At 43.1% G+C, this 143,357-nt stretch overlaps 9 protein-coding genes across 13 annotated transcripts; 2 read left to right on the top strand and 7 right to left on the bottom strand.

The window, feature by feature from the left end:
* Positions 1-31,120: 31,120 nt before the first annotated feature.
* Positions 31,121-44,843, bottom strand: si:ch211-146m13.3 (junctophilin-3). Of its 2 annotated transcripts, none has more exons than XM_010866276.4 (6): positions 43,295-44,843; positions 38,112-38,399; positions 37,346-37,850; positions 36,246-36,382; positions 33,425-34,761; positions 31,121-33,090 (listed from the first exon to the last, which is right to left on the bottom strand). In XM_010866276.4, the coding sequence occupies exons 1-6, from the start codon at positions 43,674-43,676 to the stop codon at positions 33,010-33,012; spliced, it is 2,730 nt and encodes a 909-aa protein (XP_010864578.1). In that variant the 5' UTR covers positions 43,677-44,843; the 3' UTR covers positions 31,121-33,009. The 2 variants fall into 2 exon arrangements, with proteins under 2 accessions (XP_010864578.1, XP_010864579.1); XM_010866277.4 differs by having other exon boundaries at positions 36,258-36,382.
* A 6,041-nt stretch (positions 44,844-50,884) lies between these two features.
* On the bottom strand, positions 50,885-57,087 carry psmd13 (proteasome 26S subunit, non-ATPase 13). Its single transcript, XM_013136767.4, has 11 exons — positions 56,873-57,087; positions 56,248-56,361; positions 55,475-55,530; positions 55,212-55,342; positions 54,464-54,635; positions 54,252-54,331; positions 53,951-54,076; positions 53,193-53,255; positions 52,644-52,724; positions 52,355-52,471; positions 50,885-51,383 (listed from the first exon to the last, which is right to left on the bottom strand). Exons 1-11 carry the CDS (start codon positions 56,971-56,973, stop codon positions 51,288-51,290), a joined length of 1,137 nt encoding a protein of 378 aa, XP_012992221.2. The 5' UTR covers positions 56,974-57,087; the 3' UTR covers positions 50,885-51,287.
* A 336-nt stretch (positions 57,088-57,423) lies between these two features.
* sirt3 (sirtuin 3) lies at positions 57,424-60,753 on the top strand. 3 transcript variants are annotated; one of them, XM_020056512.3, is made up of 7 exons: positions 57,426-57,794; positions 57,959-58,202; positions 58,460-58,692; positions 58,826-58,926; positions 59,121-59,282; positions 59,496-59,708; positions 59,920-60,753. In XM_020056512.3, exons 1-7 carry the CDS (start codon positions 57,698-57,700, stop codon positions 59,953-59,955), a joined length of 1,086 nt encoding a protein of 361 aa, XP_019912071.2. In that variant the 5' UTR covers positions 57,426-57,697; the 3' UTR covers positions 59,956-60,753. The 3 variants fall into 3 exon arrangements, with proteins under 3 accessions (XP_010864582.2, XP_019912071.2, XP_010864581.2); XM_010866279.5 differs by having other exon boundaries at positions 57,428-57,794; positions 59,856-60,753; XM_010866280.5 differs by lacking the exon at positions 59,920-60,753 and having other exon boundaries at positions 57,424-57,794; positions 59,477-59,700.
* A 6,855-nt stretch (positions 60,754-67,608) lies between these two features.
* Positions 67,609-95,928, bottom strand: drd4b (dopamine receptor D4b). Of its 2 annotated transcripts, none has more exons than XM_010866281.5 (4): positions 94,856-95,928; positions 91,998-92,110; positions 81,730-82,346; positions 67,609-67,940 (listed from the first exon to the last, which is right to left on the bottom strand). In XM_010866281.5, the coding sequence occupies exons 1-4, from the start codon at positions 95,111-95,113 to the stop codon at positions 67,732-67,734; spliced, it is 1,197 nt and encodes a 398-aa protein (XP_010864583.1). In that variant the 5' UTR covers positions 95,114-95,928; the 3' UTR covers positions 67,609-67,731. The 2 variants fall into 2 exon arrangements, with proteins under 2 accessions (XP_010864583.1, XP_010864584.1); XM_010866282.4 differs by having other exon boundaries at positions 67,743-67,940; positions 81,734-82,346.
* Positions 95,929-106,402: 10,474 nt separating this feature from the next.
* On the top strand, positions 106,403-116,406 carry cdhr5a (cadherin-related family member 5a). The gene is made up of 14 exons (XM_010869101.5): positions 106,403-108,649; positions 109,170-109,342; positions 109,528-109,593; positions 110,990-111,079; positions 111,260-111,346; positions 111,431-111,535; positions 111,752-111,937; positions 112,387-112,477; positions 112,628-112,725; positions 113,437-113,643; positions 113,951-114,064; positions 114,261-114,327; positions 114,541-114,701; positions 115,235-116,406. Exons 1-14 carry the CDS (start codon positions 108,550-108,552, stop codon positions 115,781-115,783), a joined length of 2,094 nt encoding a protein of 697 aa, XP_010867403.1. The 5' UTR covers positions 106,403-108,549; the 3' UTR covers positions 115,784-116,406.
* A 91-nt stretch (positions 116,407-116,497) lies between these two features.
* On the bottom strand, positions 116,498-124,357 carry ctsd (cathepsin D). The gene is made up of 9 exons (XM_010869102.5): positions 124,195-124,357; positions 123,300-123,459; positions 121,024-121,147; positions 119,829-119,947; positions 118,939-119,138; positions 118,586-118,708; positions 118,233-118,377; positions 117,812-117,910; positions 116,498-117,210 (listed from the first exon to the last, which is right to left on the bottom strand). The coding sequence occupies exons 1-9, from the start codon at positions 124,254-124,256 to the stop codon at positions 117,049-117,051; spliced, it is 1,194 nt and encodes a 397-aa protein (XP_010867404.1). The 5' UTR covers positions 124,257-124,357; the 3' UTR covers positions 116,498-117,048.
* A 7,353-nt stretch (positions 124,358-131,710) lies between these two features.
* On the bottom strand, positions 131,711-132,876 carry LOC114841033 (high choriolytic enzyme 1-like). The gene is made up of 2 exons (XM_029125868.2): positions 132,562-132,876; positions 131,711-132,316 (listed from the first exon to the last, which is right to left on the bottom strand). The coding sequence occupies exons 1-2, from the start codon at positions 132,756-132,758 to the stop codon at positions 131,740-131,742; spliced, it is 774 nt and encodes a 257-aa protein (XP_028981701.1). The 5' UTR covers positions 132,759-132,876; the 3' UTR covers positions 131,711-131,739.
* A 2,480-nt stretch (positions 132,877-135,356) lies between these two features.
* LOC114828779 (high choriolytic enzyme 1-like) lies at positions 135,357-136,522 on the bottom strand. The gene is made up of 2 exons (XM_029113438.2): positions 136,208-136,522; positions 135,357-135,962 (listed from the first exon to the last, which is right to left on the bottom strand). The coding sequence occupies exons 1-2, from the start codon at positions 136,402-136,404 to the stop codon at positions 135,386-135,388; spliced, it is 774 nt and encodes a 257-aa protein (XP_028969271.1). The 5' UTR covers positions 136,405-136,522; the 3' UTR covers positions 135,357-135,385.
* A 2,831-nt stretch (positions 136,523-139,353) lies between these two features.
* On the bottom strand, positions 139,354-140,371 carry LOC105026484 (high choriolytic enzyme 1-like). The gene is made up of 2 exons (XM_010897968.4): positions 140,175-140,371; positions 139,354-139,959 (listed from the first exon to the last, which is right to left on the bottom strand). The coding sequence occupies exons 1-2, from the start codon at positions 140,369-140,371 to the stop codon at positions 139,383-139,385; spliced, it is 774 nt and encodes a 257-aa protein (XP_010896270.3). The 3' UTR covers positions 139,354-139,382.
* Between the last annotated feature and the right edge of the window lie 2,986 nt (positions 140,372-143,357).

Here is a 143,357-nt window from a genome sequence, read left to right as displayed (position 1 = left end):
TTTATATTTTGTTTATTTTTTCGCGAACTGAATTGAGGAGAGACACGCGCTGCACCATGACAGTACGCCGAGACACAGGTGGGGATTTTCATCCTATGAAAACTTAAACAACATGTAATTCAAGTGTTAACTAGTCATGTTTATGTTTGCTGCATGTTGATTGAGTTGGGTATTTATTAGTCTTTTGGGGTTTCAGAGCAATACCTTTTCTGTTATTTAGACTATGACATAGCCACTCGGAAAAAAACTAAAAACGCCGTAATTTTGTTTCATGAAATGGGTCTAGAATGGTTCCTACACAATTACCCTTTAGCTTTGAAATAAGTTAGGCAGGACGGGGCAATTTGAGCAAATTTGTACTCGGCATGTAATTTCTCTGAAGCGGAGACTACTCATTCACAATGCAGCAACCTTCCGTTGTGTGCTGCACACTGTGTGAATCATAAACCGCAAAAGTCAGCATTATCCTATGAATCAGCACTCAATCAGCTCTCTTAGAATCCTAAAGTGACTTATTAGCAAAGTTAGGGGTGGCACGTTGAGTTTTTCTTTCCCGTGAACGTTTTCTACGTACCTTAAAGTCCCTTCTGTGAAATTCCCACCACTGTAAAGATAATTTCAGAAGTCTTACGTTCGTCTAGAGCACAGGTGTCAAACCGGTTCCACAAAGGGCCGAGTGTCTGCAGGTCTTTGGTTTTTCCTATAAATTGGTTCCTAGTTCATACCTACACAACCAGGTGAGGGTAGAAACTAACCAATCAGTGACCTAATTAACCAATCAAGTACAAGGAGAGAGCAAAAACCTGCAGACACTCGGCCCTCCGTGGAACCGGTTTGACACCTCTGGTCTAGACTAATCCGTATTTGGGAGTAGTCGAATGTGACCATCTGGAACTATCTTTAACGTGGTAAATTTGTTTCAAACAAATATTGTTTGCTATGGTTCTGTAAAATATTTAATCGTTCTGTATTTCACTGAAAAAATATACTTTCCGTATTTTACCATTTTACAGGTCATAGTCAGTTTAATGTAAATTCATTACTCTGGGCAATTTATGTCCGTCAGAAATACATGCAAATTGGTTCCTAATAAACACAGGCATAAATGTCACTGCTTAGCTCACTCCATTGCCTGGCTGTGCCCCTCACTCCAGAGTGTCTGTGTGTGCTGAACGTGCTGAACAGATATTGTAGGAACTCGTTTCAGCAGCAGCGTACTTGTTATCCGTTCTATATATATTTTATTTCCACAAATTCCTTGGTTGCCACTATTCTTGTTCATCTAGAAAATGTTATTGAATCTGGTATCCTTCTCTTTCTCCCTCTTCTGGACACACTCGCACTTACACACACTCGGTTGCCTGATGTTCCCGTCTTGTCTGAGTCCTGTCTGGATCTGGTCTGTACATGTACTACGCTGTTTGCTGAATTGCTGCTTCCTCTACACACTGCCTAGTTTGCCTGCTGCTAACGACCTGCCTGAGCAATCTCTCCGCCAGCCATATACCGTATCCTCTCTGTGAGACCCGAGACTTAATGGCGCCAGACCTGGTCTTTCTGCTGTGCTCTGCCTTTGTTACTAGAATATATCTTTAGTTTTTCTAACGACCGTGTTGATGGCAGTTTCTGTTAATTATTTCAAGAAGACGATTTCTGTTCTTCTGGACTGTTACTCTTTCCTTATTAAAGACATTGCGTTATTGCATTTCTTTTGGGTCCTTTGGCTCACCTGTTATAACAGAATAATCTCGCCAAACATGGACCCAGCGAAGGAGAACACTCCGTGTTACGCTGGTGTTACGCAGGTTATTGCCCGTGAGGTGCCCACACGCCTCAACCCGCTTATTGATCTTGCCATTTGTATAGAGAAGTGTTTCGATCTCCGCCACCGCGCCCGAGGCACGGAGACCGCTCTACTTTCAGCTCCCTCCGACGCCTCAGCACCTTCCTCTGCCAGTTCTGAGCCTGAACCAATGCAGCTGGGGGGGGTCTTCCCATCTCCGCTAAGGAACGTGAACGCAGAGTCGTCAACCGTCTTTGAATGTATTGCGCGTCGGCCGGCCATTTCGTTTCTACATGTCCGTTAAAAGCCAACGCTCGCCAGTAGAGGAGGGGTTAATGGCGAGCGCTACTTCTCTGGTTTCTCCTCCCAAGTCCTGCACCACCATCCCCATCACCCTGCACTGGCCTGGTTCCTCTGTTCCCTGTAACGCCCTGGTTGACTCTGGGGCTGAGGGGAATTTCATTGATGAGGCTTGGGCTCTGGAACAAGGTATTCCTTTGAAAGAACGTGAGGAGTCCACTTCCCTTTTCGCCTTAGCGCCCTCCCTAGGGTTAACCGAGAATCCGTTCCTTTATCTCTCACTGTTTCTGGAAACCACAGCGAGACTCTTTCTTTTTTGGTTTTTCACTCTCACTTTACCCCTGTGGTTTTGGGACACCCTTGGCTAGTAAGGCATAATCCTCACATCAACTGGTCTAAGGGCACTATTCTCTCTTGGAATTTGTCTTTTCATGTCGACTGTTTGATGTCTGGCTTTCCTCCTGTTTCCTCTGTCTCTATTTTTCAGGAGGAGCCGGGCGATTTGACTGGGGTTTCGGAGGAGTATCTCGATCTGCGGGCGATTTTCAGTCGTTCTCGGGCCACTTCTCTCCCCCCTCACTGTCCCTACGATTGCAGTATAGCTCTCCTTCCTGGTACAACCCCACCCCGTGGAAGGCTATACTCTCTGTCGGATCCTGAGCGCGAAGCGTTAGAGAAGTATCTTTCTGACTCTCTTGACGCCAGCACTATTGTTCCCTCTCCCGCCGGCGCAGGATTCTTCTTTATGAAGAAGAAAGACGGCTCTTTGCGTCCCTGTATAGATTATCGAGGGCTGAATGACATAACCGTTAAGAATCGCTATCCTTTGCCGCTTATGTCATCTGGCTTTGATCTTTTGCAGGGAGCAAAGGTCTTCACAAAGTTGGATCTCCGCAACGCTTACCATTTGGTTAGCATTAAGGAGGGAGACGAGTGGAAGACTGCATTTAATACACCTTTAGGGCACTTTGAATATCGCGTTCTTCCGTTCGGTCTTATCAACGCTCCAGCTGTTTTTCAAGCTTTGATTAACGATGTCCTCAGATTTATGCTTAATATTTTTGTTTTTGTATACCTCAACAACATTCTGATCTTTTCTCCCTCTCTCCAAGTTCATGTTCAACACGTGCTTTGGGTCCTCCAGTGTCCTCTTGAGAATCGTCTTTTCGTTAAGGCTGAGAAATGTACCTTTCACGCACGTTCGGTTACTTTTCTTGGGTCTGTTATCTCGGCAGAGGGGATAAGCATGGACCCCACTAAGGTTCAGGCTGTCACCGATTGGCCAGTTCCTGACTCTCGTGTCGCGCTTCAACGTTTCCTTGTCTTTGCAAATTTTTATCGTCGTTTTATACGAAACTTTAGCCAAGTGGCCGCGCCGTTGACAGCTTTCGTGTCTGTCAAGTCCTGTTTTAGGTGGTCTGAGCCCGCCCAGAGGGCTTTTGATCACCTAAAGACCCTTTTTACCACTGCTCCCATCCTGGTGACCCCCGACGTCTCTAGACAATTCATAGTCGAGGTCGACGCGTCAGAGGTGGGCGTCAGGGCCATTCTTTCTCAACGCTCCTCTGACGACAAGGTGCACCCCTGGGCTTACTTCTCTCGCCCGCTAAACGTAATTACGATGTGGGGAATCGTGAACTGCTCCCCATTCGTTTGGCTTCAGGGGAATGGCGACAGTGGCTGTTCTGTTCATTGTCTGGACTGATCACAGGAACTTAGAATAAATCCGTTCCCCTAAGAGACTAAACGCGTGCCAAGCCAGTTGGGCTTTGTTTTTTGCTCGTTTCAATTTCTCCATTTCTTGCCGTCCCGGCTCTAAGAATGTTAAACGGATGCTCTTCCTCGTCTTTTCGGTTCCTCGGATGTCACCTCGACCCAGGAGGGTATTATTCCTCAGGGTTGTGTTGTTGGCGCTGCTGTCTGGGGAATCGAAAGACTGGTTAAGCGCTCTCTCTCATTCCATCACCCCGCGCAACTGTCCCAAGGACCTCCTCTTTGTTCCCGTTTCTGCGTGTTCAGTGGTCCTTCAGTGGGGTCACTCGTCCAAGTTAACTGCCCACCCTGGCGTTAGGGGCACTCTCGCTGCCATTCGGCAAAGTTTTTGGTGGCCCACTCGCGAACGAGATACGCGTCGTATTGCTTCTTGCGCCGTATGTGCCCAGACCAAATCGAGTACTTCCCCTCCGGCCGGTCTCCTCAGACCCCTTCCCATCCCGTCGCATCCTTGGTCGCACATCGCCCTTCATTTCATTACCGGGCTTCCTCCATCGGCGGGCAATACTTTGATACTTACAGTTTTCTAAGGCGGCTCATTTTATCCCACTCACTAAACTCCTCTCTGCGAAAGACACGGTCTTCCCTCGGACGTTGTTTCTGATAGGGGACCTCAATTCGTGTCCCAGTTCTGGAGGGAGTTCTGCTGTTTAATCGGGGCTTCCGTCAGCCTCTCGTCGGGCTTTCATCCTCAGACCAATGGTCAGGCTGAACGAGCCAATCAGATTGTCGGTCGTATCTTGCATAGCCTGGCTTTTCGCAACTCCCTTGGGCCGAATATGCACATAATTCTCTGCCTACGTCTGTCACCGTTTCATTCTTGCCTGGGGTACCAACCTCCCCTGTTTTCGTCTCAGGATTCTGAATCTGATGTCCCGTCGGTACAGGCTTTTATCCAGCGTTGCAAGCATACTTGGAGAAGGGTGAGATCAGCTCTGTCGTTCGACGGTTCATACCCAAAAAGCTGCTAACAAACGTTGTGTCAAGAGTCCAAGATATATTTGTGGTCAGAGAGTGTGGTTTCCACCCTCAACTTGCCACTCCGTTTCGGATTACTAAGATTATCAGCCCGGTTACTGTCAAACTCAAGCTTTCTTCTAACCTCCGTCGCATCTTTCACATTTCGTGCATCAAACCTGTCGTGCGAGCTCCTCTTCGCCCCCCTCCTCCTCCCGTTCGTGTCATGGGACCTCCGGCTTGCAGGGTTCGTAAGTTCCTTGATACGAGCCGTCGGGTCGTGGATGCCAGTTTTTGGTGGACTTGGAGGGGTATGGTCCTGAGGAGAGGAACTGGATTCCTTCCTGGGATGTGTTTACTACTTCTAGCTTCCCCTTTTCCCTGCTTCTTTGCCAGATTATTCTGTGAGTTATCTATGCAGGAGGTGCTCTCTCTTACCTGATGTTTCCGTCTTGTCTGAGTCCTGTCTGGATCTGGTCTGTACATGTACTACGCTGTTTGCTGAATTGCTGCTTACTCTACACCAGACCTGGGAAAACTACGGCCCGCGGGCCACATCCGGCCCTTTGTACTTCCCTGTCCGGCCAGCGTGAGGCCAATCATAAATTCTAGGGATGCACCGAAAATTCGGCCACCGAATAATGGACACAATCTTTTCTTTCGGTGTTTCGGTTTTTAGTTCTCTGCCTTTGGAAATATTATTTTGAAAAGCGGTACGTTTGTAATACTTACGTATGGACGTATATGCGTGCGTGAGCTGAGAGTGAAGGTGAACAGCGACAAGTGAGGCTAGCCAGGTTACCCTCAAGATGTCGGCTCAAGCTAAGAAAAGTTGATAACGAATGCCGTGTTTTCAACAAGACATGGACTGCCAAGTATTTATTTACAGAAATTAAAGGTAAAGCCGTTTGCTTAATCTGTGGTACACAGGTCGCTGTGTTAAAGGTCCCCTGACATGAAATTTTCATTTTGTGAGGTTTTTTAACATTAATATGAGTTCACCTAGCCTATATATGGTCCCAAATTTTCAAAAAATTCCATTCGGTGTAAATTGAGCATTTTCTATCTTTCTCTGACTTGGAGAAAACGGAGAATCAAACAGGCTGATCTGGACCCGTCTCTTTGTGACGTCGCAAGGAGAAATTGTTAACTCCCATGGTAACTCCCCTTTTTCTGCTTTGCCCGCGCAGAGAAAGAATTTAAATAGAGCCAGGTGTGAGGCACACATGTGTGTGAGCGCGACTTCAATTTGTCTACGCGACGAGGAGGGGCATCATGGCTTTTGAGCGAAGGAAACACAATAATTGCTCAGTAATAGGATGTAGAGATGAGCAACGAAGCCTTTTTTTACTTCCTTCGTACATGCCACAGAAGAACCAGTGGAATGATTTCATTTTCTCCGGAAAAGCGCCGACACAGCTTCCCAAAGTTTTGCATGTCTGTGGCAAACATTTCACCGACGACTATGTACATAATGTTACACAACAAAATTATTTACTCCTGCGCGCGCACAAATATATAGGCTTTATATATCTTGTGTAACGTGACTTCATGATATGAAGGGAGAATTTTTACATTTAAAAAAACCCTCTTCTCTAAACTAGAATATTTACTGATATAGATGCTAACACAGCTTTAAAATCATCACAAATCAGAGAAACATGAAAAGGCAAAAGCAGACTAGCTTTAGCTTTAACTTACATGATAATCAGACATCCTAACAAAGTATCATATAGACATAATATTTTTAACTAACCATTCGGAAACATCCTTCTGGAGGCGCTGAGTTGCAACTTATTCATCCGTTGCTTCTCCATCTGGATCGGATTCTGGGTCAAACTGAAATGCTTCAATGTGTCTTCGTGCCATTGCAATATGATCCAGACATACCGGTAAACATGCACGTTACCTTTGCTGCAAGATAGTAAAGGCCACGCCCACCCACCACCTTGCCCCGCCTTTTTCATCCTCATTAAAATTTAAAGTCACAGACACCAATACGGGCCATTTGAAGGAAGCTTATTCTGTGACTGTATTGTAGTGGCTATAATTCTGCAGCAAGGCTGAATTTTTGAAAAAAGATTTCAGATACAGTACTAGGGACCACTATGGCCTATATTAAAGCCTACAAAAAGTAGCATGTCATGGGACCTTTAAAGGATTTTAATTTGAATCGCCACTACACGACCAAGCATGAGGATAAATACAGAAATCTGTCTGATGAAGAGCGTGCGTGGGAGTCTGATGTGTTGCTAGCAAAACTGCAAACCCAACAAGGACTTTTTACGAAACTCCACACCACCAGTGATGCAGCCGTCAGGACAAGGTATGTAATTTCTCACAAAATCACCAGAAAAAGTAAGGCGTTTTCTGACGGAGAGTTTATTAAGGAGTGCTTACTGGACTCTGTTGCGTTGTTGTGCCCGGAGAAAAAGGGCGCATTTGAGAATGTGTCACTCTCCCGACGCACTGTAACAAGGCGGGTTGAGGACATCGCTGGAAACTCGGATCTTCAGCTGAAGAACAGAGCGGCCGACTTTGACTATTTTTCTCTGGCTTTGGATGAGAGCTGCGATGTCAGGTGGCTCTGCCTTGGCAAAGTACTGAAAAGTGTCTGGGACCCGAGAGACCAGATTCAGGATTTCTGTGTTAAGAAAAGACATAACATCCCAGAGCTTTCAGATAAAGATTGGGTGGCAGACCTCGGATTCCCTGTGAATGAGACTGCACTAATGAACAAACTAAATGTAAAACTGCAGTGCAAAGGGCCTTTTTGTGCACGAGATGTACAGTGCAGTGAAGGCTTTCATGAGAAAGTTGCAGCTTATCTCAGGCCAAGTGAAGGACAACATTCTGACCCACTTGCCAACACTGAAGGAAGCCAAAAGGTCAGCCGATCACATCCACAAGTACTCAACCATGTTAGAAGCACTGCATGCAGAGTTTTCGAGGTGATTTCAAAACTCTTGAGACTGAAATGCACATGGTTTCTTTTCCCTTCAACTGCAGTGTGGATAATGCACCAAGTGATGTTCAGATGGAACTCATTGACCTGCAGTCTGACACACTTCTGGCAGAGCACTTCAGGTCAGTCTCACTGCTGGACTTTTACTCCTCCCTCAAAGAGGAGAACTTTCCACACCTGAGGAGACATGCTCAGAGGATTCTAGTCCTCTTTGTCTGATCTCGAACATAGGTAGATCCATTCTCAGTGATGAAGTTCAACAAATCCAAACACAGATCCTCTATCACTGATGACCACCTCTCAGCTGTCCTTCGCATAGCCACCTCAGACATTCAGCCAGATTTCAATGCCCTTGTTCAAGCCCAGAACAGACTGGATTATTCTCACTGAAGAGGTAAAATGAGGTGGAAAACATTACAAGTTATTGTTTGTTGTATTGCTGTATTTCTATAAACTTGTTAAGCTGTTTGTTGTTTTTGATTGTTTGTGGAGATTAACAAGTAAAAAAAAAATTGCACTGATTCAATAATTGCTTTTGTTTTCTTTTCTGACCTATACACCACAATTTCACATTACCTAATATAAATATTTACAGAATAATATATAATTTAGTGCATTTTACAATGGAAGAAAATTGAGAAGAATTAAGTTCAAGTTATCGTTGGTGTGGCCCTCAGAACACCATTCAGGTTTCTCATGTGGCCCCTTGTGAAAATTAATTGCCCACACCTGCTCTACACTCTGCCTAGTTTGCCTGCTGCTGACGACCTGCCTCAGCAATCTCTCCGCCAGCCGTACACGTATCCTCTCTGTGAGACCCGAGACTTAACTCCGCCAGACCTGGTCTTTCTGCTGTGCTCTGCCTTTGTTACTAAAATATATCTTTAGTTTGTCTAACGCCCATATTGACGTCTGTTTCTGTTTGCATTATTGCATTTCGCTTTTCGGTCCTTTCTCACCTGTTATAACAATCATATCAACTGAGCAAGTAATTCCACAAAAAATATTTTGCCATAAGTTGATCTTTATTTTTATCATTTAGAAAACATTGTCATGGGATGTGATTAAGTTCACTTGTTCAGAGAAAAAAAGTAGTTTAGATGTTAATATATACTCAGTAATGTAATAGGCCTGTCAATTTGCACTGATATTAAATGAATGGCTCAGTATTATTGATTTAATGTTTTTAACTTAATACTTTTGCAAGGTTAACAAAATATTTAACAATAGTCATCAAAAGTTATTTGAAATTTGTTATAAAATGTTATTCATAGCTTTTTGCAATATCACAGTTAAAATTGGTTTTGTTAACTCCCTTTAATATCACTATCAAAATGTTATTATTTTCAAGGATATAGATTACATTGATAGTGTTTTTGACACCTAAATATGAAATAAATCTTAATTGGAGGTAAAAAGCCCCCAGGGGGCATTTTACCCCATAGGGAGGGGCATTTTGCCTTGATAGTGGGGTAAAACGCCCCATTTACATAGTTTGGCATTTGATTAAGTTCCAATCAAACAGAATCATTCTGCCCAAAAATGTTTCTGTAATTGTCTGACTATAGTCAATATATGTTCATATAAAAATCTGACCAAACAGGTGTTTTCCCCCAAGTTACCCTAAGTTGTAAATGTTTGTCCATTTGTTTTATTTGACCTTTATTTTACCAGGAAAGTCTATTAACAATTTTTATTTTATTTACAATAACGGCCTGGCCGGAGACAAAAGGCCTTGTGTTGGATATGGGTATTGAGATTAGAAAAAGAGACAAGCAGAAAACACAGTACCAACAGAAACCTTGAAAGCCAAGCCCAAACAGACACCAGTGAACAAAAATATATAAATAAATAGAAGAAACGTAGACAGTGAGAAACAGCCTCTCAATAACAACTTTTAGGAACGTAATGAAATGTTTTTCTGAAAATGAAATTGGGAGTCATGATGCATCCCCAAATGTCTTTTCTTATTGGGTTTTGAAAAGTCGCTTGCTTTAAAAAAAAAATCCCTAACATGATCTTTTATTTGCTTTATTTCAGTAATACCTTTCTGGGCTGTGTGTATGGTCTTACTGGAGCCACAGTCGTATGCCCAAGGTGAGCTGTCTTTACCTCTCTATACTTCAGTTCAAACTGTGTTAACTTTCCTTAATTGATATTGCAGTAGCTTTATTGGTTAATCCAAGATAATACTTATTGAACATTTATCTAAACATGAATCAAAGAGGTGGGCAGAGAACACATGCATGGCCTACAAGGCCATAAACTCAAAGATTACATTTGAGATGGAAAGATATACTGGCCGGGTCTCCTGTCAGAGAGATCTTTAACTCCCACCTGCAACAGAGCTTCGACTGGATCCCGAGGGAGGCTGGAGATATTGAGTCCGAGTGGACCATGTTCTCCACCACCATTGTCGAAACGGCCGCTTGGAGCTGTGGCCGTAAGGTCTCCGGTGCCTGTCGAGGCGGCAATCCCCGAACACGGTGGTGTACACCGGAAGTAAGGGATGCCGTCAAGCTGAAGAAGGAGTCCTATCAGACCTGGTTGGCTTGTGGGACTCCTGAGGCAGCTGACGGGTACCGGCAGGCCAAGCGGACTGCAGCCCGGGTGGTTGTGGAGGCAAAAACTCGGGCCTGGGAGGAGTTCGGTGAGGCCATGGAGAAGGACTATAGGCTGGCCTCGAAGAGATTCTGGCAAACCGTCCGGCGCCTCAGGAGAGGGAAACAGTGCCCTACCAACGCTGTTTACAGTAGAGGTGGGCAGCTGTTGACCTCAACTGGGGATGTCGTCGGGCGGTGGAAGGAGTACTTCGAGGATCTCCTCAATCCCGCCGTCACGTCTTCCATTGAGGAAGCAGAGGATGAGGGCTCAGGTGGACTCGTCCATCACCCGGGCTGAAGTCACTGAGGTAGTCAAGAAACTCCTCGGTGGCAAGGCACCGGGGGTGGATGAGATCCGCCCTGAGTACCTCAAGTCTCTGGATGTTGTGGGGCTGTCTTGGTTGACACGCCTGTGCAACATAGCGTGGCGGTCGGGGACAGTGCCTCTAGGATGGCAGACCGGGGTGGTGTTCCCTCTTTTTAAGAAGGGGGACCGGAGGGTGTGTTCCAACTATAGGGGGATCACACTTCTCAGCCTCCCCGGGAAAGTCTATGCCAGGGTTCTGGAGAGGAGAATACGGCCGATAGTAGAACCTCGGATTCAGGAGGAACAGTGTGGTTTTCGTCCGGGCCGTGGAACACTGGACCAGCTCTACACCCTCTACGGGGTGTTGGAGGGTTCATGGGAGTTTGCCCAACCAATCCACATGTGTTTTGTGGATTTGGAGATGGAGAGGAGAATACGGCCGATAGTAGAACCTCGGATTCAGGAGGAACAGTGTGGTTTTCGTCCGGGCCGTGGAACACTGGACCAGCTCTACACCCTCTACGGGGTGCTGGAGGGTTCATGGGAGTTTGCCCAACCAATCCACATGTGTTTTGTGGATTTGGAGAAGGCTTTCGACTGTGTCCCTCGCAGCATCCTGTGGAGGGGGTGCTTCGGAAATATGGGGTCCTAGATCCTTTGCTAAGGGCTGTCAGGTCCCTGTACGACCGAAGCAGGAGCTTGGTCCGCATTGCCGGCAGTAAGTCAGACTTGTTCCCAGTGCATGTTGGACTCCGGCAGGGCTGCCCTTTGTCGCCGGTTCTGTTCATAATTTTTATGGACATAATTTCTAGGCGCAGCCAGGGGATTTCTTCTCTGCTCTTTGCAGATGATGTTGTCGTGTTGGCCCCTTCAAACCAGGACCTTCAGCATGCACTGGGACGGTTTGCAGCCGAGTGTGAAGCAGTGGGGATGAGAATCAGTCCCTCCAAATCCGAAGCCATGGTCCTCAATTGGAAAAGGGTGGCTTGCTCACTTCAGGTTGGTGGAGAGTGCCTGCCTCAAGTGGAGGAGTTTAAGTATCTAGGGGTCTTGTTCACGAGTGAGGGAAGGATGGAACGGGAGATTGACAGATGGATCGGTGCAGCTTCTGCAGTAATGCGGTCGATGTATTGGTCTGTCCTGGTGAAGAAAGAGCTGAGCCGCAAGGCGAAGCTCTCGATTTACCGGTCAATCTACGTTCCTACTCTCACCTATGGTCATGAGCTTTGGGTCATGACCGAAAGGACAAGATCCAGGATACAGGCGGCCGAAATGAGCTTTCTCCGCAGGGTGGCTGGGCGATCCCTTAGAGATAGGGTGAGAAGCTCGGTCACCCGGGAGGAGCTCAGAGTAGAGCCGCTGCTCCTCCACATCGAGAGGGGTCAGCTGAGGTGGCTTGGGCATCTGTTTCGGATGCCTCCGGAACGCCTTCCTGGGAAGATGTTCCGGTCCCGTCCCACCGGGAGGAGACCCCGGGGAAGACCTAGGACACGCTGGAGGGACTATGTCTCCCGGCTGGCCTGGGAACGCCTCTGTGTCCCCCCCCCCGGAAGAGCTAGAGGAAGTGTCTGGGGAGAGGGAAGTCTGGGCATCCCTGCTTGGACTGCTGCCCCCGCGACCCGGCCCCGGATAAGCGGAAGATGATGATGATGATGATGATGATGATGATGATGATGGAAAGATATATACGGAAAGAGTACAGTTACCACTACCATGCACTACGCATGTCACAACAAAGTTAGTGTGGATCATGGGGGTTCGCCCCATTCTTCATCAGATCGTTAGTCTTTTCTCTTCATGGCAATCCATAGGTCTTTTATTATAGTCTACAATTTTAGCTGGACACATTTTAGAGCAGATGTGTTAAAAGTGGAAGTTGGTTTGCTCTGTTATATAGCCCAGTGGTTCTCTAACCTCTCCCTGGGAGCCCCAAACATCTGTTTTGTTGTAGCCCTGAAGTATTTTTTACCTGAATTAAGTAGAAAAGGGCATGATAATTGGTAGATAATTCAGGTGTGCTGGCTTTATAAAACATCTAATACATTGAGTGGAGAGGTTTGGGAGAGGTTGAAGAACCTCTGACATAGCCTACCTGTATATTTGTCTAGTGTAAATGCACAAGCTGATCCAGAGACACTGATGGTTGGCTTGAAGGTTCTTGTATTTTTCTTTACAGGCAGCCCACATAAGAAGACATCTCTGTTAGGATAATTTTGTTAGGGCACACTGAAGATCAAAACATTGAGTTCAGGCACTGACATATTGTAAAATATGGCATGGTCGTATTGTGACTTTCAAAATATGGCATGATTGTATTGTGTTGTAACTTAAACAATATGGTATGGTCTTATTATATCTTAAAATAAAGTTATATGCTCATAAGTTTGCATACCCTTTCAGAAATTGTGAAATTATGGCATTGATTTTGAAAATATGACTGATCATGCAAAAAACACTGTCTTTTATTTAAGCATTGTGATCACATGAAGCCATTTATTATCACACAAGTGGTTGGCTCCGTTTTAAATCATAATGATGACAGAAATCACCCAAATGGCCCTGATCAAAAGTTGACATATCCTTGAATGTTTGGCCTTGTTACAGACACTCAAGGTGACACACACAGGTGAAAATGACAATTACAGGTGAATTTCCCACACCTTTGGCCTTTTAAATTGCAATTAGTGTCTGTGTATAAATAGTCAATGAGTTTGTTAGCTCTCACGTGGATGCACGGAGCAGAAAAGAACTGTCAAAAGACCTGTGTAACAAGGTAATGGAACTTTATAAAGATATCCAATGCCTTGCAAATGCCAGTCAGTACTGTTCAATCACTTATTAAGAAGTGGAATATTTGGGGATCTCTTGATACCAAGCCAAGGTCATGTAGACCAAGAAAGATTTCAGCCAAAACTGCTAGAAGAATTATACAAAGAAAAATACAAAGAAAAACCCACAGGTAACCTCAGAAGAAATACAGGCTGCTCTGGAAAAAGACGGTGTTTGTTTCAAGGACCACAATATGACAATAATTGAACAAAAATTAGCTGCATGGCCGAGTTGCCTGAAAGAAGCCTTTACTGCACCAATGCCACAAAAAAGCCTGCTTACAATATGCCCGACAACACCATGACACACCTCACAGCTTCTGGCACACTGTAATTTGGAGTGAAGAGACCAAAATATAGCTTTATGGTCACAACCATAAGCACTATGTTTGGAGTGGGGTCAACAAGGCCTATTGTGAAAAGAATACCATCCCCACTGTGAAGCATGGTGGCTCACCACCATGATGTTTTGGGGGTGTGTGAGCTTTAAAGACATGGGAAATCTTGTGAAAACTGATGGCAAGATGAATGCAGCATGTTATCAAAAAATACTGGCAGACAATTTGCATTCTTCGGCACGAAAGCTGCGCATGGGACGCTCTTGGACTTTCCAGCACAATGATCCTAAGCATAAGGTCAAGTTGACCCCCCAGTGGTTACAGCAGAAAAAGTTGAAGGTTCTGGAGTGGCCATCAGTCTCCTGACCTTAATATCTCAAACATGCGGTTCATGCAAGACACCCAAAGAATTTGCATGACCTGGAGGCATTTTTCCAAGACAAATGAGCAGCTATACCACCTGCAAGAATGTGGGGCCTCATAGACAACTATTACAAAAGACTGCATGCTGTCATTGATGCTAAAGTGGGCAATACAAAGTATTAAGAACTAAGGCTATGCAGACTTTTGAACAGGGGTCAGGTCATTTTTTTTCTTTGTTGCCATGTTTTGTTCTATGAATGTGCCATTCTGTTATAACCTAAAATGTAATATGAATCCCATAAGAAATAGTTCTCCTTCTCCACTATAAATCTTTGTTGATATGAGGAATGTGTTTTTTAAAATGTTCCCAGTCCCCTCCCATTTTGAACTTAGGAGGACATGAAGTCCTGGCCCACATCTGCGGAGTACCTGGCTTGGGGGACCCGTTGCTGTCCCTGTCCAGAATCCTCCTGGTTTTGTTGCAGATCGAGACGATACCTGACGATTTCTGCTGCCACTGTGCTGACACCTCCTCCCCCCCCCCTGTGTTGTCCCTTTCCTTGTCCATCTGGTCATGCTTCCGATCTGGACTAAGTTTAAATAGACTTTAGACTCAGCCCACATGCATTTATTAATTATTACAATTGAAAATCTTAATATGTTCACCTGGCACAGCCAGAAGAGGACTGGTCACCCCTCTGAGCCTGGGTCCTCTCTTTGTTTCTTCCAAAATGTTGGCATTCTCGGAGTTTTTCCTAGCCAACACTACTGTTTGCTCCTTGGGGTTTAAGGCCATGTGTTTTGTAAAAGCACTTTGTGACATCTGCTGATGTAAAAAGGGCTTTATAAATATGTTTGATTGAAATAAAAGACCTGTGTTTTGCCTGCTCACTCATGTTTTCTTTACAGATGGTACATATGTTATCAATTATCCAAGGGTATGCAAACTTTTGAGCATAACTGCAGTTGTAAAACTTTTAGTTTATTGTTGTCAGTCTAACTGCTCTTAATGCATCTCTCTTCCGCTTTTCTACAGGTCCAAACACTTTGCGTAAGTGTTTTGAATGCAATGACGGGTGCCCAAAGATGGACTGCATTTTTAACACAAAGACAAATGAAAAATTGTGGGAAGAAAGTGGAGCAAAGCAAGGCCTACTTAAATGTCCCCGCACCCCTCCTCCCATGACTGGACAGTGTGTTCCCTGTTTAGAGGACCTCCAGGTCCTCATTGTGTGTGTCAACGTGTCTGCGGAGATCGAGCTGGACCTGGAGGCCTCTGATGGGAACCACTTCTCCTACACTGCTGCCAGTGAGTACCACTGCGATTGTATAGCACCCCATTACAATTACATACTGATGATTTCAACAGTATGCTATTGATATGTAACATTAAGTAACATTGACGCTAAGATCTGAGAAGAATGGAGAAAGGAGAATTTGAAACGTTAGAAAACAATGATGTCTATGATTTTAAAAACCAGCACATTTATTACATAGACACAAATCTGAATGAAACCTAAAATTTTCTCAGAAAAAGATCATAGCGATGCCTCCATCACTAAAGACCCTCTCAAGGCTGGAGGCTGGCCTTGACAGCACCTATCTGACCCCAAGAAACTGGACAGGGAATTCTTGTTGGTATTTATATATATTTTTTACACTGTGCAACACTATTTGCAACAGCAACTGTAACACTGGAAAGCGGGGGAGGGGGGGGTCACCGCGGCTAAGGTTCGTAACCGTGGGAGTGAAGGCTACGCTCGGCCACTGACCAGGCTACTTAGTGAAGTTGTTATTGTAAAAATAAAAAAATACAAAATAAACGATGCGTAACAGTTTCATGATACATCAAGATTGATGTTTACTGAACTCAAGTGAATTAAAACTTGCTGTTCATACGCTTTAACTATGGTGAGAATTACGTACAATTGAATTCACGTATACATTGCGTCTATATCAATGAAATCAATTGTTGACCAGTGAATTGCCAATTTTTTAAAAGGTAAACTTACATAAAACTTAGCTTATATCTCTCTATAAACCGAAAAAGAGAAGTGAGCTGACGCAGACGAGACCGAAAGAGCAGATAGTGCAGAAGAAGGGACACTGATGAGCATGTTTCTGGAATTTGTCATTTTTCTGGCCCCGTGGTATGGTTATGATGACTGAGCCCTCTTTAATGTTGAATAAAATGCCCAGCTCTGTCTGAATATGTAGGTATGGATGCAAGTGCGTAGACTGGCCAGCACTGCTTTTAACTTTTATGTTCTTTCATTTCAGCTTGCCCTACACTGGAGACTGGTAAACCTGTCAGTCATTCTGGACACATGGGTAAGTTCAGTGTGTATTTGGAAACCAGTATGTATTGCACTTTCCCAGCATTAAATTGACATTATGTAGAATATTTTCATGTTAATATAGACTGGTGACAAGTTAAAGGAGAAACCTGAATAACTGGAGGAACATACCACTTGCCAGATTACCATTGCAGCTAGAATGGTAGTGTTTCACAATATGTACTCATTATTTTTAGTGACCACCCTAAAATGCAGAATATCTTCGGTATGTCAAATGGAGAAGATGCACACCATCTCTCCATCAGGGTCACTGAGGCATGAGATCATCCCTCAAACGAGTGATGCCAGACGAGGGCAACCAAAATCCCTCTTTAATTTCCTGGTTGCTAATATTCTAGACAGTTCACTACATTTCTTTTAATTCTAGGTTACATGAATAAATCCACTCATTCTTACACTGTAGGTAAGACAGGCTTTAGGGTTATCGTAACCTAAACTCCACACTGATTCTTTCCGGTTTGGTTATTCTTCACAGGGCCAAGCTTCTTGACCATCATTTTCCTCGCTGGCTTCATCATACTATCAAAATGTGTGTGAATCCCTCAAGAAAATTGTTTTGCATTGTTTTTTACATTGTTTTATTCACATGTTCTGTGGTTTTAGTTTGGGTTTAAACTGCAGCTGCTAGTGAAGACGTCAAACTACAAGCGTTATAGTGAGATTCAGCTATCTTTGGTTGTCTTGCATGAACCGCACGTTTGAGATATCCCCAGAGTGGCTCGATGATATTAAGGTCAGGAGACTGTGATGGCCACTCCAGAACCTTCACCTTTTCTGCTGTAACCACTGGAGGGTCAACTTGGCCTTGTGCTTAGGGTCATTGTCGTGCAGGGAAGTCCAAGAGAGTCCCATGAGCAGCTTTCGTGCAGAAGAATACAAATTGTCTGCCAGTATTTTCTGATAACATGCTACTTTCGTCTTGCCATACATTTTCACACGATTCCCCCTTCCTTTAGAGCTCACACACCCCCAAAACATCAGTGAGCCACCACCATGCTTCACAGTGGGGATGGTATTCTGTTCACTATAGGCCTTGTTGACCCCTCTCCAAACAATATTGTAACCAGGCTTTTTTGTGGCATTGGCACAGTAAATGCTTCTTTCTGGCAACTCGGCCATGCAGCTCATTTTTGTTCAATTATTGTCTTATTGTGATCTTTTTCCAGAGTAGTCTGTATTTCTCCTGAGGTTACCTCTGGGTTTTTCTTTCTATCTCGAACAATTCCTCTGGCAGATTTTGCTGCAATCTTTCTTGGCCTACCTGACCTTTGCTTGGTATCAAGAGATCTCCAAATGTTCCACTTCATGTGATTGAACAGTACTGCCTGTCATTTGCAAGGCTTTTGATATCTTTTTATATCATTTTCCATCTTTATAAAGTTCCATTACCTTGTTTTATGCATGTCATTTGACAGTTACTTTTTGTTCCCCATGGCTCAGTATCTAGACTGCTCAGTGCATCCACATGAAAGCTAACAAACTCATTGACTATTTATATGCAGACACTAATTGCAATTTAATAAGCCACAGGTTGGGAAATTCACCTTTAATTGCCATTCTCACCTGTGTGTGTGTCACCTTGTGTGTCTGTAACAAGGCCAAACATTCAAGGGTATGTCAACTTTTGACCTGGGTCATTTGGGTGATTTCTGTTATCATTATGATTTAAAATGGAGCCAAGTGTCATAATAAATAATAAATGGAACAATGTCATGATAAATGGCTTCATATGATCACTATCCTTTAATAAAATAATTTTAATCAGTCATATTTTCAAAATACTTTCTGGTTACGGATAAGCGGATGAAGATGAGATGAGAGATTTTCAAAAACCAATGCCAAAATGGCGTGGTCACGTTGCGTTGGGACCGTTTACGCATTCTCTGAACAATTTAAGGTTTTCTTTCTGCTCATTTATCTTGTTTTCCAGGTCGGTAAAGTACAAAAGTAAACCTGAAATGTCAATTACGGTTTGATAACTTGTCTGTTAGAGTGTATGTAGAGGGTTGGAAAAGCATAATTTTGTAACTATTAACAGGACAAAACATGTCAATGCAAAATGCCATGATGGTGGTGTATTCCTTTGAAAAAACGAATTTGTTACTGTACTGTACTCGTGAACAGTTTTAAAACAACATTCACCTTAATATCCCTAGGATTGATATCATTTAATTTTGTGACTGTATTGTTTAGATACTTTGCAATTGTTGCACTGTAAGGATTAGCGATTAGTTAGTTCCTGTTAGCTGGCTGGGCTGGTTTTGAGCTGGCTCCAGTTAGCTGTATTCTGGTTCCAGGCAAGTGTGTGTTAGTTTTTATACTTTGCTTGCCTAGCACTTTGCTAGCTTGCGGAGCCATGTCCTATTCTCGTCAACATGGTTATTTGCAATTGTCTCATCCTTTTACTAGATTGTACTACACTAGCTGAGGATTAAGGTATTTTACACACGGTTACCAAATTACTACTGTGTAAGCACTGAAAACTGATGTAAAAAGGCTTGACAAAATAAAATGTGATTGATTGATGTGACTGTATTTCTTGCATAAGACCTGCCTGTTTGCCCTTCTACTGGAAAGACATTACTCATCTTTCTCTTCAGCCTGTCTGTGTGTCCACAGTGGTTGTCTTACAAATTGTCTTTATACACTTAGTAAATCCTGTCATTCCTGAAAGGTAATGATCCTGTGCTACCACTAGTCTTCTAACTAACAGCAAATCATTAGTTCATACTCCTCTGGCCTGCTGAGTAACCATTGAGCTTGTGATTATCTTATAGATAATGTGATTATCTTATGTAGTTTACTTAGGCTATTGTTCTTGCAAACCACTAGGTACATGAATGGATGTCCTGTATCAACATGAACCAGAGGTGGGGGACTCGAGTGACTTGCTTGATTAAAGTATGAAAATGACTTGACTTTGACTTGAGAACAAGTTACTTGAGACTTGACTTGACTTGAAGTGGAAGACTCGACAATGACTTGCACTTATAATAAACAAACAGCAATAAAATTATTTTATATGTTGTGACATCAGCACCACTAATCAGCGTATGTGCCTTTAACGCTGCACAATTCAAACCGCGCCAAACATGGCAGACAGTAACGTTAGTCGAGCTCCACAAATAGTATCGTTTGGATACAAGGACTTTGAACTGGACCGTGTGAATATTAAAAAAAAATTGCCAGATGCAAAATATGCAACAACGTCAAATTTCATTCGTTATTTTAAGAACCACAAGGAAAGGTAAGAAAGTAATCTCTTTGTATTCAGTTTCACTAAGATCTATAATTAATCTTTTGTTTGTGATAATTTGGCCTTGGTTGCATGTTATATATATATTTTTTTCTTGTTAGAAATGTGACCATTATCATTACTGAATACGTCTGGTAAATAGATGTAAGGGAATTTGACACTTAACAGTGGCATAGCCTGAATTTTATTGTTGATGGGCATCTTAAAATGAGCGGGCATGTATATTATTACACGTAGGCTATAATGTCTGTATTAAATGTGGGCATTTTCAAGTGTTTGTGGACTGCGTGTGGAAACTAAAAAGCATTGTGCTTACACCATAACAGTTAACTTTACTGCATGAAAGGCTAACATGGAGGCGCCGATGTGATTACTAGCACCTAAACATTTCGAAGAGTTTTTTTTTTTAAAGAATAATTACAGCGTAATTACATATTAGGCAGTTTTTCAGTCACAATAATTAGTTTATAAGGTTGTTATTATTAGCCCTTATTACATGGATTGGCTGAATTCCAGTGCAGAATGCGTGTTATTTCTTGATAACCGTTGCCATGAAAAACAGCGCGTTGCTATGGACGTAGCAGGATTCTAACCAGAGACGGAACGGACTATTTTCTTTAGAGGAAGCAATACAATCGTTTTTAAATCAATAAATTCCTTTTGAAATCAATATTTTGTGTCAAATTATAGATTTATTTGGTAGGTAGCCATGTAATAAGCGGGATATGGTATAGCGAGGCGGTTGTTATAGCGAATACAACCCCTTCAGGCTGATTCAAGATCCCTCCGCTTCGTCCCCCCCAAAAATTGTACCGCGGAGGAGAAAAATATTTGATTTTGAAATCGAGCTTCGCACCGAGCGCACGTCAGAAACAGAGGACAGTGTGTGTGTGTGTGTTCATCTTTTTAGTACTGTGACTTGACTTGAAACTTATAAGGACTCGACTTGACTTGCTTAGGGTGAACCCTTGACTTGACTTGCTTGATTTATCTGAACTATGACTTGAGACTTGACTCGAGACTTGATGGTTAAGACTTGAGACTTGCTTGGACTTGACCATGTGTGACTTGTCCCCATCTCTGACATGAACGCACCACAGCACAAACTGTTTGTTCTTGCAAAAAATGACATGAGTTTATGGCCTGTATAAATATGAAGACATTACGTATCACACTAAAGAATGGCGTGACATGCCCAAAATAAATTGTCATGGTACTGTGAGCAGCAGCGCCACCGTTCCATACACCTTCAGTTCCTATCATCACACAAACGCATCCTGGACTTGTTCTGTGTCACATGTCTTCAATCATCTTGCACACCAGGTTTGTATGTTTCAATGTTTACCCTCTGCTCCCCACAGTGTGGATCATTGTTGTGTTTGCTGTTCAATGTTAGTCTTTGAGAACCTTTGTACAATCTTTTTGCTGCTTTAGTCAGCCATTTTCTTTTGTGTGTTTTGTTGTGCTCAGTGTTTGTTGGTTTCTTGTATTAAAGAACCACACCGACTACCTCTGCCTGCACCTGGTTCCTTGCTCCTGCAACGCTGCAAATCATTACATAAATTATGTGTGCAAAATTTGTTTGACTGATTTAGAGCCTTGGTGTGAAATGTGAAAGACAGAAATAACTCCTAAATTAAATGCTTAATTATTACTGAGGTTTATTCTAGAATGGTAGGAGGCATTTGATAATGTTCTGGGCTGCTTGTGACGTATTTGAAGTCCCAGGCAGTGGAATTTGTCTTGTGAATTTGCGCACCATTGTGGTGACTCACCAACATAGATGTGTCCTTGGAGTTTGGTCATCACTGTTGTTGCTGTGTCACAGAGCAGGTCACCTAAAAACCAATCTGAACGTTCGTCAACCAGGTATTGGTGATTGTTCCATCATGAAGTACTTCGAGCGGCTGGACAGACCTCACATCTGCGCCACCGGTCCTGACACCTTGGACCCCTTTCCATTTGCATTCCACCCCAATAGATCTGCGGACGCTGCCGTCACCCTGACGACACACACCGTCACCCTGACGACAGACCCCGCCCTCTCCCACCTGGACAAAGGCAACACACACAGCTCTGGAAAAAATTAAGAGACCACTGCAAATTGAACGCTTCTGTTCTTCACTCAAAACTTTTTGTTTTAACTTTTTTGGAAAGGAAAGAAAAAAGGTGCAGTTGTCTCTTAATTTGTTCCAGAGCTGTATGTGAGGATGCTCTTTGTGGACTACAGATCTGCATTCGACACTTATGCCCCCTAACCCTAATTCACCAAATGAACCAACATCGCTGACTTCTTTGTCTGCACTTGAGGGGGTTGAGCCTCAGGTTATTGTCATCTACAATAATGGGCCCCTTGGATAACAAGAAAATATCTGTTCCATGGAACGCCAGAATACTTTGCTGGCTGAGTTTATTCCAAAGGGCACATTGAGAAATCTGTACCTCCCCGAAGGGTATGCTGAAAGTAGTAAGCATCGATTATTCTGGCATTCCATGGAACAGATATTTTTCTGGCCAGAAAGAGCTTCTAGCATCTAGGACTGAACTTCGGGGTCTTTGGCATTTGTGATGCAACTTCTTCAATTACTCTGTGACTGGTGTGATGATGTCCCAGTCATTCACACACTAACACTAATATTCATATTTTTCAGGCCAGCGAGTCAACAGAGCGTCAAAGTAAACTCTGTGTAAATATATAGCAGATGGTTGATTAAATGTATTTGATTAAAGGTCTGCAGCATTAATTCGTGACACAGCAGACCTGTAGTTCATCAACGAGTATTTCACTATTACTTAGGAACTGTATTATTTAATTATAGCAAGGCATTTGGTTGTTCATATTTTTATACTGAGTAGTAGTACATTTCCTTAGGATTCTGTTGGCAGTTCGCGGTCAAATTTAAAGTGTACATACTGCCACCTACTGGAGTTTGGGGGTAAATCATGACAATCTACAATCATGTTCTCCTGCCTCAAAACATCACTAAACATAACTATTTAATTTTAATAATATTAATAAGATCAAATAAAAGGACTTGTGCTAATTATAGACAGTGAATAGCACGTTTTTAAGTTTGAAAAGATTGCGAACCGCCGCTCTTTGACTCAGAATGGTTTGATCCACTGTCCCCCAGCCCTCATTAGTGATACACCGTGCAGGTACAGTGCTTGTGTGGGGACTGATATTTATACTGATAAATATTCCAGAATATATTCCATATATTCAGAGCACATATTTATTTTTATTTAAAACAAACACTGCGCTGTTATGAGTGTATCTTGATTTAAATTGTTTATTTTCTTTCATCCTTGTTGTCAGCCGCAGCCATTTGAATGCCAAACATCGTCTGCAATTCCCAGTCCTTTCTTTACGTGTCCTGTTGCATTTTCCCCCGCTCAGAAAGTACTGTAGAGAATCTCGATGCCATGACATCTCATCTTCTGGGTAATCATGGTCCTCTACTGCCACCTACTGGCTGTTGAATATAACTGAAAATGGGTTTAAAATTACTATCGAACTCAATGCCGGCGTAAATTAGCATTCGTCAAGAAGTTAAAGGTGATTTCATACGTTTTCGGTAGAATCTTGAAGATTTTAAAATGTTAAATTTTTGTCTTTCGACAAAAACTCGTATTCAGAGCCATTTAGCGTGCACTCATTTACATAAACATCCGCACTGATATTGGTCCCGTTTTGGAACACAACCCAAGCATGAAAATTGCCGGGCCAATGCCTAATAATTGGACCTACATGGTGTTGGAAAGAGAAAAAGATTTAGAGGAACATCTATGGCATCAATAGAGTATATGTGTGGACAGAAACAACTGCAAGTTACACACTTAACAGTCCTGGTGCTAAAGGACAATGGGGGAATGGCAAATAAATCACTGTGTGTGTGGAATTGAAAACAGTATTGGCAGAATATAAGTGTGTGTGCTTCCAAGCAGACTGTAGTGAACAGCTGGAGGGCAAAGGCTGCCGTGCTGGTCCAGGAGACCTTTGATGGAGCTGGGGCCATCGTCCTGGCTTTCATCTTCATCGTCTTTTTATTTTTTCAGATAAGGCTTTATACGTATTATAATTGTTTTTGGAAAAGGTGAGAGGTGAAAACACACACGCGCACACACACAGGTGTTTGATAACAGGTCATGTTGCAATCTGTCAGTGATATATTGTTTGACGGTTCTCCCTTTTCAGGGTAGACAGGTTGTGCTAGGCCAGACTGCGCTGGAAAGGGGCAGACGTCTGCAAATGGATGCCCGTGTTTGGTGGGCTGTCTGCCAGGAGACCCTGATTGGTAGGGACAGAGGAAGGAGAATTTAAAAATTCTAGGAGTGTACAATAAATTCCCTGATTTAATAAACCTTGACCAAACCCTTAAAAAGATGGTAAGGACTCTGGAACAACACGATAGCGTAGCTGCCACCAATTCTACTTCCACCTGGATGGTTCGAACACACACTACCAGACTGACAAAACCAGCAGTCAACAATAATCTACTGGTATACAAATTCATAACCCCCACCCTTGGGGTACCAGGGACACAACTACAACTAGTAGCTCAAAAGGCGATCTACTGGTTATACACACCTACTGTGGTCAATGTGATGAACCATTAGGAAGGATGTACCCTATTAATTTCCCCAAAATCCTGGCGGGAGCTTCCTGAAGTGTAAACTGTAAAAAGGCTGAATACAGCATCACTGTTGGTGGGGAAAATCGCTTTCTGTCATTTTCTTTCATTTGTTCAGACCACAGGACAGACTGGACAGTATATAGAGGGGACCTATGCAGTGTACATAGTCAGTTGTCCTTGATCCATGCCACCCTAGTCACCCCTCTGGCCGCCCCTCCGCTCAATGGCAAATACACCTCAGCAAGTGGGACACTTTATGTAATAAGCCCATTGCCACAAAGTTATGTTCATTTTTGTTATGTGGAGATCAAGGTGTTTTTGCTGTTGGTTACTGTTCACAAATAAATAATGCAGACTCTAGAGCAGGGGTTCTCAGCTCTGAGCCTGGGTACCCAAACACTGCCTGTTTTCTGTTATAACTTATAGTTAATTGCATTAATATGGTGTCCCAGATCAAAATTAATCAACATTTAAAGGGCTAGAATGAGAACCAGCAGTACTTTTGGTCCAGAGGCCTGGAGTTGAGACCCACTGGTCTGGAGTTCCTGTCAAGCCAATCAAAAAAGTAGAAAGTTAAATTATAAAAGAAAATGGGTGTAAGCACACAGTTCTATAGTGCTTCTTCCAGCCACATCTCAGTCAATCACATTTATTTTATAAAGCCCTTTATACATTAGCAGCAGTCACAAAGTGCTTGTACAGATAAGCAGTCTACATTCTAAAAATAAACATTTCTTGAAGCATCCTTTACTTAGAAACTTTGCAGTAAGTTCTAAATGTTCTTCAAATGTTTTGTTTAATGCTTTGTTTACACTGAGCAACAACCAGTGTGAACCACACTGAGCAACAACCAGTGTGAACCACACTGAGCAACAACCAGTGTGAACCACACTGAGCAACAACCAGTGTGAACCACACTGAGCAACAACCAGTGTGAACCACACTGAGCAACAACCAGTGTGAACCACACTGAGCAACAACCAGTGTGAACCACACTGAGCAACAACCAGTGTGAACCACACTGAGCAACAACCAGTGTGAACCACACTGAGCAACAACCAGTGTGAACCACACTGAGCAACAACCAGTGTGAATCACACTGAGCAACAACCAGTGTGAATCACACTGAGCAACAACCAGTGTGAACCACACTGAGCAACAACCAGTGTGAACCACACTGAGCAACAACCAGTGTGAACCACACTGAGCAACAACCAGTGTGAACCACACTGAGCAACAACCAGTGTGAACCACACTGAGCAACAACCAGTGTGAACCACACTGAGCAACAACCAGTGTGAATCACACTGAGCAACAACCAGTGTGAATCACACTGAGCAACAACCAGTGTGAACCGTAAGGAAGCCTACATCTCGTGACTGTAGTCAGTGGCGTCGGACCAGGGAGAAAGGGGTACTAAGTATATAGGGCCCCAACGTGTAGAGGGGCCCTCCAAAATGTTCGAATATTGAATAACGTGGGGAGGGGCCCAGACAGACAGCCTGTGTACAGTACCCAGACTTTTGTGCTACACCCCTGTGTACAGTTATGCATGGCTGGACCCATTCAGGGAGATGAGTAGGAGTAAGTCCATGTGCTGCTTGAGTAAGTCCAGAAGAACCTCCTGGCCGTGGCACACTGCGGCGATTGCCGACCATGCTAAAGCTCGTCTGACCTGCGCTCGCTAACTCACCTCATGCCATGTTTTGATGACCACCCACTGTTAGGTTAAAATAGTTAGCTTTCGGTCTTGTTGAATTGCAGGTCGCTAGACACCAGCTTTGAACCAATCGGAGAACTGGATTCGAAATTGCTAGTAAAAGTCAACGAGAGCAAGAAGATTGAGTGTAAACTGTTTGAGTGCAAATTGACAATTAGTGTTGTGAACATCAGCAACCCCCCCCCCCCCCCCCCTCGTTTGTGGGATGCACAGGGGATGTGGTCAGTATTGCAGCCAGGAAGGGAGGCCTCATTTAGGGTAATACATTTATCAGACATTAGCCAGGTTTCACACAGGCCAATTATATCCAGTTTACAACCAGTGACTAATTCATTGAGTGGGATTGCCTTTGAAGCAAGGGATCATCAAGCAGTCCAATGTTAAGATGCAGGGTGTTATTACTGTGTTTTCTGTTCATTCGCAAAATGGAGGATGGTTTTATTCTAACAACATTATTCAGGGGAACGCCACCTTGTTTTACTTTGCTCAAACGAGATTGAGTCGCAGTCTCAATGGAGAAAACCAGGCTAACTGACTGCTACTGACAGACTCCAATATGCTAGCAGGCTGGCTAACAACCTGCTGCCTGACCTGTATCATGGTGAGGCTACAGGAGCTGGGCTGCTGTCTGTGTTCTAAGATTAAAAAGAGCACCAGCCTGTCTAGGAGGAAGTCTGTCACTGTTCAACAGATCAGGAATGGCTCTTTTTGTTTTGTTTGAGTCCCAGGAAGAGAGCCAGTTATCCGGAAACTCTGGCGGCAGGCAGAATTCTGTTTTCAACTGGTGATTGACTTGTGTGTGATGCTACTATAGATGACATCACTGTCTTCTCAGGCATCACCCTTTTCAGCTTGTTCTGTTTGTGTGTTGAAGGTGTTTGTGTGTTTTTATATTTTCATGTATACATTTTTTTTAAACCCCCCTCCCCCCCTCGTTTCTCCCTTTCACAATATCTTCTCATCCATTTGATATAGCAACAACTCGCAACAAATTCGGATGAGTTGAACGCAAAGTTTGTGGCAAGCGTTCGCCTAGGCTGAGACATTCCGCTCTTTTTCTGCTTTGCTCGACCAACCAGAGCCAGTTGAGGTGGTGGGGTTGGCAACCATGCCCCACCCATGTCATTTACTGGAGCATGAAGAGTTTAGGAAAACCTTGCTGAGAGTCGCCATTGGACGTGGGGCTCACATGTCAATCGTCAGCTAGCTCCGGTCTCAGAGCTGTTTCAGGCTCTGAAATGTCTGTTAAGTACCTTCAGTATTCAAACATTAATGTTACTCACCCTCACCATAAGCGCTTTAGCCAAATGACTTAAAATCTGTGTAAATATTAATATCCTCTCTGCCCTGATGGAACTCTGACTCCACGTTTATAAAAGAGGTGGTTCGTACGATGGATGGTTCGTACGATGTTGGTTTGCCATGGCTAGCTGACATTATCTAGCCTCTTAGAACCGTCTTGTCCGCATGAAATTTTACATTTTCTCTCATAAGCATTCTTATGCTTTGGATATATATTGTCATTAACCTACCAGAGGAGAAGTCGCCATAGGCCCATAGGCGGATTTCAGTAAGTAGTTCAAACAAAGGAGATGTTAGACATTTCTTTACTTCGACCACTCAGTACAATAAAACACATAACCTTCACCAGTCTTTATTTTTGCTGCATTGAATTACAGGTCACACTTTATGTTAGCTAGCGGTTAGCTGACGTTTGCTAGCAAGCTACAGTATCATCAACCAGTGTTTGCAGCTGTTTGAATTTGTGTCAATGAGAGAAGCATGAAATGCATTGTATGTAGTGTTCCTTAGCTGGCAAGGTGACAGTATTTGTTTCTACCCTCTGAAAGACACTCAATGCATGTATCTATTTTGAAGTTAATACAGTAAGTTTGTTTTATGTTGGTAGGGTCACATTCACAACAGCTGAATTTGCAGAGCTACAGTAGTGAGCAAACCGATGGTGCAAACTAAAACAGTATTACAGCACTACTTTTGGTGTCCCCCTCAATAATTGCTCTTGAGAAAATGTCATTTAATTGTCCCCTCCAAAGTTGCCCCTGCATAGGTCCTGTAAGATATTGACACTAAAATACCAGAGGAGAAGTCTCCATAGGTCCTGTTTACCTCATTCTCCAACATGCATCCATTGTACTGATCAGGTCAAAATATTTTACACTTTTAAGATCTGATCCCAACCCGATTACAATGCCTAATTTAATTGTCAAGACCTGTTTAAAAATATGGGCATATTTGTAATATAGCCAAGATCGGGTTAATGAATGCATGTGTGAACCGGGTATAAATTAATCCAATATACTGTAGTTGCCTGTAGTAACCATACATTCATACACTTAGAATGAATGCATTCCTTTAAAGGCCCCAAATTTTTTTTATCGGTGAGTTAATTCCACTGATAAATGCTAAGTTTTCATTATTGGCCCCCCATTTATTTCAGATTAAATTCGGTTGGCTCTAGGATCACTATCAAAACATATTGTGCCTGTGGCCAGAAATTGGGGAATTTCTTTTGATCCAGACTTACAATTTGAATATAACACCCAAAAAAACGGTAGAAACATTACCAAAATAAGATCGGTTTTATCCTTTGAGGACACTGAGAACATTATACATGCTCCCATTTAATCTTTCCTAGACTAATGTGATGCTTTTTTTTTACATGCCTCAACAATAAGTCCCTAGGTAAACACCAAATGTACAGAATTCAGCTGCCACACTTCTTATGAGGACTAACTCAAGGTCTCATATAACCCCAGGGTTGGCAGCTCTACATTGGTTACTGGTGAATTTAGTAGATTCGTAGAGTAGATAAAAAAAAAATATACTTATCACTTTTAAGGCACTACATGGTCTGGCACCTGATTACATTAGTGACATGCTCAACACATACTGCACTGTTAGGCCTCTCAGATCAGCTGAAAAAGGGCTTCTGGCTGTTCTGGAGGCTAGACTGAAAACTAAAGGGAACCAGGTCTTTGCTATATGGGACCCTAGACTCTGGAACAGCCTACCACAGAATGTCAAAAGATAGCTTTTATATTTTATCATTGTGATTTTATATTTTGTAATTTATTTTTATTTCTTTCACTTAAAATAAAGCATAATAATAATAAGAAAAAGAAATTAAAAAAAGAAATTAAATTTTTTTTATATTGCAATTAGTGTCTGTGTATAAATAGTCAATGAGTTTGTTAGCTCTCACATGGATGCACGGAGCAGGCTAGATACTGAGCCATGGGGAGCAAAAAATAACTGTCAATAGACCTGAATAACAAGGTAATGGAATTTCATAAAGATGGAAAAGTATATAAAAAGATATCCAATGCCTTGCAAATGCCAGTCAGTACTGTTCAATCAATTATAAAAAAGTGGAAAATTCTGGGATCTCTTGATACCAAGCAAAGGTCAGGTAGACCAAGAAAGATTTCAGCCAAAACTGCCAGAGGAATTGTTCGAGATACAATGAAATACCCACAGGTAACCTCAGGAGAAATATAGGCTGCTCTGGAAAAAGACAGTGTGGTTGTTTCAAGGTGCACAATACAACGATCCTTGAACAAAAATTTGCTGCATGGTTGAGTTGCCAGAAAGAAGCCTGTACTGCGCCAATGCCACAAAAAAGCCTGTTTAGAATATGCCCAACAACTTGACACGCCTCACAGCTTCTGGCACACCATAATTTGGAGGGACAAGACCAAAATAAGTGCTATGTTTGGAGAGGCCTATAGTGAAAAGAATACCAACCCCACTGTGAAACATGGTGGTGGCTCACTGAATTTTTTGGAGGTTTGCGAGGGGTGTATGAGTTCTAAAGGCACAGGGAATCTTGTGAAAATGCAGCATGTTATCAGAAAATACTGGCAGACAATTTGCATTGTTCGGCATGAAAGTTGCGCATGGGACGCTCTTGGACTTTCCAGCACGGCAATGACTATTAGCACAATGCCAAGTTGACCCTCCAGTGGTTACAGCAGAAAAGGTGAAGGTGGAGTGGCCATCACAGTCTCCTGACCTTAATATCATCAAAGCAATCGGGGGGGATCTCAAACATGTGGTTCATGCAAGACAACCAAAGACTTTGCATGACCTTGAGGCATTTATCCCAGATGAATGGGCAGCTATACTACCTGCAATAATGTGGGGCCTCATAGACAACTATTAGCATCAATGACAGTGTGCAGTCTTTTGTAAATGGGGCAATACACAGCATTAAGAACTAAGGGTATGAAGACTTTCAAACGGGTCAGTTGGTTTTTATCCTTTGCCATATTTTGTTTTATGATTGTGCCATTCTGTTATGACCTACAGTTGAATGTGAATCCCATAAGAAATAAAAGACGTGTTTTGCCTGCTCACTCATGTTTTCTTTACACATGGTACAAATACAGCTGTGCACCTTTTTCTTTCCTTTCCAAACATTTTGAAAAGGAAAGTTTTGAGTGAGGAACAGAAGGGTTAAAGTTAAGAGACCACTGCAAATTGAATGCTTCTGTTCCTCACTCAAAAGTTTCTTAATTTTTTCCAGAGCTGTATTACCAATTTTTCCATGGGTGTGCAAACCTTTGAGCACAACTGTATTTTAATTTTCATGTATTTCTATTTTTATTGTATGTAAAGCACTTTGTGTAACTGCACTAGAAAAGTGCTATACAAATAAAGTTTATATTATGTATTTATTTATTAAAGACATGCTTTCCAGTAAAAGCTGTGTGTATGCGATTGTGTTTGAGGAGAGCAGCAGTAACCACACTAAAGCATGTACCTTAATTTCAAACATTTCATTATTTTTTTCAACATCTCATAAACCAAAGAGTAAGAAACAGCATGCTTGGGCATGCAATGATGTCACAACATGATAATGATGTCACAACATGATGATGATGTCACTGGGTGCGAAGTATAAAACATACAGTATAGCAGAACACGTTTTCATTTAATATCATTCATAGAACTCAGGATCAACATTTTCCAGCAGTTTTCAAATCCACTGAGCGTTTTAAAAGCTAGCGTTTATTTTTTGTTTTTTCATTTTATTACACTGGCGGACATCTCGGGTGCCTCTGTGCCGGTCGCCTGTTGCTGGGTAAAAGGAGACGAGAGGCAGAGGGACTCACAAACTGACTGACACCGGATTGAGCAGGCTAAACAAACATGCTGAAAACATCTCGTCGGGGCCCCCAGCGTGTCTGAAATTGACACCAAAGAAGAAGACACCCACGGGCTGTGTGTCCGTTCCCCATGTAGTGCACGAACTTGGACGAGACTCCAAACGGCATGGCTTCTCCGCCAAAGGAGTGCATTAAAGGAGGAAATGGTGCTTTTTGGAACTGTGGACTGGTCTGGAAGACGACCGACTGGAAGAGAGACTAAACGGCATGCATGCCACTCTGGGAAATGACCTTTCACCTTTTCAAAGGTCAAAAGTCACTCACCTCGCCCTGTTAGCCTGGATTTCCCACAAGGGGATGTTTCATCAAGTGAATCAATAAATAAATTAAAAATAAATACAAATACGAGGCACTCAGCATTCTCTCTGTCTTGCAAACTGCTTAAAAGTAACAAACTTTGAATAATAATGATATATATAGTATATATATATATATATATTTAGTGTTATAACGTAACAGTCCTAACGCTGTACACAGGGGTAAGCCTGGAACCTCCTACCTCCATATTCTTCAGTATGTCAGTGTGTGTGTGTGTGTGTGTGTGTGCGTGTGTGTGCGTGTGCGTGCGTGTGTGTTCAAATGTTAGGAGAACTTGTTTTGTTGCGTGACAGGGTTGAGATCAATTCCACACAATTCGTGAGCGACTCAGAAGTAATTGAAATGCGACTCTTGAATCAAAAAACCTAATAGAAAAGTGTGGGTTTTTATCCAATTCATGAGTCTTATCCTAAACCCTTGAATCTCCAAAATATCAGTCTCCCGATTTGACCGAACGTGAAACAGCATTGATCCCAACTCTCTGTCAGTAGTCTCATTGGAGTGAGTCATGAGAACTGATATCTGGGTGGGTCTGTGTGCAAAAGGAAGAAGGGATAGAAAGATGCACTTTTTAACAGCACACGCCGTCATGCAATGGCTGTGTGACTGCCCGTTACCGTGGTGAGAAGACAAAGAAAGATGGTGGAGCCCTTTAACGCCGATCCACACTTGCAGCATTGGTAAGTAGCGTAGCGCCGACCAATCAGGGGATTCGTCCAAAATGGCACCCTGCTCACTGTATTGTACTTTTAACCATAGCCCCCACGCCCCCCCACGCCCCCACCCACCCAGTGGGGGGTCCATCCGGGGGACACCCCAGGAGTTGGAGGACAAGGCCGAACGGTTTAAGGAATCAGGGGACAGGGTTCGGGGAGGATGAGGAAGTGTGCTCGCCATGGGCTTGCGTGTGATTGGATGCAGAGTGATGAGGGCAGTCCAGGATGGAGGGGCGAAGTAGTGGACGAGTAGGACGTGGGTGCCCATTTTTATTCTGTCCGTCACCACCGCAGGCAGCCCACTAACAAACTCTGCTGCTTCCGCCACACTGCTCCCTCTGGACGCCATTGTTCTGTTCCAGTAACGACACAATACTGGTCAAAATGGTGGCAAGCACAACGGTTTGGACGAAGACTAATGGATGGAGAAGAGAATAACAGAGGCCGTGCAACAACGTCCGAAATGCGTTGCTGACGATGTCCACTGTTGCTCTGCGCTGCGGGCTCCAGTTGGGAGGAATGACAAACCGTATTAATAAGTTATATAATGTGGGCTATAATAACAGGAAGAAGAATAAGACTTAGTAGATCGTAGAAGGTTAAATAAAGAAGTGGATGAAGAGGATGGCTACTCCAATGTTCAGTAAAACAACCATGACCACCAGGACAGAGCTGGAGCCCTGGGAACAGACAGGACAGAGGAGAGAAAAGAAAGGAGGAAAAGGAAGTGTTAGTTATTGCAATACATTCAATAGCAGAGTTTTGCCACTCAAGAGACTACAGGGGTCCCTATACTCAGTGTACCTTCTAGGTGTTTCTTTAAACTCTATACTAACGCATGGCAGGGATGGTGCTCAACCTTCATTCGGACCTTGCATAGCTTCTACCCCCAGGCCAAATTAATGTCCAAACCAGCCAACACACCAAGCAATCAACCAACTATTCAACCAACCAACACAGTCGAACCCTCACACACACCCACCCACCCACCAATCAACCAATGAAAGAACTCACTGAGTTTGATTTAAGCGTGAGGCGCTCCCTGTCCTGCTCCAAGGAAATTGGCTGGGACTTGAGGGGCGGGGACAGGGTGAGGTCCCTATGAATGGGCCACTCCTCCAGCTCCGCCCCCACATTCAGAGTGTCCAGCATCTGGACTGAGTCCATGGAGCCCTCCCTGACTGGCCTCAGGCCCCGTGGACGCAGCCTCCCTTTGGGGCCCGGGCCAGGGGACATCTGGGTGGCGGAATCCGGGGGCTGGAGCCTCATGTCCACCGTGTAGTCCCCGAGCCTGTCCTGCTCCTCTCGGTCCGCGAGGCGCGAGTGGGCGGGGCTCCAAAGCAGGGTGCCTTCGGCAGTCCAGCCCCCCCCCGGGCCGACAAGCCCAGGGTCGGGCAAGGCATGCTCGCTCAGCTTGTGGTTGGATGATACGTGCTGCTGCTTAGGGTGGTGGTTGGAGTAGACATGCTCCGAGTGAGGATGGTGGTTGGAGTAGACATGCTCCGGGTGAGGGTGGTGGTTGGAGTAGACATGCTCTCGGGGGCTGTTGTGAGGGTTGGCTGAGGACACATGGTCCTTTGGACTGTGAACTGGGCAGGAATAATCTTGGGGCAACTTGTGATTGGTGGAAGCATGCTCAGAAGTCTTGTGATTGGAAAGGTTATGCTCCAAGGCTTTGTGATTGGATGAAATGTGCACCTGCGGCTTGTAATTAGAAGAGACATTCTCACATGCCTTGTGATTTGTGGTGGAAGCGGTATGATCCCATGTTTTGTGATTGGACGACGTGTACTCCCTTGATTTGTGATTGGACGAGGCGTGCTTTGAGGGCTTCTGATTGGACGATGAGGAGTGCTCCCATGATCTATAGGAAGAGTGCTCCCGGGATTTGTGGGTGGTCGAGGCTTTCTCCCGCGACTTGTGATTGGACGGCGCCTGCTCGTGACCATTGACTTGTCCCTCCTGCTCCTCCAGTAGAGATGGAGTGGTGGATCGGCTGCTGTGAACCCCACAGTCGGGATACATGTCCTCTGTCCAATTGTTAGCCCCGCCCCTCTGGAGATCCATTCCCCGCCCCTCCACCAGCACCTGTATTTCTGCTCCACCATGGTCATCCACGGCACTCTGGCGCATAAAGCAGGCGTTCCTTGGACGGTGGGAGTGTTTGGCAGGCCGTGGGCTGCGGGGAGGTGACGGGGGCACACTCAAGACAGGACTGAGGTCAGGGGTCATCACGGGAGGCGTGGTGTCTGGGGTGCACAGCTCGGGGCTATCGGTTCCTGTGGAAACAACCTCGTGGTCTTTGTTGTCCTTGGCGCCCTGGTGCTTTTTAGGCCGTTCACATTCCAGACCTGACAGACAGATGGACAGGCAGAAAACAAACTAAATAAATTGTGTGTTCTGGCAGAGATCCACTGCGATGATTAATGTTAAAACACAGATACTGTTATATTACTGTTAGAACGCAGACAGATTCAGCTATATTATTGTTATAATGCAATAGATTCTTCAATAGATAAAGATATTAGTGTTAAAACAAATGAGTGTTAAGACAAATAGGGTAACATGGGGAAAGATCAATGTCTATTTACTGAAACAAAAAAAAGAAAGGTTTAGTGATTTTTTTGTATGTTGAAGATGGTAATGGATTATAAAGTAGAATAAATGGCTACAGTTGACAGATTAATCTGTATTTAATAACATGTATTTTTTAGGAAAGGGGCATTTTTTCCAGCTAGTGAGGTAAGATGCCCCCATAGGGTTGGTTGCCCCGCAGGGAATCTTATCCCAATAGAAGATAATGCCTAAGGGTTTTTATGAATTGGCCCTATTTTTTTCATACAGTTAAACTGAACTTATTATCATTTAAATAAGACAATGTAATCCCAGCAATCCTTAAAATGAGATACAGAAGAAAACATTTTTAATACTTGGCTGAGAAGATGTGATGATACACAGGAAATTTGTAGTTGATTAAGACTAGTAGCCGCCAGAGGAGGTGTTGGAAAAAAAGAATGGTGACATTTTATGTTTTTTGTGAGAGTTACACGGACGGGGCGTTTTACCCCATGTTACCCTAAGCCTCAAAAACGTCTGCACTCCATTAAGTCATTCAGAAGGAAAGCGTCTGCTAAATGACTGCAAATTTAAAATGTAACGCTTGAGGTCTTAGCTAAAAGCATCAAAGGAGAATGACTAATATCTGCAATTTGTTCCTAACAAAACTCCCTCAGGAGAGCATGGTTGAGCTAGTGCAAGGGCAGAGTCATCTGGTTACATTGCTTTCCCCCACTAATATGGTCTGATGAAACTTAGTGAAATAATGATTATCTATCTGAAAAAGTGATGTTCCGTTTAAGTGAAAACATGACATTGGCAAACTCTATTCACTTGTAGTACATACCATATATATGTTTTATGTGATAAATGTCTGTTGAGGTTTAAAGTTTACATGTTCTAATAAATTCTTCAGGGGCTTATTGTTCAAACCAACGAGCAATATAACCCGAAGAAGCTGCAGTCCCAGGAGCTGACCCTGCTCTCCACTAGTTTGAGAAATGCATGCACGGAGAGGCAGTTCCAACAATTACTTTATGAACTTTGACAAAATTTTGATTTTAGCTGTTATGTCCCTTTAATGGATCAGATGTCCTGGCTTCTGATTCCTTTCTTAGTGTTTGTCTCAAACGTCTTTGTATTCAACTCGCCATTGTCTTTTTGACTCACCATTCTACGCTGGATTTGTAATTTCCCAATTTCTGACTTTGATTCACCATTATCAGTGTTTGACTAAACATTATCTGTTCAGTTAACCCAATCTCTGTGTTCGACTCACCATCCAACTCACCGTTTCCGTAAACGTGGAAGGACGGCGACAGTTCCTTGGCAGTGAGCCTGGCCAATCGACATTCCTCGCTGGCCTTCAGAGCCACGCCCTCAGCTGCCTCCGCCTTTCCTCGCGCATGACTCATCCTGAGAGAAAGACAGAGGGAGTGGGAAAATATTGAAACTGACAGGGAAATACTCGTTAACTATGCTTCAGATGTGCTGGTTGTGGATTCAGATGTGTGTGGTATTGCTGCTACAGAACTGATCCCTAAAGAACTGTTGCCTACATCTGTATTTTAGTTTATACAGAGACTGTTCCAGGGAGTATATTACTTCTGTTTAGCCATTTCATGTGTTGATGACCTTTCATACAAAGAGTGTACGCAACAGTTCTTTAGGGATCACATAATGTAGCAGCAAGACCATACACAGCATCATGACCCTGTATTTCATCATGACCCTTTATTTTCTACATTAGGTGGAGCACAGTTAAATGGAGAATTATTGTCAGCGATTAGATTGAGGTGAACTAATGCAATCGTTCAAAACAACCAATCTGCATGAATGGGTTTGTTTCCTTTTTGAGGAAATGGTATGCTTGCTTAATGAATGACTTCAGAACATCTTGGATGCTACCTGACTTGTTACCCCCACAAAATCATACTGTTTTCAGAGTTGCTGAGACTACAGGTGTACCAAGCCACTAGGGAATGTTTCCTGGACCCAGATCCTATTATTGGAGTAAAAAGTGCCCAGTGCCGGAAGATCCTTAACATAGAGGGCTTTTTAGGACGCAAACCAGTTGTGACGCAGTCCAGTCCTTCAACTCAATCCAATATAAGTGCAACACTTCAGTTGCATTGGCAGAAGAAATGACAGCTACTTAACAGGGTAACTGGTCGAGCTCATTTAAACCCAAAATTCTGTCTAGCTGCAGCAAAGTTTCAGCAGGGTGCGGTTTCTTTCTTTGACCCGGGAACATTGAAACTCACTCTTTCTTTTTTGCAAAGCCTTCTTGACCTGCTTAATCCTAACTCTAACCCTAACTACTGACAGTGCAGCTACAGAGGTCTACACTACTTGGACAAAGTCCTTACGGTGTCTCACCTGGACAGGGCTATCTCGGATTTCTGCTTGGCAATGTCCGCAGCCTTCTCGGCCGCCTCCACCGCCCGGTCCACCTTCTCCCTGATCTTACTGGCTCGTAGCGGTATCAGGTTCTTCCTCTTCCCGCTGACCAAAAGGTTCTGTTTATACTTCCCTTCCTCTTTGGTGCCGTCGGGGAACGTTGTGCAGCCATAACCGTGCCGCTTGTTGGCCACCCACTCCCCCTCGTAGCGCAGGCCGTCGGAGCGCCGGCTCACACCCCAGCCCGCCCGCTGATCACTGCGCCACTCGCCAGCGTAGACCTCAGTGACCGTGGCGTCCACGGGGGCGCCGTGCTCGCCGTCCTGGCTGACGCTGGAGTGGAGGTCGGACGCGGCGGAGGAAACGGTGCTCATGCCGGCCTCGCTGCAGAAGGAGCTCTGTTTGCTCAGCTGGCTGGCCAGGGAGCTCTTGGACTCGGAGCGGCGCAGCTTCAGGCCATTCAGGATCGACTGACGGAAACGGCCTGAGCACAGGATACGGAGGACATTCTTTATCGCACAATAAAATTCAGCTTAATGTGTTCAAGGCCGATCAGGCGAAAACAACATACATGCAAACACAACAACAGCATGCCAAGAGGTGGTCGGTGGGAACGTCCCAGCTTTTGACCAAGTCAATCAACACGTGACTATATGAGCCACGGAATCATGGGTAATTAGCACAAGCAGGGACCCGACGCCCCCAGTCAGGCGGCGTAGGGCCCCCCCATGTAGGTCTCTCTCACCTTTCCTCTTCCCCCGCCGGTCAGCCTCACTGGGGGCAGTTAAAGCAAAGCCCCCCCTCCCCATGGGGCTACCAGCCAGCCCGACCCCCACCACCACGTCGGCGGGCGAGACGGCGGTCCCGGTGCTATCCTCCAGCAGGGTCGGGGGGCAGTGGCTGTTCTCAGAGCGGAGGGAGTTTATGGATGTGCGGAGCGGGTAGAGGATAACGGCCGCCATGCCGTATGGGACACTCTGCCGCACGCCGTATCCATGGCGCATCCCCGCCAGCCACTGACCCTGGTACGTTCCTGCAGGGAAGAGATGCACGGGTCAGGGGTCAAGCTACACAGGGATCAGGAGGATTGCGCCAGTATGTCCACCGCAGAAACTTGCACTTGCAGTCACGTGAAGAAGTATGTACGCCCTCTGGAAAAGCCGTGATTTTTTTTATACATATGTGTTTGGATACATGGATGTTTCAGCAAAATTCCACCCGCATTTATTGATAAAGGTAACTCCACTTAACAAATCATGCAAACTGAATTCAACTTTGAAACCATGTATGCAATTGAAATAAACAGAATTGCAGTTTCCTTTTGCAGAAAAGTTAGTACACACCTACGTTTACTATCACATAAAACAGCTAAAATTAGAATCAGGTAAACCAAAACAGTTGGAAATGAAAATCATTATGGAGTGACTGGATCTTCCATCAAGATTAAAAACCTGGTATGCCCTTAACCATATCGATGTGTGCTTAGATCAAAATAACTATTTCAGGTCCTCAGAAGAATGATTATTGATGCACATACGTCTGGGGAGAGGAGTTACAAAGCCATTTCCCTGCATTTTGTAATACATAGTTTCACTGTCTTACAGTTCATCTACAAATGGAGAAAATTCCAGACCACTGGCCATCTACATAGGACAGGTTTCCCACCAAATTCAGCCCAAAAGCTGGGCAAAATATGCTCATAGAAGGCTTGAAATACCCCAAGGTAACATCAAGTGATCTACAAGACTCTTGCTACAATCAATGTTGAAGTGCATCAGTCAAATGTCAGAGACTGCCCAAACTTGGCCTATTTGGGAATTCAGGAAGGAAAATACCTCTGCTCTCAAAAAAGAATATCAAGACACGACGTTTGACAGAAGTTCACAAGTCAACACCTGTGTAGACCAAAATTGGATCAACCATAAATTCCATATTGTACCAGTGAATTAGTGAGGACAATGTAAAATAATCTGAAGCTGAATTGAATATGGATCTTTCAACATGATAATGATTGAAAACACTCAAGCAAAACTAGAAGTGAATGGCTCAAAGAATTAGGGTTATTGAATTGCTGAACCAAATTCCAGATTTTAATTATTTCAAAATGATGTTGGGGGAAAGCCCTTGAACATGACACAACTGAAGCAATACTGTAAAGAATACTGTAAAAAAAAATCCCAGCCAATGTAAGAGAATGTTAGAAAGTTACAAGAAACAGCAACAATTTATTTCAACCAAAGAGGGCAAAATCAGCTATTAAAACTAGGGTTGTGCTTATTTTTTTACACACTATGCATTTCTGTATATTTTGATGAATAAATTAGAATATTTCATTGTAATTTCTTAAATGTGGTTACCTTTATCTGTCAATTGTGTTGAAGTCAAGATTACATACACTGTATGGCCAAAGATATGTAGACACCTGACCATCACACCTTTCCAAAAAGATGGGCATTGATATGGAGTTGGCCCCTCCTCTGTGGACACCACAGCCACCACTCTTCTGGGAAGCCTTCATACCAGATTTTGGAGTGTCTCTGTGGGAATTTGTGCTCATTCAGCCAAAAGAGCATTTGTGAGGTCAGGCATTGATGTTGGACAAGTCCTAGCTTGCAATTGCCATTCCAATTCATCCCAAAGGTTTTCATTGGGGTCGAGGTCAGGGCTCTGTGCAAGCCACTCGAGTTCTTCCATACCAACCACATTGAACCATGTCTTTATGAAACCCGCTTTGTGCACAGGGGCACAGTCATACTGGAACAGGAAAGAGCCTTCCCCAAACTGTTGCCACATAGTTGAAAGCACCCAATTGTCTAAAATGTCTTCATATCCTTTAGCATTAAGATGACCCTTCATTGGAACCTAGCCCAAACCCTGAAACACAGCCCCAGACCATTATCCCTCCTCCACCAAACTTTACAGTGGGCACTATACATTCTGGTAGGTAGCGTTCTCCTGGCATCTGCCACAACCAGGTTCTGCTGTTAGACTGCCAGATAGTGAAGTGTGATTCATAATTCCAGAGAACACATTTCCACTGCTCCAGAGTCCAGTGGCAGCGTGTTTTACACCACTCCAGTCAACGCTTGTTATTGTGCATGTTGATGTAAGGCTTACATACAGCTGCTTGGCCATGGAAACCCATTTTGTGAAGCTCCTGATGCACAGTTTTTGCACTGATGTTGTTTGCAGAGGCAATTTGGGTGATGCAATTTTCACGCACTATGTACTTCAGCATTTGGTGGCCCTCTCAGTGAGTTTGTGTGGTCTACCACTTGGCTGAGATTTTGTGTATCCATATGCCAAAATATGTGAAAAAGGACAGCTTTCAAGGGGTTGTACTTACTTTTTCACACAACTACATGGAAATAGACTTTATAAGACTTGCATGCTTTGTTAAACTGTATTTTATTTACCACTTTGATGAGGAGATAGTAATTGACTGACTTATTGATTACACATGTTCAGACTACTGTTATGGAACTTTTTGAAGAGTGTCGATCGATGGAATTACCATCACACTACTTAAAATCCTGTTCTACATAATGTTCATCAACTATGGCCCCTACAAGAGCAGGAAATATGTTATATAATCTCAAACCTCTCCTCAGGAACTGCCATAAGTCCCATGTATTCGAACAATTCCAGAGGTAAGACACCTGAATCAACTTCTCAAATAATTATTCAGCCCATGACTTGGTGAATCCAGAGACCTCACTCAGTGCTTGTATGAAATGTCTGGACAACACAGGCCTAACAGCTAGCACACAATCCAATGACAAAACTTTCAGGGCTTCAACAGTTGGCAACATTTATTTTAACTTTTTATTAATGATAACATGTATTGGGTTTTAAAACCGTATAAGCAGGTTGCATGCACCACGATCAGTTATATTAGCCTAGCTGATAGAAAAGGCTTTCAAAAATTAAAAAACATGGTACTACTTGACAGTTTTGGTTGCCGGGATAGGCCGAATAAACTATATTTCCCTTTTAAAATAATAAACAGGTAAGTAAAAACACGTTATAAATAGCTATACAATCGGGAATCACTGTATAGACAAGGGTTTGCGTTTATTATTATTTTTTATCAGCGTATTTCGGACAGGATTAGATATAGGCTACATTACGTAAAAATATAAATGATAGAATAGAATCGTATTAATTATATTTCTATGCACTATGCTAATCCGACAGGCATAACCCAGGTGGTTAACTGTCGGGAAAACCTTCCCCACGCCATCTCTTTTGGGTCTTGCCAACTAAGATCCGGACCTGTCCGCGGTGCTGAAATGTAGATCGCGTAGGCAAAACTATAGCGCGCCGACCCCATTTAAATGCGACTCCCTATCCAGTCAACCTCTGTCTAATATTATAGATACACTTCACAAGGCATATCCTGTATAGCTGTTGGTATAGCGACAATCCCACGTTCATTGGATTGTGGAAAATGTGTCAGTTCGTGCGTGCTATATTCATCTGTCCGCGGTCTTCCACGTGAGTGACTAGGGAGAGAGCTGCTATCTCGTGACGCAGTCTTCTTGTTCTGGAGTTATCATTACAGCCGTGGTCGCCACTACATGAAACAAATAACACTCATGTCTACGACTGCGGGGAGATTGATTTACGACATTTACCCTACAGCTGGTGAACTACCTCTCACACCTATGCAGCAGCGACAGACCGTGTTTCCATGGTCCCCTGCATCACTTATTGACCTCGCTACATCTTCCCCTCCCTCATTCTCGAACTCCCTCTATCTACAGCCCTTCTACCTCCCTCCCTTTCTCCGTCTCCTACCTTTCTCCCTCCCTCTCTGCCCCTCTTCTCGCATCCGGGTTCTTTGCAATTGAAGCACTGGAGCTGCGTTAGTTATCAAACGGCCTAGATTAGCGCCCAAGTCAGAAAACGCCAATGACAATGCCAAAGCGCCAATCAGGGTGCAGAACGCGGATATTCTCCAGTGACACGCTGACCTGCTGTCTCCGCGTTACCATGGCGATTTACAGTACCGAGGCGTCTATGGTTTAATGCAGAACGAGGAGAGACGGATGGGGGAAGGAAGAGCTGTATACGCATGGTTAGGGGAGGAGTAGAGGAGGCGAAAGATACACATGGAGGAGGAGAGGATTTGAAGATTCCACAGGCATTAAATGACTGTATATTGCGCGGGCTGTCAGGTGCTGTAGAGGCGTTCAAGTTAGGCCACTTGACATCATGGCAGGTATCAGCGTTAGTCTTTGTTAACACAGGTGTTAAAATCCATTACAGCAGAGCCACACAAGTATCAGGCTTTCAAACAGCATTATACCATTACTGGGATATAGCAACTGGCAAATATTTGTATTAATTTGTTTTTTGTGACCAAGCAGACACACAGCTTAGCCCAGATGCAAATATAGTCTTGTAAGAGCTTTAGGATCAACTCCTGGTGTGCAGGGAGGTTCATCTCTGATTCAGTGTATTTTTCAGGCCGGACAGGTGTGGTGACCTGCATTGTTAAAAATACCAGCCAAAATAGGTCTCAGATGTGGATGCACTTTATATCTTAGAGATACTGTTCAGAAGGAAGAGCCAGAGAGATCAGCATAAAAGGAGTGCTGTAAAGCATGACAGTTACAAATTCTGAGGGATGAATGTTGGAAAGGATGAGGTTGGAAAGGATGAAGGCGGTAAAGGATGCTGAGAGGTAACAACAGGTGAGGGCAGAGTTACCATAATCAATCAATCAATCAATCTGAGGGTCTTCAAAAGGAAATAAAACGAATACGCTAGGGGGTAAAGCCTTGGCTAATAACATGACAAAGATGTTGCTCAGGGCCAATCAGGGAAAAAAGAAGGGCACTAGATAAGTATTAGGGTGCCAATATACAGGGTGTCAGATGACACCTTGGTGTGGAGCCGTGGCACGGCCCTTCCCATCCTTACCTCCGTCGGAGTACGTCTCGGTTCCGTATCCATCCTGGAGGCCGTTGCTCCAGGTCCCCTCGTAGCGGGCCCCGCTTGTCGTGCTCTCCAGCTGCCCGTAGCGTCCCTTGAAGCCCTGCGTCCACTCCCCTCGGTAGTCCCAGCGGCCCTTGCTCTCCACGCCCACGCCATGGCGCTTCCCCTGCGCCCAGGTGCCCTGGTAGCTGTTGCCGCTGGGCCAGGTGTAGACGCCCAGGACCTCGAAGCCGTGACTCCAGGCCCCGGCGTACTCCCCCTGGCCCTGGGGCCCCGTGCACACACCCCTGCCATGGGCCTTCCCCTGCTCCCACCCTCCACAGTACGACCCCCCGTCATCAAAGTCAAACCTGCCTCCAGTGGACATGCATGAAATAGGTTTTGGCAAAATCCTCAGAACGTCAAGAAGAGAGAGTCAAGTTCACACAGGAAGTTTGGTGGAGGGGTGGGGTGGGGGGGCGGGCTGGGGCAAAGACGGAGGTGGCAGCGTGGCAGGTCCAGATCTCAGAGTGTTTTTCCCCTTTGCTTCTTCTGGCGGGGGTCCTTGTGATGATGTTGATGAAAGAATAAACAGGCCGCCTGTCTTGTAAGAGAGCAGCGCCTGGTTTCCGAGAAACTCCCCCCCGTGTGGGAGAGATGGACCGGTCTGGGGCGTCGCGAAAGTGTCTGTCGGTAGGGGAAGGCTGGGTCTCGGACTGAACGCAACAGGCCTGGTGTGACGCGAAAGGACGCTAAATGCTACTGCCGGCCAGGCACGCTGTCTCCCATGGGCACGCAGGCTGCATACGCTTCTCCTCCCCCCCCTCCCTCCTCCGCACGGCCTCGCCGGCCTGTGACGGCACTCGCCCGCCTGCCTCTCCGTCGGCCGGGGCGCTGCGCTCGGATTAGGCCCCGGCTTTCCTGGTAGTCCCAAAGGCCCTCACTGGCGGGCGGCAGCAGCACAGCAATCGAGACCAGCTCCGTCAGACGGCCAACTCCCACCCCTCCAACGGTGCCGCAGACGGCACACAGAAATGGAGACACAGGAGAGATTGCACTGCACTGGTGCCCCCCCCCCCACAAAAAAAAAACAGGAGTAGGAGAGGAAGAGAAGGGCTATTTCTATAGCATGGCCTGGAAACAGCAATCCAGGCTCCCTTTAAACACACCCATCCATAAACACACACACACACACACGCTGTACACACACACCAAACAACACACACACGCACACACACACCTCAGACAACTGTCTGTATATTTTCCCAGTCGCCTCTCCTGTCTTGTCTGTTTTTCCTCCTCCTCGCTGTGGTCCTGCCGTGCTGTAGAGATGGAGCTACGGTGCTCCTGGAGAGGATGGGGAGGAGGGCTGATGTGAAGACAGAAAACCCTAAAAATGGTAGAATGATCCTCTTTCCCGCACCGCTTCGGCGCCTCAGTTTCAGTGCTCAACCTACCTCTGGATCGTTAACACATCCAATTTCCCCCCAGTCATATTATGGTGATCTCTCGCTCTCTCAGTCTCTCTCTGTAAAATCGGCTCATTACCGGAGGACTGTTCCGCCCCAGCCAATACCCCTCCCCCACATGCTCCCTCTCTCCCTCCCTCCCTCCTCTTGCAGGCTCTTAAAGAGATAGAGACGGAGGGGTGAGGGAATAGCAGTGTGCACTGGGCTTGGTGTTCTGGCCCTTTGTAGACAGAACCTGCTTTTCCTGATCACCCATTAGTAAAACTGTGATAAAAAAAAATTCTGGCAGACTAATTAGATGTCCTCAGGCTGACATGATTTTGTGTTCAAGTTGTCCTGGTCTTCTTTGATAATGTAAAGATCCTTGTTTGGTACCTTTAAAAGCACGTTTATTGTATCTTTATTGGCGTTGCAAAACACATAATTGCTGGACACGTGTATATTATATGCAGCATTCTCTGGTTCACCCTTTCACATGTTCATGTGTTGAAGTGATATTCCCATATGACACCAAACATGTATTTTTGTAATTCATCAAAGACATTTTCATATGTTTAGTAGTTGGTGTACTTTATATAGTAACATGTGGCCTGCTTTTTGAACGTATACTTCTATATTTTGGAACCAGTTTTTAAATCTGAAACAGGAACAGTGTGAGGCATACAAGACAAGTCTCTGTAGACATTAAAGATGCTCCCTACAATATCAAAATAGTAGTCTGGTTGTACAGGACTAAGACCACACCAGAATTCGGGAGTTGGCATGTAAACCAGAATAGTCCATTTTTTACCTTGGTTATTAAATGTATAGAAATCATACAGCAGAATTGCAATTGACCTAATGTCTTAAATAGGTGAAACCGTCATTATTACAATCATTATTACCTTTCTTTTGTTAGCTAGCACATGCGTAGTTTTCCCAATTTGTACAAAGTACCCACTTGGTGGGCGAATGGGTGGAAGTGCATGTGTGTACGTACAAGTGTGAGTGAGCAAGACTCCATGTGTCCCTGGAGAGTGTGCCATTAACTGAGTGCACAGTGAGTGTGTGTAAATGAGTCAGAGTGTGAATTTAGGCTGGGTGCCTACTGCTGATGTACAATTAGCTTTAAAAATTAATCTGACTGATTGAAATTTGATTGAATTATCGTGTGCGTGTGCGTGTGTGAGACAGGCTCTTTGATAAGTGTAGAAAGGCTGTTAAACAGTCCGGTGGGATACAAGTGAATTCCGCCCCGGTAATGATGTTCAGGCAAAACGATGCATGGCTCGCCTGGCCGAGGTCCATGATGATCTGTGTGGCTTTGCAGCAACAGCAGCACAGCAGGGCCTTAATGTCCTGAAGGTATAGGTAGTGTACCCCTGTTGGTGTTGACCGGATGACCCTCCGAAGAGACACACGGTTGCGGGCGGGGCAGTCGTGGCACCAAGTGATGATGTGGTCTGACTGAATTCTCCTTGACGGATGCGTGTCGGCTTTTTTTTTTTTTGTTGCCGCTGAGGGAAATGTTGTTTACCTGCTATTGCTACTCCGGGACTCCAACCTCCTCCCTGTTGGCTGCTTCACTGTCGTCATGCTGACTGCTGTTTTGTCGTCAACATACTGTTGACTAGGCTGAAGTTATCAAGGGGAAACGGAGTACAGATTAGGGCTGAGCACGCACCCTTGGGGGACCCCCCCCATGTTCGGGGACAGCGGAGTCGATGTTACCACCCCTCGCCACCTGCGGCTGGATTAGTGGGATGGGACGTTTGTGTTGGAAAATGTGTCAACCGTGGCGCCGTTGGGGGCGCTGTGCATCTTGCAATGGGTCCGAGGTGGAGGCTGTGAGGTGACGTGGTCCTGGACCAGCTTCTAAAAACGCAGAGGATTTTTCCCGAGGTGAGTGTTACAATAAGGGTACTGGAACTTCCAGGGTTGTGGATACCACATTTGCAAAACTGTAACTTTGGTGTTTTAGTTTTAGAAAGAAGGAGCATGGATGAAAAGAGAATGAGATTACAGCAAAAGTCTATTATTTAGATTTTCTTTAATTTATATATGACAAACCTTTATCAGTATGAATAATAGTTTTTATGAAATATAAGAGGATATGCAAATGAGACAATATAAATATGCCTACAGCTGTCGTGGAAAACCACAGAATGAGAGAAATCTGCATACCAACGAGTAAACCTTTATTCAATTTACAGGAGGCTGTCGTCCACCTTTGTCATTTAACTTAATGAGAAAAAGTTACATATATATACCCAAAAGATGGAATGGGAACAAAGCCTGTTTTTTTTTGCGGTGATCATTAACCTTGCTGAAAAGAAATAGGCTCCATGACAAATCTATCAATTAGTCAAGGCTGATTCATTAATAAGAAAAAAAATGAGTTTTCTCCCCATCTACATTCGTAATCGAATAAACCGTTTAAAATGTATGACGAAAGGAAATGATGAAACAAAACTAACCTGTCTTAACCTGTCATTTCTATTGACCTTATTTCAATGGGTAACTGATAACAAATTTGATTTTCAGCAACGACCTGGGAGCAACTCTGCCACCTTCCTTGCTCGGGGACAGAGCCATGTATTTTTCGCCAGCTTTGGGATTTGATCAAAATAACTTTTCACACGCTCTAACTGCTAACCTGCTGCCCCTTGCACCCCCCAAATACCCAGATATTCAGCCCTGCTGGGACATTCATTGTGCGATAGTTGCCTTGCTGGATATGGGACCTGCAGATGAAAGTCTTTCCCTCCAAACAATGTTTCATTCATATTTCACAAAATGTTTATCAGTGTCATTGTGCACACATTGACGTAAATCAGCTTGTCCTGACTTTCTCGATCTGATTATTGATTTTACACCTTTAAAAAATTGTTACACCTTTTTACTAGTCATAGCAATTTTGTTAGTGTTGATTCATGACTGCTATAGAAAGTCAAAAGGTTTCACAGACATCCTGTGCCCCATTACTTGAAAGAGGTAAATACACTTTATGGCACTGTCCAGAACCCTAATGACTATCATGATCACATAAACCAGATGTGCCTTTTGCTCACGCCCTTAAATAAGTCATCCATCACAAAGAGGGTGTCCTGTTTTGCTCCTCCTGTATGCTGTTCCTGCATTCATCCCAGTCATCAGTAATAGAGCTTTCGAGTAAATACAGTGGTTCATCAATTCCATCAATCGTGATTTGAAACTCCTCTGTGATCATACAGTATGTTATGACGGTTTTATAACGATGTTATGACAGGTGTACAACGGCCTGGCTTTGACAGGTTGTGCCTTTTGTTATAACATGTTATGAAATTTGTTGTTGGATTTTGGTTTAGCAGCTATATCTAAGCCATGTTGTATTGTCGTCTCAAAAATTATCAGTGCGAGGCTTTAAGAAAATCCATTTGAAAGACGTTGGCCAGATTATACATTTTGATCCTCTTGCACGCTATTTTCCCGTTTATAGCCTAGCATTTCATTTGGTACCGGCAGTGTTCATTTAAACCCGGCTGTGACCCTGTCTGACCTTTGAAGAATCATTTTTAATTTTTTCAGTGCACGAATCTCAAGGTTCTTGGCAACACCAAGGTGCCCCAATGTACAGACGAGACAATACCACCTTTCTATTCCTTTGGTCCTCTGTAGTTTCTGTAAAAAACTGCCAGCTCATTTGCAATTCAAGGCAACAACTTTCTTTATTACTAAAGTAAATTATTATAAAGTCAAGCCAATCATTACTATCTATTAGCCAATCAGCAGCTGGTCCTCCCGGGACATGAGTTATCAAGCAGGACAGTCAGCGAGTATTTTTCCTGAAGACCAGTAGCAATATTTTCCCTCCTCCTCACTGTGTCCTATGAACAACAGCTTTCCCTTCGGATGACTGCATGCAGCTAACTTCAGATGAGTGTTTTTATGCATGTTTGTGGATCTTCATTCACACCCTTAACTGGAAATACTGACTCATGGTGGTGGCTGCTCCCAGCACATAATGGCACCATCTTTCACAGTTTCAGGTGAGTAAAAGGACAGTTTGTTATTCGTTGGGGTTGGGGGGGCTGGTATCAATAATTGAAATGCAACACCCTCCCCAAATTAAAACAGATTTTCCACTTGAGCCTCCCCTTGTATTTTGAAATAGTTACAACACCCTCCCCTTTCTTAATATTGCATCCTCAGGGAAAAAAAAGAGGTAAAGTAGGCCTATATCATGAAACCTACATGGAACTGCTACCAGAACAGCCAAGCTTTGTGGAGGGAAGTTCTTTACGGGCACAAAAAGTTTAGGAAATGAACCTATGTCCTTCTGACTTGACCAGATATGGATATATCTAAAGTAAAATGGAAATTAAATAGAATGTAGCCTAACCTGGTACTAAATTATTTATACATCACGTTATTACAGGTTTATGATCATCTCTGACCTTGCTACTTTGTGTTGACATTCCTAGAAACGTGAATAACTCTTATCTAGCCATACTGAACTTCATGCTTTCCAAACTCATTATGCTATCGGCCTGCGTTGGTGCAATACTAAACCTACAAAAACAGATAACTAGAAGTTGTAGCTGGCAAAAAGCCCACAAAAAGCAAGAGAGACGCTTTTCCAATTGTGCCACCAGGTTTATGGGGATTATGACTCATAATATTTCAGGCTATATTGCTCCAATACAGGAAACAACCGTAAATAAGGTACAAAGCCCTCCCACCCAAAAAATAAAAATAAATGGAATGTCACCACCCTCACCCAAAACACACACAACCCTCCCCAGAATAAGAGTTTACCAGGCACCCCACTGTGATAGAGATCGACCCATCCCTAACTGAAGTTAGCCATCTAGCTAGCAACAGTTAGCCAACGAGCAAGGCAACCATTTTGGATTGAATGGACAACCCATCTTTTCCTTTTACACAGCAGCTAACCAGGGGACGGTCCTGGTCAGTACACGGACGCTGCTGAAAGTGGTGCCGGGGGACCAACATAGGGAGGTCATCCCGTCAGATCCTGGACAATGAGGACATTGCCCTGTGTAGGTCGCTTTATGTCATACAGGATGTCAGGTGCCCTCATAGCTGATGGGCATTCCAACATAAATTGGTCAGTGTGGGCTCCCTGAGGATGTAATCTAATAGAATGTAACTCATCACTGAAGTACTAGTTCACATGAATAGCCTGCAGAATCCCTGTGGGACCTGATTAAGGAGCTGTTCCTGTTTCCGCCTACGGACCGGCTGCCACTGGCTGAAATCCTTCACCGCAGAGTGTGACCGGCCTCATGAAGCTGTCCCCTGGAGACGGGCCGCTCAGCCATTTTCTTGCCTTCTGCTCCCGCTGGCCCCTATAAAGCCAACCGCCTCCCAGTCCACACTGTCAATCACTCTGCCCCCCCCCCCCCCCCCCCATGTCCCTAATCTGTTAACACTTTAACAGCGTCATGATACTTAAGTCATGGTGGCTAACAAGCAAATTAATTCAGACACACTGTGATATAAAAAAAAAATGTATTCGCTGTACTTCTCATACCCTAAGGCATATTATGACAAATTACCTGTTGTGTAACACATCTTCATTTTATGCAATCCCTAAATTGCTCTGGATGAGAGCATCAGTTAAATGATTTAAATGTAAACGTGTGCCATTGATCAAGACCAGGGTCTCCCGGAATTCAGACCTGGCAGCCGCATCAATTGCGACTGAAGACACATCACAAGACAAAAACATTATTTTGATAAGATATGGTGGGAAATGATGGATTTCCAGAATAAGGATTTTTTTTTTTTATTGGCAAACGCGAGCCATGTCTTGATTACAGCAATCAATGCTTTTATTTATTTATTTTATTCTCTTTTTTGCACATCATTATGCAATTTCTGATGCTTTTTAGCAAATGCATGATATGTATCTATAGCCATAGACATAGTGTGTATATGTATATAAAACCTGTTTCAGGGATTCAATAGAATGATTGAATGGAAGACTAATCACCTTGAAAAAGAGTAGTGTCCCTGTCGGACCCTCTAACAGACTTATTCAGTCCATGCTCTGCCTACTGAGTCAACGTCCAGAAACCCAAATTAACCCAAATTAAGGAATACTTTCCCATTCGATCCCTTTCCAAAAAAAAAAAAAAAGTTGCAAAATTCTACAACCTTTATTTATTTACTGCTATTTGGATATAAACGGTTACAGTAAAACATGAACAAACATGGCACCTCAACAAAAAGACAAATAAGAAAAACTGAAAGAACTGGATGCATCAGTCCACCTGGTAGATGGGGGGGGTGAAGAGGGGATATTCATGCGGTGCCGTGCCTATAAAGGTCGCCGTTCTAGGGTTGAAGTGGCAGGGGGTAGGAGGACACAAACAGGTTCTCTGCACCCTGGTGGAGATCTGAGAGTGTTGGACAGATCTAACTTCATGGCATAACATCACCTATACAATCCTCTCCCATCACTGCAAGTGTTTCGGGCCTTCTGTGTTGTTCTGGACAGGGCCAGAGAGACCGGGGAAGACCGGAGGGACGGGGGGGGGGCTCGTTTAGGTGAGGATGTCGTGGGCCTGCTGTTCCACCAACACGGCCATGTTCTTCACATCTCCACACCACAGGTCCAACCGGTCCTTCATGCCCTTGATCTGACAGGTGTGTGTGTGTGTGTGTGGGGGGGGGGGGGGGGTGTCAAAGGTTAAGGGTTAGAGCGCAGATACATGCAAATTGTAGCTAATTGATGACAGTACCAGATCTACTTTCTGTTTCATTATAAGGTGGACTCGGCTAAACAACGTTGCCAATAGGGGGAAAAAAAGCAGAGGCTGAGATGCAACACTTCTTTCATACAGTCACACATACGCATTACAGGTGTACTTCCTGTGACCAACACTCACGCCTGGCCCTTAGAGGACCGCTGTTCTCCTGTGACCAACACTCACGCCTGGCCCTTAGAGGACCACTGTTCTCCTGTGACCAACACTCACGCCTGGCCCTTAGAGGACCACTGTTCTCCTGTGACCAACACTCACGCCTGGCCCTTAGAGGACCACTGTTCTCCTGTGACCAACACTCACGCCCGGCCCTTAGAGGACCGCTGTTCTCCTGTGACCAACACTCACGCCCGGCCCTTAGAGGACCGCTGTTCTCCTGTGACCAACACTCACGCCTGGCCCTTAGAGGACCGCTGTTCTCCTGTGACCAACACTCACGCCTGGCCCTTAGAGGACCGCTGTTCTCCTGTGACCAACACTCACGCTTGGCCCTTAGAGGACCTCTGTTCTCCTGTGACCAACACTCACGCTTGGCCCTTAGAGGACCTCTGTTCTCCTGTGACCAACACTCACGCTTGGCCCTTAGAGGACCGCTGTTCTCCTGTGACCAACACTCACGCCCGGCCCTTAGAGGACCTCTGTTCTCCTGTGACCAACACTCACGCTTGGCCCTTAGAGGACCGCTGTTCTCCTGTGACCAACACTCACGCCTGGCCCTTAGAGGACCTCTGTTCTCCTGTGACCAACACTCACGCTTGGCCCTTAGAGGACCACTGTTCTCCTGTGACCAACACTCACGCTTGGCCCTTAGAGGACCTCTGTTCCCAATCATGTGAATGTCTAACCTGCGGTAGGTCCAGCACCCGAGGCTGAACCCACGTCATCTGGACTTTCTGGTCCACCTCGTCGATGTTCCCTTTGATGAGACCCACAGACAGGGCCTTCATCACCAGCAGCTCCACCTGCCAGGAGACAACATGTCGTAAAAAAACGGGGAGGTACTGCCCAAACCGCCCAATGACAACACAGGCCCGGGGCTGTGACGGGCGGCGAGAGTGTTTTGTTAAAACAGCGAACGCTCGCTTGTTAAGCACATTTCGGGCAAGGCGAGAGATTGACTGGCCTTTGACTGACCTCATTTACAGGGATCTTGGCACTCTGGCTGATCTCATGGAAGGTCAGCTGCCTGTGGTTGGCGGGACGAGTGAACGTCATCTAGAATGAGGAGAGAACAGGTCCAATAGGTCAGTTTGATTTTGTGGATGTTTTTTCTGTCATACAACCATCGATGCCCAGACTGCTTGGGGCCATTAGACATCATACAGTAAACCAATTACATCAATTTAACAATTTAATTCACGACAAGCCATTTATACGTTTTAAATTCTAGTCATTAAGCAAATGCTCCAATACAAAGTGACCTACAATCAGTACATTCATTAATAAGTTGTTAACATATGGTTAAAACTCACGTAGCACATTGCTTGTATGTCAAACCTACAATAATCAGCGTTACATAACTTGTGTGCGCTTTCCTAAATCTCTCCGATCATATTAGTCAACTAAATCATGAAGCCCCAGACAAACTGAATCAATGAGCCAGTTAACGCAGAAGCATGAGCCCGCCAAGAAAGGCCCGGGCAGGAGGTCGGAGAGCTTTAGTTCTGCCCCGGGAGAACCCACCTCCATCACGCACAGCAGCTGGATCTTCTGCATCAGCTGGGCCTCATGCGCTGCCAAGTCAGGCTGCAAAACACACATTCACAAATTAGTAGAATAATATCTCCAGTGTATCGTAAACATTGTACAATTTTATTGATGTGTTTTTATATAAACACTCTCTCAGCGTAAACAAAATATAAATTATGCAGACAAAATGATGGACCAAAAAAGCTAGACAATCAGGCTCCTATCGATTCTGTGATGTTGGAACACAAGAACCCAGCATTCATTTGTTCTAAAAAAAAAAAAAAATACATAGTTGTTCTCTCTGCTTTCAAGATTGATCTTGCCGAAAACACAAAATTCTATCCATTACCATGCCCATTACCTAAACCATGAATTACCTATTTTATATGAATTTTAGTCGATGGCAAAAACAAAGTACACCTGAATTGCTGGGTCACGGAGCAGAATAGATTTGGGAACCCTGGTATAAACATGAACATTCTGGAAAGCGTGGAAGCCAAAACACTCCTCTCTTTCTTGAACTGCCTACATAAAACAGATTTACAACTAGTTTGCTGCATTGTTCTCCAACACTGTTTCACCATTATCGTATACTTCATTAAATACTTTGTTTGTTGGTATTCTTCAGGACTCTAGTCTTCATGATATGGCAGGATATGTTTTGAGTAGAAACCTTTCACTTCGACAATACTTTTTTACCCATAAAGCATTGCGGTATGTATTCCACATAAATAGCCAGTGGGGTTGGTTACCTGTGCTCCCCAGGCAGCCTTGTAACCCTGGAACTTCTCCACGTTGCCCCCGTTGAAGGCGAACAGGGTGTCAATAAGCCACTGCTTGTCGGTGCTCCGCAGGGACTCCAGCACTGGGTGCATCAGCTGGAAACAGACACAGGCCGACCGGCTGAAACGGGCATGCTGGCGCTTCGTGGGAGAGCGTCTTACAACGGACGATTACGGCTCTGCTTACTTAACAAGACCACGAGATTATCTCCACAAAATAATTATTTCACAACCCACCCCCCCCCCCCCCAAAAAAAACACAGCTACTTACTAGCTCTCCAAAGTTGTAAACTCCCTCGCCTAAGAGCCCAGCCAGACCCAGTGTGAAAGCCCTCTCCTGCTTCTCAGTCTCTGAGGATGCGACAGAGTTGTCAGTCCCAATACACACCAAATTGTGTTACACACACACACACACACACACACACACACACACACACACACACACACACACACACAGCCTTCTATGTAGTCAGTAGATGTTACCTGGCAAGTCCTTGATGTCGACACAGCCGAGGTAGCGCAGAGCATCCTTGTAATAAGAAGCATGGTTCCCCACGATGCGGTAGTATTTACTGGACAGGTCGTAGAATCGCCCATGGACCGACGTCACCCCGGGCAAGTTATTTAGCATCTCCTCCACCTCTTCAATTAATTTCTATGGGACATGACAAAAGGTTTAAATTCGGCATTTCACAGAGTGCCCAACCATTAGATTTGTCGCATCGTTGCCATGGTCACTAACATTCTAGATGCTGTAGCCATATTGACACCAGACGTTGAACGAGGGCAAAGTACTTTACGGTCTAAATTACAGTTTAGTCTAAATTACAGTACAGGGGCTTGGAAACAGAACAACACGCCAATCATAATATTATCTAATGGAAATTGACAGACGGCAATGTCTGTCATTATCTAGCTACGGTAGTCAGGAATAGCAAGGGAATTCAACGTTAGCTGGCTACAATTCCTCCCCTCACTATTAACTAGCTAGTTAACATTATACTGCATCTAAATTCAATTTGCAAAACAGTTTCAGGTACTAATGATTCGCCTTCTTTAGAAATGATAAAGATTTGGTCTGAAATGAATTATCAGCTTCTATTGGGGATGTGTTGAGTAAAATGTTCAGTTGGACATCAATCCCCAAATAGAATGTTCAAAACAGTACTGTGACAAAACGTGTTATCCATTAATAAAAGGAGCTAAATCTGTTTAAATGAGCATACATTACCTTTGTGGCTGGAAGGTCACTGATCTCCAGTTGAAGAGCACCAATAGAGGTCTTACACAGGATGACAGACTCATCGTTGCTCTTCACCTTTTCCTTAGTCTTTTCAAGGAAAGTGATAGCCTCCTTAGGATCTGAAAAAAGTTAATCCGTGGATACAGATGTAAAAGATAATGACAAACAAAGTGACATCACTAATAATGATAAAACCAACAACATGGTCTTTACAGAAGTTTTAGGGATCACATTAGGTCCAGTGGTCTTACCTTTCATCTGCCGGGCAACATACAGAATGATCTCCACCAGAGACAGTGGGTTGATTCTAGAGAAGTCAAGAGAAGGATAGCAATTGAGGGGGTTGTAACTGAACCGCTGGAGTCATCCCCAGTTGCCTAGCTTCTGGATGCAAAACTGGAAAGTACAGGCTCACTGGCATTTAGACCTTGGTCTAAATGCATGACATATAACCACTCATGGCAATTAAATCATGCAGAGATCCTGTACCCATTTTTAGCAGCATGTTGGGAGGCGCCAGAGGACTGTGATCAAATGAGTATTGTTTACATTGCTGGGCAGTTTCCAATAAAGCATCAAATTCAATTGTTTGATTCTCAGAGCCAATCCATATCAAACATGGAAGTCAATTTCTGCATGTGTTCGTTCGGTTGTTCTGTTCATATACAGCACCACGCAGCCCGATTGTGAGGCTGGTCAGAAAGATGTTAAACAGAAGTACAACACGTGTGTATGATAAGCAAACCATGTTTGGTTCAGATTTTGAAAGAGAGGTGGATTTAATACTTTTTCGGTCACTACTTGGCAATGCAATTGATGCCCATGCAACCAAAACGTCTACTGATTAAGCTCACCGTCCACCTTAACGAGGAGCTGCTAACAGATGAGAAATACTGAGTGGGCAACTTAAACACAGGAGGGTAAATACTTCACAGTTAGACCCAGAATATAGCATGCCTACGTGTACAATCTAGGCTAATGGACCGTACATGCAGCCATTATAGCGGATTGATTTTGGTCTTACCTGTGGTCAAAGTCACTAAGGAAGTTATCGTACAGTTGTATGAGTCCATCTCCTGTGGCAAAGCAAGGATCTTTTACGAAGTCTGTGAGTTTTAGAGTCAGTTGATGCCACAACCTGCCAACAAAGATGTGAGGTAGAGATTATACAAATATATAGATTAAGAGGTTAAATAAAAAAATGAATATCTTACTATGTAGATTATAAAGGTGTGGGTGTAAGCAAGAAATACAGGAAAATGCATGCACTCGCTACTTTAAATCAATTGGATAAGATGGATCTTTTAACTGAAATTTGTAAATGTCACGAACTCGGCTGTACAGTAAACACAAACAATCTGTACTATAGTTAGTTAGCAAATTCTGGCTAAATAGCCAGACTTCCGTCCCGGGCTGGTAGTGAAGCATATTAGCCACCGCTTAAGCCAATGATGATTTTGGACATACTCTTACTCTTAGTTACTTTTAATATATCAATCTAACAAATATAATTGTATTACCCTACCCACATCACAGTGCGAATTGTCGTTGTCACTGATGATAAGGTTAGTTAACAAGCTAACTACATGACTCAGCGTATGAATGACAACGCTAGCTAGCTAACTTAACTAGCCTGATGCTATCCTTACTTTTTGTTGTAATACTCCTCTAGTGTGTGCCATTCTGCCGCCATCTCCGGTGTAGAGCTCTTGCTCTGTTGTGTTTTCAGATACCCCGTAACATCTTTCATTGTGGCGGTAGTTTAGATTTGGCTACCGACTCAACAACGTGTGGTTTACTTACAGCTATCTGGTATCTACTAGAATTACTGTAGAGCCACAAGCAATGATTGACGCAAAGAATTATGGGAGCCAACTGACCCAGGACCTATCTTTACCGTAAAGTTTGAAACAGTTACAGGGCTCACGTTATTTTTAAATGTCGTGTATAGTTCCATAAATAATACGAGAACTGATGTATTCATATTCATTTTGAAAGTAAAATATTATTGCCATTTGATCAAATAATCACAGTAAGTGCTTAATTTAAATGGTTAGTCCAGGGCTGCTCAATCCTGGTCCTGGAGACCTACCATCCGGTAGGTTTCCTCTCCAACCCCAGTTTTGCATAACCTGGTTTAGTTTTTAATCCAGCTCACTATCAGAATCAAGTGTGCAAAATTGGGGTTGGAGAAAAAACCTATCGGACAGTAGAGCTCCAGGAACAGAATTGAGCAGCCCTGGAACCCATAGATATACAGTGTTTTACGAGTTGTACGGTATAAACTGCGTACTCAGACTGAGGTCATAGGTAATCAGTGCAACACGAATTTCTGCTGTTGGACCGACTGGAACGCGTATTAGTAGGTGTTATTTTGTGTGTAAAAACGTTAGTTTACAGTAAACCTCCTACTTCCAAAATGAAAACTTGGTTCTAACTATACAAATCGATGTAATGTGCACATACTACTAGCAATGAGTTATTTCACGACCTCTCATTTGGTAAACAAGTCCATGTTGCGTCTGTATCTCAATATTACATCAAAGATAAATGGGTTCATCATATTCAAACGTAAGTAAGACTAAGCCCAAGTAAATGAAGCGTTTTTTAATTTCTGTTACTATTGTAAAGTGCTGTTACTATTGCATTGACTTACACAATCATGAATTAAAGTAGTACCCGCTAAATAACTTTACAACATGTAAGCCTATCTATTTGTCTTACCACCTCGTTAGATCAACAGCAAGGAGCTTTGTGTCTTGCTCCATGGCTCACGGATGTCCACATTCCACCTCCGACACAACACAGGACAGTCTGCTGGACTGGAGCTCGAGGACTGTTCTTCAGGGGTGGAGGGGGGACCTCCAAACAGCAGACCCTCGAGGACCTGGCTAAAAGTGTCAGAAACGGAAAGTACAAGAGGATTGTAGTGATGGCTGGTGCGGGCATCAGCACGCCAAGTGGCATTCCAGACTTCAGGTGACCCGAGGAGAGACACTTTATTTAGGTGTACCTGTATAGAGGTTTGGAAAAGTCAGAGTTTAAACTCTTTTAAGCTAGGATGATTCCGCTAGTTGCATTGTTGTGGTTAAGGCAAAATATAATACATGTACATGTGTTTTGGAAAAGTAGGCATATTTGATGTTGGCATTTTGCCCATGTCAGGAATCCAGTAGACTCTGTGGGATTTACATATATATATTATTTTTTTAATCCTCCCTGCTTTTCATGGACAGATCCCCTGGCAGTGGTTTGTATGACAATCTCCAGCAGTATAATCTACCTTATGCCGAAGCCATCTTCGAGATCAACTTCTTCCACCATAACCCCAACCCCTTCTTTGCCCTGGCCAAGGAGCTGTACCCAGGGGCCTACCAACCCAACCTTACACACTACTTTGTTCGCCTCCTACATGACAAGGGCCAGCTCCTCAGGATGTACACCCAGAATATCGATGGCCTGGAGCGATGTGAGTTAATCTGTCTGCCATCTCTTTTTCTTATCTATGTCTCCTTATCATATTTATGTTTCCCTTTCTCATCAGTCTCTGCCTCCTCTCTGTCATCTCTCTATGTCCATCACTCTTTATGTGTGTGTTCTAGTGGCGGGAATCCCTCCTGAGAAGCTGGTGGAAGCTCATGGCACCTTTGCTACTGCTACCTGTACAGTGTGTCGAAGGGACTTCAAGGGGGAGGAGCTACGTGTCCGTTTGTTAGCTGTTACAATATTCTCGGAGCATTTCCTTGTTTTAGAACTAGCACATTTTTCTGAACTGTCCAGATGTGACACTGACATTTCAAGACAATATTTTAACGCAATGGATTGTTGGTACCAATCTAATGCTTTAATATAATTTTTTTCCTTCTGTGTTTTTCTTCTTCTTTGTTGCTGATACAGCCTGATATAATGAAGGGGTCTATACCAAAATGTCCCACCTGTAAGGGAGTGGTAAAGCCTGATATTGTCTTCTTTGGAGAGGAACTGCCTCCTCACTTCTTCAGCTACCTGAAAGACTTCCCCCTGGCAGACCTTCTCATTATCATGGGGACATCTTTGGAGGTTAGTGGGTCCCAGTTATTCCTGTTAATCATCTTTTCTAAAACATTACATTATCATGTTATGTGTTTATAGCACACCTCTCAACCGTTATCTTACACTTATTCCCCCAGTGGCCTAGGGACCCGATTTGAGAGGGTCTTTAAAGATATCCGGGGGGTCCGTTCTTAGAACCGGAGATGTGTAAGAGCTTGTAGTTCTGCGTCCTTACACTAGGTGGAGCCCTTTGCCAGCTTAGCAGGAGCGGTGAGAAGTTCTGTCCCTCGGCTGCTCCTCAACAGGGACCTGGTGGGGCCCTTCACTTGGGGGACCCCGCGGCGCAATGACGTGGCCCAGCTAGGGGACGTGGTTGGGGGTGTGCAGGCCCTGGTGGACGCTCTGGGCTGGAACCACGAGCTTGAGGCTCTAATGGCTGCTGGCGCTGAGAAGGTAGGTCGTGGTGAATCGTGTTAAATACACACAAACACGTCTTCTGTGTACACATTCAAGTCACAGAACAACTCAAATGCTTGCCTCATGGCTTCCACTCATATGCATGGACTTGACTGTTTCTTATTTAACCTGCATACCCTGGAGGGACTGGATTGAGTCTGTCACAGACTAGATTGAAATGGGATTGAGTCTGTCACTGTCAACTTAGATTCCAGTCCGGATGCCTCCGCCACCAGATTCATAGCTTATGGACAACGTCATTCTACTCTGCAGAAAACCTGGAATGAACAAACACTTTTCAATTTACACCTACACATTGTGACCTCAGCACAACATTGATGCAGTAACAGTGACCTGCCTGGGTCTTGCAGAACAACAACGGGACATGGATGAGGTGCCGAGGTCAACTCCATGTTGAGCCTTAGGGGACAGAGGAAGGATGAATAACTCAGTCAAAACTCTGGTCTAACAAAGTGGGGGGTCGCCAAATCCATTATTTATTTATAGTATCGGGCAGACAATGTGGTTTTTCAAGCCTGATTTTTATGCGTTGCCTTTAGATGTTTTCCTTTTCAGGTTGATTTTGAAGCTGTAATTCAGTGGATAACATATGTTGGGGTTGACTTCCATACCCACATTACTCTTTCATTTTACATCAGCATAGTGTGAAATACACACATGAAATGTGGGCTAATTTTGCTGGGGGTCAACGCGTAGATTAACAATCTTTCCATGACATTTCAATTATTTGAGTGTTGTTCCATTGACCTCTAACTGGATGTATTAAGAGTAGTATTATTTTGTATTAGTTGTGTAAAATATAAATATTATATCTTAGTATGTAAGCTCATTATTTTAAGCTCATTATTTCACTTTACTGAATAGTTCTTTGGGTAAAGGGTTAACAGAAAGGAGCAGTTTTTCTTTTGTGTCAACATCAACCAGACACTGCTGTTAATCATTGCCCCTAGAAACAAATCTAATCAGCTTTTCTGACACTGCAGTCAAAAGGCACTAAGCTATTAATAAAGTTGAAAAATTATCCCGTTTTCATTGTCAAGACTTGTCTAGTTGTGATTGCAACTGCTCTGTGGCTGTGAGCAGAGACCGCATCTGACCTCCAGAGAGAGCTAAAGTACATCCTGAGGATTTGGAAGTAGTCCGTGCTAATCGCAAACTAAGTACCCCCCCCCCCTCCGCTGTGGCTGAAATAGATGATTGATTTATTTAATAGGATCTAATCCATAAAGTTAAGTTTTGTTAAAGGTCAAATCTGTTGACCTGTGAACCTCATAATGGATGTTGTTACTGAAGGTCACATGACCCGGCCAACGGAAGGTCTTCCAGGAATGAAACACAAGTTTTTCTGTTGCCCTGTGGACTAGAACACTAGTGATCTGTGTTTCTTATTTTCTGAACATAGCCCCGATTATAATATCAATAGCATAACCTTTATGCAACCTAGCCCTGATGCCTAAATCTAACCAGTAATACAGAGGTAAAGCTGGCCTGTGGTAGGTTTGAGTATGAAATAAAATTTTAAAACACTCCAGCCCATTCATTAATATTTGAAACTAGTATTTATGTATGTAGCTATTATTAAGGATCTACAAACATTTTATTAGCTACACTTAATGTGCAGCGCTTCATTGAATTTTAAAACCCTGTTATGTTTTGAGACATGTTGTGCCTGTCCTTATCGTAATGCCTATATTTAAGTCACCTAACTCTAACCTTTCACCCTAATCATGACCCCTGAGCTGATGATACCTTTTTCATAGTGAAGACTGTTACGTCATGTTTTACTGTTTTTCAGAAGTTTCACAACAATCTAGGAATTTGTTCTGATCTGTTGGTGCAGCAAGTTTGTACAAAAGAAATACAAATAAATAAGAATGGTGGACTGAGCATAAAAATTGTGGACTGAGCATTACCAAATTACTAATAATATAGTAAGGAATGTAAAATAATATCTAAGGTGTTAGAATTGTCCAGTTGAGAGTTGTGTATCTAGGGAAGGGTTATAGATTCATCCAGTTGAGGTTGTATGTATATGTGGGGAGGGGTCATAGATTTGACTAGTTGAGGTTGTATGTATATGTGGGGAGGGGTCATAGATTTGACTAGTTGAGGTTGTATGTATATGTGGGGAGGGGTCATAGATTTGACTAGTTGAGGTTGTATGTATATGTGGGGAGGGGTCATAGATTTGACTAGTTGAGGTTGTATGTATATGTGGGGAGGGGTCATAGATTTGACTAGTTGAGGTTGTATGTATATGTGGGGAGGGGTCATAGATTTGACTAGTTGAGGTTGTATGTATATGTGGGGAGGGGTCATAGATTTGACTAGTTGAGGTTGTATGTATATGTGGGGCGGGGTCATAGATTTGACTAGTTGAGGTTGTATGTATATGTGGGGCGGGGTCATAGATTTGACTAGTTGAGGTTGTATGTATATGTGGGAAGGGGTCATAGATTTGACTAGTTGAGGTTGTATGTATATGTGGGGAGGGGTCATAGATTTGACTAGTTGAGGTTGTATGTATATGTGGGGAGGGGTCATAGATTTGACTAGTTGAGGTTGTATGTATATGTGGGGAGGGGTCATAGATTTGACTAGTTGAGGTTGTATGTATATGTGGGGAGGGGTCATAGATTTGACTAGTTGAGGTTGTATGTAATTGTGGGGAGGGGTCATAGATTTGACTAGTTGAGGTTGTATGTATATGTGGGGCGGGGTCATAGATTTTACTAGTTGAGATTGTATGTATATGTGGGGAGGGGTCATAGATTTGACTAGTTGAGGTTGTATGTATATGTGGGGAGGGGTCATAGATTTGACTAGTTGAGGTTGTATGTAATTGTGGGGAGGGGTCATAGATTTGACTAGTTAATTTGGTTGTATGTATATGTGGAGAGGGGTCATAGATTTGACTAGTTGAGGGTTGTGTGTGTATGTGGGGAGTGGGTTATAGTCAGTTTGGCTCCGGGGTAATGTTCATGAGGCCTACTGCTGTAGGAAAGAAACTGTTCTTGGGGCGAGAGGTTTTGGTCCTGATAGACCTCAACTGAACCTGATCCTAACATAACTTCAACCTAAATAAACAAGCTTGTTAGACTCAAATGTTACCCGATTAAAAAAACTATGCCCAACTATACTGGACCCCACTCACCTAACGCAACTACAGACAAGTCGGACGGCAAATATAAAAAATCTATTGTCTCAGTAATGTTTTAATGCCTCCAGAATAGCTTCAGTGCGCCTTTGCATAGATTCCACAATTCCCTGGAACTCAACTGAAGGCAGTGAACACAATTCTTCCCAAAAATATTCCCTCATTCGGTGTGTAGATGATGGTGTTGGAGAGCACTACCCAACATTAGATCCATTCCTCTTGCCATCGTCATCCAGAATTGATGTCGACTGGGATTGCTCAGGGTTTTCATATTTCCACCAGCATGATATGATGTTAGTTGCTTCATTTTGAGATGCGTTACACCTGTATGAAAGCACCTGTTATGTTCCTCCACTCATTTATTCAGGTTCTTCCTTTAATTTGTCACCTGTCTGTATGAACTGTAACTGGGGACATCTAAATGTATTAACCCTAAATACCTGAGTTTTACTACTCCTAACCCGAACCTGAAAACTGCATTTGGACCCTTAAAAAGACCTTGTTCAGCCTCCACTCTGCAAACACATCATTCCAATCTGTCTTGACATATCTTAACGTTGAATAATGCACCACAGAAACTGGAACTCGCTTCTTTGATGTCTTGACGGTTTGTGTGAAGTAGAAACACATTGAGTGTACTGTGGAACGTCATCTATCAAATGTCACATTCCCTGAATAGAACTAGCTGATACAGATCTGTAGATAAAAAAAACTGTCACAACCCAGTGGATTCATTTCAATGACAGACTTTTTATGTCGTCTGTCTTTGATGAGCTTGCTCGGTCAGTTGATACCACGCTGAAAGGCCTGAAGTAGGCTGCATCTAAAATGCTATATTTACGTTCTCGAAATAGCATAAGCGCCTTTGGTTTTCAACATTAATATTGAAATATGACAATCTATAAACTGGTAAAATACTGTGAATGTGAACAAAATTCAATCTTCAAATTTTTCAACCGGCTATTCGGATATGTTTTAGCTTGGTTTGTCAGGTTTTCTGGCAATCCCACAGCCATGAGTTTCTTCTGCACTGTTCCCAGTCGTCACATTATTGGCAGCTAACCTAACAGCATTGATTTTCACACATAATGACCACAATACTTGGTCCCTGCTCGCCAACAGGGAACCTCAATTTATGTTTAAATCAATAGAGACTGGGTGTCCATTTTGTGAGTTATAATTACATTGCCACATTCAAGGGGACCATCTCCAGATCCACTAGGATGGCAACATGAATCAAAGACTCACCGCAGAGAAATGGTTCCCCTCAGTAGTTCAGAAAGGGCCGCAGCTGTCTGAGGTAAAAACCAGAAAGAAAAACTAGGCAAGCCAAGTTCGGCCAGCTAGCTGTGGTGAGCCAGGAAGCAGGCTTGAAGGGCAGCTGTTCACGGGCCAGGTCTAGATACCTGGTAGCCAGTAGGCGTGTTTTGGGTGATTACCATGAATTCATGACACAGGAACTGACAATCATTTTAATGATATTGCAATGCCAAATTGATGATCCCACATTCTAGGGTCAAGGGTCATGAAATAATTTGCTGGTGTCGATGCAGTAAACTTGGGTGCTCACCTTATCACACTGATAATCCAGAAAGCAATGCAAGGGTCCTACTTGTGGATTTTAGCTCTGCATTTAACACATAACACCAGGGCTTACTGACATGCTGTTTAGCTGTCTTAATAACCATACATCTGTATTTTAGTTTGCTATTGTTCTGTCCAATGGAACAATTAAAGCATTAAAACGGATCAGAACAAATCTTACTTGCCAATAAGTAAGTGAAACTTACTTGCCAATAAAGCACTTTCTGATTCTATTTAGTCCAGTAGATAATAAACGACACAGGCTTACATACAGAGTAGACAAATGCAGACCTACACCTCAGACCTTTCTTGTCATAGCAGCCACAGAGTAAAACAGGAGGAACATTATTTAAGCCTGGTCGTTGTAGGGGTGGATGCTGGATGTTATTGACAATCTAAATGGTTGATCGGTCATTGACCCGTCAGGGGGACGTTCAGCCATAATGTCATGTGTGAATGATAGGGCCAAACGCAGTGGCACAGCGGGGGAGGGTCGGCCCGCTGCCCTCGGGGTTACCTTCGTCTGATAACCGTGCATAACCGTACGTCTGATTTCAGTTGGCCTTGGGAGGTTTGAACACCGGAGCCTACACCCTGGAATCAAAGCACAATGTCAGTTACGCAGGCCATGCTACAGTCTCACTGCTTGGACCAAAATCCCAGAGGCTTCCTGGTGAGCTTCCTTGGGCGGTAAGAGAGGTGAAGTTCTTCTAGATGTGGTGTTCACCGCCGCACTGGTCTTTAGTGACCAGTGTTTGAGGGTCCAGCCTCAAAACACTGGCCAAGTCCAGCCAAGTCTCAATGCAGTGAAGGAATGTATTCACATACAGAAAGCAATTCCCCTCAGTACAGGCACTTCTCATCTATCATCAGTAGTAACAGTATCACTCAGTAGGGACCCGGAGTTTCTTATTGTATTCTTACCCACCCTCCACATTTGTTTATAGCATGCCTGGTCAAGTCATTGGACAACACTGCCATCGGTGTCACCAGAGCCCTGGGGAGTGAAAGAGTACACTGTGCTGCATGATTGAATCATGTCCCGAAATGGAGAATGTCCATCTTCATAATATTGCAGAGAGAGGCTCTAAACCACTTACCTTCTGTGTGGCTGGGTGAAAGGTCATGATTCGGTGTCCCTGTCTCTCTGTCTCTATCTCTGTGTCTCTTGGTCTCTCTGCCTCCCTGTCTCTCTGTCTCAATCATTCTGTCTCTATCTCTGTGTCTCTTGGTCTCTCTGCCTCCCTGTCTCTCTGTCTCAATCATTCTGTCTCTATCTCTGTGTCTCTTGGTCTCTCTGCCTCCCTGTCTCTCTGTATCTCTAATGGCCACAGAACTGAGGGTACAGGCACTTTAGAATGGTCCATGTTGTTTTCTCTGACAGAAAATAATTTAAAATCTATCCCCCAAGTTTTGCTGCATTGTTCAAAATGCTTGGGAAGCTGACTACTTGATAAATAGATCTAGTCATTTTCTTTTCACTTAAATTACTTCTGCTTTAAGTCCTGAAAAACAAGTCAGTTTGCCGATACTGATGAGAACAACCTATTACTTAACAAAGAGGTATCTCTTTATTGTAAAGCTTTCCACATAAAACGCGGACTTGGCAATAAGTAGGCACTGTCAATGACCAAACTGACATACATACTGCTGTTTCAGGCAGACCCATTAGAAGTATTGGCTTCAGTAAAATGGCAGAAAACTTCAAAAATACATTTGGATTTGGTATGGGTTTGTAAGAGCTTAGAGATATAGAGTTTGTATAATACATACTATATAAATGCAACTATTTAGTAGCTTGTGTTTTTTCATAATGCTGTCTTAAGATACATGTTATGATAACTTGCAGTTAATGTGTATTCATGGAACAGTTTTCTTATAGCACTTATTTGACACTATTAAGACTGTTTATAACACTGCTGTTACACTAATATTAAGCCCCGTATCATACCTGTTATAAACATTAGCAAGGAATACTTATCCAGTCTTAGTCCTGATGATGAGATTTACATACAAAAACAGATTTTCATTTCAGTTTAGATATTACAGATATTGTGCTTGTGTAGGCCAATGAACAAAATCCATCAGGAATGGCGAATCCCCCACAGGCTTTAACTCCAACACGGATGCCTCTTTCAGCCGTCCTGACAAGCTGCTAACGGTAGGGATGGAGCAAAAAGCCTGCACACAGTGTATCTCATCCCACAAAACCAACCAATTATCCATGTACAAAATAAATTGTAGTCAGAGTGCTTTATGAAAGTTTTTCTGCGATTACTCTGTCCAAAATATTAGTCTGCTGCAGTTTCTTCTATTTTTCATTGGGAGGGTTGAAAGAGAAATCGAGGGTAGTGTGTATAAAGCATCAGAATAACCCAGGGTTTATTATGACACTTTCTAGCCCATGACTCCCCTTGGACAAGTATATTCCAGTCAGTCCATTCAGAGTGGGTTCAATCTTAGCCTTAGTCCACGATCTGTTTGCGCATTCTCCCTAACCTCGGCTGCACGTCATAAAACACTGGCTAGCTAGGCTGTTTTCAGTGGCAGTTTGGGGCAAAAGCCTGCACACCCAGTAGCTCCAAGATAAACAGTGTCAATGAGGACTACTGTGTATTACATTTTGTATTTCCAGTCATTTTCAGCTTTAGACAAAACGAAGAGGGAGGTTTACGTAGCCCAGCCCTTTTTGACCTTTCTGACTCTTCGTTGGAGGAGCGATAGGGTATAATGGCTTTTGCTCCAGCCCTGCTGGAACACCCCTGAATCAACTAATCGAGGTCCTGATGAGTAGATGCTTATGGTTGTGTAGTAGCAGAAGGCTGTACATTGTGTAGCTGTCCAGGAGGACAATTGGCTGCTCCAGAGCAATGCATAGACTTTCTGCTCTGTGCTAATGCCAGGCCTAGGGGGACAATTACATTTAAATTCCAAACAATTAAAAATAACCCAATTCCAATTCCATGACACTGAAAAGCCCTAACTAAAATAAAAGGATTTGGAAATGGATTTTAACTGTCCTTTTTGAAACGACCGGAACTGAAATGGAACTGACCCAAGACTGGCCACTCCTGACATACCGCCCAGGCCAATGCTGTGGTATAACCCCCCCCCCCCCCCCCCCCCCCCGTAAGAACAGCCTGGCGCTACAATGGCTGTGGAGACCGAGTGGATCAGAACTGGCACAGTGAAGGTGAGGATCTCCACCATAGTGTAGAGCCACAGCTCTCCCGTTGTTCACCCTGGCCGGGGCCGACGTCAGCAGCAGCTGAACGAGTGGAGGGACTTCTTGAAGAACTTCCGGAACTCTGTGTTGAAGACAGTGTAGATGATGGGGTTGAGGGCGCTGTTGACGTAGCCCAGCCAGGTGACGGTGCTCATCAAGCCCGGGGGGATGTAGCAGGTGGAACACATTGCCCGTGTGATGTGGACCACGAAGAACGGGGTCCAGCAGAACAGGAAACAACCTGGACAGGGGGAGGACATGAAGTCAGGGGGCTGTTTGAATCGAAACCCAATGGTTTGTCTTTCGTTTCTTTGGATGAAATTAGTTGGGATGAGTTGGGATGAGGTGAGTTTGGATGAAATGAGTAGAGATGAGGTGAGTTGGGATGAGGTGAGTTAGGATCAGTTGAGATAGGATGTAATGAGTTTGGATGAGATACATTTGGATGAGATGAGTTGGAATGAGGTGAGGTGAGCTGGGATAAAGTGAGTTTGGATGGAGAGAATTTGGCTGATATGAGTTTGGATAAGGTATGTTGGGATGGGATAACTTTGGAATGAGGTGAGTTTGGATGGGATGACTTGGGATGAGGTGAGTTTGGATGGGATGACTTGGGATGTTTCTTCAAGAATTGTTGTCACAAAAGGCTTTATATTACCCCTGCCTGGAGTATCAAAGACCAAGCAGAAGACACAGCATACAGCCACAAATAATTTCCCTAGAGATATAACATTGATTCCATAGAGGGACTAATCTATGCTGTTTCATATGTTTTTAATCAGCGCCCTAATTAATCAAACATGTTCAGGTTAAGCAAGCAAGTTACGTTTATTTATATAGCATATAACTTATTTATATAAGTTAAAAGTGAAAACCTGAAGACGCCCGTCCCTCCGTGGAATCGGTTTGACATCTTTGCCCTAGAGAAAACTGACTAACCATTACCATTGCCAGCCCCATTTGATAATCATAGATAGTATTGTTGTTATTTTAACTCATGGACCATTACGATATAGCCGGACAACCGAAATGTCAGTTAGATTAACCTTCACAAACCTTTCCAAATCTTGTTCAGCCCCTCAACACGTGTTTTACGGGTAATGTTGACTTTTTACTAAGACCGGTGCTAACGCGAAAGAAATTCGTCGCGGGAAAAAACAGATAACATCCTTAACTGATCTGTAGTGTGTAGTGTAGCGTATGACAATGACCCGGTTAGAAACCGCACCAACATCACTGGGAAACCTCAGTGTCTGGGTATCACTAATTCACACCGGTCCCACCGCTCTGCCCGCTCCAACTCTCAGTTCCCTGCTTCAACCATTCAACCTAGCCCCTCTGTCATTTCGTAACGGTCGCAAGAAATGCATAACAAAACCCACCAAATATATACGTATACAGTGTATATATAAAGTGGTGCATTATGCAGGAAACAGGGTGGTGTTTTAGATGCTGTTAAAAAAAAAATTATCCAATGTGGAGGTGAATCGAGACGTATTACCAGTACGGCTGATATACTAGGAAACTAGCCTGCATTTTGCTCGCTGCCTCTCGGCTGAGGTGAATAATGCAGGAATATAGATGGGAATGCTATAAATACTCAAGTCGAGCGCTTGGCAGTCGGTTGGGTTCGCGATACAGATAAGGAGATGTCCTCAGTTGCGCCTTACCAGCTCTCACAGGTCTCTGGTCAAAAGTAGTGCCTTGGGGTGCTTTTTGGAACTCCCCTAGTGTGGATGTAGCAGTCCTTTCTCTTCCCACTGAAAGTGATGCCACGGCCGAAAAAGCCCTGTTTCCCGACCCGCACAGTTGTGCATCCTCCCTTGGCGGATACCGAATCGAGGTCGCGGTAGACCGAGAGCAGCGCAGAGGGCATTTCTCTGCAATGTCACCATAGGTCTCTGCGTTTTTCCTGATGAAAGTGTTTGCTATTGAACGGGTGTTACGTTGGTCGGGTGTTCACTCCGGAAAAGGGGCCGAACTCCTACCTTAACTTTCTGTATTTTTTCTAAATCCATGAGTAGGGTTGGAATAGTGTTTCAATGATGAGTCGTCGCCTTGCTGACTTCACTCGTTACATTTTAGTGCTATGGACCCGGAATAATCTGTTCATTGTCTCTTCTACACTTCACAAAATAACAAGAATGCAAGAATATCCCAATTAAGTGATGTTTGATTTACAGGTACAATTAGATTTTTGGGAGTGCGGAAGAATGAGAAATGTGTCCTCCAATGCATGTTTTTCCAAGCCATTTTCCCCATAACGCTGCCTGCTCAACCTGGTATTCGCTTGGACCTATCCACTATCGGCTAGATCGCATTCTCCGGCCCATAAACGTGATTCAGGGCCCATCCACAAAAGAACATGACCTACCATGCTAAAATAAAGGTTAAATAAAAAATAAAAATGATTTAGCGAGTAGCTACTCAATCCACTACGTAGAGTTGCGATTAGACACAACCCTGTCTAACAGCTTACCCATCACCCCATGGGGCTGAGTCTATCTTCACTTATGTCAGTGGGATACCAGGGCACTGTCTGTATGCTGCAGCCAGGATTTGAACTGAATGGTGCAGACTTCTGCAGCTGCACCATTCAGGAGCCACTTCCCTTTCATTTTCTCACACATAGACTCCCTCAGGAGAAATATAAACCTTGTAACTATTTGAACTAAAACTGAAAAGAAAAAAACATTAAATTCTTGCTCTCCGTACTCTACACTCTTAGACATGTTTGTAGCCAGTGTGTCTGACATATTGTAGGCCACAGCCAGTGTGTCTGACATATTGTAGGCCACAGCCAGTGTGTCTGACATATTGTAGGCTACAGCCAGTGTGTCTGACATATTGTAGGCCACAGCCAGTGTATCTGACATATTGTAGGCCACAGCCAGTGTGTCTGACATACAGTGGGGAGAACAAGTCTTTTCTACACTGCCGATTTTGCAGGTTTTCCCAGTGTATCAAATACTTGTTCTCCCCAATGTAACTGGATAATTGCGGAAGTAGGGAAGTCTATTTGTGTTGTGCTAGTCTCCGGGCAGGGTATAGTGTTAAACACATGCAAGACACAAACAGGTAGTCCAAATAATGATTGAATGTTCTTGTTCATGTTCAAGCATTGGCTAAGTAGCCAGATCGACTGGGCCATGGAATATTTTTTTTACATACAGTCAAACTGTGGTTGACGGCTATGCTATGCTATGGCTTCCTGGAGGTGAAACCCAAGAGCTGTCTGTCAAAATCATACGTCAGTCTCCTTCAATGGAATGATTTAAACATGGCCCATGCAACTCATCAGGTGTAGGACACAAAATATTAGTAATGATAGAAGAGAGTCTGCAACTCTGATAATGCTCCCACACAAATGTAATATAATAAAACGCACAGATTGGCAAGCGGATCCAAATGGATCTTGGTCGGGTCAGGTTGCTGGTTTGTGGTCTTTGTTGGGGCATTATCGGAGTTGCAGACTCTCTTCTATCAGCCTCTTTCATTGGAACATTGGAAACACTGGCGTTTGGTCAAAGTAGTGTTGTTTTCATCAACATTGCTACAACATGGCAGCATCGTCACAAATGTAGATAGAAGGATGGTTACAATTAAACCTGTTCTGCTCTAATTCCATGAATGTAGTTTACGCCCTACTTCCCCCCGAAGAGGAGAAGCGGTGGTTGACAGGCCAGGGTGGGACGGACACCCCAAATAACCCAAAAGAACAGCCTCAAAAATGTCCATAGACATTTCTGTCTTGACAAGAGCTGTGTGACATGAGTTTATGGAATTAATGGCAGGGCAGCCATTCAGGAAACTGCTTCTAACTAAGACACATGGCATGGTTTTTAAGAGCACAAAACCATAAACCCTGAACAATGGGGGGGGGGGGGGAAGAAAAAAAAGTGGGGTTATGGTATGGGCAGGCGTGTGTTATGGACAACTAACACAGGTGCGTTTTATTGATGGCATTTTGAATGCACAGAGATACCGTGACGAGATCCTGAGGCCCATTGTTGTGCCATTCATCCACGACCATCACCTCATGTTGCAGCATGATAATGCACGGCCCCATGCTGCAAGGATCTGTACACAATTCCTGAAAGCTGAAAACATCCCAGTTCTTGCATGACCAGCATACTCACCGGACATGTCACCCATTGAGCATGTTTGGGATGCCCTGGATCGGTGTATACAACAGCGTGTTCCAGGTCCTGCCAAAATCCAGCAACTTCGCACATCCATTGAAGAGGAGTGGACCAACATCCCACAGGCCACAATCAACAACCAGATCAACTGTATGCGAAGGAGAAGTGTTGCACTGCGTGAGGCAAATGGTGGTCACACCAGATACTGACTGGTTTTCGGACCCCCCGGACCCCTCCAATACAGTGAAACTGTACATTTTAGAGTGGCCTTTTATTGTGGACAACCTAAGGCACACCTGTGCAATAATCATGCTGTCTAATCAGCATCTTGATATGCCACACCTGTGAGGTGGATGGATTATCTCACTAAGTGCTCACTAACACAGATTTAGACAGATTTGTGAACAATATTTGAGAGAAACAGGCCTTTTTTGTACATAGAGAAAGTCTTAGATCTTTGAGTTCAGCTCATGATGAATGAGGGCAAAAACAAAAGTGTTGCGTTTATAATTTTGTTCAGTGTAGTTACTTGGGCTTATAGCCAGCCAAGTTTTAGTCCAGCTATACAGTACCTATAATGAAAACAATGACTCCAATCACTCCATGGCTGGTTAATTTCTTTAGAAAACAATGAATTGAATAGCCAACCACTACGCAATGCGAACTACGCTGTGTAAATCGAAAGCAATATGTTCCTTGTCGGTGCAGTTCGTCCATTGCAATTTAACTGTAAACAGTTTTATTTTAGGCTTACTACAATGTAGCTACATAAGCTTGTAGCCAGCAAAGTTTAAGTCTGTCCTGAACAAATCCTAATGCCTAATTTGCTCTGTCCGTGGCGAGGATCAAACACTGGTCGTCTACATGGCAGTCTGCGTCTCTAAGCACTACACTATATAACAATGGGTTGTTAGTCACTCACTCACTCACTCCCTCACTCAGTAAGAGACATTTGCTCTTCTTGGCTGGCTCCGCTCACCACGTCTGGCAAAAGGGCACAAAACTGAGAAGAGTAAATTATGTAAAACAATATGAAAACATTTAGTCACAGCTGATACAAACCACCCCATTGCATTTGGCCCTCTTCTGCACGTGCAGTACACAAAAGATCTTTAAACAATTATTCAATTATCAATCAGTCCTTATTCATGCATAAAAGAGCACGTGGAAGGAGGTTTGTGTGGTGGAGTAGCTCATAATGGAATAAAAACAACAATTGTTTTCATTGAAAATCATGCGGCAATTATTGTTATCATTCATGGCCTTACCACAAGGAAGTGATGAATCTTGTATCATGTATTTAATATTATGAGGGCCACTTATTATATGCTTATTGAGATAACCGCATAACCCCCTGAGGATCAATTTATTATTGATGCGGACACCCCCACCACACACACACACACACACACACACACACACTAAATAAACAAACACTTTCAGGTCACATCAGGCACACCCAAGATATGTTGGGCACCAGTACAGATATATGCAACCCCATGCAATGTCCCGAAATGTCAGTTCAATTAATCCCCATGAATAATTTCATTCAAACCCCCACTTGGCACTCCTATAACTAATCCGGGCACCCATGCAACTGAGTGAAATATTAATGTTGGCTTTGAGCTTCTTTATTGAGGGCACAGATAAAGCCTAAAGTAACACCTGAAACAACTTCTAGATTCAAGAGCTAATGTACACTAATGTTCAAAAGTGTCAGGTCACTTAGAAACGTCATTGTTTTTGTCCATTAAAAAATAAACAAAGAACCTTCTTCTGAAACTCATTAGTCTATTCTTGCTCTGAGAAATGAAATCTATTCTATGCGAAAATTTGCCAAGAAACTGAAGATCTCGTAAAACGATGTGTACTACTCCCTTCACACAACAGCGCAAACTGGCTCTAACCAGAATACAAAGAGTAGTGGGAGGCCCTGGTGCACAACTGATCAAGAAGACATACATTAGAGTGTCTAGTTTGAGAAACAGATGCCTCACAGGTCCTCATCTGACAGCTTCATTAAATAGTACCCAGTCTGAATGTCAAAAGAGGAAGAAGCTGGCCTTCTAGGCAGAGTTCTTCCTCTGTCCAGTGTCTGTGTTCTTTTGCCCATTGTAATCTTTTCTTTTTATTGGCCAGTCTGAGATATAGCTTTTTTTTGGAACTCTGCCTAGAAAGTAAAGTATAGGTAAATGCTTGATAGCAATTGTAACATTTCTGTAATATAACACATGCATTAATTAACATCTGATCTCGAGACGTGACACATTCAAAACGGAATATGTTCTGAATTGTCGATGATTTTTGTTTCTTCTTCAAAGTATTGGTGGACCATTAATTGCATCATTCAAGTCAGGAGTGTGTCCTGAAGTTGACGGGTTTATAAAAACTCCTGTGGAAGTCACCTTCTGAGTTTCATCATGAACACTTGAGCACAGAGGGCATTCCAAGTGTTGAAAATAGAGGTCCTAGTGATTCTGTGTTTCACAACTGCTTACACACATTTCCTGAATGTGTACCACATTTCCTCAAAACTATGAAGAAACTTCTCAAAACTCAAACCATACTGACCAAATCCCAGACTTATTGCACAACATTGAACAATATTCTAATGTGGTGGAATCTGAATTGTTGAATCTTGTTGTTGACAAAGGAGTTCCCTAGAGTTCAGTTCTGGGACCCCTACTGTAGTTGTTGGCTACATGCTTTGTAAGTGGGAAAACCTGCAAAATCGGCAGTGTATCAAATACTTGTTCTCCCCACTGTATATTACAGCCTTGTTGCGTTGTTTTCCCTCCATCCTTCCCTTGACCCCACATCATTTATCCCCCCTCTCTCGACTTCTTTCAGTTGCTGGTTGCGCTGAGTGTAAAAAAATAAAATAGGATCCAATTGTTTGTGTATGAGTGCATCATTTTTGTTTTCCATACTGACAGACAAAGGCAGTGCGAGATTTTGGGAAGGCAGCTGCCTTTGAATTTTATATGCAGGAAAATCCCTGTACACCATAGGCGTAGTTTTATTTAGGGACGCTAGCGCCATGTCCAAACCAAAGCCACGGAAGCACGAATTGTGCCTACCAAAACATTTTGTTTTAGTATTATAATTCACAACATCGCAATTTTTTTTTCTCCAGAATTATAATCTCACCTGTAACCCTGATGGAAAGTTCGCTTTTTTCAGATTTTCTGATTTTTACACCTCCCTGGTCGTGTATGTATGCTTGTATTTACCTTCTCTGCACCTTTCTGTAACATTGAGATTCATATGTATTCTTCAGTGTATTATTTTACAAGGTTAAAGCAGTACAAGGAGGTGCCAGCAGCGCAAGGAGGCAGGGGAAGGTAACAGCAGGGAAGAGGCAAGAGGAGGAGAGGCAGGGGAAGGTGCCAGCTGAAGAGGCAGCAAGAGAAGAGGCAGGGGAAGGAGCAGGAGGAGAGGCAGGGGAAGGTGCAGCATGAGGAGAGGCAGAGGAAGGTGCAGCAGGAGGAGAGGCTAGGGAAGGTGAAGAAGGAGGAGAGGCAGTGGAAGATGCAGAAGGAGGAGAGGCAGGGGAAGGTGCAGAAGGAGGAGATGCAGGGGATGAAGCAGGCAGTGCAGTTCAGTCTGAAGGTCTGGACATTCTTGTTGATTAGCCAAACCAACCCGATTCTAAGCACATTGCAGTATAAAGGCTTGCAAATAAGGTCCTACATTTCCAGGAAAGTTGGTTCAAAGAATACCGACAGCTTCATTATACCTGTTCCTTAAAAAACGTCCTGTGTTCCGAGTATGTGAAAGCAAACAAAAAAACAACCCTTGAAAAGAAAGTTAAGGAAGCATTTTATTCAAGGGGCTTTCAAAATGCCAGAGTTAGCATTCAACGACACAGTAACGGCAAAGCCCATCGTCACGCTGTGACTGTTAATGCCCAAGAGAAAAGGCCAATGGATGCTAAGAAACAGGAGGAGGCTAAGTATTGTCTTCAAAAGATAGTTGGTTCAGTTATGTATCTTGCTAGGCAGGGTATAGCCTTTGGAGACCATGAGATTGAAGAGGGGAATTTAACCTGCTGAAATACCAGGCAAATGAAAATAAGCAATTCTGCGCATGGTTAACTCGCTGTCATGATTACAATAGTCCACAGATTCAAAATGAGATTTTGTACTTGATAGGCAACACAATTGTGAGAGGAATTGCTGACGACATACGCAGTCTACCAGTTGTGCAGTTTTCCATTACTATTGATGGGACTCAGTATGTGTCTGGCAAGGAGCAAGAGTCTATCTTCTTCAGATACGTGGACCACAACTTGGTGCCACATTAAGTGTTTGTAGGATAATATGTGACAGATGCAGGTGCAGGGGTAGCTAAAGTTGCTGTCGATGTCATGCTCAGACTTAACCTCCCAATATCTGCCTTGAGGGGCCAGACTTATGGCAGGGAGGTGCCATGGAGCTCAGGCTGTGCTTAAGACACAGCAGCCGCTGGCGCTTCATGTGCACTGTGGTGCATGTTGTGCCAACCTGACTGCCCGGTCTATCCACCCCTCGTTTAGTACGCGACTCATTGCAGTGGGTCCATGAGCTGGGGACTCTAAGCAGGCTATCAGGAAAACTCAAGTCAATGTTTGAAAATACAGCCCCAGGGCCGAGAACAACATTAAAACCCCTCTGTCCAACAATGTGTGGACGGTCCGAGAGAATGCTGTCATCACAGTTCTCAATCAGTACGAGACTGTTTTGGATAGTTAAGAAGAGGTGGCCTCCAAGGCAACAGACACTGGTCCCAATGCGAACGCAAATGGACTCTGTGATAGATTCCAGAAAGGGGAAACTGTCCTAGGGCTCCTACAGGCGTCGGAGGTGACGGGGGAACTGGAGTGCTTAAGTAAGTCCCTTCAGAAAACCAGTCGAACTATCGCAGGGATGCAGTCCGCTGTCCAGCATGTCAACACCAACATGTCAACGCTGTCCAGCATGTCACCACCAACATGTCAACGCTGTCCAGCATGTCACCACCAACATGTCAACGCTGTCCAGCATGTCACCACCAACATGTCAACGCTGTCCAGCATGTCAACACCAACATGTCAACGCTGTCCAACATGGCAACACCAACTTGTCAACGCTGTCCAACATGGCAACACCAACATGTCAACGCTGTCCAACATGGCAACACCACACTCAAGGCAAAGAGAACTGAAGAACAGTTCCAACAACTGTATGATAAAGCAAATGGTAACCTCTTTTGACATTACGCAGATCAAAGTAGAGGTGCTTGTGAGGTTTATCATGGTCATTCCTGTTTCCTCTGCAGAGGCAGAGAGGAGCTTCAGAGCTCTCAGAAGTTTGAAAACATGGCTCAGATCTGAGATGACACAATCACACCTTAACCACGTTGTAGTTTCTAATGTGCATCGGGAGACATTATATCATATGGACATCAGGGCAATCGGCCAACAGTTTGCGTCCTTTAATGACAGGTGGAGACAAATCTTTGGGTACTATGACTAGAGGGTAGGTATTCTGGGGAGGTCTAAGGGGTCTGGAGAGACCAGGGAATAGTGGGCTGGTCGTTACTCATGGTTTACTTTGTTGACTTAGTAAATTGTTGGCCATTTCTTCAAACCTGCCTGCTTATGCTTGAAATGTAAAACCAATTTAACGAGCAAACCAATATTACATGTTTTATTGTTTTATGAAAACTAAACATTAAACTATACAGCTCTGGAAAAAAATTAAGAGACCACTGCACCTTTTTCTTTCCTTTCCAAAAAAGTCGAAAAAGGAAAGCTTTGAGTGAGAAACAGAAGAGTTAAAATTAAGAGACCACTGCAAATTGAACACTTCTGTTCCTCACTCAAAACCTTCCTTTTCAACTTTTTTGGATAGGAAAAAAAAGGTGCAGTGGTCTCTTAATTTTTTCCGAAGCTGTACATCATCTGTTATAGGCTGGTCCAACAACAATTTATCCCATACTGCTGCCTATGGGTTATCTAGCACCATGAGGTCATCCTGCTTCTTTTATCTTCTTTTATTCTTGCTGGACTATCTCATAAACAAACCAAACGTGTTGTAAATGTGTCAGTGACTTCTCAGCAAAGTAGGCTATTTAATCTTTAAAATATTTTTTCTTTCGGTAAGTTTGATTTTTTGGACCTAATTTGCTAACAATTTGTATGCAGTAAATGCACATGTAGGCCAAATGGACCATCTGTTTAAGAAAGTCATCAAGATCATCTGATGTGTAGCAAAAAAAAAAAAAAGTACTTGCACTCGCATTAACTGTAGATGTCCCTGGCAAAGCTGAAATCAAACCTGTGCCCTGGCTGTACACCCTGTATATTATTAAATACCTTTAACCCTGTGAGAATCTATACATTTAATTTCTATGCTGATGACACAGTACTGTAGAATGCTGCTCCATCTATTGAACAAGTGTGTGCACACCTGCAGTTTGATTTCTAATTCCAAATATATGGTATTCTCTTGGTCCTAATATCTAGATTTTATGCGTTTTATAATTACTACTCTGGATGTTTCTGCCTTGGTATTTGGTTAGATGAAAATATTTGATTGAAACACCCATTGCTCAGTTGGTCAGGAAGCTGGTTTCTTTTGAAAGATAATTTATGGTTAAAACGTGGTTAATTTCTGCATAGAAAGGAAACTGTGCCAGCTGCTTGGATGTCTGTGTTAGATTACGCGGTATGTGCCTGCTACAGCATTCATCTTTATTACTGGTGTAAACCTTTGCAGACATTATCTTTTATACACTTCTCTTCGCCAGTACATCCTGACTTATCTCCCATCATAGGGATGACTTCCAGAAGGGCCAGACGTTGGTTCATGAAAGCCTGTCCTGTAGAATTTACAACAGCTAACTATCCCACATCAAAAATGTATTGGAGAAACAGCAGTTCTTTTATGTGCACACAGTACTGTCTACTCCCAAAGTTACCAGAGGCTTATCTGGATAAAACTGCTTTGGACTACTATGACCCCCAGCCATGGAGTGACTTGCAGAGTAAACTTAACGTAAAAATAAGTTCTATAATGTTCAGCTGTGAGATAAATTGCTTTTCTTAATGTGTGTGTTTCACATTTCATATGTGTTTTCATTGTCGCTGTAATACAGGGCTTGACTGGAAAAGTTTGATTCCTCGTATAAAGGGTAAAAAAAATCAGTAAAATATACTATTCAGGCTTCCGCCCACTCCTAAATTTGTTCTCATGAATGCACAACACTTGTAGTGTAATATGTTGTCTGGGAGGGAAAAGCATTTGAGCATAACACACCTTTTTGCCTGGCACGACAGGTGTCTCAGGTACACACACACACACACCGGGGAGCTTTGACCGGGCTGAGGTGGGGTTGATGGTCAAAAGATCAGAGGTGGCGCAACCAAAAGCTCCGGCAGGATCAGGACCTGACCTGCTTCCTGTGCCAGACCAGGTCATACTCTACCATGACTGCGGCTTTTCTAGGGTTACGCCGCGGTTCTCGTCGTCAGCCGTTGACGGCGTGGTTTTCAAAATCAGTTACAAACTTAATTGGGCCTTCTTTGTAACCCCCCCCCCCCACCCGGGTTTCACAAGGGGGTAGGAGAAAAGTTGTTGAGTGTCATCTCCAAAGCTATGATGGGAGATAAGGCACGACAATGCGGCCAAGCCACGTGACCAGCAGGGAGATGTCAGAGACAGGAGGACACAAAGTCGTGATCAAAGAGCTTGTGTGAGACAAGTTAGCCAACAGTGTCGAGTGAGATGAGGACAAGCACGTTGCACGTTGTGTTTTTTGAGCCACAGGTCTATCAATAACCCATTGTCATTGCCATGGCAACGCTAGCACTGCAACCCTACAAAACCCTATTCCACTAGATAGATTTGCTCTGGACTGTTTGCTTGAACATGTGATACTGCACAGTGCTCAGTATTTGCACAAATTCACGAGGGGAAGTTATTTTCTGGGTGACGGATCTCCGGACACCAAGGTGAAAACGACATTGTTCTGGCCCCGAGCAAGACAGTTAACCCTAAATGCTCGTCCTTACACAGAAACATTCCCCCCAGGTTGTTGTTGCTAGAATCACAAAGTGCTTTTACAAAACACCCAGCCTGAAACCTTAAGGAGCAAACAAAAACAGTGTTGAAGCACAGTGGCTAGGGAAAAACTCCCTAAGAGGGGCCCCAGGGCACATCTAACACGACCCCAGGGCACATCTAACACGACCCCAGGGCACATCTAACACGACCCCAGGGCACATCTAACACGACCCCAGGGCACATCTAACACGACCCCAGGGCACATCTAACACGACCCCAGGGCACATCTAACACGACCCCAGGGCACATCTAACACGACCCCAGGGCACATCTAACACAACCCCAGGGCACGACATTAGTAACAATGGTGACGGAAACATGCTCCTCTATCCTTTGACCTGCGTGCATGGGGGGGGGCATCCCAAACCCTTACATAATGATTGGATTGAAGGGTTTAAGCTATACTTAGTCTGCTATAAAACGGTAGCCAAAACTGACACGAGGCATGAGCAACATTAGTGGTCTCTTAGAGCCCCCTACTGCTAGCTAGCGGCCCCGATTAAATTTGACCTAGGGCCCCCAAAAGGCTAGAGCTGGCACTGCTTACAGCATGCAGACCTTCACCTTGGCAGTGCTGCCTGCCCCTTAATGGATGCCATCTTGACCCACTGTATGTTACAGTGTAATTATCAGTTCCCCTGTCAGGCCAGGATACCACGGGACAATTCCTAAGTTCTCCTGGCTTCACCTCATCTCTTGTTTTGATGAAGGTTGGTATAAAAAAATGAAAATAATCTTCCAGTGTTGAAGATGCAGTGTGTTTCCCCAGGGTCCACCACTCAAAACCCTGTCATGAAAAATTCAACTCATCAGCCAGACACTGAGAAGAAAAAAATACCACTCAACCACCTGAAATTATTTATGAATGGTGATGCTGTGAAGGCCAGAAGGGAATAGGTCCCACATCAGGGATAGAAGGAGAATTCCCTCGTGGTATCTCATCAAACATTTCAATTCAGCGCCTAACTGATATTTACCCACTTCCATGACTGCTCTCCCAGGTAAACATATGTTAATACTAAACGTACGTTAAACTTTAATAGGTTTCACCTGCTGGCAAATACATTCATATTTTTTTATTACTTTCAATCACACTTTTAGGGGACTTGGTTAAGAATTTTATCACGTCCCAGGTCACTGAAACACAATACTAAAGTACATTCTAGATAACCGGTCCTCGGTACAATCAGCTAATGACCGTCAACACCAGCCTTTAGGGCTTGCAATGAGTGTGTTTTAATTACACAGTTTCGAGTGCTTTTATTCCAGGTCAGTGAATTCTCAGAAATTGTAGTTACAATCAGCTTATACAGACACCCCGCCCTAAAGCCCAGCTGAACAAACGTTAAGGCATAATGGCTGGGAAAAACTGGGAAAACGTAGAAATGCGGACCTAGACAGAAGCAAAGCTCAAAGGGCTGAACCTTCGGCTGATGACGGCCAGTCATAATCAACTCTGTGATCTCTGTCAAGCTAAGAAGGGTCATGTATATTCCCAATTTGTATTCCATGACACAACCACTAGCTTTAGCACTTGGAATTTCATGGCTGACTGCTGACAGTGGTTCGACGTATAGATTAAGCACATATAGACAACATATTAAACATACAGTCCAAAGTGGAAGGTCTAAAAATGTATGCGGCTATGTGTCAGACAGTCTTTAAGCAGGGGACCTACTTGGCTTTTTGACATTGGAAACCTGCGTGGGGGGGGGTGGGCTTCCAACTTTTTTTGGACCAGCCCGTTACTCCTTGACACTCCTGTGACTTTTTTGGATGAGTCTCATTTCCCGGCACTTACCCACCACAACAGGGAGCACCCTCATGGCCTTCCTCTCCCTCCCGTTGATCTTGGCCCTCTTCCTCTTCTGCAGTGGCTGCTGCTGGTAGGCGATGGAGGGAACGGAGCTGATCCTCTCCCGGTACTCAGGGGGGAACGGCGGACACTCCGGATGCAGGAAGTCGTCGTTGTCCTCAAGCCCCAGGCGGGCCTGAGCCAGGTCCCTCTCGATGATCCTCGGCAGGGGCATCGGCAGTGGACCAGGGATGACCCCGGGGGTTGACGGTATGGCAGCCGCGGCCGCCGCCGCCTGCTGGAGCTTCCGGCACTCCTGTATGCTGCTCTTCAGCTTGGCCTTGCGCGCCTCCTCCCACCTCTTCAGGCCCCGGAACATGCCGAAGTATAGGAGGAGCATGATGGGGCACGGGATGAAGAAGGAGCAGACGGAGGAGTAGACCACGTAGTTGTCGTCTTCCAGTTTGCACTCGGCGGGGTTGCGCTTCTGGATGTCGTTGATGCCGAACATGACGGGCGAGGCCACAGCGAGAGCAATGAGCCAGGTGCCGGACAGCAGAATGATCTGACGCTGGTCGACGTGCTTCCTGTTGTAGTTCAGGGGGATGGAAACGGCAATGAACCTGTGAGGAGAAAGAGGAAAGACACCTACATGAGGCAGTGAATGAACTGAAAGGGAAAGCCTGTAGGCTACAAATGAATTGCATGAATTGAAATCATTGAACCTATTGCACTTTATGAAAGTGAAGGGTGGAGTAGCTACTGTACCGCCCCAATGACCCAGCATGCCGAGTTCTGGATGATTCTCCTACACACCCAGAGCAAAACCAAAAACTACGCATGCACAGCGGAATTCAGCCAATATCCACTAATTATAGAAAAAAAGGTTTTAAAAAGAGCAAATATGTTTAGGAAAATACAATGCCAAAAGATAAACAAATCTGAGTTTCTCCAAGTCAAGCTGGTCTCAGGGTTGAGTACACAGACCTGTTCTAAAATTATGACTCAGTCAAAATGAAACAACATTTCTTATTGTGAAACGTGAACACAAAGCAAAATGCTAAATGCATGAACACAAAGCAAAATGCAGTGCTATCTGGCCCTACATCACCAGGACACATTGGCAAATATTTGATCATGATAACAGATCACAACCTTTTGACAACATTCTGACAAAGTGCAGACTCACAGCTTTGACATTGAGAGGGTGACAACACAGGAAAACCTGGCTGCCTGTTCATGGTTAGAAAAAACAGAGAAATATTTTTTACATGCAAATTAAGCCTTAACATAGAAGTGGGACTACCTCTTTCATTAAACATACATTTATGAAGTTAATGAACCTTTTATTTCTACTGTCAGACAAAGAGCACATGCCTCCAAGGCAGGGCAAATGTACTGTAGCTGCTAAAAACACATTTTCAATACATTTCTGTCATGATGCTTAGACAGCAGGCAGATGGGCACCAAACTTGCACTGTAGGTAGGCACTGAACCTTCAGCTTGAGAACCTCTGCATTTACTGACACAAACCAAACTGGAATACCCCAGACCAAAGTCCTCAGACTTATTGAAACATTTTCATTTATTTCCCCTTTATTTTACAAGGTAATATAACATTTGAGAATCAATTCGCATTTGCAGTGACAGAAGCAACAAAAAATAGCTTTTTTTGATATATATATATAGAGTAATTACACCCATATGTGTTACGTTGATGCTTCTCAAACTATACTAATGTAATAGCTAGGATATGATTCAAACTATACTAATGTAATAGCTAGGATATGATTCAAACTATACTAATGTAATAGCTAGGATATGATTCAAACTATACTAATGTAATAGCTAGGATATGATTCAAACTATACTAATGTAATAGCTAGGATATGATTCAAACTATACTAATGTAATAGCTAGGATATGATTCGGAATCACTTCTGTCCGACTATTTAAATTGTGTGGCATTCAATAGTTCAATAGTTATTGAAGTTTACGGACGGTGGACTTGTGTAGTTCAGTGATTCTCAAACCTCTCCTGGAGGCCCCAGCCATTCCATTAGATGTATGACATATCATTGGGGATCACAGAGCCTTCGGATGCTTGATTCAGGTGAGCTCGTTCAGGCTCCAACAATATTGTGAGATGGCTGGGGTCCCCCGGGGAGCTTTGAGAACCACTGGTGTAGTTCACAGATCATTCAGACAGATATGGTGAACTGTAGATCCGTCAGCAGGATAAAAGGTTTAGGAATATATAGATATGCTATGACATGCTATGCCTCTCCAACATGTCGGCTCTGTAATGGGATTTATATCTGCACCATGAGAACATTTTGCAACTGAACATAAGCTTTTTCTATATGCAACAAAAGCACACATCAATACACCTGATGCCACAAATCGTAAATTAGCTGCACATCAGAATGAACTCGGCTTAAGTTAGCAGCACATCAAAGTGAACTCAAAGTAAGTTAGTTCACTTTCTGAATGGAAAAAAAGCAAAGTTATTCTTTTACTGATGTTTGACTAAGGGCGTGTATGTGCCAATGTACATTTGGAAATGGATGAGAAATGCAACAACTATAACAGTGATAAGAATGTAAAATGTATGATCACATCGCAAGCGTTTGTACACTATATTTGTGGCGGAAGAGTTAGGGGATGGAATGTTTTGCGATTCACAGCACTTTCAGGAAAAACTCCTTGCTTATAAAGGGGTTCTAAGAAAAACTATTCACAGATGAAGAGGTTCTTTGCAACACTGGTTAACTAAATGGTTTATTAGTAGTACCCCTCACAGAAAGTTATAGGTAAAACCTAATCTAGTTAGAACCATTGAGAGAGTGGGTTCCAGTTAGTACCTCAGCAAAAAGTTCTACCTAGCATCAAAAAGGGTTCCCCTATGCCTATAGGGATAAACAGAAGAACATTCAATGATTGTACTTAGCTAGAAAACGATGTGCGACCATTGTACTATGAAATAACCAAAGACAGAGCTGCACCCCTTTACCGATAATCAAAAGTGAAAAATACCTCTCAGATCATAAAAATGTGCCAATCCTATTAGGAGATAATAAAAAGCTGTATGCTGGCAGCACACCATATAACAGTCTGACACAAGATGAAGAACAAGGAGACACTATATAACAGTCTGACACAAGATGAAGAACAAGGAGACACTATATAACAGTCTGACACAAGATGAAGGACAAGGAGACACTATATAACAGTCTGACACAAGATGAAGAACAAGGAGACACTATATAACAGTCTGACACAAGATGAAGAACAAGGAGACACTATATAACAGTCTGACACAAGATGAAGAACAAGGAGACACTATATAACAGTCTGACACAAGATGAAGACCAAGGAGACACTATATAACAGTCTGACACAAGATGAAGAACAAGGAGACACTATATAACAGTCTGACACAAGATGAAGAACAAGGAGACACTATATAACAGTCTGACACAAGATGAAGGACCAGGAGACACTATATAACAGTCTGACACAAGATGAAGGACCAGAAGAAACTATATAACAGTCTGACACAAGATGAAGAACAAGGAGACACTATATAACAGTCTGACAATATGAAGGACAATATGTGTTGTGATACACTTTTATCAATACTGTTATTAGCATTAGATGCCTTCTACAACTAATTACATGTGAATGATATCTATATTTAATAACTTTATTGTAACATTGTGACTTGCCAACGTTGTTTGCAAGGTCATGCCAATGAAGCAAATGCAAACTAAATTGAGAAAGAAAGAATGAGAGACAGAGAGAGATAGAGAGAGAGAGAGGGAGAAAGACACACTGAGAGGGAGAAAGAGAAGGAGATTGAGAGGGAGAGAGAGAGGGAGAAAGACATCTACAGTTCCTGTTTTAGTTCAGAGGGACGGAAACAGCAATGGACCTGGAGATATATAGATAAATGTGTCTATTGTAACATCTTCCTTCTGCAGTTTGTTTTGAAACATCAGGCCAAAAGAGCAAATAACATTTTACTGAGAAAGAGCGAGTGAGGGAGTGAGAGCCAACGGAATCCCCATAGAATCCCCTTACTCTGATGAAGACAGCTTTTCCTTACTGGATAGAGAGGTCAGTAATTTCAAGGCCCAAGGACAGATACTATCCACATTAACCAGGGAACAATGCCCTGCCTGGAAACGGCAGCATTCCCTCCCTGAAATGCCCCGCTACACACAACTAAGATAACCCACTATTACTGGCCACACTAGGCCTGTACATAAACAGTGGTAGGATTTGAGGGGAGCCTTATGGTTGGCATACCCACTGCTCATTCCTTGGAACCAAGCTTTTAACAAACAGTACTTGAACAATGCAAGCAATTAAGAAATTCTACAGAAAGCTGGTGTCGACACCGATTGAACAATTGTCCAAAAGCAAATTCAGTACATTCTGGACAACTGCCATGGTGAAGGTGGTCACTTAGTAGAAGAATCCTTGAATGGTATATTTAAACAGCTAACACATCAAATTTGTAAAGATCAAGTGGAGAATCTTATTAAATTCATCACAGCAATGAGCAATGATTTGGCAATGAATGGTAAACCCTGAGGAAGGAATGAACAAACCTCTCACACAAAAAACTGAAAATCTGAAAAAAACAAATTAATTACTGGGAAATTTTAAAACCGTACAGAAATACACTGAGAAACAATAAAGAACAGCATGTAATTAAAACAGATGTGCTGATGTGAAAAATCGAATAGAATGTAATCACGTCTGGGAAACACAAAACAACCAACACAGAGCTAGCTATCCAAAATGGTTAAACCAATGTAACCCAAAAATGCCAATGGTGTTGGTGGTAAACAAAAAATTATTAATTTCACAATTTAACAAAAAATAAATATTGGCCATTTTCTGATCCTCAGCTTTGGCATCTTCATCAATATACGGAGCCACTGACCATCCCACTATACAGAAACTGAGACAAATCTGACCCCAATAATTAACAAGGAATGTGTATAAACAGCAACCTCTGGGAGTCTTTGCAGTACAGCAGACTAAAAAAATGTCTTCAATGAAAGCACTACCTAAACAAAATGTCCTGTTGGGCCATCTTCAGACCATCTTTTGACTAACACAGAAACGAAACAAAAGCAAAGTATTCTCATGCGTTGTTGATTAAACAAAAAGCTTTCTGTTTATTTTGGGATGAGGGTCTGCTGTAAAAATGAATGGATGAGGGGAGATCAGGATAGAAAATATAGTATTACTAAGTCACTGTACACAGGCAATAAAGGTGCAGTTAAAATAGGCAAATAAAAAGAGATTTCTTCCCCTCAAGGCCAGTGGATTGAGACAGGGATGCAGCTTGAACACAACTCTCTTCAACATTTATATTAATACTCTGCATTCAGAATTATAGTTTTGTTAGAGTATGACACAACATCTTGAATAATACATTCTGAGCTCAATTTGGAATATAAATCCAGTCCTGTACAACTTCACACCACACGCCTCAAAGTAAGCCATTCTCAAACCTTCCATAACAAAGGCATCATATACAAAGAGATTAATCAAGAGAAGAGGCTCCTAAACCGACAGTTCTCTGAGGTCTTCACAAAAACCCAGAACCCAAGGATCCACAGCGCAACGCATGGTAGTTAGACACAGCAAAATAACAAGTTAAACAAAGAGAACTATTTGATGCGCTGGAAAGAATCAACAAATACCTCAGCAAAAAGAAAGGCTACCATCCCATGAACAGAGTATTGGCTGAACTCAGAGACTCAGAGAGCATGGCTTTGCTATTGAATGAGCCCCCTATTGAGACATGAGGTTCTCAAGAGATGATTGGCTATTTACACAAATGTTCCCTCCATTTCATATAGAACCACAAAGCATTTGAAATAAAATCAAACACTGATAAACTATTGTGCCATAGCTCTCCTGTTAGGCAAGCTATGGCATTGTACTAAGCAGCTAGATCCATGACCAGGTGGCCAAGAGAAATGGGTGACGATTGGAGCACAAACTTGAAAAAAACCAATATTGATCTGTATATTTATTTTCCCCTTAGTATATTTAGTTTAAGTATTTGCGCATTGATTCAACACTGTCTATAGCTAAAAATACAACATTTGAAACTCATTTATCCTTTTAAACCTTTTGTGTCTGTAATGTTAACTTAGAATTTCAGATTTTTCCATGTTTTTTCTCTACTTTAATGCAGGTTTACCAGTGACACCAATTAATTGTTCATTTTGGTTATCCAGGCGGGCAATTAGTTTGCCATGGTTTGTAATTTCCTGCTTTACTTCAAGGGGGAATGTCCCTGGACACATCTGAGAGATAAGCAGGTAACTGTAGACTGCAGACTGCAGTCAAAACATCCTGACACATTATTACACAGTGTTAATTCGTCCATTAGGTACTTTGGCACACTTCGGGCACTTTTCATTCCCATTATGCAACACAAAGCTGGGACCAACTTTGGTCACACTTGACAAAAGCAATCTAATTAAATGTGCCAATAATAAAAGGGCAACTCTCAGTTCAACTCCTCTGCCCCATCATCATCATTATCATTTTCTTCCGCTTATCCGGGGCCGGGTCGCGGGGGCAGCAGTCTAAACAGAGATGCCCAGACTTCCCTCTCCCTAGACACTTCCTCCAGCTCTTCCGGGGGGACTCCGAGGCATTCCCAGGCCAGCCGGGAGACATAGTCCCTCCAGCGTGTCCTAGGTCTTCCCCGGGGTCTCCTCCCGGTGGGACGGGACCGGAACACTTTCCCATGAAGGCGTTCCGGAGGCATTCGAAACAGATGCCCAAGCCACCTCAGCTGACCCCTCTCGATGTGGAGGAGCAGCGGCTCTACTCTGAGTTCCTCAGGACACCCCACGGCGTAGGGTGTCCTGGTGCCACGTGCACTGATGGACACCCTTATGCTTCAACATGGTGTTCGTTATGGACAAACTGTGACTAGCACAGAAGTCCAATAACTGAACACCGCTCGGGTTCGGATCAGGGGGGCCATTCCTCCCAATCGCGCCCCTCCAGGTGTCACTGTAGTTGCCCACGTGGGCGTTGAAGTCCCCCAGTAGAACGATAGAGTCCCCAGTCGGAGCACTTTCCAGCACCCCTCCCAGAGACTCCAAGAAGGTCGGGTACTCTGCACTGCCATTTGGCCCGTAGGCACAAACAACAGTGAGAGCCCCAACCCCGGGCCTGGCTCCAGGGTGTGGCCCCGGCTGCGCCATACCGGGCAACGTCATGGACCTCAAGATTTTTCTCATCACTTGGGTACTCAAACCCCTCCACCACGTTAAGGTGGCAGTACATGGAGGGGCTCCTCTGCCCCTTCATACTTAAAAAAAATAAAGCATGGTTAACCACAGAGATGTTTAATTGTATTTAACTTTTGGAAGTACTTTGATGGGCAATGTTGACAAAATGTGTACAGAGAATGTGTTGCCGTTTATTTTCCTGAACCCTTTATCACAGACAGAAGTGGAACAGGAGCCCTATTTGGTGTTTCTTATCCCGAAGTCACCAGAAAAAGTGAGATGGGGAGAGGTCTCACCTGTGTATTTGTGCCATTATAGCTTCTGTTCCTGCACTGACTAATTGAGGTTATTCAGTTTAATGAATTGGCCGATCCCTCCTGATGACCTGGTTGGAGCAGTGATCACATGACCAACTGTGTCATCAGGAAGGATCAGCCAAAGATGGTGAAATCCCACCCAGTTGACTACATTAAGTGTTCAATAGGGTGGTTTTCTTAATGTTTGCTTTGCCATTTTAATAAAATGTCCATGGTATATCTACAGTAATAGCGTAGTAATGGCGTTACAAATTATTAGGTTAGTTTCCCACCAGTGTGTGAAAGGCTGTGGTAATTTACCATTGATTTCTCTCTCTATAAGCATTGTTTCAACTGGGGCAAGTCTAAAGGTAAAAATGCATTTTTGTGGCAACCAGAATTTGAATCGCCAGAGGATTGAATGCTTTTAAGAGGAATTATTCTAAAACCTGAGGCCTATGAGGGAATAACACCTGTGTTTAAAGCATTGTATTTTGTCTTCTGCTACCTGTGATCGTCTTGTTTTGTCTGTTCTCTGTTTGGTTCTTTCTGTTTGTTTTTAATCACTGAACCTAAACTGTATGTTTAAACGTGTACACGCAGGACCCAGCTATAAAAGAGACCATGGTCTTAGTCTGTGTTCCTTGTAGAAATAAAGGTAGAATAATTCTATATTAATAGAAAGAAATACTCCAATCAGAATTTATTATGTAGAAAGTGTGTAGAAATGATAATGTTAGCATCAGTGATCTTGTCAATCACAGTAATTGTAATATACAGTAAAATGTATTAGGAGTGCAATTTAGCAGGTTATCTGATCTCAAACAAGTGACTTTGACAAAATGGGAACAATATGTAATTATTGACAATGATTACAAATTTAAGAAGGTAGTAAAATTTTCTTCTGGATAATATTTTGCCAAAATCAATCAATCAATCAATTAATCAAATGTATTTATAAAGCCGTTTTTACAACAGCAGTTGTCACAAAGTGCTTTGCAGAGACACCCGGCCTTAAACCCCAAGGAGCAAACAACAGTAGTGTTGAATTTCAGTGGCTAGGAAAAACTCCCTAAGAAGGTCGAATTTTAGGAAGAAACCTAGAGAGGACCCAGGTTCAGAGGGGTGACCAGTCCTCTTCTGGCTGTGCCGGGTGAGATATTAAGGGTCCAATTGGAATAATAAATACATTTCTCTGGGCTAAATCCAGAGTCTATTTGATTCTAGACTAGGTCAGAAGTATGACCAGGTGGACAAGGAGACTGAAAAAAAAGTTAGTAGTTTTTAATCTGAATATTGAGTCTTGATTGAGACCTGTTTGAATTGGGTCCCAATGTAAACCAGTTGAGAACTGCTGGTTTAAAAATGTTTTTGTTTTTTATTCAGCTTTTTGAAAATGGTGGATGATACTACAAAAGTCACTACTTATGTAGAGGGGGTGATTGTTTTGAAGTAAACTTAATGTTCTTGTAATGTTCTCGTAATGTTCTTGTAATTTGCATATCTTTCACACAGGGAATAAATTCAAATTTTCAACAACTTTAGGAATTAACTACCAGGAGTATAAGACAAATATGTATCGTACAGTCTAAATGGTTGGCATTATTTCATGGATTTACTGATCTCTATGGAAATATATTTATACTCACAAATTGGTGAAACACTACTGCTAAAAATCTATTAGAATCACTGTAGGTGACGCTCAGGGCCTTCTCTTTCTCTCAAGTCAATGGGTTTAATTTGGTCCCCCACATCTTTCTGCTTACTTTGCTACATCCAGCATTGTGTTTCTCTTTGTTCTGCTTACTTTGCTACATCCAGCATGTGTGTTTCTCTTTGTTTATCTCCTGACGGCAGACGGTCAGATAGTGGCGGTGATGTAGAGGAACCATTTTACAGAACGGAGAATCAGCAGAAGATCCGGAATGGGTCCATCTGTTATGGAGACTCATAACTTTTTCCATGCATCAAACCTCATAATATTAATAGATAACATTTTTATCCAGTGACTTACAGTCCCAAATGTTTATTCTAAGGGTAGGCCCGGGAATTGAGCCCACTATCCCAGCATTGCAAGGCCCACGCACAACCCTCTGAGATCTCGAGGACTTCAGTTGAGGAGTGTGTATGTCTCTTTCCGGGAGCTGTTTATCAGACGGTTTAAAGTAAATATTGGGAATAATTTACGCATTCTGGAAACTGCTGGCTGAAAACCATTTGGATGATAGGACAGCAATCAGCTTCTCATTCACCGTCGGTGTGTGTACATATTGTGCAAAGTGACCAGGCTAAAATTATATTTACATTATGAAATCAAAGTGCATGTGAGAAGCTACCTTGTCTGGGAAGCTACCTTGTCTGGGAAGCTACCTTGTCAAACACACCGTAGCTCTGTTCACTGTGTGTATACACGGCCCACACCCTTCGGATTCTGCAAAGTGATGAGCATTCCAGTCGTCTGCCTGGTTGTAGTTGTAAGGTTTAGCACAGCGCCCCAATACCAGCTTGTCACGTAATGTGACCGCTGGAGAAATAGCTACCCGCATTGCAGGTTTGATTGAATTGAGCCCTTTGGGACCGGAAGAGCGGAACCGTTGTGACAGAGGGACTTGGGGTTAGGTGCAGTTGATCGGGTGCACGCCAGTGTGTGTGTGTGTGTGTGTGTGTGTGTGTGTGTGTGTGTGTGTGCGCGCAGACAAACCTGTCAACGCTGATGGCACAGAGGTTGAAGATGGAAGCGGTGCACAGCATAACGTCCATGGTCATGAGGCCGTCACACACCATCATGTCCAGCGACCACACGCCACCCTGGAACTGAGCACAGCACACACACCCCGTCTGCAATCTGTGTACAGCGCAAACCTGCAACGTGTGTGTGAAGTCTAAGGTATTTGAATGAGAAAAATTCAATGTGATGAGCAACATTTCTCACTGACATAGTAAAACCTGACAAACCCACGGGGATTTTGTCTCGTACACCTCTAGAAAAAGTGTATTTCCGGCTTAGTGGTTAGGTTTGGGGTACGAAATTATTATTGTACTTTTTAATTTTCAATCCTTTCTCCATCATGTGAGTTGCTAGACAAATCTAATAAATGTTAAACTCTTAATACATTGCATAACCAATGAGGCCTAATTTTTAAACCTTGCTTTGAATAGCATAGTGGCCTGAAATCAATGGTTGACAAAACACCCAGATTGCTAAAAGAATCACATCTACTGAGATTTCTGGAAAACCAGGGAACTTGGTAGGCATTGGCCTGCAAAGGAATGTGTAATTCCCATCAGAACCCAGCTTAAGTTTTGACAAAAAGAGGGACGTTTTATTTAATTGGAACAATAATTTCAGTACTGGATGCAAACATATTTGTTCCTACACGATTGGGTTATTTTAGAATAATTTATGTGTTTGATCTTTTGTGTAGCTCAGATGAATTAATCTGTCAATGTACATAAAAGAAAGGGATAATAACATTTAAAAAGATCAACCTGCAGCAAAGCATGCTGAGAAAACATTAATTCTAAACTTAAATAAATTGAGTAGATTTCTGTCTCACATAAAGATTTTAGGTTAAACCAACTAGAAATACACTTTGGGGCACATTGTGGTGAGTATGTTATAAGTCTAGCCAATAACATTTATATGGCTCGAGAAAGCGATTACACCAAATTAGTCTCAGGAATAAAACTTAATAAAACAGAAAACTATCTGCATTGATGCAACAACACTCAAAGTAAGTGGAAAATGGGGTCTGACTTGAAGCCCCCCTCCCCCCAGAAACCATGCGTAATGCAGATCTGGACAGGTTGTTCTGTTATTCGCAGAGCAAGCAGCTCCAGCTATAGATGAGTTGGAACAATTACATGACAATATGGAATGAGGAGAGGTGATACTGGAATAACAGGCTGGTACATTGAATGAATAAAGCTGTTGCTTATTTTAGGGTTCTAACTGAGATTTTCATGACCCCTGTTCTCCTGTTCAGCAATTCATGTTCAAAGGCTTTAAAAACCCACCCAGTAGGAGGCAGAACTAAACTACCTGTGTGGTCTGTTTCATCCCCCTTTTCTCCCTCTCCTCTTTCTCCTTCCCCCTTTCTATCTCTCTTTCTGTCTTCTCCCTCTCCTTCTCTCCTTTATCACTGTGTCCCTAAACTGTTTAGTGGAATAATGTATTTAACTTTCAGAACTGCATGGTTCATCTCAGGACTTTATCTCTCGCCTTGTTCCTCTTTCTGCCTCCCCCTTCTTATCTCTCTTTCTGCCTCCCCCTTCTAATATCTCTTTCTCTGTCTCCTCCCCTTCTCCCTCCTTTTCTCTTTTCTTTCTCTCCTTTTCTCTGCTATTTCTCTCCCTCTTTCTGACCCTGCTCCTTCTCTTACCTGAGTAATAGTATGACAATGTTGACTTTCAGGCTGCTCTTCACCCTCAGGTTAATGCCCCACTCTCATATCAACATGGCCACTCTATAATGGTTACCATTATAAACTAAGTGGTCCCAGACCCAAACGTTGATTGGCTTAAGGGTGTGCTATATCAGATCATAAGGTATGACATTTATAACTTTTTACTGTTCTAATTACATTGGTTTGGCAGTTTATAATAGCAAAAGGCACCTCTGGGGTTTGTGGGATTTGGCCAATATACCAGGACTAAAGGTCGTATCCAGGCATTCTGTGCTGTGCCGTGCCTAGGAAAACCCTAGTGGTATACTGGCCATACCACACCTTGTTGTGGCTTATTGCTTAGATAACTAACACTGATGACAAAATGTTAACAACCAGCCCATCAACAAGCTGCCTGGCTGACTCAGTAGATTATCTAGCTGTAAGGACTCTCCTGTAATAAGATAATAGTGTCTCAAATTAGGAAGACTTATCACATAGTGTCTTATGGGCAACCCTCCATTCTCTAAGAACAGACTGTTCAGTCCGCTATCAAAAAGGTACAGATAGACCTGGTCACAAATTAATAATTTTTTTGTAATATCTCACCAAATACTTCTAATTTAAACATCTGTGAGTTAACACTCCTGATTGACCTAATTCCACGTTCAGTCTGTTCAATACTTTTATTTAGTTGAATACATTTCCAGTAGCCCATATACCATTTCATGAGGCATTTGTCGTGGTACAGAGTGTCTGACCTTTACCATTTCGATAGTAGGTCTAATCGAAAAAATTCACAGGTAACAGAGACAGAGGACAAGAGATGAGAAAAGAATGACGTGGTACGGGATGTTCTTTCCTCTCTTTTGTAATGAACTTAAAGGGTAGGTCTATTGGTAGTGATTCGTATTTGATTGTCTCGTAAACCAGCTATTAATTACCGAGCTGTAATAATAGACAAGTATGGGCAACTATCTAATAATAATAATAAATTAGGCTCTGTCATTCATGAGTCAATTAATTTGAGGTGACTTTAAACAATTCAAAATCCATCCATATTAGCTTAGGTCAACCACATGACTAAATATTAGAAATAGGCCAAGCAGGTATTATTAACCAAGCCAAATGTCTCTCAGGTAGGCTAAAGGTCTAGTTAGCCTAAGCTACTTACCTCGGCGTACACGAACAGTGGCAGCACCAGCACTGCCAAGAGTAGGTCCGCAACAGCCAAACTCACGATGAAGTAGTTCGTTGTTGTTTTCAAAGCCTTTTCCATGTAAACACTAAGGCACACAAGCACATTTCCACAAATAATCACAATAATTAGCAATATCCCGAATATGAGAGCTATAAAGTTGTAGTCTGGTGGCAAGGTAGCAGCCTTGGGCGTCGTGTTGTCGAATTCGATTTCGGTAAAGTTGTCCGACATTGTCGCCCCTTGGCTCGCCCAGACCGGAGACTGACAAATTCCCTCGGCGACGCCGTGTCCGTGAGAGAACGGCGTTAATAGAACCGGTTTTCATCTAAGATTTATTTCCAGTTATCTTGCAGCACGCGTGGTCGGTCGATGTCTGTCCTTTGCTGACATCGGAAAGTTTCCTCTCCTAGGGACACAGACAGGACTGGCGCTTCGGATGAGATCAGCACCAGAGCACTGGACAGTGCCAGGTATTGAAAAAGCGCCTGAAAGTGCGTCCCTATTTCACCCCAAAATACTCAGATTTCTAAACAATCCGGACAGTATCTCCATCAAATACGCACAAGTAACCATATCAATTCATAGTTGCGAGAAAAAACAAATTTCCCTAGACGCTGGTGGTGTGGATCACCTTGTGACTGCGTGCGTAATGGGGGCGGGTTGCTCCGTTTCCGTAGGCTTGACGTTGGGTAGGTATAAACGAGCTGAACTGACAAATTAGCGACTCAGTTTTAAATCCAAAGGTTCAAAGCTGCTTACAATTCGCGGTTGACTTTTGCTGGCAGTTGCGTGCCCAGATGAGGAACAGGCAAAACGACTCTAAACTTCTGAAATGTAGGCTATCCGAAACTTGCTTTCTGCTTTAATTAAATTGACAATCATTAAATTGGAACCGAGTTTGCGCCGGTTGTCAACGTTGTAAAGCAGTTAGAAGAATAATTTTCTAAGTTACATGTATTCCCCTGGTCAGAGAGCGCCTCTAATGTGTTCAGCCTGTGCCCAGTGAATCGTGCCATTGTTAAATGGAATGCCTCGCGGTCGGAGACAGTGCCAGAGGATAAGTAACAGAGACTGTACGCTGTGTAGTCAGACGGTCAGACAAAATTGTATACTCCTAAACTCCTCCCATTTGTACAATTTTCATCAGCCTTTAGCGTCTGAGAATATGTGCCCCTATCCCAGCTGTTGATTCACGCTTGGCTAATCCTTCTAAAGTAACAGAGTGTCTGCTTTAGTGGATTTTTCTTTTTAATTGTTTTTGGTTTAGTAGGTTTAATAGTATGCATCGAAATGCCAGTGGGAAAAAAATAAATCTTTGTAGGAATGTCATTTAAATACCTGCACAAGTGGGTTTTCAGAGCGTGCCGCATGATTGTGAAAACAAGAGACAATTAAGATTTGAGGCTGGTTCCGCTTTTTTGTTGTTGGGCTGGTTCTTACCACCTAACTTTCAATGGTTATAAATGCAAAGTGGAATCGTAAGGACAAAAAAATATTATTCTACACAATTTTCTTTTTTTGGGGGGGGGTCTTAACATAAAGAAATGGGTGGCCAAGTACAACCAAAAACAGGGACCCCTTTTTAATTCACGTGCAAACTGAAATAGTAGAACGCCACAATGCATCTTTACTATAATTTCACAGATTTTGTCCACCATGTCGTACAATTGTGTTTTATGTCATGTATTTTATACGATGTGCTACAATGACGGGGTAATCAGTCAGTTCCATATACTCTTGTCTCAATTGTGTATCTGGCCCATAAAATGTAGATCTTAATAAACAAACCAATGATCTGTACTAATATGTGCAATCGGGTCCTCATGTCTCCACCTTGCTGTTTAAAATACACAAGGACATCTTTCCTTGAAAACAACTCAATCCATTTCAAATAAAACAAATAAAACACAACACATGGCGACAAAAACACAACTTTTTCTCCTTGTTTATTCCACTGCGAAACATAAAGGCACGGTTGCGTTCTAAATCCTGTACTAATCCGAAGGACCCAACCGTTCATGAAACTAACACAACGTAGAGAAGAAGACAGCGTTTGGGATATGACCACGTGCTGCGTTTCTCTACTGTTGCTCCCGTGGCATGAATCTGATTAGAATAAAAGTCTTGGTAATTAGCGTCTACCACTCGTCTCAGCTGAGACCGGAGGCGGAACGAACTGTTAGCGGAGAGGGAGCATCTGGTGGCGCTCGACGGAACTTGAGGACATGAGCGGCATGCTGTTGAAACGCAGCGCAGATGTTCTCTTCCAGCCTCAGACCGAGGACAGAAGGAAGGGAGTGAGAGTCAAAGAAAGAAGAATACAGCCATTAATGTTCTTCCACAGAGCCAGGAACTGAGATTCAGCTGGTTTAGTTTCTGTTGGATTTGTGTCTCTCAGTTGTTGGCTCTTGTCTGCTGAAGAAACTCAATGATTCAAATTATTCTTTTGTCTTTCGTTTTCTTCAACATATGGTTATGTCAGAGTGAGAGATAAGCCAGGAACGATGCTTTGAACACTTACTCTATCTCCAAGAAATTGGGAGGAGGTCCTCTTATTTTTATCAATCTGATTGAAGTGCTTGTCCAGGACAACTTACTGTTGAAGAGCAATTTGGGTCAATGGTCTTGTTCAAGGACAGAATGATAAATTTTTCACCTTGCCAGTCCAAGGATATAATCTAGCCACCTTTTGGTTTTTAATCAGTTGCTCTAACCACTACTCCAATTTGTCGGTTCTAAACAAAAGCCTCTAGGGTGCAGGTGAACAGCAGCAAAATTGCTTTGTGTCTTGAAAGGCCATAGATGTAGTTGATTAAAAAAGCAATTTTGTTCATGTTTCCCATTTGGAGAAGGAGGACCTCCTGATAGCCTAGTCAACAAAAAAAGTCTAGATGCTTCATGAGAATGAGAGCAGAGTCTCAACACCGAAGGCCACACAGAGGTGTTTGGAATCCTTCTGGGGACAAACAAAGTAACACCCATTCAAAAACCACCTTTTCTAAAAATGTAATATATTTGTGATCATTCCTTGATTATTTATATTCTTCTAACAATGTAATGTGCAAACCAATAGGTTTTTAAGTAAGCATCAGATGAATGGCCCAAACCCTCTCCATCCCTATGACAAATAAAACTGGAACACACAGCGGACAATGTCTGGACAGGACAATCTGTTCCCAAAAACAGCCAATATTCTCCATGCATGCACTCTAAATGACACACTATTCCCTATATAGGGCACTTCTTTTGATCAGAGCCTTAGTCCAACAGTCCGGCTGTGCGATCCACAACAGACTAGCCATATGTCAGGCCCAGTCATCGATGAAGCTGAAGGAGACAGGAACCAAATGATGTCCCAAATGGCTCCCTATTCCCAGTGTAGCGCTCATCTCTGGAAAGGTGCTGTTAGGGACTAGGGTAGCATTGGGATGCCAGTACAGACCAAAGCTGAGTGATTGCATCATCCGATTTCATCTCACTGACCTCCTAGGTCATCCTTCACAACATCCTATCTTTGCTGTCTCACAGAGCAGCGATAAATGCTAATATATTTGCATGTTAGCATGTCCTCAGTGAATGCCGCTATCCGACGAAGGGCTGCAGAAATGTTTCGGGGCAGGGCTTAACAAAGAGCTTGCAATTGACTGTGTCCGTCTCTCAGTCCAATTACCCAACCATTCTCACCTGACTGACATGCAGCACCTCCTCTGACCCAGTCAGCTCATTGTGCCCCCAACCAAATCCCACACTGGCCTTTGCCTGACCTACACTGACAAGTACGTGTTTTGTCAAGAAGAGGAGTGCATTTTGTACAGGTGAAGGTGTTTCGTTATTCACTTTGAACCTTATTTTACCAAGTTAGCTAAGTGAGAACCAATTATTCTGCTTTAAGTCTGTGACCCGGGTGCTGCTGTAATTACAGGGGGGGGGGGGGAGCACTGAAACAACTGGAAAAACAACTGCACGGATCTTTAGTTAGTACGTGGGGGAGGGGGGCTCTCTGCTCTCTCCTAAACGAGGGCCCACTCTGTGTAGCTCCAGGGGCAAGCAGGCAGTGAGAGGTAGGAGGGTGACCTTTGAGTTGTCCCTTTATGGTGATGTCATGTGATTTGTTTTAACGCGGGCCGAAATGACACCTTGTTCCCCAATTTGTGCGGGATCCATGCAGGCCGGATCAGAAGCAGCGCACAGAATAGGCCAAGGGGCGCCACGTTGAAAGTCAAACGCAAAAATCCCCATTGATAAGAGCTTTGGCATAATTGCTGCGATGCAAAATCATTTGATGAGCATTACCACATCCCTGCGTCGGTCTAATGTGCTTCAACTAATCTCATGTGACGTACATTTCTGTAATTCGCTGTAATGCAGTGCTTGGTGATGGCTTGCATTAATGTGTGTAATGCGGTGTCACCCGCTGGAATTACACAATGTGGCGGTGCTTCCTAAATAGCATCCTATTCCCTGTCTAGTGCGTTGGTTTTGCCTGGGGTCTGGTCACAGGTAGTGCACCATAGTGGGAAAAGGGTATCATTTAAGACTTGCAGAAGGACTCCTAGCCTGCTTACCATGAAGTTATTGCGACAAGACGAGGAAATTTCGTAATCGCGAATTGGAAATTAAAAAAAGCAGAGAGAAAGGCAGCAACGTTAATAGAAATTATGACTCCAGAGCAGGTCTTTGTACTATAAAAACTCAAGCACAGAAGTTCTGAACTGGTGGATAGAAGTCTAAACGTTACCAAATAATACCTGTTTTATAAAATGTATAATGAAGCTATGAAGCTAAAGGTACATCCTATATTATTGTTTCATTGCTATATTCCAGGTCTGAGGGCTTTCAAAAACAGGACAATGTTTATTATTTCCTGGTGGGTAAACAGGAAATGACATGTCGAACTACACTTCCTGTTATCTGAGTAGGGTGTTTTGGTGGCAAACGTTCCATTTTCAACCCCCTACTGATTGTTTTCACCACCTGCTTCAACATTTTGAGACCATTGGTGGACAATGCATGGTGCTGGATGGGGAGAAAGAAAGAGAAATAGACCATGTAAAAGTGATGTAGTCACAATGTGGGAGCTGGACCTGTTGTTGTGTTCCATACTGCACATTGGGGAAAAAATTAACTGTATGCAACTCTGTTGACCTTTAACCTCAGGGCATTTGCCTGTCATTACAATCATACTAATTAACATGTAGATCAGAGGTCAGCACTATAACCATCCTACAGGGTCCTGCTCAACGCGACATATCGTAGTAAACCCCGACGCAACAGAGAACAGGAACAAGCATTTCTGGTCAGGTTAGTTCAGATAGTCTTTCCATAAGTCTGGGCGTTTTTTCTCAAATTCTGGGGCTGCTGAACAAATATCTTCTAAGAGTTTTGACACTTCTATGCGACTGACCTCCTTGGCATCCCCCTCCACACCCCCCTCCATCCCCAACCCAACCCCCACCCCCCCCCCACCCCCATCCCACGGGTCCAACCAGCGTCTGTCTGTAATGCCTGTGTGGGGTCAGCGAGGGTTCAAGCTGAGATCCTGCTCTAATTGATTGGCTCAGCACAGTGAGAGGATTCTGCCTGTCAAAACTGCTTACAGGCTATGAAAATAAATAATAGGGTAATGAAGAGGGGCCTGTGAAGCTGTTTCAGTTTCCACCTCAGGGCTTGTTGCGTGTTTGTTGCCCTGCATAGAATGTGTCCCAAACTGCCATTAGCGCTCACACCTGCTGGACCACACATCCTCTTCTTTTGGGAAAAAATGGAGGAAGATTCTACATAAACTGTGTATGTGGAGTTCCAGCCCCGCACCTTTCCCCACCACATCCCTTCTCCTCCTTCACTCTCCCTCGCGCTGGCGGTCAGGTCATGTGAAAGAACCGGCAGCAGCTCATCTTTTGTTTTGGGAGATTTGGTTGTTCATGTGTGGGATGTTAACCTAGCGTTTGCTGGATGTCACAGTGGTTCGAATATATTAGGCTTTGAGTCAGACGCTTCTCACAAACTCGGAAACCTTTCAAAATACAAGGAGAGAAAATAATTCAAGATTTGCTCATGCACAGCACAGAGCCGCTCATAAAGTTTATGGATTGATTAGCACGCTTTTGTAGTGAATGAGAAAGTTCCATTTAAAGTAACATTCTAAAAACTCTCTGGCGTCTCACTGGGATGGGAGGCGACACCCGTGATTGCGTACATGACACCATCAACAGACTGCGTCGTTTGATATCTCACCTCGGCTTCAACGGTGTCAGAAACGGCTGTGTGGCGAACTCAAGCCTAGACGGTGTTTAGGATTCTAGAGGAGAGGTGATTGTGAATGGAGGGTGAAACAGTCGATGAGACAAGCAATGATGTAATGGGCGGATGAAACTTCTGTAGAAGTAATTTGGGCCGTTGGGCGGAATACAGAGAAAGCTTGGAAGAAGATACAGCCAGGAAGCTGTTCTTGACCTATTGAGATCTAGTCACCTTATCTGCTGCGGTTGTTTTTTTTTATTTTTTATTAAATGTTCAGTCCAAACTCTCAGGTCACACTGCCGGAAGCAATAACTCTCCTATTGGATATTTTTCCTGAAATAGTCTCGACCTCATCCCTCTTGCCTTTCCTCTCAGAAACCACAGAGGTTTATAACAGCCCAATCTCCGGAAAAATATGATAATTCTGAAATCAACACTCATGAATTAATCAAACAAATGGAGGTAAGGCAAAGCAAGAGTTGTTGGGATCTTCACAGTTTTTAGCTGACACCCTTAACCTGAGCAGAATGCAGCAGGAAGTACACTCATTTTCATACGGTCCCCCCTGTGGAAATTGAATCCTCAACCTTGACACTGAATGTAACATTCTCTTACCAAGTGAGCCACTGGCAGTTCGCTTAAATATGATAACTGGCAGTTCAGTTCAACATGGTAGCTGACAGTTTGGTTCAACATGGTAGCTGATAGTGTCATGAAATTGCCATAGATTGCATTTGGTTCTTTGAGGTACTTTGAGGTACTTCTTGAGGTATATTAATTTTGATGTGTTCTACTTAATATCTGAACCACTTCCAGTACATCATTGTGACAATAGAGCAGCCTCTACAGAGCCTGCTTTTAGTGTCTGATTTGCAAATGCAGAGAGTTTAAGTGCAGCATTTTCTCTCATTTTCTGAAAAGGTTAAAGCTTTTTAAAAATATTTTTTAGAGCAATTTAATAAAGCCTGCAGGGTGTGTTGCTGCATAAAGAATCTTCTGAAACTGACAGTTCTCCTGTCTCAGGAAATGACACATTTCAGCTTTTTTCTAGAACATGCTGTATTTTCAATGAATACGTATACCAGTGACTCACAGTGGTCCAGGTGAGGAGAGACAGACTCCTGTGCATTTATACTGCTACAACATGGGTTTGAATCTGATCCAGGGATCGTTTCTCAGAAACCCTCCCCTCTGTCTTTCCCCATGGCATCTATGTCACATTCCTGAAAAATATATCCCAAAAAAAAAAACGTAGCACCAGGCATTCTTAAACCTCATCACAAAAATAATTGTAATCAGTTCATACTACTTTAACAGGTTCAACCCAATTAATTTATAACCTCCAGAGTAAATAACAAAAATACTTATCTTTCTGACGGATTAGAGTTTCCGTACAGACAAGCATGTCCACTCTAGAAAGCATAACTACATTAAACCAAATTAGGGTCTGCATAAAAAACACAACACATTGATCTTGAATTGAAACGCGACACTTTGATGTGATATCTAAACACAAAACATTAATCTTGTATGAAAACACAATGCACCGACCTTGTGCGAAAACACAACAAAACACATAAAACATTCATGACGTAACAGAACACAAATTAAATTTTGATCTGAAACAACACTTTTGTGTTGTTTTTACCATTGGCTCCCTAGCAGCTGCTCAAGGGGTGTGTTGTAAAAGAAAGACAGAATGATACCCGAAGCCATGCTTCTCTCACCACCGCCCCAGCGACGCAGGAGGAAGACAGCACAGAGAACGAAGATGGCGTCAAAAGCCACCTCATCCGCCACCTCATCCGCCACCTCATCCGCCACCTCATCCGCCACCTTTCCCCCTACCCCTCTTATGCAAATAAAACATCCTCTAGGGCCATAAGCACTTGATCAGTGTCTGTTCCATGTCCTAGCCTGTCCTAGCCCCCCCCCCCCCCGCCTGCTGGATCAGGGTCGCACCGACACACCCAAGGAGGTCTGGCAGGTTCCAGAACTTTCCGGAGGCAGCCAGCAGAGCCAGACCAGGCCCTCCGCCTGCCATCAGGATCTCCCAAGTGGGGGTGTGTACAGGCAACAGTGGTGAAGGCTGGGGGAGAACGGGGTGAGAGGCCGTTGATGCTGTGACCGCCTGCACCCCATTCCTCCCAAATGACTGCCGGGAGGCCACCTTGGTGATGACGAGGCCACAGAAAGCTAATGCTGGAAGGATAATCGCAGCTAGTAGAGCAACACTAATTATTCTGGAGATTATTCATGATCTATTTAGTTGACCAGCATTCCTTTTGCCCTGAGCTCTGTGAAAGAGAATAACCTTACCAGCATTGTTGTGTTCCAGACACAAATTGCTCTACCCAAATCCTAACCATTAACCCTAACCATTAACCCTAACCATTAACCCTAACCCTAACCATTAACCCTAACCATTAACCCTAACCATTAAACCTAACCGTAACCATTAACCCTAAACCTAACATCAGAGTCCAGGTGTTCCAGGGTGGCGAAGTTGAAATCAACTTTCCCAAAAGATGTATCCAGGGCTCGATTTCTGCCCAGGGAACAGTTGAGGTGTAAGAAATCACCAGTTTCCTATTGGCATTCCATTGCAGCTTGTAGACTAGCACCTTATATCCAGGGTGAAATGTCTGATTGTTGATGATTAGGAAAGGGCGAGAAGCAAACAAAGTCACTTTAATGTGACTGGAAGGGATCAAATGAGGGTCATAGGTCAAAACAATACAGTAATGTATGCGTCACTTACAGCACTGAAAGTCGCTTTGGCTAAGACCTTCTGTAAGTGGCATACATTAGCTTTACTAATACTATTGTGCATGCTTAGTATCACCCTGTACTCTCACAGTGTCTTGATTGTAGTAAAATTACTTATCTTTAAATCTGCATAAATATTTTTAGTGGGAACATTTCAAATATCAATAGTATTAAAGCATTTTAAATCTATCTGACAGCTGAAAGTAATGTGTCATAGTATATATATAACTGTAACTGTATTTAGTATACTTCTATATTTAAATTATTTATAGATATATTCCAATAAAACCCTAATACAGTTGACATGAAATACAGTAAAACTTTCCCACAGAGATGTGGGTGTATTGGGGTGACCAGCCAAGGTTCTGACCCTGTCCTGAACATGACTCATACAGGGTTGACCTCTAACCCTAACCCAAGCCAAGGCCGGCTTCCAACCACATTAAGTAGCTACTGTACTGTAGATTAGTGCAATGCAGTCTGGGAGAAGTCTTAAGACTGTCAAGGCTCATTTGTTGCTCTGTCATTGTGTGACACTGACCCTGTTTTAGCCTATAAAGCGGGGTTCTTCCATTCCAGTCAATTCGAGACCCCTGATTAAAAAGGTGAGGATGAAAACCAGAAGCGTTTCAGTGCTCTACGACTGGAATTGAGGAACACTGAGCCTCGGAGAGCTAATAAATATTCAGGCCACAGACGTAGCCCTGTGTCTGCCTGTGATGTCCTGTCAAGACAGGAGTACCACAAAAATCACAGCATGAAAACTCTCCAGTCTTTCAAGTGACTGTTTGCTTTGTAAATGCAGTCCTCCAGGTTCAATCTAAACAGCTTGACAAGGGTGTTATAAAGCAAGGAAGCAGGTTAATTTATATAGAACAGTTCATACATCCAAGTAATTCAATGTGCTTTACAAAGAAAAATAAAATAAAAATATAAAAATACAATAACATAAAAAGAAATATTCAAATGAAAACAACAAAACAAATGAAAACATCATAATAAGAAAAAAGACAATAAGAAAAGATAAAAACATAGGAAGCTATAAGGCTAAAGAGTGTGATTAAATTTAAGCGCTCAGTCATAGGCATGTGAAAAGAGAAGTGTTTTTAACCTGGATTTAAAAATGGATACGTTTGCGGCATGTCTAAGACCTTTTGGTAGTTTATTCCAGTTGTGTACAAGATAAGTGCTAAACGCAGCTTCTCCATATTTAGTTTGGACTCTGTGCTCTACTAGCTGACCTTGTTATTGTGTTGCCAAACACAATAATCTCTTGGTATAATTGTAGACAATTTTGGTTCATCCAGGTATTCATGTGCTATTGAGCTGTTGTCATACAGTTTGAGAGCCATATATATTTGAGTATCTCGGCATAGCTGTGGTAGTTAATGTTGTTGTTCTGTAGAATTTGGCCCAGAGGTAGCATATAGAGATTGAACAGAACTGGTCCAAGAACTGGTCCTTGTGGAACTCCGCATGTCATAGCCACCCTATCAGATTCATGATTACCAATGGTGACAAAGTAACTCCACCCATCTAGATAAGATCTGAACCAATTAAAGACTGTCCTGGAGAGTCCTACCCAATTTTCCAGCCTATCTATAAGTGTTCTATAATCTACAGTGTCAAATGCTGCACTGAGATCTAATAGAACAAGAACCTTTTCTTAACAGAAACAGAGTTTACTGGAACATTCGGGGTGATACGTGATTAAAAAAAGACACAGAAAAGATCAGACAGGGCCAAGTCTTTAACCATGACAGAGGAAATATCGAGACCTTTAGAGATAGTCCAGATCTAGAATGTGGCCTTGAGTGTGTGTATGCTCTTTCACATGTTGAGTGAGATCAAAAATGTAACAAAAAGTTATTGGGCATTATTTTGTAAAACAGAGGTTTTCAAAATAAATACATTTCCTAGTGTATTTTCTTTGCACTGGAATGTATCTTTGAATAAGGCAGCCACTCCTCCTTTCCTATTATTTCGACGTGTATTCATATAGCCACATTTTTCAGGTGCTGTCTCGTTAAAAATAGTAGCACTACAATTTTCTTTTAGCCACGTTGCAGTGAGAAACATAAAATCTAGGTTGTAGAATATTATAATGTCATTTACAAAGAAGATTTGTTGGCGAGAGATCTGATATTAAGTAAAGCCAGCTTAATAGATATATTAGGGGTTCCTGGACTAGTAGGTTGAAGTGTTACAGTTAACACATTAGACAAGTTTACTTTATGGGTTGCATACTCACGGTTCCTTCTATTTCTAATCAACACAGGAATAGAGATACTGGGTCCCAGCTTGTACTCAAAACATTTTCACAATAGCAGGGACCCGAAGCACATCACCGAGTATATTCTGTGCTCTGTGGAAATAAAGGACAGGGTTGTTGACGATGTGGCAGTTGTCTAAGCAATCGTTTTACACAGGGGGGAGGAGTGGGACATAGGGAAAGATGAGCTCTGCTCTCTTTGGTTAGAACTAGCTCCCTGATTGGTGAGTGAGGTGGAGGGTGAGTGTGGTGGAAGGAGGTGTGGGAGTTGTTGTGCCCCCATTCGGGACAAGGACAACTTCTGGAAGCACTGGATGATTTTAGTTAGAGTGTCAGGTATCTTAATTAATCTTATCCGCCAACATTCCATTCCAAATTCACAGAGGTTTGGGTGGAACAATTGGTCAGACATGACCTTCATCAACAAATAAGAAAGTTGTGAGAAATTCCTGTAGCTCTTATCTCCCAGAAGGTCAGAACACCTTCCCACATGTCTTGTGAACCCAAACCTCAAACAGCACATTTTAATGCTGTTGTGGGCCAGCTGGGTGTACAGCGTGGCTATGCTGTCTTGGCAAGACAAGGCGGTACCTGCTTCTTTAAAACTGTCTCAGTTTAATGAAGTTAAATAATTATTTCAAACAGTTTCCAGACAGTTGAAAGGCCATCCCTTTTAATGTTGCACGGGTGATGACGTCAGTCATAACAGAATGAATTGCCTCTATCATGTGATTGGTTAGAGTGGCTTTGTTTTGTCAGCTAGCCCGTGTGTCTGTCAATTGTTCATCGGGCAGCTTTTCTTGTCGTCTATCCCAGAAGAAACTTGCACCCACTTGACGTTTCCAGTGCTGCCACAGGAACTGTAGACACGGCTGCTCTCTACTCTGCTGTGCTGCCCTCCTCTGGCAGCAGTGTGAACATCAGCGCTATCTGTGTCACGCCACAACACACGGCCAGAAACAAGGCTGGCAACAGGACACAGTCAAGTCACACGTCCCCGGTCACGAGGGAGAGACAGCGAACTCATCTGCATGTCGCCTTTTGAACTGTCAACAGGATTCCACAGTGTTGGTCCGGCGGGTGAGTCACACTGATACACGAGGACACGTTACGCCAGGTATTCCCATGTACCCCTCCACACGATCCCTCTCTCCTATTGTTAAGCAATGCAGCATGAGGAGGTGATGCATTTTGCCAATATACCAGATCAACTGGTTAGCAACTCAACTGGAACCGTAGCAATGCGTTTCATCCAACTGCATGACGCGGCTTTCAACCAATCAGCGTTCACGGTTTGAGCCTCCTGGTAACTCAGGGTGTCTATGTGACACCAGGCCACTTTGTGTGTTTGTTTGCCCCAGACAGAGGAATTTTGTGAGATTTGTTGCGTGTTTGTGTGTGACTCAGTCACACCATTTGTGACTCAGTCACTCGTTCACTAAGAATTGAAATTAAAAGTTGATCACTTACTTGATGTGTAAATAGGATACATTTCTCATTAGAAAATGCAGAGTTCTATAAACTAGACATATAATAGTAACATAACCTGACCCAACTGTCATTTTTGTAACTAAACACTTTACATGATGTAATAGCTTAACTTGATCCAACTGTCATTTTGTAACACTCCATATGATATTAACATAACTTGAACCAACTGTCATTTTGAAAAACTTCATATTGTAGTCATTTAACTTGACCCAACTAAACACTTCATATGAGGAACAATAGGGCATACACAGGTTTGATTTCCATGATGGTCAAATTCACAGATGGTTACTTACTTATTCATAGCTCTCACTAGTGTTGTCTCAGCTAGAAGTTTAGGATTAATGCATTAATTATAAGGCGCTGTGGATGAGCATCTGCTCAAGGAAACACATGTTTGATTTTAATACACAGTTCTGTACATTTGTAATTTCTCTTTATTTACCGGACCGGTTTATTTTCCACAACCCAAAAATAAACAGAGGCCTTCAAACGCGCTGTCCATCCAGAGGCTGCCTTGCATTCCTTCTTCCCTCAATATGAGTGGAGCTCAGAGTGGCTGCGTCTCAAATGCCGTCCTGTTCACTACACAGGGCCCTAGCTCTGACTTGGGCCAACAGGGTGCAGGGTGTCATTTCCGCCGCAAGTCAGTGGGACCCCCGTGTGGTAAAACAGATGCAAGTATTTTAGTGGGAGTGAGCAGAGCAGGCCACTGCTGGCAGGCTCCCTGGGCACTAATACGACATGAGATGAAGTCACAGACATTGCAACTGTGGTTGACTCCCACTCAGCAGGCAGGGCTGCACAGTCAGAGCATTATGCCCAGGGGGTACCAGCTGGTACCAGCCTCTCTGCTCTGCACGGACTTCATTTGTCGAGTCGTCTGAAAACCCGGGTCATGGAACTGTATAACTGCAATGGAAAACTGCTAATTGCCAATATCCTCCTGGGTTGTCTGGTCGCGTTCTCGCTTTACGGACTGTGCCCGGCTACGAAGCGTAAGTGATGAAACTTTTTGCCTCCTCGCTGGGTCCTGGGGTCCTTTTGGGAAGGCTGTTGCCTTGGTCTGTTGTGCTGGGTTTGTGGTTGTAGGGATGTTTCCAGAGGGAAAACCTCCTGAGGGTGATTTTGTTTGTCTGATTAAGTAAATATATGCAGACCGTGGGCCTGTTTGTATGCCAAAAAACATTCAGGCTTCAACATCCATTTGCTAAATACCCAATGAACTTTACGGCAAAGACCAATAAAAAGCACAGCACACCTCCAAGCATAGCTTTATCCTCAACCCCGTACATGTTGTGAGTGGTAAACCTCTCGTGCCCCTGACAACCCTGGATAACAGGAAGGGCCTTTACACATCAGTGACTGTCGTTTCTTTGAAGCAGAAAGCTCAAGTCTGTTTCGATTTTGTCCACAGGGGAACTGATATAGAATTGACCCATTCCCCACCCTTTGTTTGTTCTACAGTACATTATATAGTTTTGTAACGCCATTCCCACCATGCCCTACTTCTGTAAGTTTGCACAGTAGCTCCAGACCCTGTGTTCCTAAAGGAAAACAACACAGTGGACGTTCTAGTGGGCAAAATCATCTGTAGCGCAAATGTAGAGCTGGCCATCATAGAGAACCCAGAGGAGGCGTTCTACCTGCGCGGGACGGAACTCATCGCCAAGAGAGGACTGGACTTCGAGGTGAGCCCAGGTGTCACGTACGAAGCTCATCAGTTCGAACCGGGCCACAATCTGAGCCGGTCAGGGTGGTGGGGTCAGAGGTCACTTCAGTTCATTGACAGAAGTTCAAAACGTCAGCTGGTTGCATTCTTCCATGGTGGGAAATGACTAGCACTCAGGACCGGTGTTGTGTTGTGTCTCCCCAGTCCATCCGCAGGGTGGACGATGCTCTGTGGGTCCGGGTGCGCTGCAACAGAACCGGGTCCAGACCAGTGAGTAGTTTTGATTCTACTCCAAATATCACTGTTACTCCCCGTATAGGGACTTTATGGCTCTATTCAAAAGGAGAGCACCACACACTCCCCTACACACGTATTTGACAGTGAAGCTAAGACATTTAATTAGGCTTCATGCTTCAGCATTTTGGATTTGAGATGTATTTTATTATACATCTCAATGCGTGACAGGATAGTGTCATCAGTGAGGGTATTTTCATACTCACCAGTTTAACGGTTTAGAAAAGAAGGCACTTAATCTATTTTGTCACCCCATTTGGAAAGCCACCTAATTGTAGCTAAACGTTCCTGTGTCCACATTACACAAGTGCTGTGTCAGTTTTTGGAGTCGTTTTTACTGTGAAAACCTAAAACAGTGCGTTACGAACATGTTATGAAAAGGTGAAATCATGAATGGTGAATAATGAGTAAAAAGTTACAGAGGCATGAATTTCATATACCCCCAGTAATGATCGCCTCCACGTTGTTAAAAGTTTTGGCTTTTGGCGGCACAATCTTTGTACATCTACGACTTTATCACTCATTATCATAAATGATTAATACACAATTGTCCTGTAAAGTATTACAATTGTGGCCTTCTCACTGATATACTGTATGTCTTGAGAAAGAGTATTACATTCATATTTAAGAAGATAAAAAACACTGCTATTCATTTCTACTTGGCACAACATCATTTGAAGCCACCAAAACAAACTGCAAACGTGTCAACAAGTTTGTAAATTCACAAGCTTGATATAGTAGTCATATGGTATGAATATGGGATTGAATACTCCACTTTTGACAACATGTTATACACTATAAATTCTGAGTGAATTTGTTGAAATAATTACGACATTTTCAAATGGAAAGGCTGGATTCCAAAACATTCCTTTCTAAGCGGTGAAAGAGATGTGTATAAAATATGGTAAATGATGACTGTTGCATCACATGTTTTCTGTATGGTTACTGTAAGTTGTTCTGGATGAGAGCATCTGCTAAATGTCTGAAATGTAAATATAAACATTTAACTTTTGATCTCAAATCCAAAAAGGCTGGAGTATAGAGCCAAATTAAAGTTTTAGCTTTGCTCTCAAAATAAATTCAGTCTTTGAAGATTGACAAGGTGTGTATTATTTTGCTATTTAAGGAAGAGTTCATAATATTATGCTAATAAATTAAGCAAAAGGGAGCCTAGGCATAAGTTGGTCTCACTATTTCTGGGCCGTTCTGTCAAATATCCAAACCATATTTCTCAGATTCATGCATTTCCTTTTACTATACTCCTAAAGTGTGAATAAAAAAAGATGTGAAGAATATATAAAGTATAATAAAGTAGACTATAAAATGCATTTCAGTGTTCGATTTCAGTCTAATAGCGGATTCCCTCATTAAGGTGAACGTGTCCTTTGAAGTTTTCATTGAGAATGTGAACGACAATCCACCTAACTTCGCTCAGAGTCATTATACACTGGAGGTGAATGAGGTGAGGCCTACCAAACTTCTATTTTCAACAAATGTGTTACATGTTATAGCACAGGACACTTGTAAAATAGTCAATATTGTGGACCAACAAAAGTTTGGGTAGTTTTCAGGCATTATGGGGTGGTTTTGAGCAGTTGTTGGAATGGAAATGTTTTGCTTAACCTGGCAAAACTGTTCTTAGCTGACTCCTGTGAACGCCAGTGTTGGTTTGATAGAGGCTACGGACATCGACTCGGAGCCACTGTACTATCGTTTGGAGTCAGCCATGGTAAGTATCGCTCTCCATTACCAACAGACACCACGCCTTTGCCGATCAGGAGTTACAAGACATTCTGGACATGTGTTTCCTCAGGATAGGTATTTTAGGCTGCAGAACGCCAACACCCCCAACATACTGGTGCAGAACATCATCGACTACGACTCAGTTCAAAAGATTCAACTGGTTTTACATGTGCAGGTAAGAAATACAATATGAACACACATATAGTATCAGCAGGGATACATCCTTTTGTCAAGTGGGTATGGAAAGAATTTATGAAATAAACTGTAATAAAACTGTCAAATTACGATCTCGCCCTGGACAACCGGAGTCTGACGTCTTCAATACAGTGTTCAGTGTCCCTCGACCTTTGTTAAGAACGTAAGTGTATATTTGAAAAAATGAACTTCACAGGACACGTTCAACGTCTCCGAGTCTGGCGAGCCGTCGTTCACGGCCGTGGTGACCATCACGGTCAACGTGAAGGACGTTGACAACCGGCCGCCATGGTTCCAGCCCTGCGTTAAAACCAACCTGGGCACAGCCAAACTCTGCGTCAGCACCGGGTACAGGGCAAAGGTCAACCTCACGGAGAAAGAGGTACTGTGTTGTAACGGCGCTGTTCACGTGTTACTGTAAATCTCCTTTAACCTAGAGTCACCCAACCATTCCGAAAGGTTGAAGACACCAACGCCTCTGAATTTGTGATTGGTCCAAAGCGCCTGTAACTAATGATGCTTGTTATCTCACACAGTCCATTGTTTCATGACATATCTGAAGGTCCAGTTTATGTTTACTCCTTGTGTTCATTCCATGTAACTAATGTGTATTATAACTGCATATTTATATTTTAAATTTCACGGTGTAAACTGGAGTTACATATACTGAATGTCTCTTCCTTTCCTTCCCACTGCTTTGAGATGGACTTAATCCATTTTGTCAGCCAGCAGGATGAATATCTGAATTTCTAGAGTCCACACACACAAACGTATTTGAGATGTGCACGCTAGAAGCTGTGGTATTTGACCCGGATCTGTTTTCCACTACAGGACGGTGCTTTAGTGTTGGACCCGGGTCCACTGTACGCTAAAGATGGAGACAGGAACAGGAGCGAGCAAATCAGCTATAAAATCCTACGAGGTACAACGGCAAAGCTTTTCTGTTTTTACAGGACATTGTCTACAGGCAGGCCTCCCTATGCTTTCAGATGTCCACGCTAGATCATCTACAGACGCACATAGATGCAAACTGCGGCTAACAAAGATGTGCGTTGTGCTGTACCCCACCCAGGAAATGAAGGCAACATCTTCCAGATTGACGAAGACACTGGAAACATCAGCATGGCCAAAGCCGCAGACATATCTGGCCCAATAACCCTCACTGTCCTGGTAAAGAGATTGGTTTTCAATCTGCCTCCAATTCCTTCTGTTCCCATTTCATCGAATGTGTCCTATTATTGTGTTAAACACCGCAATCAATCTGCTGGTTATGTAAGCATTTCTAATATTACCAATATGAGCAATTTGATAAATATTCATTCTAGTACATTACTTGGGTCTCCATACTGCCCTTGAAATATGAATATGATAAAATACATTTTACTTTTAATGTTTTATTATATAACATGTTAGTATGGTGGCTTCTTTTCTGGGATAATAAAGAACCCTTTTAAATAAGGTAATGTACAGCAGTAAATCTTGCACGTCCTGGTCAGCTAATATTTATTTCACGGGTGTCAAACTCTATTGCTAGAGTGTCTTCTTTTTTTATCTTTTCAATGGACATCCGGTTGGCAAGAAGCCTAGCAGTTAGAACATCTGACCAGTAACCCAAAGGTTGCTAGATCAAATCCCCAAGCCACCAAGGTGAAAAATCTTTCCTTCTGTCCCTGAGCTGGGCTAATGGCGTCCGCGGTCGTTGCTGTAAATGAGAACGTGTTCTCAGTCAAGTGAATTGGCCAAAAAAATCTGAAATATGTGATCCAGTGAGGACTTAGACAGCTGGATTTGTTCCCAACGAATCAATGAACTTAATAAACCAATCAAGAAGAAGGGAGGAGTCTGGACTGGAGAGTTTGACCCAGGCTCTTATGTGCCCAGGCCTCCCAGGTGACCAACAGAGACCAGTTCGCCGTAACGCAGGTCACCATTGAGGTGCTGAAGAAGAGCAGGAACCCTCCGCGATTCGAGAAGGAGCGCTACGAAGGCTACATCTACAGTAACTCCGTCCCGGAGAGCATGATCCTACGAGACAGAACTTCCAACCGACCCTTCAGAGTCAGGGCCAGAGACGAAGACTTCGCCACCGTAAGGACAAGGACAACTACATTTACAATGACATTTTAGGAAAAATTCTTATACTCATTCAGTGACTAAGAATAGGCATCTGCTTCGTCAGGGCCTGTACATGAAATATCCCCACGCTATGCAGCTACTGTATTCCCATGCATACTTGCAAGCTAACTATAAACGACCGAGAATTACATCTATTTGTTGTCAAGTGAAAGATTCATATCTCTGCAATTAAAGTTGGTGTAGGCAAACACCAATGTTTCTTTTCCAAAATGAGCTAAATCTGTGTGTGTGTGTGTGTGTGTGTGTGCGTCCATGTCAGGGCGTAAACCCAGACATTAGGTATGAGGTACAGTACAGCAGTTATGTCAACGTGACCACAGAAGGGTTTGTCATTCTGAAGAGGGTCGTGAAGACAGAGTCCTTCGCTCTGCAGGTGAAGGCGTGGCCGTCCACTTCTATTAAGTTAATGTTTGTATTTATCGTGGGGGGCTTCCAAAGGCAGTATAACCAAGGATTTTATTTCTTAACATTCACCTCATTTAGAAGAAGCTCTTATCCAGAGCAAGTTACAGTAGCGAGTGCATACATTATCATGCTTAGGTATACTTTGTTTTGTGATGTGTGCGTAGATTCGTGCCATGGATGTTTCCACGGGGGAGTCTGGTACAGCGGCTCTGTCGGTTCAGGTCATACCAGGTAAGACGTTTGCGTGGTTTCACGAAGAATGGCTAGCTAATAACAGAACGTAATCTGGCCTTGACCGAGGACGATTGATTGCTCTAATAACAAAAGCAGACTCCGTCCATAACACAATACTATGTGCTCTTCAAGCTAGAAGTGAAGTGCAAATGTTAAAGGTAACCAACTGCTGTGACTGACTGACATTAATTGACCTTTGACCCTCAACAGCGGTAACACTGCCATCACCGTCGGGGCTGGGGTACCGTGCGGGTGACATGGCTCTTCTGGGATTGGTCATGGCAGTAATCTTGGTTCTCTGCTTCATTGTGATTGGCTTCCTCGTCTCCCGTCTGAGGAAGGACGGCACCGACCTGAATAAGCTAACTGAGGTCAGCATCCTTGTGTGAGTTCACCTCACATTGTGTCATTTCTGCGCTGTGTGTCATTTTTGGAGCCTGAACATAGCCTGGTTTCCAACTTGGCAAGACAACAGATGTACTGTAGATCTGGAACCAGGCTTACAGGAAAGGCACAGTGGCAGTGATAACGATGGTAGATGGTGCAAATCCATGACTTGGATTTAACGCTGATGGAGGAGTTGGTAAGCAAAGCATTAATTCTGAACAAACAGCTTCACAGAAGGGCTGTGTGTGTGTGTGAGTTAAAGCAGAATAAATTAACCTTCCGCTTTGGGAAGGCAGAAGCATCTGTGAAGCTGTCGAGATCAATGGCTTCCTTAACAAGTATATGACAGCTCTTTCCGCACTCCTCAATCCAGCGCTTTAAATTCACAGCAATTCACTTTTTTCAGTTTAAATAATTCTCAACTATTATAAAGTACTTCACCATTCATATCAGTCAGTTAACATTGATCACACAACACCACTGATCCCGGTCATCTCCCCTGGCTGTGGTTCTCCAGTGTTTGGCTCCATGTCTGAAGAGGAGAGGATCCCCGGACCGGCCCAAGGACACCATGCAGTACACCAACGACGGCTACCAGGGTACAGAGGGCGACGCCCTGCGGGGCGGAGCCAGACACCGGGGAGGCGGGGCCACCAGGGACCAGGCCATCCCTCTGGAGCGACGCCGTGGCGACCGGCACTGCGGCACCTGCGGCCCGTATGCCAACCACAGCCACCACGCCAAGCACGCCTCGGCCAGCGGCCTGGGGAGAGGAGAGGAGGACGGGAGGAGGTCCATCCTTGCCAAAGGCGGGAGGAAGGAGGGAGGGAAGTCGGTGTGGTTCAAGGAGAAAAAGGACGCCTCCGGGATTGAGGTGGAGATTATCCCGGATACTCTGGGTCAGGAGCAGGAGACCGAAGAGGAGGAGGTGGATATGGAGGAGCTGGATGGGGGAGACGGGAGCATATCTACCCAGACAGAGGAGATCGATGATGAGCATGGGGACCAGGAGAGGCAGGGAGACTGTGATTCAGCCGGTAAAGGGGAAAAAGAGAATGCGGGATGAAGGGGGAGAAGATCTAAAAAGGGAAACCAACAGGCATGAGGAGAAATGGCGTTTACATTACCATGGGAACGCCTGATTCCGGAGTGGGATTCTGGACACAGATGGGACATATTAGCACTTTTGAAGTGGACTGTATGTCCGTCCACATAAAAGACACTTTTGGGGATTACTCTTATTTAAGGACGAGTCCCATGCAAAGCACAAGGAGGAAACTTCTCACAGGACAGAGGAGAAACAAAGTGGATCAACGAAACACTGTGTTCCTTTTTAACTTGATATATTTTAATACAGTTTTTGTTTTGAGACAGAGTCCATCAAGTTCTTGGTAAATATTCAATGAGCTTTACTAATAGTGTATGTGAAAAAAAACAAGACTATTTAAATAGTGGACATTTTTTTTGCCACTGAAAGTTGACAAGTTGGACAGAGAATATGTAAACTGAATACTAAACTGATTGTTGAGAGTATTTTAGTGTATTGTATCATATTCTTTTTGATCATGTTTAGAGAATTATGACAATGAAATTATCTATGTAATTAACCTTTTTACATGATGGTATTATGTGGATAAAAATTCTTCCATTTTATACTATATCAGTCATTGGATATTTGATGAAATAAAAGTTTGGCATAAACTACAGAAAGGAGAACAGCCTAGATTATGAACCAATATGTAAAACTGCTGCTCCACATAGAAATGACATGAAACAAAGGGAAACTTTAGAAGTCTTCATTTAAACACAATTATTTCAAGACATCTTAAGTCATTGACAGGATTCCATTGCCTGTTAAAAAGCAAATTCAAATCTAAAATTGTTCTGTTGCTTTAAAATAAAAATCCCTGATTAAAAGAAACTAAAACATCCGGCAGATTACTCAGGTGTTAAAAGTCAAAGGGTTCGGATAACCGGTCTGTACCTCACCTTCCCATCCACCGCCCACGTCGTTGCGTTTCACTTGCACACTCGGCGAATAATGAATAAATTAACGCTCATTTAACTCAGTGCATCTGAAATCTATTGCTACTTTAACGACGTCACAATAAGCAACAGAAAGCATGTGCCAACAGGTAACCCCCGGGTCTTTAGCCGCACCTTGATTTCTCCTTTCTAAACATCAACCCTCTGTACACCGCAAACCATTCCTCCACAGCACGGTCTGCGTGATCATCCAAATCCAGGGACCGTGCGGGTCAGGTGTGCCCCTCAGGCGCAGGGGGGGGGCGCTGATGAAATGGGGGGCACAGCCTTCAGATTGTTTTAGTTCTACTTGGACTTGGCGAAGCCCACCCGGTCGCTGTCACGGTCGAACACGGTGTAGTACTGGCCAATGAAGACGTCTCCCAGGATCCACAGAGGCCCAGCGGGGGCCGGGATGTCCAGACCCATGAAGCCACTCAGACAAATGGTCTTACCAGCCTGGGTCTCCTGGAGGGGGAAGGAGCAGGGATTCAGTCAGACACAGGGCAGTGAAGGGGGGGGGGGGGTAATACATGTCCAGCAAGAAATCAGTGCTTTGCACAGTGTCTTGGGTATGTTTCTTTTCTTTCCTTGAAGGCCACCATAAATGCTGTCAGAAGCCACAGCCATTCTTCTGGGGAACCACACCATACAGAACAGACAGCTATACGGACACTAAACAGCTATGCCTAAACTAGAGCTAAATACTAGGCCTACTGTTTTCATAGCCAACAGAAGGGCTTCTTGTAAGCGCAGCCCCGGTAGAGGCCATTGTGACGTCGTGATTGTTGAAATAGCTGAATTATTTTCTCAGACACTCAAAATCAATGCGTGTTCTCTCCCATAGTTCAGAGAGTGGCTCAGAAAACCAAACAATGACACGTTTGTTTGTGTGGATTTAGCGACAGACGAAGCTCAGTGTCCTGACTGCTGTGGAATTGGAGCGACTCCCCTCTGCACCCTGCTGGACATCCGAGGTATTGGCCTGTTAAAAACGAGACCAACCAGCGAGAGCCACGGAAATGGAAGAAAAACAAGTGACGAGAGAGTGAAAGCATTCAAGACTCACCTTGAGTACATACTGGTCCGCGGTCAGGCTGAAGGCCTTTCCTCCCAGGTTGAAAGTGACCACTGGCATGGTTGGGATCTTATCGCACTTCACCATGTACTGAAAAACACGCATAGTCCGTGATTAGGCTCCACTCACACTGAAACACTTCCATTTGCCCTCCCAAGTGGACCGAACCAACACAACACATAAGTTCTGTGCGAATTTTTTAAATGGTCCGACTTTCCCCTTCCAGAGTCAGGTGTCAAACTCGTTCCACGGATCTCTGAATGGTTTTCCCTCCTGCTCTGTATCTGGTTGTAAATTAAGGTCACTAGTTGGTTAGGAACTAAACCAACCCGGTTGCCTAGCTCATAACTGAACACCGGCAGACAGCGGGAGCTCCGTGGAACGGGTCTGACCTACAGGACCGGTCCCTCACCTCCCCCTGGATGAGTGGAATGGCGCCGATGGCCTTCTGCAGGGTCCGGACCTCGGCCGCCGGGCCGGTGATGAGGGACGTGCCGGTGTCGACGATGGCGGCGCATCCTCCCTTGCACAGGGTGAGCTGGCTGCCCACGGCCATCCTGGGAACAGTCGGTCATAGTATGCCGTTACCGGACTGAGCACTGTGTCACCGAGGGTCCTCACAAACACCAAAAGGTTCGAACAGACGATGTCCGACCTGAAGTAAATGCCGTTCTAAAACGAGTGTACTCTTACAAGCTGTTGCCTCACCTTTTTGGTGCGAGCAGCGCCGGCGTGTTAAAACGGGTGAAGGGGGATGAAACTCACCCGTCCATGTGGATTTGCCAGTAAGCCTGGCGGGTGATGTTGAGGTAGTGGAAGTCTCCGCTGTAGTAGCTGGGGTCGGTTCCGCCCAGGAGCAGCTCCCCTCCGGGCTCTGTGGTCGGGTTCCTAACGCGGACACACGATCAGGCAGGCATTATAACACCGTTCAAACTCCGGGACATTCACGGCTGGTTTCCCCACACACAGAGTAACCATAGTACTGGACTATAAAGCCTTTGAGAGAGACTCTCCACTTATAGTCCAGGATTAGGCCCAATCTGGTTCCAGGAAATCAGCCCTAATTAAAACAAGTCGATCCAGGAGTGAAATGCGAGAGGCTCTTCGGTCCGTCTCACCTGTTGAGGTAGAAAGAGAACACGTTCTGGTCCACCTTCTTCTGGCTCATGAGGTTGTCGAAGGGCGGAACGACCCCGTCCACGGAGATCCGGGGGTACGCCATGCCCAGGATTCCATCAAATTTGGCGGCGATAAAGGCCACGCCTGGCTGCTTGATGGCCTCTCCAAACACCTGCTTTTGTATGGCCAGACCGCCGATCTGTATCACCGACAACAGAACAACCATTCACCTAGTCAGAACAACCATTCACCGGGTCAGTTGGAGCAAAGAAAAAAATAAAATAAAAGGCACAAGCCATCTCTGCTTGGGATGAATGGTTACATTGTAAAAAGAAAGTTTTCTGGAATACTGCTATATTGATACAGTATACTTTATAAAGTAATGAGGTTTTTGTGGGGTTTTCTTTAATCGTGTATTATTGTGTTCACGCCAGATTAAATAAAGACAAAAAACATCCTGTTTGTGTAAAGACCCAAGAACACCAGGCTCCAGTAGAGAGCACCAGTTTCTACCTCATGACTGAGTCACACATTTCCTCAGCTCTAACCCACTTCCACTCAGCAGACGGCTACAGCTGTTGAGCAAGCACGCGAACGCTTCACCCTGAGATACCATCTGCAAACGCATTAAAAAGTAATACACACTAACCGCAACCCCAACCCTTAATCTAGCCATAACCTCAGGCAGCGGTGGCCCAGCAGCTAGCTGATGGTATGATAAGACGATGCAGAACATCTACACATGGACATCTGGACTCAGAAGAATGTAACGGTCAACGTTTAACGGTCGGTCGGCCTCTCCCCAAACGAAGCACTGAGGTCACTTGACGAGAAGTCGGGTGTGTTGTGGCCAATCCGCAGCGGCGGGTCATTCGGCGGGCAAGCCTACCGTGCACGTGTCCTGGCTCAGGTAACCGGACAGACTGCCTGAACCGTACTGGATGGCGAACGCTGTTCCGTTCTTCACGTACGTGCTGGACTTGGCACCGTTATACTTATGGTGAAGCACTGGGAGGCAAAGACAAGAGACAATGCAATTAGCTTACACGCAGACGGACTCGGGCATTGGCGGTGAGTCCCAGAGGAAAGCGCTTCGGCCTCAATCGGCCTGTCGACGCTGAACATGAAGGGAGGCGTTCCACGTCGGTTCCGATAACGCGCCAAAATCATTAAACCAGCTTAACGATACAGAGCATTTTGGGGAATGAAATGAAAAACAAACGGGCTACACTGTAAGCAAACCAAGGTCAGATACCTCAAAGGCTGTTTTCCTAGAAACAGAAAGGCTTTCCCCAAAACCCAATTAAAACGCTTAGTAAAGCAGCCAAAGCCTAGCTGGCAGAATGACATCCTGATAACTTGCATTGACCATTTGTTTTGCAAACTCTGCAGTCAACAGAGCTTACAACAAAAACAAAGTTATCCAGACAAACAGGTCTCAGGTACATGTCAAATAAAAAAGTAGCTGTACCCAAAAATACAACATGTTATGATTGTTGCCAAACAGGGTAAACTGGTGTAGTTAATATTTTTTGCATTATCCTCTTATAAATGTATTACTGTATCTACTTGCATCCATTACATAGAGAACTACTTTATTTTCATTATGCAAGCTGATACCATCCTAAACGGCTAAAGATTCTATGTTTAACTATATGTTGAATAAAAAGTATATTGCTGCAATTTCACACAATTACAATTATGAAACCCCCCACACAGTCCTTGGCATGACCAGTGTTCGCAGTGTGGGGTTGAGTCACTGGTAAAGGATTTGACCAGTTTAAGCAGTGTGGGGTTGAGTCACTGGTAAAGGATTTGACCAGTTTAAGCAGTGTGGGGTTGAGTCACTGGTAAAGGATTTGACCAGTTTAAGCAGTGTGGGGTTGAGTCACTGGTAAAGGATTTGACCAGTTTAAGCAGTGTGGGGTTGAGTCACTGGTAAAGGATTGGACCAGTTTAAGCAGTGTGGGGTTGAGTCACTGGTAAAGGATTTGACCAGTTTAAGCAGTGTGGGGTTGAGTCACTGGTAAAGGATTTGACCAGTTTAAGCAGTGTGGGGTTGAGTCAGGGCAGTGGCAACTCACAGCAGGCGATGTCAGTGAAGGAGCAGTGGATGGACGGAACCCATAGGTTGGAGGAGCCCGTGTCAAACACCACGGTGAACGTCTGCACCGGACTGCCCAGGCCGATCTCACCGTAGTACTGAGCCTGTAACACACACACACACCTCACTGTAGTACTGAGCCTGTAAAACACACACTGATCAAGCCCTGCGGTGCACAGCAAGCATTTCAAGGGCACCCAAAACTATCTGAGGCACGCCGTGTTCACGACATGCCGGTTCTTCGAACCGGTTTGACAAGACCGCTGTCCCGGCTCGCGGCACCTCACGTCACATGCTAGAGGGACACAGACGGCAGGTTGACTGCTGCCACGCTCTACCGAAGACCCTGTGTCGGTTCACGTGATTGGTTAAAGCCCCAGTGTCTGTTCACGTGATTGGTTAAAGCCCCAGTGTCTGTTCACGTGATTGGTTAAAGCCCCAGTGTCTGTTCACGTGATTGGTTAAAGCCCCAGTGTCTGTTCACGTGATTGGTTAAAGCCCCAGTGTCTGTTCACGTGATTGGTTAAAGCCCCAGTGTCTGTTCACGTGATTGGTTAAAGCCCCAGTGTCTGTTCACGTGATTGGTTAAAGCCCCAGTGTCTGTTCACGTGATTGGTTAAAGCCCCAGTGTCTGTTCACGTGATTGGTTAAAGCCCCTGTGTCTGTTCACGTGATTGGTTAAAGCCCCTGTGTCTGTTCACGTGATTGGTTCAGGCGTTGCATTTACATGACCGACATGAGACAACAGTTTCATAGCATCAGCAGCGGTTCTCAGGAAACGGGTCAGTGTTTCCTTATCCATATCACAAGTTCACCCCGATGTCTAACCTCCGCGTGTGCATCAAGAAAGCATTACCCAAGCATTTTATAAAACACAAAGAATCAAGGGCACTTCCTCTTTCCACACTGATTTGCGTCGCAGATGGAACCGGTTCTGTCCACTTGTCAGGTCAGGGTTATTGTTCCGATCCTAGTCATGGTCCTGAACTAGCGAGCCAGCTAGTTAATCTCTGAATGACTGATAACTCAACACATAAGACATGATTAAAGTTCCTTTTATATATGAGAGTTTTTTTTTTTTATCAGCTATTGATTAACTTATCCAATCCCTGTCTCGTGCAATCCCTAGAGACTTTCTGACCAAATGCATCACATGCATTTTTGATTCGGTGACTGATTAGATTAGAGGGCTGCACAAAGTCTAATCTTCTCTGGGCGCGGCGTGAGCACCAATGTTATTCTGGGCATCTTGTCAATTAACATAACGGAAGTCTCTGGAAGGGATAACTGCTGAATTAATTTGCTGTTATCGTCTGAGGCTGGTTAATATGAAGGGGCAGTTTGACGTGGGGACAACATGACTATGCAAGTTAATGAGAAACTTTCATAGTAATACCTAAACTTCAGTTACATATTTCATCACATTAGTCAAGCCAAAATGAAGTAAGACGTCCTCATATGCAACTCTCTCGTGACTGTCGGAGTCAGTGGAAACAGGATGAAACCACAAGCCTGTGTGTGTATGTGTGCGCACGTGAGTGTTTATCTGCGTGCGTGTGTGTCTGTGTGTGTGTGTGTGTGTGTGTGTGATATCCATCAGGCGGAAAACAAACCTAAGAGCTTGGTTATCAGAGCCCTGGTAAAAAAATACTCAGAAACCAGAAAGACTTATCTACACTGTGTACATGTATTATTTTCTAAAGGCCAGGAAAGTGATACGATATGAATGGGTGCAGCTTTAACTCTGGGGTTTGGCTCAAACTAACTTAAACAAAAATGGAGCTTAGTGTCCCCATGCCCAGAATAAACTATGTGGAATACCTTAGTCCGCAGACAGAGCTGGTATCATGGGACTAGACTAAAGGAGCTTATGAGGTCACACACACACTAAGAAAAACAATAACTACATCACTCAACACACATTGTAAATTGGGGAGTGATTTTGGCTTCCATTTTCCCTTCGACCGATTGGGAGCGGGCTCGCAAGGAAGGTGAGTTCAGATTAGCAAGAAATGCCAGATTTGTGACAAGAGAGTCATTGTCGAATTTCTCCCTGGCCAGTTCGGCGTTTACGCTCCGGCTATGGTGCATTACAGAAGTAAAGGTAAACCACTCCACAGATGGAGGTCACCGGTTGGCTGCGTCCAAAATGAAACACTATAACCTATATAGTGTGCTTCCTAGACCAGGACACTGAGAACATGGTGCCATTTGGGACGCACCCAAGATGGAGTAATCTGAGCCAAAGAAACTTACATCCATGTAGTTCTTTAGTGTTTCTGGAGTGGGCCCATTGCTGCTGGGGAAGCCCAGGTTGCTGTACTTAGTGTGTTCTTTCCCAGCCAACAGCTCTTCCGCTGCCCTCCCTGAGTCAGTCAAGGTTCGTCTGATGGAACGGAATTTTTTCAATGGAATCCTGCAGGAAAGAGAGAAGAGCAAGACCGAGGGGACATGAGAGAGACCCGCAATCAGACAACCCGTTTTGAAAATGTCATCCTGGAACAGCTTATCGGTCATATATAGCACTCAGCATAAAGCTAGGTTGGAGAATATAGTCTCCAAACTAGCTTTATCTCTGTGAAAATAAAGGGACAACGATCTTGACTATATCTCAGACAATAAACAGTAAACATAGTAAAGAAGACCCCTTAGGAGTGTCTGGCTACTGCGGCTGGATTGCTAGCGCCATTTGCATTGCAGTAGCCGCATATGGCAATCTAGACAGTTAGCCCATTAATGCAATATGCTACCTATTTCGCTACACAATAGAACGACCAATAAGGCATACGGTCCAATGACTTAAACTCATCATGACTTGATTAGACTGAAAGTTCACAGTTTCAATGAGTCACGAAGCAGATGGGTGTACTACAGACCTCTAACCTGACTGGCTCGCTAAATGTTGGTGACTCTGCTGACCTTAAGAAATTCTGTAGCGGGTTTCTATAACAGTATTAGTTAGGCTACAGTCACTGGGACAGAAACCACAAAATACTATAGCGAAATTGCTAAAACAAACAACTTACTGCTCAAGTACTGCATGTGCAATTTCATAACATACATACAACATCCAGCATTCCGAACTAGCTAGCTAAAACAAACAGCTTGGTATTTAGCTAGCTCGGTAACATGACTTGGGTCATCTACTTACCGGATGAGTGCATCCGATGCCAAAGCAAGTGCCGCGAACAGACACAGGTAAAAAATCTTCATTTTCGTGTATTAACGTGTATGCAACAATTTAAAACGCTTGCCAGCCACAACAATGACTGAGCAATACGACTTCAGAGAACAACAACAGACTTTTATCACCTGACTATGTGAGGGTTGGCGTTAGGTCAGAATCATGTGATACAACAGAGCCAGTCAACAGCCAATGAGCCAGTTCCAGACACACACATTCTGCGCAGACGTGTGCTGAATATCATATAAGCAATTTCTATTTTGTATTGCAACAGAAATTGGATACTAGGTTGTCAGCTAGTCTCTTTTTTATTGTAAGAATGATAAAATAAAAATGCAACCCCCCCAAACAGTGGTTTGCGGTACATAGATACAGCAAAGAGTAAGACAAACGCATAACAAAATATTGGGATCAACAAAACAGAAGTAGTAATGCAATAAGCATTTCGCCTGTTGGTCTCATAGATTAGATTCAACTTTATTATCAATGAACAAGTACAAAAATTGTAAATAGAAAAGGTCAGAAATGTACAAGTATTAAGTATATATATTACAGATGTGACATAGACTACAGATGTGCAATGTATAGATGCGCAATATACTTGCTTAATTTAATGAAACTTCGGTAATTTAGCTTACTTATGACATTGTTTCATTTGAAACACATGTTGTGTTTTTTATGTTATTTGTCTGAATCAATTTCCTAATAAAGAATAAGAAAATATTATTGAAATGTATGCCACATACTGTATGACATGCGGGTTAAGATAGTTTAACTAAAATATTTGATCAAGCCACACGATTATCTGATTCATTTGCAATTTTCATGATTCAAACATCTCTGGCCGCCATCAAAAATATGCCATTTTGTTTGCAGGTTTGTTTGTGGTGTCACAGTTCATGGTGGCATTACAAACATTTTTGTCAATGTAACATTGTAACATTTTACTTTCCTTTTAATAGTTTTGGCAACATTAAGTTCTTCTGAAAAGCTGACTTTACAGACAGCACTGGAACCCTGAACCTGACCACAGAACAGCCTGGTATTTTATTTTAAAACACTCAAAAATCAACTAATGTATGGTGACATTTGTTTTATATTAGGAAAGATTTGTAAGAAAAATGACAAACTGAAGAGACAGGTTAATACAACTGCATAGTGACAACATAATAGAGACTCAGCTTTGATGTAGTAAATTGTGATCAGATTAAATCAAGATAGAACTTATTGGCCAAAACTCAAGCAAGATGAGTGGTGCAAATGTAACACTGCCAATGCCTCAAGACAAATCATCCCTACAGTGATGTTGTTGGCAGCATCATGCTTTGGGGATGCTTCACGCTGGTAGGGACTGGGCATCCTGAATTTTTTTTATGAAAATGGATTGAGCAAAATGCAAGGAAATTCTGCTAGTGAAAATCAACAATCATAAGTTTGGCCAAAGCAACACTGGAGAGGCTTTACAACAGAAAGGCGAATGTCCTAAAATGGCCCAGTTAAAGTCCTCATCTCAAGCCCATGATTTACTATTGAAAATGTAATTACACAAGCATCATCCAAACAACCTGGAGGAAATCTGACCAGAAAAATTTGCCAAAACCATTCTGCAAAGCAGGCGCATATTTATCAAACGACTTAAAGCTGTTTCGGCAGCATAAGGTGGCTTTATTAAATATTAGTGAGTAGAACTTATGCAAGCAACATATTACAGTTTTTGTTATTCTTACAAATATTTCCCCACATAAAACACGTCACCTCACAATTATATATTTTGAGTGTCATTGTTTTAAAATATAACAACCAACAGGTAACATTCCAATTCACTTTTCTGGTGTCTGAATACTTTTGCAATGCATTGGTGCTCCCAATTTTAAAACTTTGGGAGTACTCCTTAAACCTGGTGGCACCACAAAATAAGGTACATTGAAATTGTTGAGATACATGCCTATTTAGCTTGTATGAATTGTAGATACTTTTGGACATAATTAAGTCTAAATAAATGGAATTAATACAACAGACAAATCATGTTTGATGTTTTTAATGATTGTTGATACATGTGGAAAACTGCACTGTAACATTTTACCACAATATTTTGGTCAACAGTGCTAGATTTTTAATAATAATATAAACCAAAAATAGCATCAGCGCTAATAATCTTAGAATATTTTCATAAATACTTATGCAGTGTGTGTGTTATCGCAACCAGTAACACAACAAACGTCATTCACTTCTGTAAATGTATATTTCAATCTTGCAAATATTTAGAGTGGTCAGAAGCCAGTTGAGCAATTCAGTCTTCTGATTCGTACTTGTGACAGCCAGCTGAGTTTCAGTAGTGATTGTGGAGGTAACACGTGATGACCAAAATGCTGAACAATCAAGTCTATCTAAAGTTGAACTTCTGATTACATTATTATTACATTATTGTGTAAATGGGTTTCGCTTTTGACACTTGGATTGATGGATGACTGTGCATTTCCAAACCTCGTGCGGACTCCTACCCTCAACAAAGACACTTAAAGTAAAACTGAAAACCATTGATATGTTGTTACAGAAATGTGTTTATGAATAATTTCTTTGTATTTACATAAGTATTTGATCACCTACCAACCAGTAAAAATTCCGCTCTCACAGACCTGTTCGTTTTTCTTTAAGAAGCCCTCCTGTTCTCCACTCACTACCTGTATTATCTGCACCTGTTTGAACATGTTACCTGTATAAAAGACACCTGTCCACACACTCAATCAAAAAGACTCCAACCTCTCCACAATGGCCCAGACCAAAGAGCTGTGTATGGACATCAGGGATACAATTGTAGACCTGCACAATGCTGGGATGGGCTACAGGACAATAGGCAAACAGTTTGGTGAGAAAGCAACAACTGTTGGCGCAATTATTAGAAAATTGAAGAAGTTCAAGATGACGGTCAATCTACCTCGGTCTGGGGCTCCATGCAAGATCTCACCTCGTGGGGCATAAATGATCATGAGGAAGATGAGGGATCAGCCCAGAACTACACGGCAGGACCTGGTCAATGACCTGAAGAGAGCTGGGACCACAGTCTCAAAGAAAACCATTAGTAACACACTACGCCGTCATGGATTAAAATCCTGCAGCGCACGCAAGGTCCCCCTGCTCAAGCCAGCGCATGTCCAGGCCCGTCTGAAGTTTGCCCATGACCATCTGGATGATCCAGAGGAGGAATGGGAGAAGGTCATTTCGTCTGATGAGACAAAAATAGAGCTTTTTGGTCTAAACTCCATTCGCCGTGTTTGGAGGAAGAAGAAGGATGAGTACAACCCAAGAACACCATCCCAACCGTGAAGCATGGAGGTGAAAACATAATTCTTTGGGGATGCTTTTCTGCAAAGGGGACAGGACGACTGCACTGTATTGATGGGAGGATGGATGGGTCTTCCAGCATGACAATGACCCGGAACACACAGCCAGGGCAATTAAGGAGTGGCTCTGTAAGAAGCATCTCAAGGTCTTGGAGTGGCCTAGCCAGGCTCCAGACCTGAATCCAATAGAAAATCTTTGGAGGGAGCTGAAAGTCCATATTTCCCAGCGACAGCCCCGAAACCTGAAGGTCTGGAGAAGATCTGTATGGAGGTTCTGCTTTTCTGAGGTATCAAATACTTATGTCATGCAATAAAATGCTAATTAATTACTTAAAAATCATACAATGTGATTTTCTGGATTTTTGTTTTAGATTCCATCACTCACAGTTGAAGAGTACCTATGATAAAAATTATAGACTTCTACATGCTTTGTAAGTGGGAAAACCTGCAAAATTGGCAGTGTATGAAATAGTTGTTCTCCCCACTGTAATCAAATATTTACAAAGATGTGAGGGGTGTACTCACCTTTGTGAGATACTGTATATGGTGTGGTATTATTGATCTACATGTAAACATTTGAACATATTAGTGTGGTTGTAATCTGGAGGACGTGTAGACACCAGTTTATCAGGGCCTGGAAGCGCAGCATATAAATGGAACATAATTAGCTAGAACCACATCAGAAATTTGGTAAAACTATTGTTACATTACTGTAAGACCTAACTTGCCTGTAGCTGTGTGTATATTCACATACCTGATTCTATACATGGCTGTTGGCTTCCCTGAAGCCTCTGCCCTGTTCTCAGCTGCAGCGAGGTGATGACATGTTTGGTCAGGTCCAGCCCGGTCCAGACCGGTCCAGCCGTGTCATCATATCCTATAGCAATTTCCTACACACTCAAATGTGAGCCCAGTTGAACTTGTGCAAACTACAATAGAGACACAATTACTTGTAAAGGCTTATTGGGACTCAAATAAATGTGTGGGATCACTTTCTAAGGTTAGCGAGTGTAGCTAAAATAACTAAAATGAACTAAGGCTAAAAATGACAACTTCTTGTCTGGCTAGGTAGACTAGGTAACTAATACACTAGTGAATATATCATTAGATAATTTAACATCTGCAAGCTCACGCCAGCAAATTCTTACACCTAATGAAAAAACTAAAGTGTCAGCTTTAGTATTTTCTCCCAAAATTGAATGAACGATTTATGAATTACAGCATGTGTACATTCTTCTCGATTATTTTTGGTTAAATGAGATATTTTACAGGAAATAGTTTTAATACAACATTTGTCAAGTGATTTTGCATAATGTGACCTTGGGAAGTGAGGTGAGATGGAAAAGACATTTGTTTCCACGTGAAATATTTACATTCATTTTTGCCTGGAGTGTGATTTGCATGCTTGGAATATAAAGAGGCTCACACAGGTCAGTGTCTACTCTAGTGACAGGGGAGGACATCTGTTACCAAAGTTGTGTTCCCTTTCCTATGTTCCGTGTACAAACCTTGCTCTGATTACAACACCCCCCCCCCAAAACAAAATACTTTTTAACAGAGATCTGATAAATGAAAAAACATTGTGCCCAATTATTCATACAATATATATATATTTTTTTTTAATCAAGTGAGACAAAGAAACATTAAATTGCTACAATGATCTAGTCCACATCAGGTATGTTTTCGTCCTTTGGCCAGTGACCACTGTGTGGAATCAAATAACAACAATGTGTGGTTAATTATAGATGCATTGCAGTAGTCCTTTGATTATAAGTTTGTACTGCACAACCGACAGCAGGTTTGTACATTTGGATCCCTCCTTCTAAAAAGTCGAAGGCCTCAGGGTTGTTGATGTGTTTGGCATGTTAAACCTATTGACTACCCAAACGGTTTAGTGATCATCAATTAAGAGCAGTCCGATCAAGTGAAAGTAAAAAGGTGTTATCACAGGTGTTTGAACTGAGCGGTGAACTGTTCCTCCTTGTTTGGAATCCTGCGTGTTCCAAGTTCAAATTCAAACAATGACGTCCGGACCGAACATCTACAGACCTGTGGAATTACACGTCATCATCACGAAAACCTTTGAGTGCCTAGTCCTGTCCCATCTGAAAACTATGCAGGCCACCATTAAACCATTGCAGTTTGCCTAACGCGTTATAATGTCTGTAGCAGTACGATAACAGTTCAAGTCTACATTTCATTCTCAAGCTCCTCGGGGAACCCAAAGACATACGCTTCGGTACGGTTCTTGGACTGTAGCTCATATAGAAGTCAATCTGTGGATGACCTGGTAGAACTGTGATTGACTTTAACTCTAAATGCACTCGTAGTGGTTTATTAACATGTGTTCAAAGAAGAATATATATGAAATTGTTTAGCTGGGAAACTCTCAGTTTGACCCATGCCACCTACCTAAACACTGTAGCAGACCAGGTACACCCGTTCATGGCAATGGTATTCCCAGATGGCAGTGGCGTCTTTCAGCAGGGTAATGCGTCCTGCCACACTGCACACATTGTTTGGGAACAGTTTAAGAAACATGATGAAGAGTTCAAGGTGTTGCCCCTGGCCTCCAAATACCCCAGATCTCAATCCGATTACACATCTGTGGGATGTGGTTGTTGGATTCTGTCCACTTTTGATCCATGAACAAAATTAATTCCACCAGAAGTCAGGGGAGTCCAAGATGTTGCTCTTCTATGGTTCTCCCATGTTCTCCAATAATTACAAAGTTAACACAGTCTTTTATGCCAGGACACGTAAGAGGCGGTCAGTGGTCATAGCCAACCATTACACAGACCATTATCCTCGAATAAGAAAGGTTTTTGTCAAGGATCTTGTCAATGATCTCAAGGCAGCTGAGACCATAGTCACCGAGAAAACAATTGGTAACACATTACGCCTTGAAGGACTGAAATCCTGCAGCACTGCAAGGACCCCCTGCTGAAGAAAGCACATGTACAGGCCATCTGAAGTTCGCCAGTGAACATCGGAATGATTCAGAGGAGAACTGGGTGAAAGTGTTGTGGTCAGATGAGAACAAAATCCAACTATTTGGCATCAACTCAACTCACCGTGTTTGGAGGAGGAGGAATGCTGCCTGTGACCCCAAGAACACCATCCCCACCGTCAATCATGGAGGTGGAAACACCTCCATGTGTTTCCACATGTTTCCATGTGTTTTTCTGCTAAGGGGACAGGACAACTTCACTGCATCAAAGGGAAAAATCTGCAAAGTGATTAATCCCATAGAAAATCTGTGAAGGGAGCTGAAGGTTCGAGTTGCCAAATGTCAGCCGCGATCTGCAAAGAGGAGTGGGACAAAATCCCTCCTGAGATGTGTGCAAACTTCGTGGCAAACTACAAGAAACGTCTGACCTCTGTGAATGCTAACAATGGTTTTACCACCAAGTCATGTTTTGCAGAGGGGTCAATTACTTATTTCACAATTTAAAATAAATAAAGAATTTGACATGCGTTTTTCTGAATGTTTTTGTTGTTATTCAGTCTTTCACTGTTCAAATAAACCTACCATTAAAATTATAGACTGATCATTTCTTTGTCAGTGGGCAAACGTACAAAATCAGCAGGGGATCAAATATTTTTTTCCCTCACTGTAGGTGTCGTGTTAACTATCTCATGCCCTTAATCTTTCATGCTGGACCAACAACACTGATCCATGACGGCTGTCTTGGTGCCAGATACCACCGGACACCTTCAGGAGTCCATGACTCGGCGGGTCAGTGCTGTTTTGGCGACATGTGGAGGACCAACAGCATATGTTGTTGTCCATAAATGGTCATATTGTTTCGGCTCATCAGTGCATATATCCACTACAGTGTACAGTATATGCTGTACATTTTGTAAATTGCACTGAAATGAAGAGTCCACGGAATGACTTCACTGTAATGCCAGGATTTAACTGGGAAGAGACATCACAAGAAATTGCACATTCAATAAGAGTTTGCTTTCAATGTACTTTATTATAGATTAACTATCTAAATGATTTGTGAAAACTACACAAGAATTACTACTAACATGTTTAACGATGCGTGTAACAAATTTGCATAATGACATATAAGAATAAGATAACAACATTTTGTATGTCAGATTTGACTTCCTTCATCTCGTCTTCTCCAGGCTTTTCTCCTGTGACTTGATGTCTTTCCGATTAGCAGTTGTAGAGTCTGTTGATCTTCAGGATGTCAGTGGAGGACAGTCCCACTCTCTGGCCGATGGGCACGTTGGGGTCGGGGATGGGGGTGATGGTATCCTGTCCATTGATGGAGAAGGCTGTGTTATCATAGTGCATGACAGAGCCGTAGTCATAGGGAGTGTTCAGGTTGTTGGTTTGTGTTTTATCAAAGTTGAAGGAGTTGTCAGGGTCGATGTTACTCCAGGTGATTACGACGTAATCGTCACGGTCGCTCCTGGTTTGCTCGTGCTGGAAGCCCAGAGCGTGGAGAGTCTCGTGCTGAACGATGCCGAAAGTAACGCAGCCGCCACTTTGCAGGGAGACAACCTGTTGGTTTCCTTGTCTTCCAAGAGAAGACCAGCACCCGTCTCTAGGCTCATAGCTGAGGTAGTCAGCCTGATTCTGACGAGGCACGAAGCGAATGCAGGTCTTGGAGTTGATGTTCTTGACAGCAGTCTCAATAGTATGCCTCTCATTGGAGGAGAATTCACTGCTCACTATGTAGGGAACTTCAACCTTTCCATTAGAGCCTTTCCTCCAGAAACACCCTGAACTGTAAAAATAAACCTTCAGGTAATTTGACCAGTGTAGACATATCTAATATAATCACATGAAAACATAATATGTGGTTAAATATAAAAGGACTTTAATCAAATTCACTAGAATTATCAATGAAAAACATTAATATTGACAATCTTCAATCAACGTGATCATATCATGGTCATGGAACAACAAGCCACATGGCTAATGGACAAAAAAAATACATTTTGAAATGTGAACTGGTAAAATAATATTTACCTGTAGCAAATCATGGCATTTCTGGTTGTTGGAGTTACAATGTCCCCCTCCAGAAGAAACTGCCTGGATCCGTTGTTAATGGTGAGAATTGTCTTAGTCATGCTGATCTCTGGTCCATCTACCTGCTTCATCACAGGGCTGGCCTGAGAGAGGCCCACCAGCAGCAGTAGGAGGGAGACAGAGGGAATTTGTTCCATCTTTAGAGGAGATGAGAGACTAGATGGGTTCTTGGTCCTGGAGAAGCTTTGGAGAGGCTCTAGATGGGTTCTTGGTCCTGCAGATGCTTTGGAGAGGCTCTGTGGAACTGATGCTCCAAGTGTGATTGTGTCTGGTCAGTCCTGGGCTTTTATACAGTCCTCTACAGGTGTGTCTCCAGGAAGATTACGGGTTGGGGTCCATGTTGTTTGTCCTAAATAAACCTCTGATGGGAGGACTCCACCACCAAGCCCACAGATTAAACACAGTTTTAATCCATACAGGTCCATTTACACCTGGTCATGGGATCTTAACAAACACATATTCACCCACACATTTTAACACAAACGTTAGCGCACACACTCACACAGCCTCAAACAAACTCTCAGTTGCGAACACACACATATACACTCACACACACAAACAAACTCTGGGGTGTAGCAATTATTGAATATTAGGGTGAACACTTTGTCAGATCTGTTTTTTAGAAAATGCTAAGCAAATAACCTACATTTCAAAGTCCAGAATGCTGGTGTTATTTTATATCTGTATGTATTTTAGAATAAAAATTTGCCACCTTACTTTACATGTTTTCGTATTGCTTGGGTGCGATTTTCACTAGTATACAGTGATTTTTAAGAACAAGTAGCAAAAACTACAAACAGATTTCTCATTTAACAGTAAGTCATAACTTGAAAATATCGGAATATCATTTCTTTGTAGAAATATTTATCCATTGATCCAAAATAGTAATTATGGGATATACATTTATTTTTTTACAAGTGTTTAATCTCCAAAACAGAACGTAATGAAATCCTCACAATGTATAAACTGTAACAGCCTGTTAATCAAATAGGTAGAGAAAAGTTTCACAATCACCCTTTGAAGTACTGAAGGTAAATTCCTACAGAACATTCCACAGTCTCTCCATTAGGCAACGGTTCTTGATACACAACCCATCAAAATGGACCAAATCTGCAATTTCCATCATTTCAATCCTCTGTGTTTTTAAAAGTAAAATCAATAAAGACATCTTCTCCAGTCATTACTACGAACCTTTAGATTTAGCGAAATATTGGATTTCTCTCACATCAAATGCAAAATATAATAGAGAATGCATTACAGCAGTCAAATAATTGTTTTGTTCACAGTAATTTGCATGTAGTTTGTCATTTGGCATTCAGTGATACTTTCTTTTCCACACACAGTGAGTGTCCTTGTTATTTGTGGACTAGCAATGCGTTCAATACCCTCATCCAACGGACTACAGAAGCACAAACTCTCCAACTGAACATGTCCAGCTCCATCTATCAGTACATAAACATCCTGACCAATGGGACACAACAAGTGAAGATCATGATTCTTTTTCCCTCAGCACTTGAGCGCCACAAGGATGTGTGCTCTCATCCCTCATTTGGTCACAAGATCTAATCCGCAACACAGTGAGTATCTTTATTATTTCTGGATCCATTGAGGCCCGCCTTAGTAGTGGCTCTTCATTACATTCTTCAACACCGTAAATGTACCATTTGTTGGAGTCAGTCTAGCAGACAGAATTCACAAAATGTACGACCAGACAAGATGTCTATTTGGAAAACAGAAAATGATAATGTCCAATCCATAGTAAATTTTGTCTCTAGTTTTAACTGAAGGAAAAGTAACTTTGATATTGCGTGTTGCCCTCATTCAACCTCCTCTTCCTCCATGGTAACACGGAGGAAGAGTAGGTTGAACAGAAAAGCACAAAGAAGTCTGTCTGTGGAGGACCAGAACCAGATTCCCTCTAACTGTCCACATGGGGGTGTATTAGTGTATGTTCTCCACAGAGTAGGTATTATATTTCATTGTATTGAATCCATATAGAATACAAGGCAAGACTGATTGGTATTCACTACTTTCAAAATTATTTTATATACATGCCGTCTACCTCAGATCACCTCTTAACATCAGTTAACCCTGTAGTAACATGTGATCTGGTAGATACATCACAGCTGGTTACTCCAAACACCTATTGTCCCGTTGGTCAGTATTAATTTCAGTTTCCTGCTGCCAATGTCTGAAATAATTTGTGAACGACCTGTGAACTCGACACTTTCCTCTCACAACAATACCTGTTAAGCCCTCTGTTACAATCTAAAGATAGTCCCAATTTTATCATTTGAATTTGATGTTAATTTGTCTATTTTTATCATTTGGTGACTTTGCTGGTAAATAACAGTGAAATAATAAAAGACACCACTGAAAGGTGCTATGTAGCTTCATTGGTGAAACATGGTGCTTGGAACACCATGGCTGTTGGTCTAATTCTCACTGGGGCCAGGAGGGATATATCTGCAGTCACTATTGTAACTCGATCTGTAATGAAGCGACTACTGAATGACTTCACTGTAATGCAAGGATTTAACTGTAAAAAGTCATCACACAAATAACACATTTGATATGTTTTTTTTTTATGTTCTTTATATTAGATTAACTATGTAAATCATTACACCAGACATATTTAACGATGTGCCTAACACATTTGCATAATGATATATAAGAATAAGATAACAACAATTTGTATGTCAGATTTGACTTCCTTCATCTCGTCTTCTCCAGGCTTTTCTCCTGTGACTTGATGTCTTTCCGATTAGCAGTTGTAGAGTCTGTTGATCTTCAGGATGTCAGTGGAGGACAGTCCCACTCTCTGGCCGATGGGCACGTTGGGGTCGGGGATGGGGGTGATGGTATCCTGTCCATTGATGGAGAAGGCTGTGTTATCATAGTGCATGACAGAGCCGTAGTCATAGGGAGTGTTCAGGTTGTTGGTTTGTGTTTTATCAAAGTTGAAGGAGTTGTCAGGGTCGATGTTACTCCAGGTGATTACGACGTAATCGTCACGGTCGCTCCTGGTTTGCTCGTGCTGGAAGCCCAGAGCGTGGAGAGTCTCGTGCTGAACGATGCCGAAAGTAACGCAGCCGCCACTTTGCAGGGAGACAACCTGTTGGTTTCCTTGTCTTCCAAGAGAAGACCAGCACCCGTCTCTAGGCTCATAGCTGAGGTAGTCAGCCTGATTCTGACGAGGCACGAAGCGAATGCAGGTCTTGGAGTTGATGTTCTTGACAGCAGTCTCAATAGTATGCCTCTCATTGGAGGAGAATTCACTGCTCACTATGTAGGGAACTTCAACCTTTCCATTAGAGCCTTTCCTCCAGAAACACCCTGAACTGTAAAAATAAACCTTCAGGTAATTTGACCAGTGTAGACATATCTAATATAATCACATGAAAACATAATATGTGGTTAAATATAAAAGGACTTTAATCAAATTCACTAGAATTATCAATGAAAAACATTAATATTGACAATCTTCAATCAACGTGATCATATCATGGTCATGGAACAACAAGCCACATGGCTAATGGACAAAAAAAATACATTTTGAAATGTGAACTGGTAAAATAATATTTACCTGTAGCAAATCATGGCATTTCTGGTTGTTGGAGTTACAATGTCCCCCTCCAGAAGAAACTGCCTGGATCCGTTGTTAATGGTGAGAATTGTCTTAGTCATGCTGATCTCTGGTCCATCTACCTGCTTCATCACAGGGCTGGCCTGAGAGAGGCCCACCAGCAGCAGTAGGAGGGAGACAGAGGGAATTTGTTCCATCTTTAGAGGAGATGAGAGACTAGATGGGTTCTTGGTCCTGGAGAAGCTTTGGAGAGGCTCTAGATGGGTTCTTGGTCCTGCAGATGCTTTGGAGAGGCTCTGTGGAACTGATGCTCCAAGTGTGATTGTGTCTGGTCAGTCCTGGGCTTTTATACAGTCCTCTACAGGTGTGTCTCCAGGAAGATTACGGGTTGGGGTCCATGTTGTTTGTCCTAAATAAACCTCTGATGGGAGGACTCCACCACCAAGCCCACAGATTAAACACAGTTTTAATCCATACAGGTCCATTTACACCTGGTCATGGGATCTTAACAAACACATATTCACCCACACATTTTAACACAAACGTTAGCGCACACACTCACACAGCCTCAAACAAACTCTCAGTTGCGAACACACACATATACACTCACACACACAAACAAACTCTGGGGTGTAGCAATTATTGAATATTAGGGTGAACACTTTGTCAGATCTGTTTTTTAGAAAATGCTAAGCAAATAACCTACATTTCAAAGTCCAGAATGCTGGTGTTATTTTATATCTGTATGTATTTTAGAATAAAAATTTGCCACCTTACTTTACATGTTTTCGTATTGCTTGGGTGCGATTTTCACTAGTATACAGTGATTTTTAAGAACAAGTAGCAAAAACTACAAACAGATTTCTCATTTAACAGTAAGTCATAACTTGAAAATATCGGAATATCATTTCTTTGTAGAAATATTTATCCATTGATCCAAAATAGTAATTATGGGATATACATTTATTTTTTTACAAGTGTTTAATCTCCAAAACAGAACGTAATGAAATCCTCACAATGTATAAACTGTAACAGCCTGTTAATCAAATAGGTAGAGAAAAGTTTCACAATCACCCTTTGAAGTACTGAAGGTAAATTCCTACAGAACATTCCACAGTCTCTCCATTAGGCAACTGTCTTGATACACAACCCATCAAAATGGACCAAATCTGCAATTTCCAACATTTCAATCCTCTGTGTTTTTAAAAGTAAAATCAATAAAGACATCTTCTCCAGTCATTACTACGAACCTTTAGATTTAGTGAAAGATTGGATTTCTCTCACATCAAATGCAAAATATAATAGAGAATGCATTACAGCAGTCAAATAATTGTTTTGTTCACAGTAATTTGCATGTAGTTTGTCATTTGGCATTCAGTGATACTTTCTTTTCCACACACAGTGAGTGTCCTTGTTATTTGTGGACTAGCAATGCGTTCAATACCCTCATCCAACGGACTACAGAAGCACAAACTCTCCAACTGAACATGTCCAGCTCCATCTATCAGTACATAAACATCCTGACCAATGGGACACAACAAGTGAAGATCATGATTCTTTTTCCCTCAGCACTTGAGCGCCACAAGGATGTGTGCTCTCATCCCTCATTTGGTCACAAGATCTAATCCGCAACACAGTGAGTATCTTTATTATTTCTGGATCCATTGAGGCCCGCCTTAGTAGTGGCTCTTCATTACATTCTTCACCATTGTAAATGTACCATTTGTTGGAGTCAGTCTAGCAGACAGAATTCACAAAATGTACGACCAGACAAGATGTTTATTTGGAAAACAGAAAATGATAATGTCCAATGCACGGTCAAAAAACAGTATTGCTTCCAACAATAACTAACTCCACCAAAGGCCAAAGTTATGTCCACTCCTAGCTACTATTACGCACTGATGTCATATTTATTTATTCGGAAATCCAAAAATATCTTATCATTTATACATTACTAAATTAATCCTTTTAACATACATAAACCTTTTGAATTATAATGAAATTATGATTAACAATTCTTAACAGTTTTTAACTAAATAATTTGTATTAATCAACTAGTTCCTAATTGGCTCATACAGCCTAAATGACTCTAAGGCCATGATCATTACTGACCAATTCCAATATACTCACTCTTCCAAACATTTTACTACAGCATGATTCTGGTCTGATGTTTTCTCCCCCGTGAAGTGTCTTCAGAATCGGAATCAGAAAGATTTTTATTGCCAAGTAAGTTTCACAACAAACAAGGAAATTGTTCTGGCCACTGGTGCAACAATTCATACATAAGGATTAAGGGAAATAAATACAAATAAGAACAGTGGACAGAGCATAAGAATATTGGACTGGGCAATAGGACATCCTCACTCACTTTGACACCATGTGTCGTTCTGGGTTTGTGTTCATTTACTTGGCAAAACATGGTGATTGTGATTCTGAACAAATGAGAAAACCAAAAGTTCTGTGACCACTGCACTTCCAAAGAAATCATCTCTGTTAACATCCAATCCATAGTAAATTTTGTCTCTAGTTTTAACTGAAGGAAAAGTAACTTTGATATTGTGTGTTGCCCTCATTCAACCTCCTCTTCCTCCATGGTAACACGGAGGAAGAGTAGGTTGAACAGAAAAGCACATAGAAGTCTGTCTGTGGAGGACCAGAACCAGATTCCCTCTAACTGTCCACATGGGGGTGTATTAGTGTGTGTTCTCCGGAGAGTAGGTATTTTTCTATTTTTATCATTTGGTGACTTTGCTGGTAAATAACAGTGAAATAATAAAAGACCCCACTGAAAGGTGCTGTGTAGCTTCATTCGTGAAACATGGTGCTTGGAACACCATGGCTGTTGGTCTAATTCTCACTGGGGCCAGGAGGGATATATCTGCAGTCACTATTGTAACTCGATCAGAATTGAAGCGACTACTGAATGACTTCCCTGTAATGCAAGGATTTAACTGATAAAAATTCATCACACAAATAACACATTTGATAAGATTTTTTAATGTTCTTTATATTAGATTAACTATGTAAATCATTACACCAGACATATTTAACGATGTGCCTAACACATTTGCATAATGACATATAAGAATAAGATAACAACATTTTGAATGTCATATTTGACTTCCTTCATCTCGTCTGCTCCAGGCTTTTCTCCTGTGACTTGATGTCTTTCCGATTAGCAGTTGTAGAGTCTGTTGATCTTCAGGATGTCAGTGGAGGACAGTCCCACTCTCTGGCCGATGGGCACGTTGGGGTAGGGGATGGGGGTGATGGTATCCTGTCCATTGATGGAGAAGGCTGTGTTATCATAGTGCATGACAGAGCCGTAGTCATAGGGAGTGTTCAGGTTGTTGGTTTGTGTTTTATCAAAGTTGAAGGAGTTGTCAGGGTCGATGTTACTCCAGTTGATTACGACGTAATCGTCACGGTCGCTCCTGGTTTGCTCGTGCTGGAAGCCCAGAGCGTGGAGAGTCTCGTGCTGAACGATGCCGAAAGTAACGCAGCCGCCACTTTGCAGGGAGACAACCTGTTGGTTTCCTTGTCTTCCAAGAGAAGACCAGCACCCGTCTCTAGGCTCATAGCTGAGGTAGTCAGCCTGATTCTGACGAGGCACGAAGCGAATGCAGGTCTTGGAGTTGATGTTCTTGACAGCAGTCTCAATAGTATGCCTCTCATTGGAGGAGAATTCACTGCTCACTATGTAGGGAACTTCAACCTTTCCATTAGAGCCTTTCCTCCAGAAGCACCCTGAACTGCAAAGAAACACAATTCAGATGATAAACTGTAGACACATTTTTTCCACAAAAACATTCACATATGAACATAATATATGAAGTGCTTTTTATCATATTCATTAGAATTAACAATTAAAAAAACACCAACATTGAAATACTTGATCATATTATGTTCCTGGAACAGCTCATGAAAACTAGCCACAAGGCTCATGAACTGGTATGATTATATTTACCTGTAGCAAATCATGGCATTTCTGGTTGTTGGTGTTACAATGTCCCCCTCCAGAAGAAACTGCCTGGATCCATTGTTAATGATGAGAATTGTCTTAGTCATGCTGATCTCTGGTCCATCTACTTGCTTCATCACAGGGCTGGCCTGAGAGAGGCCCACCAGCAGCAGTAGGAGGGAGACAGAGGGAATTTGTTCCATCCTTAGAGGAGAGGAGAGACTAGATGGGTTCTTGGTCCTGGAGATGCTTTGGAGAGGCTCTGTGGAACTGGTGCTCCATGTGTGATTGTGTCTGGTCAGTCCTGGGCTTTTATACAGTCCTCTACAGGTGTGTCTCCAGGAGGATTACGGGTTGGGGTCCATGTTGTTTGTCCTAAATAAACCTCTGATGGGAGGACTCCACCACCAAGCCCACAGATTAAACACAGTTTTAATCCATACAGGTCCATTTACATCTGGTCATGGCATCTTAACAAACACATATTCACCCACACATTGGAACACAAACGTTAGCGCACACACTCACACAGCCTCAAACAAACTCTCACAGTCGCAAACACACACACACACACACACACACTCACACACATTCATACTCACACACATTCATACTCACACACAGTACAGACTCAAGGGGTGTAGTCATTATTGAAGATTAGGGCAAACACCTGTCGGATGTGTTTTTTCTTTGTTGAAAATACTACACAAATGTCTTGCATCTCAAAGGCCATATTGTTGTGTTTTTCTTAATTAATCTGTCAGATTGTATTCATTTCTATAGAAAAATGTGATACCTTACTTTACATTCTATTTGTATTGCATTGTTAATATTTTCACAAGTATGTGGTCATTTTTTACAGTTTTTTTTAATCGCTTTGGTACTATTTTCACAAGTAAGGTGTACATTTTCAAAACTCTTAGTACAAATATCCAAAGTGATCACACTTGTAACGCAGCTAGTCATTCTTTCAAAACCTGATGTAATGTTTTCAGTCCACATGATCATCGTTTCAAACACAAGATTATTGTAATCTGTAATGAGAACATTTGGTTTAATCACCGAAACACAACAGTATGATCTTCTTTCAGTTTAGTACTTTTAACAGTCAGTTCATCCAACAGCAAACAATGCAAGATACATGTTTCAAATCAGCCTTAGAAGTGCTGAAATGAATATGCTATAGTACTATAAAATACATATTACACAGTTACACATTAGGCAATACACTTACATTACTTACATTTACATAATCTATCATTTCCAAAATATCTCTCCTATGTGTAATCAAGTGAAGGATCAATGAAGACATCCTCAATCATTTGGGCAAATTAGTTTTTATTTTTCAGATATAATTGTAACATAGTTATATTTTCTATAATGTAACTAAATGAGAACAAAACATAACAATTAGTGCACACATTACATTAATTTGGCTCAAGCCTGTCTTGAGCATTTGGCCATAGATTCTCGTCCACATCACAATGAAGGTTTTCATTGTTCAAGCACCTTGGAAAAAATCTTTTGGGATGACGAATCCATGCTTGACATTGGTCTACATTGATGTCATCACATGCATCATCCATGGCCTGAAGGAGGGTGGCACGCTGAAGGGGATGGCGATCATAGACCTTCCACCTCCATACTGAAAAAAATCCCTCAATAGGGTTGAGGAAAGGAGAGTATGGAGGCAGGTAGAGGGTCATGAATCGAGGATGGGTCTGAAACCATGCTTGAACTACCTCTGCGTGGTGAAAACTGACATTGTCCCACACAATTACATATGTGACCCCTTCACCTTGACAGGCCAGCTCAATTTCATTGAGAAACTCAATAAGATGTGTAGCATTATAGGAGCCAAGTAATGGCCTACGTCCTAGGACACCATCTTCAGAGATAGCTGCGCACATAGAGATGTTTCCTCCACGTTGTCCAGGCACTTGGACAGTGGCCCGTTGGCTGATAATGTTACGTCCACGGCGACAAGTTTTGGCAAGGTTAAAGCCCGCTTCATCAACAAAAACGTACTTGTGATGGTTCACATCAGCGTCAAGCACCATAACCCTCTAAAAAATATAATTTGGTTAGTTCTTTTTACAGTGTTGTTCCAATATATATATGATGCAAGTGATGCTTCAAATAGTAACAGTAAAACAATATACAGTATAGTGCTGTACCTGAACATACTCAGCCCTTAGTTGTTTCACCCGGTCATTGTTTCTCTCAAAAGGCACCAGGTAAATGTGTTTCATTGATACCTGGTGCCGCTTTAAAAGGCGGGCTACTGTTGGTAGGCTGATGGATGCCACATTGGCAAAGGTGTCTTTGTTCTCCTCAATTGCCTGCTTTATTTCTGACAGCCGTATATCATTCCTGGCCCTCACCATTTCCACCACTGCCAACTCTTGCTGGTCGGTCAGCACACGGCCGCGACCACCACTATGGGGTTTTCTGTTAATTCTAAGCATAGAACAGAGAATACTATCAATAGATCATGCTGTACAAATACTGTAACATGTTACTAACATGCATTACAATTTACTGTGAATGTAATAGTATACATCTTCCACATTTACCGGTTTTCTTGGCGAAAGGTTCGGATGATAGAATTGACAGTTGATCTTTTTAGATTTGGCTCAACTAATCTGGCAGCTTCTGCCATAGTAAGGCCTCGGTTCACCACATGATCAACGATGATGGCCCGGACTTCATTAGAGACAACAGTTCTGCCTCCCCCTCTCCGATGACCAACCCTTTGATGGGCCCCATGCCCACTTCTCTGACGGATCCCATGCCCACCTCTCTGACGGATCCTATGCCCACCTCTCTGACGGATCCCTCGTCCACGAGCTCTTCCAATTCCTTGCTGTCTATCCTGGTCCATGTTGAAAGAAATTGCCAGTGTTTAGACCCTCACTTTTATATCTAATGACCAATTGTGGTTACCCCATCTGAAATCAATTAGCAATAACGAGTTTTCATCAGGTGTGGTTATTTTATATGTTCTTACAAACACATATTTTATTTCTATAGTTCTCAAAATCCATATACTGTATTTCTGAAATGGAAATATATAGGTTTACCAAATGGTTAAGTGATTAACCATTAAGATCAGTTGGATTAAGTGTTGGTCAAATGTATTTGCACAAATCAGATGAGAAGCATATCAAAAGTATTGTGAGCATTGCA

This window comes from Esox lucius, chromosome 2, assembly GCF_011004845.1.
Source record: "Esox lucius isolate fEsoLuc1 chromosome 2, fEsoLuc1.pri, whole genome shotgun sequence".
Classification (NCBI taxonomy): domain Eukaryota; kingdom Metazoa; phylum Chordata; class Actinopteri; order Esociformes; family Esocidae; genus Esox; species Esox lucius.
Note: the sequence above shows the minus strand (reverse complement) of the source record. Positions and strands in the feature narration are given on the sequence as shown.

Coding starts and splice junctions, on each gene's coding strand:
- si:ch211-146m13.3 (XM_010866276.4), bottom strand. CDS start 43,676: ATGTCCACTGGAGGCAGGTTTGACTTTGATGACGGGGGGTCGTACTGT. Junction 37,851..38,111: donor CCGGCGGGGGAAGAGGAAAG/GTGAGAGAGACC, acceptor TCCTGTGCTCAG/GCCGTTTCCGTCAGTCGATC. Junction 36,383..37,345: donor TCCGAGATAGCCCTGTCCAG/GTGAGACACCGT, acceptor TCTTTCTCTCAG/GATGAGTCATGCGCGAGGAA.
- LOC114841033 (XM_029125868.2), bottom strand. CDS start 132,758: ATGGAACAAATTCCCTCTGTCTCCCTCCTACTGCTGCTGGTGGGCCTC. Junction 132,317..132,561: donor AATGCCATGATTTGCTACAG/GTAAATATTATT, acceptor TTATTTTTACAG/TTCAGGGTGTTTCTGGAGGA.
- drd4b (XM_010866281.5), bottom strand. CDS start 95,113: ATGTCGGACAACTTTACCGAAATCGAATTCGACAACACGACGCCCAAG. Junction 92,111..94,855: donor CACTGTTCGTGTACGCCGAG/GTAAGTAGCTTA, acceptor TGCTGTGCTCAG/TTCCAGGGTGGCGTGTGGTC. Junction 67,941..81,729: donor GGTGCTCCCTGTTGTGGTGG/GTAAGTGCCGGG, acceptor CCCCCTGTCCAG/GTTGTTTCCTGTTCTGCTGG.
- psmd13 (XM_013136767.4), bottom strand. CDS start 56,973: ATGAAAGATGTTACGGGGTATCTGAAAACACAACAGAGCAAGAGCTCT. Junction 55,531..56,247: donor CTTAGTGACTTTGACCACAG/GTAAGACCAAAA, acceptor TGACTTCTCTAG/AATCAACCCACTGTCTCTGG. Junction 54,636..55,211: donor GTGACCTTCCAGCCACAAAG/GTAATGTATGCT, acceptor CATGTCCCATAG/AAATTAATTGAAGAGGTGGA.
- sirt3 (XM_020056512.3), top strand. CDS start 57,698: ATGAGTTATTTCACGACCTCTCATTTGGTAAACAAGTCCATGTTGCGT. Junction 58,927..59,120: donor TCAAGGGGGAGGAGCTACGT/GTCCGTTTGTTA, acceptor TTGCTGATACAG/CCTGATATAATGAAGGGGTC. Junction 59,709..59,919: donor TGGCTGCTGGCGCTGAGAAG/GTAGGTCGTGGT, acceptor CTGTCAACTTAG/ATTCCAGTCCGGATGCCTCC.
- cdhr5a (XM_010869101.5), top strand. CDS start 108,550: ATGGAACTGTATAACTGCAATGGAAAACTGCTAATTGCCAATATCCTC. Junction 111,938..112,386: donor TCAACCTCACGGAGAAAGAG/GTACTGTGTTGT, acceptor TTTCCACTACAG/GACGGTGCTTTAGTGTTGGA. Junction 114,328..114,540: donor GTCGGTTCAGGTCATACCAG/GTAAGACGTTTG, acceptor GACCCTCAACAG/CGGTAACACTGCCATCACCG.
- LOC114828779 (XM_029113438.2), bottom strand. CDS start 136,404: ATGGAACAAATTCCCTCTGTCTCCCTCCTACTGCTGCTGGTGGGCCTC. Junction 135,963..136,207: donor AATGCCATGATTTGCTACAG/GTAAATATTATT, acceptor TTATTTTTACAG/TTCAGGGTGTTTCTGGAGGA.
- ctsd (XM_010869102.5), bottom strand. CDS start 124,256: ATGAAGATTTTTTACCTGTGTCTGTTCGCGGCACTTGCTTTGGCATCG. Junction 119,139..119,828: donor TGAGCCAGGACACGTGCACG/GTAGGCTTGCCC, acceptor TCGGTGATACAG/ATCGGCGGTCTGGCCATACA. Junction 117,211..117,811: donor CGGACCAGTATGTACTCAAG/GTGAGTCTTGAA, acceptor TTCCCCCTCCAG/GAGACCCAGGCTGGTAAGAC.
- LOC105026484 (XM_010897968.4), bottom strand. CDS start 140,371: ATGGAACAAATTCCCTCTGTCTCCCTCCTACTGCTGCTGGTGGGCCTC. Junction 139,960..140,174: donor AATGCCATGATTTGCTACAG/GTAAATATAATC, acceptor GTTTCTTTGCAG/TTCAGGGTGCTTCTGGAGGA.